Source organism: Python bivittatus, unplaced genomic scaffold (assembly GCF_059951505.1).
Source record: "Python bivittatus isolate LINGU-HERP-01145 unplaced genomic scaffold, Pbiv_v1 ctg000700_np1212, whole genome shotgun sequence".
Classification (NCBI taxonomy): Eukaryota; Metazoa; Chordata; class Lepidosauria; order Squamata; family Pythonidae; genus Python; species Python bivittatus.
The window spans coordinates 55,565,133-55,709,311 of record NW_028277098.1 but is presented as its reverse complement, the minus strand read 5'-3'; the positions used below and the strand labels follow the sequence as shown (position 1 = coordinate 55,709,311).

The following is a 144,179-nucleotide window of genomic DNA, read 5'->3' as shown; positions in this document are numbered from 1 at the left end:
CTGCATACTGAGCTTGGCATTTACTGTATACAGACTCCCATATAGGTAATAGACACAACACAGAACAATAAAAAGTGAGTTCTATAGTTGCTATAAAAAAACTAGAGCACCATACAATACAGAAGGATCTGGGTCATTCTGAGCTAGATGTAAACTAGCTTTTACCATAACTAAAGAACTATAGTGGTCTAAACCAGGAACTATTTTGGGTGCATAAATAGTTTCTTTATCTTACTCAAAATTTAGAACGAGCGGTGATGAATTAATATTCTCATTGTCCCAAGTATTACTAAGGGTTGGTCTTCAGAATCCACTCTTTTGAAGTATATTCAACCAGGCTAAGGCTAAGCAGGCTGAATTTCCTGCAGATAGATGTTGTCCTTCTGTGTCCTTAGTTGCTCAGTGACACTGATAGTGTGAATTCTTACCCAGTTGTTAAAAGTATTTCTTTCTGTTTGTTCTTGAATAGCTTCCCAATACTACCTTGATCATAACTCATTCTCTTTGGTTTCTTCCCTTAAATATTGGAAAGGATCTCTGCTTGTTAAAGAGAGGGTGCTCCTGAAATTACAATAATCACCAAAGCAATATCAGCATTATTAGACATCTTGGGTGGATGTCCCCAACCCCTGTTTTTTGCAGGTCCTAGAAGTCTCTTTCATTGTACTGTAGAATTTTGATTTTCCAACATTAACCCAGTTTAAAGAGATTCCCCCTAACCCTCCCCAAACTGAGAAATATTGACAGTACCCATATGCATGATATATTGTCCCATCCACTTTGCATTTTCATTCTATATGTTGAGATTCCCCAAAACGTTCACACACCAGCCCTTACCCTAGAACCTGAACCTCAAATTATAAGCACATACATTATTATAAATTAGTAAAAGCCAAACTCCTGCCTTGGAAAGCTTACAATCTATCAGCTGACAGGACAGTAGTATTAATTTGTTTAGTTAAATCAAATAATGTAGATTGATTACAAGAATGGAAAAAAGTAGCTCTTTCATCAACCATCACCTAATGTTCCAGAGAGGTAAAGCAATAAAATAGTTTCCTAGTGAGCAGGAAGTTCCCTTTTCTCAAAGGTGGATAATGATTGCAAAAGAAGATTTGGAGAGGTGTCAACATCAGCCCTTTATTGTCCTTATGCATTTGTGGAATTTTACAGAGAATTCAAATGCAGTTGTCTTCCAAATGAGGGTGCACAGTCAGTGCTTGTGCAAAATACCCCCTCCTTTCTGTTACTTCCATGGGATTGTAAGTGTGAGCAACTTCAGTAGCCCTGGATATATAGATGGAGAAATGCTGTTTCAAGGCAGCGAGTGCCTCTTCTGAATGAGCAGCATATTGCCACCTTGGCACTTGAAGGGGTGGCCTGTACTCTCATTGGAAGGGGTTCTTATCTCATCCCCACTCATACCTTCAGGGATCCCATTATAATGACCTGATTTGATAAAGGAGTACAAATGCTGAAATGTTAACTCAAAGGCATGAGAGGTATTGGAGGCAAATGAGGGGATATGAGAGTACTGGAGGTAAAGTTGGGGGAAAGGTGTGTGTTTTGATATTGATTTCAGGGGGCAAGAGAAGATGCACGTTTGGTCATTGCCAGTTGGCTGGCAGTGCTCAGCCCTTGGCCAGAAAGGGTAAGCTAGACTTGATTGGTAGTTCACTGTGTGTGACTTGCAGTGCAAACATATGAACGTATCCACAACCATAATGTGCTGATACCCAAATACAGCTGAAAACAGTAAAAAAATCCAGTCTCAAGTGCATTTTAAACTGGATTCAGAGGGATGGGAGATAGAAAAAGTGGCCTTTCAAATTATCCTCAGAGACAATGTGATTCTCTGCCCAAGGAAGGGGTCTTTTTCTATAAATAAACCAATGGATACATAAGTGAATAAGCTAAATGTTTTCCCTTCTTGATTGAATTCATGCACCAATTAAGAAAATGTATTAGTAAGGTAGCCTTATGCATTTAAACAGTATGACAAATACGATTTTTGCTTTAAGAATATGGCCATTTTGTACAAACAGGGGAAATATGCCCAAACGTTAATTCAATCTGTGCATCAGGAGAATGTAATTTGAAATCCAGATTATGACAAAAGTCATGGGTATAACTGCTAGAACACCTGTACAAATTTTCACCAAACTACAATATAACTTTTAAGGTGATTGTAAAAAAAAAGAATGAATATCTGAAGAATTAGCAGGTTCATTGTATTTAATGAATAAATGTGATTAAACTTTAAGTTACATTGGATTTATTGTTTCCCGGCCATGCCTTTCCTGGCCCTGCCTTTTTTCTAGAGGCTTCCAACACATTAACTACATGCTTGCCTTAGCAGGGTGATCTGCAGGATATGGTAAAAAATGTCACGATGATGGCCGCGGACATGTGATCGAGCCTTTGCCCATTTTTTATGTGTAAAGAACAGGCAGAGGTTTGATCACGCTGTGGTGACTGCCATCTTGACATTTTTTACCATACTCTGCTGCCTACTTGGCCCTTAGTCTGAAAATCTTGCATCCCCTTGCTCTGCATCATTTTCTTGATACCTGAATGGAAGGATGAAACTTTGGCTAGGATGGTTTCATCTGAACTCAGCTGTGACAGAAAAGCAGAAAGGATTCACTGACATCAGGGAGCTAAGAGAGGTGACAGAAGAAATATCATATGCTGAAGGGGGTAGGCAAGAAGTGCCTCTTTATCTCCCTAGCCTAACTTCTTGTCTTAGTTTAGAGAGAGAAGGAGAGAGGGACACTGGTTTCGATCAAAACTCACTCAAGTGGAATGGGAAGTTGTATGAGCAAGAAACCAAAGTTATCAATGCTAATACTACTTTTATTATAAGGTTACAGTAACAGAATCTTGCAAGTCTGAATGCACCTCTCCCCCCCCCCCCTCGCCTTTACATTCAAGAGAACTTGGGAGGGTCTGGTCTGAGGCACTTTCTCAAATTACATTCCTGCTTTGGATTCAGATTTCTCTTATCTGACTGTTGTCTTGGTTGCGGCTCTTCTTCCTGTTCCTCAAGGTTATTCTCACAGTCCATTACATCCAGATGTATATTATATATTAAACTATTCAAGACACTCCTTTCTGCCACAGTTTCTTCTAATATCCAGTGGGATGATTTCACCTGAAGTACAAAAGATCCCACTTCCTGATGCAATAGGTTGGAAGAACCAGTGCAGATTGCAAGACATACCCAAGGGCATTCCTGAGTAGCTGTCGAAGGGAAATACTACTCCAACAGCTCTGCCTTAACAGGAATTCTGAGCATCCCTCTATCTCCAAGGAAAGCACAGTTTGTGAGTGATTGCCTTTCCTCCAGCTAAATTGCTATTGAATCAGCGTTTGTTTTGCCCAGGCAAAACTGTTGCTTTGGTTTCTACCCCCTGCACACTGTACACTTGGGGTTTGGGTTCCTTCTGTCTGTGGAGTAGTTAATCAGGTATAAGGAGGAAAGAAGAAAATGAGGGTGGGAAAAATGAAGCAACTGTTGTAACAGCATCCTGTATCTAGGAAACTAGCCTAGGGAATTCTCTTGTTTTGGCCCCGGAACTGAGCAGGAGTCAGTCTCAGCTGGATGTTGTATAGTATTGTCATAACATGCAGTTCTCCCACTTGGAGGGGATCATTGGATAGCAATTCATGAGAGGCCAAGCATGATGCTCTGCTTGTTGGATTCTGTGCTGACATTTCAGACACATGTTTCAGTGAGGTAACATGCATGCACTGAAACCTTGGGGATGTAGAGAGCTTAAATCTCTTTAGTCCTGCATGGTCATCACTGGCTGGCAGCAATTCTCCAGCAGGACCTGGACATGCCAACAGTTGAAACTGGACCTGCATGTCAAGCGAGTGCTCTACAAGGATCAAGCAGACAAAGTTTATTTCCCTATTAGAATAGAGAATCTATTAAATGTTGAGAAGGAGGCAGCTGGCTCCTGTTCAGGGAAGCAGCCCCCATGAGGCTGGTAGGGGACAGAGAAGACAGGTTGCCTGGCCAAAAGCCTTGGGATTCCATTTTCACATCCAGGATGGCAAAGGCTGTCCTTATTCAATAGCATCTGGATGGAAGAATGAGAGGTGTTCAGGTACGGACTGTGCTTGAGATGTCTCATCCCAGTGCCATAACCTTTGTACCAGATCACTGTGTACTACCTTGCAATGTGACTATACAATGTCAATCATTATTCTCCAGTTTCAGACAATGGGACCAGGCTGCTTCCTCTCCCAGGCTCACATTTAGCAATAGGTCAAGTGAAAATGCCTTTCGCTGCTGGCTCTTGCTAATACTCAGGCTCACCTTCCACTCACACTTCCACACTTCACATCATTTTAGAAAGGCCCAAAAGCCCAGTGTGGACTTTCAGTATTATGAGGAGAAGAAGTCAATGCTGCATGCAAACAGCAAGCACACGCACATGGGCTTAAATGCATTGCCTCTGTGATTTTTCTGTGTGTGTTCTGTTTCGTTTTACCTTTATCTTTGGAGTGCTGCATTATTTCTTGAGTGTGCTGAACCCCCTTAAAACTGGAATGACAAATGTATATAAAAGGACATGGCACCATCTCCTCTGTGGGATGTTTTAGCATTTGTCCATGTCAAGATAAAGTTACTCCAGCTTGCAGAATGCAAGTGCAGGAATACAAACTATTGTGTGGGTTCAAGAGTTCCCTCCCAGCATCATTGCCTTTCCACTTTAAGTTATGAATCAGTGTAGAGGTCAAGGTGCATGCAGAAGCAGCAAGAAAGAGGAAGTATCACACTTCTGATCACATTTCCCACGGGACAGTTATGTTGTGTTCTCTCCCATTGAGTGGTATTAGTGATTAAACTGGGAGAATTATATGTTCATTCCCAAAGGAAAACTTTTGCTCAGCATCCTCCTCCCCCTCTCTGCTGCTAATGACTCAATCCTTTTTTAGAATGGTCAGGCAGAAGAAAACATGTTCTCACAGGCTTTGCTTTCTCCATGTGACCTCCCAAGGAGCTTGGCTGGATTGAAGTATAGTCAGAACACAAAAACCTGGAAAAAGCTTTGCTCTAACTTCCTCCCCCCAGCCCATGATCTCTGGGACCTGTTTCCCTACTGTGAAGGAACAGGTTTTCCCATGATCAGGAAGGTCAACATTCCTGCTTGTGCTCACAAAGCCAGGAATCTGGAGAATGCACCTGAGAAATGAGCAATTCCTTTCATTCCAGGAGGCAGTATGCAGAGATGCAGAAAGTTGCCCAGGGCAAGCTCAACTTCAGCCGGTAAAGTAGAATCCCCATCTGCCTGACACGGAAAGACCTGCTTCTGAGAAGTCCTTTTGGAAAAGCTTGACTAGGAAAATGAAATACTAGGAGATTCATTCGCTCTCAGTTCAGAGGAGCAGATGCTCCAGAGCGGACATGACAGCCGCTTCCTAGTCTTGTCTGCTATGAACTGACCTATCCGGAGCTGTGCCATCAGTCCTTTTGAACTGCTCTATCAAAGGGTAGTCCAATGATGTCATTTTTCATAAGGTAGTTCTGCCAACCGCTTTTTAATGGCAATGGCACTTTTTTTTCCTGCACATTGTTAGGTGTATTTCTAAGGACAGGTAGACAGTCAGCTATAGAAGTAAAGTAGCCATGCTATTAGCCTTCCCTTTAAAAGTATTGAAGGGAGACCTTTCTGTGTCTGGGAGCTGCACTTTTAAATAATGTATTCATTTCAGCAACCAAGAGTTGCAAAGGTGTTGGTAATACCACAACCATATCACTGGAGGAGGAAGAGCTAAATGAGTTGGCTGGATGTCCCCCCAATGAAGTGCAGTGCAATGCATGTTCTTCACCTTGTTGAAACACTGGGACATTCAAGGACCCCAAAACCTTCTCAACTTTCCCAGTATCTCATTGGGAGCCCAATGGCAGCTTAACTCCACATTTTACAACAGGGAAAGATTTATTCCATTGGGGGACAGCTTGGAAGAAGCTCTCTGCTCGAAGTGTTATCAAAATAAAGTGTCTTTTCAAAGCTGGGCAGGGTTCTAAAACCAAACACAGAGTGAATGGTATGGAAAGGCAGAACAAGCAACATTTCCATTTTTCTCTCTTCATCTTGCTATAAGTGGAGTCATCCAAGCAATTGAATGACAGCTGTTTTCCCCTGTCAGTGGACAAAGCCAGTTCCCGTGCCATGATTCTGAATCCTTCCCCTTTCATTTTTCCTGCTTCATCCAGCCCTGAGAGTGATCCTTCCCAGAAACATGTGTGCATATCATAGTTGAACAGTTGCAAAATGTCATACAGCTATTGGCTACACAGTGTAATTTCTGGGAAATCCCAGCTTTCCTTAATTTCTTTTTAAGTAAATATTGTACAAGTTGTGATCGCAAGACATAGGCTCCAAAGTGGGAAACAGTCCAGTTGAAATCTTAGAAATCAAAGGCTTTTTACTACATAAGACTGCCTGCAGTCAGATGGGGCATTACAGTTCCTTGTGTAGTTCTCTGTCTCTTTCCTGAATTAGGAAAAGTGGAAATGATTATATACAATAGGACAACTCATGCATATTTACACAATTACCAGAATTCAATGTGTTTCTGCTTCTGCTGCAGAATTTGGACCCCAATGGTACATAATCAAAAGTTTTCACCAACCTTGCTTATAAGAGCAGCATAGAAAAACTGCATTGAGGGATATGTGTGTATGTAATTTTTGTAATAGCGCTATAATGGGCAATGTGGCACTGAACTGAACACATGGCAAGAAAAGTGTCATTATTACAACACTCTTTATCTTGTGTGTCCTTCTAAAATCCCCAATAGAAACTATAAATCTCTCACATCTAAAACATCAGAGACAAAAACAGTTCAGTGAGAAATTCAGGGGACAAGGCAGACATTTCTGGAGGAAGTTTTCAATAATGTGGTTTTCAGAAGAACAAGCTAGATGACGCAGGAGAGATTGAAACCACTCAGTTCTTAGATGGCACATATCATCTGCAAATCCAGTCTCAAAAGAACTTGAAATCAGCCCCAAAGCCACAGATTAGTTTTAAGAAATTTTTAGACCAAGACTTTCTTTGCATGTTACTGTCAGGTTTCATGTATCAGGCAGCTGCCTGCATTGTACCAACATACTTCTACAAGACTATGTTTACTCAGGCCTTGGATGCATTCTCAAGGTATGACATTTCTCTTTTGACCCTCCTAGTTAATTAGTATTTAAAATCTAATTTTCTTTTCCCCCCTTACCACAATATCCAGACTGGCCTTAATATGGTTGGGTGAGGCAAAAGTCTCTCCAACCCTGAAGAGACAGATCAATTTGACTTCTTGTTGTCAGTCCATACTAACTTCTAATAATCACAGCAAGGTTTCCAAAGTCCTTACAGACTGACCAATTTCTAGATTATGATTTTATCATGCAAGGAATGCAACTGAATAGGACTTGCTAGAGTTCCAAAGTGGAGTAGTAAAGACCTTCAAAGGGATACTTAATTTTCTTGCAGATGCAAATGATACACTCCTTTGAAGCAACTCCACAAATCTGCTCCCTGTTTCAGATCGTAAGACGCTTTTGTCAAGGTGAAGTTTCAAGATTCTTTGAGGAACTTGCTGAATTGTGGTAGAGCAAGGTGTGTTGCAAGGTGAAATGCCTCACTGAGGGTGGATTGTCCACAATCCACACATCGCTATTCCAAACATTTTTGCTAAATCAGAGCTTTGCTAAGAAATTATGTTTCTTCTCTTTGAAACAAAATATGTTATTTGTTTCTGTGTTTGTTTTGGCATCTGCATGTCCAATACCCTGACAAAGATTTGTAGACATTTCCAGCAATTCCACCAGTTGTGCAAGATGTAGGAGCCCTGTTTTCTTTTGCATTTGTCCAAACTAGCCAATGGGCTCTTCTTCACCATACGCCCTGGCAACTTCTCTTCTCCTCCATATCTTCATGCCATTGCCTTCATCTCAGCCTGGCCCATATCTGAGGCAGCTTAAAGTTGTCTTTAGCTGTTCCAGTTTTAAGCTTAAATTTTTGCCATGGACGTGATCTAGCATGATTCATCAGTTAAATGCTCAGTGATGGTCAGAAGTTGGGATCTGCCCAGATTTTATTGGCCACTTTAGGCTGCTATAAGCATACTGGGCACTGTTCTCTAGAGCCACTGTTCTCTAGGGCCATTTTGCAGGAGAGACCTGATACCTGGCTTCCGAAGAAGCATCTCTCTGCATGATACCTAAGCAGCACTTTCCATAGCAATTAATAGGTCTTAAACATGGCTTTCATGCTTTTCCGTAAGAGCATAATCCTGTGCTAAGAAAGAGAACTGGGTTCTACCAGCAATATGCATTATTGATTTTTAAAAGTTTCTACTGACAAGGAGTTTCATTTAGCCATATTTTTTACTTTAAAAAAAAAAAAATCAGAGGACTCACACAGGAAAAGCACTATACATGTGTTCAGACATTGCCTGACTAATGGGTTATAGTACAGGTGTGAAGAGTTGTGAAGAGCATCAAGAGAGCTCCCTTCCACATCACCTTGTTCTCTCCACTATGGCACTTGCCACCCGTTAGACAACAGGTGGCTAGACCCCCCCCCCCGTTCTAAGCATTAGTCTAAACTCACCCCACCCCCATTAGAAAGAGAGATTGGTGATTGTTTTCCTGCCAGCAGGTGAAGCTTGGTCAGAGGGGAAATACAGCAATGTGTTCCTTTAATTTGGCCTACAAGAGGGATTGACAATGGGGATAGCACAATATATTGCTGCCATATTTTTCTGTTGCTCAAGGGTAATGGATAGAACTTCAGTTTGACCATGAGGAAGAGCCCATATCAAACCACCACAGAGGAGAATCAGTGCTGGGGGAGCATCAGCCACAGCCTTTTCATTTGTAAAATACTCATCCATTCACCTTCCCCCAAACCTGGGAAACACCTGTCTTTCCCTGTTCCTTGCAGCAGTGCTCTATTCTTTTGATATTGTCTTTATATATAAATCTATCCATTGTAGATCCTTATTCCATCCTCACTTTGCCTTCTTCCTTGATCTTCCTTGCTGTCCCATTATTGCTTATCTAATCTAGAGTTTTTTTTTGCTAGCCACTTGCTTTCCCCTCTCTGATACACCCAGTTGGTGGTAACCACTTAGTCCATCCATGTCCAAGCCATGCAGTGGGGTTTTCACCTTAAAGCCTTGTTTAAACAGAGAGTGGCTCATTATCTCTGTTCCCACTCTAAAAATAAACAAGGGAGCAACTCTAATGCTGAAGCAGCCCCTTAAAAGGCCATTTTATGGGGTTACTGGAATTCTTTCTCCTGCAAGATTTTGCTGGTTTCTAGAGGGAGGGAATCAAAACCGAGACAAGAGGCAGCTACCTGCCACTGTCAGTGAATGGAGGGTAGTGTGATAAACTGTGTCTGTGCTGTGTCTCTCTTCTGAAACAGAAGTGCTGATCTCAGGCAGGAGGTAAAGTTTCCCTGATCTCACACTTGCTGGCTATCCTATATGAGAGTCAAACTTCAGAGAGAGGAGCTCACTACCACACACCCCCTCCATGTACTCTCCCTTTTCATCCCAATCATTCCCCATGCCTGGGATTCACTCACATGACATCGTTTTTCACCAATCGTAAAGGCAATTGGCTTTTAGTCAGGGGCAGCTGAAGATCCATTTTCCCCCTTATTTATATCAAAACAGGTTCAACGGCATGCAGTGAAAATTGACCCAGCTCCATCTGAGAGGGGCAGAGACAGCCTGCATACTTCTGCTGAAGACAATCATGCTGAGCATCCAGCCAGGCAGCTCGAAAAAGCCACCTAGGTCTCATGTATTCAACAGGAAAGTAGTCTCTTCTATCAGATCCTAATTTCATCTGGGTTTTGATGTTAGCCACCTTTGAATTGCCAAACTCTTTTGCAACTAATTTCCTTGGTAAAACGTCATCCCATCCCATCCTCTGATTCCAGGCTCCTCATTTACAGTGATATTTTCTGTGTAAATAAAACACAAAGAATCACTGAGCAAATTGTCCTTTTTCAAAAACGGTCCATTCAGTAGAGCTACTGTATATACATGCAAAAACTCAGCAGGCTTGTAGTCACACCTTTTAACGTGCAATATGCACAATGTATTATTGCAATTTTATGGAACATCATAATTATTAACTTTTTAATCCTCATACCATGTTTTAGCATCCTTTCATCAGTTTTCTCCTTCTTAATGTGGACAATCTGTTTATGCAGAAAGACAACTGCCAGCAAAGAAACACAATTTTCCAAAGGTGGTAACGTTCCATAGCACTTTCTTCTTGAATGTGTTGGTAGCTCTGGCATCAACTGTGATGATTACCACCTTCCTCCCACCTTGATACTAGTTAGGAATTATATGAGTTTATTCCAACACGTCTGCAAGGCACCTGGTTGGAAAAAAACTGAATGAGATACTTATCAAAATATGATGAATTCTATTGATTTTCATTAAAGTAGCCACTTACAAAAATTCAACAAGCAGGAATTTTTCTCATTATGAAGATGCAGTAATGCAGTTGTAAAAGGTTTAACTCCTGTGCAGCTATTAAGAGTATGTGAATACATTCAGAAAAAAAAGCTATTAAAAGCTATTATGTTAGGATTCAGGACCAATTCCAGGTTTGGAGAAACACTTAACAAGAATGCCCTATGGTTTCAATATTCCCTTTCACTGTTGGGGGTGCCAGCAGGTTTACTTGGCAGAGATGGAGTAGCAGAAATGGATAGCAAGAGCTCTATGTTTAGTAACAAGAAAGCTAGTATTGGAATTTCTTACTATGCCCCTATCTTAGCATTATTCTAGGGCATTCCAGGAAATGAGACGATGGCCATATGACAAAGGGTGACAGGACATGGATTAGTGGGCATTACCAGGCTTTGAGACCCCAGCATCTACTTAAGGGGCTTATATTCTATTGTTGGACTTCATATAACCACTTTATGCCATTCTAGCCCCAAGCAGTGCCAAGATTAGTGAGCATGAACTGTCAAAGTGGTAAAAGGATTATTTGTTTCAGTGCTCTCCAAGATCACTTATTTCATGTTGCATTGAAATCCTTGAGGAAGGAGATAATTGCTCTGTTCACTATGAGTTCAGTGGAAATCTGATTAAGGTAGTACAAGAATCAAATGCTGTTTCACTATGTATCCATTTGCAAGGAATTTCCTACAAAGCTCTGACTCATGAAGGGAGCGGGAAAGGAACATTTAGGAATGAAACATCTGGCTTTATTTCCAAAATATTGGCTTAAAAGGACTATATAACTCTGGAAACAATCACATTTCCTTGTACTTGATTGACAAGCTATTGACCAATTTTATACATTAAGATATGTTTTTTACCACAGTGTGTTAAACAAACCTGAATGGCTCAGTTCACACATAATATTAAGTCATAATTGGTGTGTTCAAAAGCGTTGAGCAAAAGTCAACAGACCATATCCTTATATGGAGCATAAGCATATCAGGGCAAAACTCCAAAACTTAAAAAAAAGAAAAAAAGGTTAAATGTAGCCTCAAACAGACCTAATCTAGTGATCAACCAAATTTCCCCATGAAATCTACTTGCTAGAGGGTTAAATGTGATTTCTGATGCCTCAAGAAAATCAAGAACACTCCTAGAGAGACCCTGTGCAAACATCCTTTCTCTGAGTATGCTGTTTCAGTGATCATTTTTTTAAACCACCTATAGCTCTACGAGGGAGGGAAGGGGCAGAAATGGGTGATTTCCCCCCTCCCCCAACCCTTTGTTGGTGCTGATCCAAATCACAGATTCCTTCCATCGCCGGGGGTGAGTGGGGGAATAAAAGCAGGAAGTCGGTAGGGAAGTAACTATCTGCCAGCCTCCTTTGAACAGTGACATGGCTATTTGATGCCTGATTAAGTAATCCAACACTAGAGCTTCTGGCACACACAGAGGAGTCAGTTGACTAAGAGATGCTTGTGTCTTGCCATACGAACATGGCCTCTGGTCACCCCTGTGCAAATCAACTGCTCTGGATTCCTTATTTCCATCTTTACTGATCTGTATTACAGGACTGTTAGCATAGAGCACAAATCACTTCACCTAGAAAAAGAATTATGAATGAAAAAGGGCCACTCTAAGGGCCCTTCCACAGAGCTGCTATCCAGGGCAGGTGCTGAGTTGAAAGAAAACTATGCCGGTTTAAGTAAGGGCTGATGGCACTTCTAATCCCAGCTCTGCCTTGGCAACAAAGCAGCATAGGGGGCCAGCCCACAGCAGAAGCAGAAGGAGAAAAGAAGGCTGGTGGGGGATGCCTCCTTTGGTGCCAGATTGATTGACTAATTATTTATTTAGAAGAAATACTGTTCTAGACCCATGAATCAAAGAACTGGCAACAAAAGAGTCATTCTCATTCTTCTCCTCCTACCTTTTCCCCACCTTCTCCTGCCAACCATGCTGAGAAAAGCAGAGGGGAAGCAGGTCTTCTATTGTCAACTCTCTGAGAACTGGCACCAAAGGAGCTTCTCTCATCCCCCTTTTCCTACCACCCACCAGAAAGACCCACTTTCCCCCATGAAGTGGGCTCTGAAGAGCTGCTTTCCCTGCTTTCCTTCCCAAAGGCAGCTGTGCTGGCACTCCCGTGAGCAGCTCTCCACAAGTGCTGCTGACCAAAAAGCACCATGGGAAGGTTCACTGCAGGGCTGTTGGCAGCAGAGAAAGGGCTCTTCAGCCTGCAGCACCGCAGTACATATCATCATGGTTTAGGCCAGTGTTTCTCAACCTTGGTGACTTTAAGATGTGTGGACTTCAGCTCCCAGAATTCCCTAGCCAGCATGGGCTGGCTGGGGAATTCTGGGAGTTGAAGTCCACACATTTTAAAATTGCCAAGGTTGAAAAACACTAGTTTAGGTCCTGCAGCAACTAAACTGTGTGTGTGTGTGTGTGTGTGTGTGTGTGTAGTCAACCACATTGTGGGGAAAATGCTTCTGCAGGTAGAACACTGGCAAGTAAGCAAAACTTCCATGGAAGGAAGCAGGTCTTTGGATGCCAGGGAAACTGGTACCCAAAAGACCCATTTCCCCTCCTTCCTTTCCCCGCTTCACCGCTCCTGCCACCCATGGCTTCCAAGGGAAAGGGGAAAAACAGGGGAGAGTCAGTCCTTTGCTGCCAGTTGGTTGGTTTGCTTGTCTGTTTAGTCAATTTATATAGGTGCCCACTCAACATGTGACTCAGGGCAGCATACAATTAGTACAAATAATACAATAAAAATAAAATACCACACAACATAACAAGGCATAAAGCAAATTGCATCAGACACTATTCAAAAACTCAATCAATTGATCCAGCTGGTTTACAGGACCTTCAGACCAATGCCTAGCAGGAAAAGCCAGGTCTTCAGAGCCTTACAAAAAGCAGGCAAGGTCAGGACCACATAGATCTCGCTGGGAAGGTCCTTCCATTGGGCAGGCGCAGCCACAGCGAATGCATGGAGGTCAGAGAACTGACAGTAGGAGACATGCTTCCATCCCTTCTCCCTTCCATGGGAGATGTGGGGATTTTGGTGCTGGGAAACCAGCACCCCAATCCCCAGCTTCCCCTCCTGCTCTTCCTGTTTTTCCTGCCCCCCCCCCCCGAGTTGGGCAGAGAAGTGCAAATGAAGGCTATTGGGCACAGTGGGAAAGTCCTATCTCTCCTGCTGCCATAAAACACTGAAGGTGTAAGAGGAACACAGAGATGACCTTGGAGAAGATATGCGGAGTCTGTCAGCAAAACATCAGCTCCATCCAGGAAATGGAGAAAGTGTAAGAAAGAAACTTAAAACTGTCCCACCTTATTCTTCTGTGGTATAAGAGGGAGAGAAGGGGATACTCTGTCAGGCTTTCAGGTTTCTGTAATTATAGCACTGGTGTGAGAGCCAGTTTGTTGTAGTGGTTAAGGCATCAGGCTAGAAACTGGGAGATCATGAGTTCTAGTCCTGCCTTAGGCACGAAGGCAGCTGGGTGACTTTGGGCCAGTCACTCTCTCTCAGCCCTAGGAAGCAGACAATGGCAAACCACTTCTGAAAAACCTTGCCAAGAAAGCTGCAGGGACTGGTCCAAGCAGTTGCCTGGAGTCAAAAACTGACTTGAAGGCACACACACACAAAAAGGGACAGGTAGGAATGTGTGTGTGCACGTGTGCACCTGCAGTAGGTTCTGGTGGCCAACAGAAACAGGGAAGGCCCTGGCCCTTCAACTTCTCTTGGAACAATTTGCTTGCCATGACTTGCACCAGCAGAGTGGGCAGAGATGCCTTCACAGTGGGTCAGGGCTGGATTGAGGATGACATCATGCAGCCATGTCCTCAACAAAGAGTAAATGGGTAACCTTAGCACTGAGGCACACACGATGTACAGATCATCCCTAAGACTCTAAAGTAAATCATATTTAGAGTGTTCTATAACAAAGTTAGGGAGTTGCTGACACTGGTGTACAAGGTGCAGTCTGTGTGCTTCTCTTAAACTTAAGTTGGATACAACTTAAACTTGTACCCTGTGCTTGAGATCACCACTGGTATTCTGGGACTGCCCTTGACACACATGCCTGGGTTTTCTGAATGACCAGAGTCTAGCAAGACATGCTCATTAAGGCAGATCCTGGCAACAATTCCACATGCTAGCTGGTTCTTTCTGAATGAATCCTATTTCTGACAATTATAGTGCTCTGCTTACCAGTTGAATGGGCCGAGCCCAGAGATGAAGTAGGCTCATTATGCATTCCTATTTTTTTTTTAAATGAGTGGACAACAGGAAAGGCACAGAGAGGCATCTAGGAAACATGGTCACTCTTACAAGGGAGTAAATTCTGGAATGAAGCCAAAGGATATTGTATGAAATCCTAGCTAAAGGCTTGATTGTCAGTGATAGGCAGTTACTATGACTAAATGCATGAGACAAAACAGAGTGGCTGCTTCCCTTGGGAATTCTCCCATGCATTGTAATAAAGCATGGCTTGGATTGCTTTGGCATTTACAGATTGGGGTAGAGGGGGGTGGGGTGGCTGGCTGAAATGATCACTTGACTAATGCAGTATCTTTGGGCAAGACTATTAATGCCAGGCACAAGAAAACTCAAGAATTGTTTTTCTGAAGAATGTTGAAGCTACCTAGTGAAAATTAGACCACCATGCTGTGGGGTCCCTAACAAGTTTTCACACAGGTTTGGAACATCACTGACTATAAACCAGTATTGTATTTTGATTGACTGATTTTGTGCCATTAAGTCAGTGTTGACTCTTAACGATCACAAAGATTTTCTCCACAACAATCTGTCCCTAACCTGATCCTTCAGGTCTTCCAGTGGTACACCTATTACCACTATGACTGAGTCCAACCACCTTGCTGCTGGTCTTCCTCTTCTTTTTCCTTCCACCTTTCTCAGCCTTCTCCAGAGACCTACAGGTAGGTCTTTGCATAATGTATCAGAAGGAGGGTAATTTGAGCCTGATCACTTGTGCCTCAAGTGAGAACTCTGGGTTGATTTGTTTGTTGATTCATTTGTTTGTTTTCTTGTCTGTCCATGGTATTCTCCAGAGTCTTTTCCAACACCAAAGTTCAAAGGTGTCAATATTCTTCCTATCCTCACTCTTCAAAGTCCAACTTTTGCTTCCGTAAAGTGTCACAGGGAATACTATCGCCTGCACTATTCTGATCTGACACATCACGGGATCTGAATATCTTTTCTGAGGCCTTCATAGCTGCTCTACCAAGTGCACGTCTGCAGAAAATTTCTTGACAGCTTCTTCCTTTATTGATGATGATTGATATTAAAAGGCAGAAGCTATCCACCAATTCAGCATCTTCACTGTTATTTCTAAGGCTGGTTGTTGTACCTGTTGTCATTAGCTTAGTCTTCTTTATATTTAATCTTAGTCCCATTTTTTTCACTGTGTTCCTTGACTTTTATTAGCAGAGCTTGCAGATCCTTTGCACTTTTGGCTATCAAAGTAGTGTCAGTTGCATAGCATAGGTTACTAATGTTTCTTCCTCCAGTTTTAAAAACATGTTCATCTTCTTCCAATCCAGTTTCCCTTAATACTGTATATATTCAGCATATAGGTTGAATAAATAAGGGGACAATATACAGCCTTTCTTCACTCCTTTGCTGTAAAGAGTAAGGAAGATGACCTCAACAGAGATATGCAAGATCTATTACCAGGGCAATGGATCTTGCATATCTCTGACAAGGCCATATTCCTTATTTTCTACATTTGCCAACCTGGAGCCGGTCTGTTTCACCATGTTCTGTCTGTACTGTGGCTTCCTGACCTGTATATAGGTTTCACATGAGGACACAGAAATGTCCTGAAATTCCCATTTTTTAAGCACGTTCCACAGCTTGACATGACTGACACAATCAAAGGTCTTTCTATAATCAGTGAAGCACAATACTAACTTCTTTTTGGTATTCTTTGGCTTTTTCAATTATTCTGCATGGATCAGCAATCTTGTGTTCCTCAGCCTTTTCTAAAGCTAGTTTGAACATCTGGCAACTCCTTTTCCATGTAGGGCTCTAATCTGCATTTGATGATCCTAAACATTATTATGCTAGCCTGTGAAATTAAGGATATTGGATGATAGTTTACACACTTTGTTAAGTCTCCTTTTTTTGATATTGCAGTGTAGATTGACCTCTTCCAATTTGTTGGCCACTATGTCTTTGTCCAGATTTGCTGGCATAACTTGGTTAGAACCTTGACTGATTCTTCTTCTGTTGCTTGGCATATTTCTGTGGGCGTTCTATCAGTTCCTGTAGCCTTCAGACTAGGTAATGGCTGGAATGCTGATCTAACTTTATTTTCTAGTACTAAAGGTTCTGGTAAATAGTGAATCTCTTCTGGGGTATCCTGGCCATTGACACCTCTACTGTATTTCAGTATATTCTTTCCATCTTTGTTTGATCTTCTTGGAATAGGTACTATCTGTCCATTTGCATTCTTGGTAAAAATACAGGAGTGTTTTACCATTGCCTTTTCCCACCCAGTATGAATTGATGCTTTTGCCATCCATCTCTGGCATCTTCCTATATCACTGATGCCCAATATAGACACCTGCTTGCTTTAGCTGAGCAGCTGGGATGACCTTCATATATTGGGTGACCCTGATGGGAATATATATTCTTGGCATACATTCCTGGCATTCTTTGTTCATCTCTCCCAGGAACATCACCCCTGCCACAATGAGGCAACATAGCAGGACTTAGTGGGAGCATATATTGTATCAGAGGCTATTAATAATCACACGATTACTTTTGGGGTACTGTTTTCTGCAGTAGCCTTGAGCTGTTGGAGGATGTACAGTATTATTCAGTCACTAACTATCAGAGTCCATCGAAATAAAGTTTGTTGAAGCTCCCTGTCCAGAAGTGCCATTTTAAATAACCGTGACTTAAGCTGGATCAAGCTCTCCATGCAGCAATATGCAACTGGTTGCTATTTCTATGATGCTCCTCAACTTATTCATCTGAGTCCCTGTCCCCATAAAGGAAGCTGGCCTTGACCATTTTTTGGTCACTATAAAGTCTTTTATTATTGTTACAATAAATGATCCAGATTAAAAAAGAATGCAAAAACATATGAAAATGTAATAACTGTAATATATAATAATGCATAAAAATCATAAATACAGCATTTGACAGTGCAGCAGCACTGAATTTAGCACAGTACTGGTATTGCAAGTGTTAGAACACAGCTTTATATAGTAAGGATCTGTTTTTCCTGTATACTGTCACAAAAGAGGTGAAATGATAGAATTCCTGATATCTCTATAGAAATTCAGTACTTCAGTCAGTCAGTTGATCAATTTATAGATGCAATTCTACTATACCTGTTTCCTATAACAGTTTGTGTTGCATTGAAGATAAGATAGGATATCCTGCCTTCCCCCCCGCCCCAGCATAATTAATCTACATTTATGCAGACTATTAATTTTACTTAACTGATTCATGGTCAGTTGGAAATGGTTAACACCCATGTTGATTGAATCTTTTGCTCTTTACACTAAAGCTGATTGCATTTGATTGCACATTATAATTGGGATAGCCCTATCTCCTGCATGGCTGGGCCTCCAGGGCTCCTTCTCTAAGAGTACTATATTCCCACCTACTCCTTCTCTGAAAATTCCCATGTATCCCTGGGAGAATAAGCATCCAAGAAATGGGATTTAACCTGTGAAAGCCCATGCTAAAATGAATTAACCCTTAAAGCAGCTTTGCCCAAACTTGAGCCTTCCAGACGTGTTGGACTTCCAGGTTACATTGGTTGTGCCAGCAAAGGATTGTGAGAGCTGAAAATTCAACCTACTTAGAGGATAGTGATCTGAAGAGGGCTGCCTTGAGGTGTCACAGGACTCGGTTATTTTTGTTACAACAACCTAACGCAGCTACCCTCTAGAATACATGGCAATTCGCAGTATTTAAAAAAGTTAACACATTTCTGTTCTTAGGATAATGGAGAAAAAAACATGGGGGAGGGGGGAACCAAAGGTAACAAAACTGTAGGAGAAAAAGCAAGTAAAAAGTGAGATCTAATTGTGCCTATCAACTGAGAAGAACATCACCCACCAAAAGAGCAGCTCTTTCCTCTGTGTTGCCTCAAATCTGGGAGGATCCTGAAGGCAAAGATAAATGGTAGCAGAACTGGGGGCAAAACCTTCATTATCACTGTTTCATTCAGTGGGTATGCAGAGGGGTGAGCTGCATTTAAATAGCAGCCTAGGAAAAGAGAGAAGTGAACTGAACTCTACTCTCATGGTTAAGGGCATCCACACGCGGTTGTTTGCACTGCTCTCAGATTAGTTTCATTACTGTGTGATCCTGGGACATTGCTTCTGACAGCTGAACTGATTTATTTCCAGATCAGCTGTGCTTCAACAGGAAACTTAACACACTGAATCTGGTCTTCCCATGAAAGTGCTGGAGCACTGTGGAACTGAGGGGCCGATGTTTTCCCATTAGTGGGAGTTCTCGCCTCATCCCAGCTTTTGGACTCTCCTGCACCCACAGGGGTCAAGGCGCGCCACATTATAATTTCTCTGCTGTTTTAATAACTGCCCAGAGGAATTACTCCTTGGTGGCTCTGCAGCCCCCTGATTGCCAACACGCAGATGTTTTAAACACTAAATAAAACAAGCCATAGATTGGAGAGGCTAGTTGGATGCTGATTTTTGTGACCTCCTATTGTCACCTGGAAGGTACACTTACTGCTTATGTCATGTTCTCTATGTGTCAAGGTTGGTGGCAGAGAGGACAATTGTGAATTGGCTTAAAACTATGTCTGAGAGATCGGGGAGCAAAACTAGAGGCAATGTGGAAGGGATCTAAGCTTCAGATGTCCCCCCCCCCCCAGGAAATGAGATTATAAACCACCTCTCCACTTCCACCACCACCCCTATTGGGAGTAAAACAATCTTAGAGCCGAGGTTTTAGGAAAGAAAGTGCCACAATTGTCAGTCACTGTTTGCAAAATAGAAATAGCACTTAAACAGTTTCACAAGGTTATTATGGGAGCAAAACACTGAGCATTAGTAAGTAGTTTGCACATTAAAAAGATTTCACAACCCCGTAAATCCAACTCAAACTGCATTAGCACAAAGCGTGAGCCTAAATATGGGAGATTAAAAAGGTAATGCTTGACTCCTTGTGACTACAAGGACATTTTTCTTGACCACAGTCTGGAAATGGTTTGACATAGCCTTATTTCAAGATTTATTTATTTATTTCAAAATCCATACTACTTAACTCTCAGACATGGAATATCCTAATAGTCTCCCATCCAGTTACAGCACTAGCCAGGCCTGATCCTATTCTCCTTCTAAGCCCAAACTAGGTCAGCCACCAACAGGAAATTCCAGGACTTAAGCTAAGGTAGAAAAATGATCCTGCAAGAAAGCAACAGAAAAGTACTCTTGAAGAGAAACCAACATGTTAAATTTCAGCCCACCCCCCCCACCCCCATGTTCTGTCCTACAGTTAGGCTCACTCTGGAACCAACAAACTTTTAAAAACTGTTTCAGTACCTAACACCCCCCCCTTCTTCTAGCAAATCATCATGATCTACTTTGTAAGTAAAAATTGTTTGAAAACCAATCCTCCTCTAAAAACATGTATCCAAAATTGCAGCTATAAATTATGATTATTTCCTATTCCTTTCAGTCTTCTCACCTTAGAGGCCAATGCATTATTCTGTCCAATCAACCCAAAGCAGGTCTATCACTGCTGTTTTCACACAGCACCATTTTTATTTTTGTTTAAGAAATTCATCTGCCACCTTTCAGTAAAATTCACAGGATGCTGTGCACTACGGTGACACAGCTAGTAGCAGTTTTCTGAGGAAAAACACCACCCAAAAATGCAGACCAGTTTCTGTTTTGCAGTGCCTGCCCCAAAGGGAAGTTTAACATGGAAGACCCATTATTGCAACTGCTGGAGCAATCTCAAGCAAAACATTTTAGACAGTTGTATTTTGCTACCAAAAGGAAATTTCAGCTTTAAAAATTAGGAAAATAGGCTGATAATGTAAGTTTCACCATCTAAAGAACAATAGGAAGACTTGATGGGGGAGCTTCAATGTAGCCATGTATTCCCTCTCCTGAACAGCTGATCTGTGGAATTCATTTTGATCTTTATGCAAGTGCTCAAGGGTGCAGAGCAAGTAATGTAACAGAAAATGCCAGACAAGCAATACAGGAAAGTCACACTCCACTGATGTCATATTTGGCTGCCTGATACATGTTGCTTCCTATCAAGTAACTTTCTAAGCAGCTTAACTATATTTTATCCATGGATTAAAAAAAGTGAACCCTTAACTTAATGTTAAATGTTCAGATGCAATAGCCAAATGTGGATCCCTAGTTTATCACCATCCTAACAAGACAGACTTAGAAGTCATGTTTTGCTTCTGACTTTTGATTTCTGGCTTGTTTGGGAGAGTCAAGCAAGAAGTCTTAGTTCAAATGATATGGTTAACAAACTATCAAAGTAACTTACCTGATCTGGAGCCAAGTGAAGCAACTGAGCAGTGTGCACTAACATGCTGGGTTGTTTAGTGTCAAAAGTCTCAGAAATGCTGGCTTGTGACATGTGAATCTTCCCAATTTTTCTTTGTCATTCCACCCTGAAAACCTGATTTGTATTAAAAAATATTCCTTGAGTTTCAGCTATACAGAAAGACAGAAAAATCTAGTGGGAAAATAGTATGAGAAAGATAAAATAATGCAATAGTTTGATTGCAATGCCCTTTGGGAACTTTGAAAACTTCAGTGAACAAATCAGGTAAAAAGCTATGTGGAACTCAATGTATAGCTGTACCCATTTTTATTTTTAAACATTAGATTAGCACTGTGAAAACTTATCCCTAATTAAAGTATGGCATGCTAACTGACCACTGCAGTTGGGTTTGATGGCCAACTCCATGATTCTATCTACTGACAAAGGATTGACAATCCAGAAATGTGTTGGCTTCATTCTCACTTTCTTTGTTCTCTTGTTGAGCAACAAACAACACAGAGAAGGTCAAAAATCAGTCATGACCCCACATTTCTTTCTATAGATAATCTACTCTGGTGTGATTATAATTAGCCCCCAAATTATAACTCTACAACATGAACTGAGAGAGAGAGAGAGGGAGGAGTATAAACCCATAGCTCATACTCTTTGTCACCACTGGATTTCATGTACAAATCACACAAATATCCCTCTCTCACACCTAGCCAGGCTCTCTTTCCTCAGCACTGCAGGAGGTTTTGCTTGTAAACAGCCATCACTTAGTAACACACTTAATCGGTTGCTGCTGGACCATTATTCATCCCAGCCTAACCTTAAACTCTGCCTCTTTTCTGTAAGGCACCTCCAGAACAGAGGAAATTCCTCAGCTCTGATGTGATGTGAAACAAAACATGAGCTGCCATCCTAGGTCTCAGTCAAACTCTCTCCTCCCCAAACCCTCCTTTTCTCCCTATGACACTTTCTAATAAAGCAGGGCTCTCCCTCTGCAAATCCACCCCTCCCCTCCTTCATTCTTTTCTGGTTCAGGCATTGTAACCTGATAGGCTGGAAATGCAGTTCTTTCATCTTCCATTTCCCACATCCTGAGAGTCTGGCGAGAAGAAGCCCACCCAGAGAAAGGAATGTCAGGCATGTGGCTTCCTTTCCCTCCCCCAATCCCCCATGTGGCTCCATTCACAAAGCAGATTAGCAATGGCAAAAGGGCCTCCATTGAGTCTCTCTCCTCACAACTCAACCCCCTCCCCCAACAAAAGGAGAAGAAGGAAAAAGAGAGAAGTTCCTAAGAAATATTAGCTATCCAGAGGATTCAACTCTCTTTTGGTCCTTTCCTTCTCCAATAGGGAAAAAAAAATGTTACAAAACTGGCTTTCCCCTCCTTTTTATTACAAGAGGAATTTGGGTCTCAAGCATCTATTGGACTAAAGCAACAAATCAGATGATGGATTTTATATATCTAATGTCCAATGTAATGGTGATATTAATATCTCTGGGAAATCTTAAAGTTCACTGAAGAGTAGATAATTAGAAAGAAATGATAGTCCAAAAGGATTCAAGCCAAAAACAGATTCAAAATCAATGTGGTCAAAAGGAGATACAGTTTTGGATACCTGCTTTTTTATTACACAGACTTAGTTCTTGTTTCTTTCTCTACTTTCCTGAATGTCTTACGCTTTTATCATTCCCTCCAATCATTGGGAGCTGTTTATCATCAAGCTATAAAGAAAATATATGCAATCAATATGTAATCAATGCTTCAATTCTAAGCACATGTTCTTGTTGAATTCAACAAGACTTACTTTCAAACAAACATGTAGGGCTAGGCTGCAAGTTTTAATCAGCTCATGTTCTACAGTTGGAATAAATTAGAACTGAAGTTGCAACAAAAGACAATACCATCATTTATATGCATATACTTCTTTCTTTCATTCATGATGTTGCTGGGCATGTGATTTGACTGTATTTGAGAATCAGTTTCCATGCAGAAAATATAGTGCCTAAAACAGTTAATACATAATCCTGGTCCATAGTGTGCATTGTCTGATTTTGGTTTAGTATTATGTGAGATCCTATCCATTATGGTATAGTTTCTATATAAACCATGTGACTATGGCTTATTCAACGAACAGTGGTTTAAAAATTGTGGCTTGGCATTATGCATGAACCATTCCTATGTCTAAGCAAAATACATTTAGAATAGAAAAAGAAAGGGGGAAATTTTGTTTTAAAAGGTGGTATATAAAGCAATGTTCCAATTGCTTGGCTATGAACAACAATTTCAAAAACATCTAAAATTCATTCAGTTTTCCTGCATTAGAGGATTACCTTATTACCAGACAGAATGCTGATATTTCATAATAGGCATATGTCTGAATTATTTTAACATAGATTTTAGGAACAAACTGAGCAGTGCCTCAGGACTGAATGGACAGTAGAACAGTTCTGACAATCAAGGAAAGATATTTAGTAATATGCGTTGTGAATTGAAACCAAGAAACATTTTTGTGCCCACCTTAAAAAAATATTGTTAAACAATTTGTTAACTGTAATGGCAAATTCTCAAGAGGCCAAAAAATCTAAATAACCCTAAAGAGAGAGGCTTGTGGAGTGGGGACAGGAAGAAATGTACATGTAAGCTGAGAAAGAGACATTATACTTCCAAAGGCCCAGCACAACAATTGAGGGATAAAGCCGTAATTAGGCCTGATTATCATGCAAGGCAACTCTGGTTAGAGTGAAATGCAGCTCAAGAGAATGAGGAACTGGATGGATTGTTTCCAGTGTTAGAAACTGACCCTTTGATGTCTGTATGGAAGCTGCTTCTCAGCCAGAGAACATACAGAAACATAAAACTTGGTTGCAAATATCATATATTTAACGTAACACATTACTAGCAGAAGAGGGAGATGACCATGACAGCTGGATTAGAGGAAGCATTTTTCACATGCCCCGGAGCCTAATTTTCTCTTGTCTTACAGTCTTTTCAGCATTCAATTTGTCCATTTCAGAAAACAATTAAACAAATCAGCCCCAGCAAAGGTCACCATTCATTTGCAAAGATATAGATAATTATTTCAGATATGGGTCAGTTTGAGAAAGCAAGAATTTAAAAACAAGCCCAGTTAGATAATTTAGAAATTCTGAATATATGGCCTTTCTTATTTAGTTGGTTATGTGTGTTACTTCACTTGCAAAATGCATATTTTCTGCATTTGGGTCCTTGTGTGGGCTTTTGCTCTCAAGTCCTGTCCTCACAGCATCACTGCTGGGAGACATAAGCAAATAAGAGGAATTCCAACAGCAAAAATGTTTCCAGGCTCCAGCAGAGAAAGATGCCCTTTGGTTCTACCGAGCAATGCTCATAATGAAGTGGCAATAAACTAGCATGCTGCATCCTTCTTGTTTTCCCAGTTCATGCTTTAATGAGCAATTAGAAGTAGGGGTGGGAATGTCATGATGTCGATTTCTTGCATTGACCTTCCACTTTCCCACCTGTCTGAACTGTGTTGTCCATCCAATGTCTGAGAGCCTTCCTATGTGCTTTGAAGACAACGAAGGAAGGTTGTAGATGTTTTCCAGATCTGCAGAGCAATGAATGAATGTATTTAAGAGCTGAAAATATATCTGTGTTAAAGCACCCTGCAGAAAGTGTTAAAGGAAGTGTAATAGCTAATAGCTATCTTTGCCAGCTTCTATTGTAACTTGAGGTGGCAATGGAGGAGCGGTTTGTGAAGAAATCACCTAGAAAAATAAGTTACTCCAAAGTAGCCAAAAAAGGTATCAAGCTGGAATTCCTGTTGAGCACCTGGAACACTCCAATAGCTTGGAGAAAGGAAGCAAAGGAGCTGTTATTTATGAACACCTAAATTTACATGAAAGGAGACTTTTATGCACAAGTAGTTCCATGAAGGAAACAAAAATGATTTTTCCTGCTAGCAACTGCTGTATTAGGGATAAGAGCATAAGCTGTGTGGGTGCTATTCTCTTAATAGATTTTAAGAGACCCCAAACCTCTTAGGGGAATTAAGCAGTTTCCCATCCTGTACTATAATAGCACAGCCTTCTTCAAGCTGGTGCCCTCCAGATGTGAGTAGATGGAAATGATGAGTCCAACACATCTGAAGCCATGGGAAGAGCTACATTACAGTGTGAACCAACCATTGAGAGTTTTACTGTGGAAAAGAGTAGACTTTAGGAATCTTTAAAATTTGCCATTATGTATGCAATCCTTATGCAATCAGTGGTGCGCTAAATGACACTTCACGGCTAATTAATTTAAGGGGGCTTTCCCCTGTATGGTGCTTTCCTGATGTTTTGGATTCCAACTTCCATAATTTTCAGCTTTTGGTTATGTTGAAGTGAAAAGGAGTCAGAGGGTAGTAAATCTGAAGGATACTAGTTTGGGGGAAACTAAGGATTTTATACATATGAAATTAGGAATTTTGTACCATATTTGTGGCCACATCTATTTTTGGCAAGTTCATTTGTCAGGACAAGATTTGTGCAGGATAGAAAGGAGATGAGCAACCCAGAAGCTGTAAAGTAGCCTTCCCCAACCTGGGGAAGATGGTTTGGACTCCAACTCTTATGTTTGCTAGTCTTTGACCATCAGTTTAGAGAAGGTTGGGATAAAGGGACAGAGACGAACAAGCCTGCTTGTGTGCATGTGTGCATGTATGAGAATAAGAGAATGAAGAGATAAGAATACACTGAACTGAATGAAAGAGGAAAGAAGGCTGCAATGGAGAAACCAAGCTTGTTAAGATAGCACAGAGACAGAAAGAGTCATAGGAAGAAGAGTTCCTTGCAAATTATGGGACGCAAAAGAAGGAGATTTATTTTCCAGCCTAAACTTGGCTGCAAGTCAATAGTCTGTATTTATAGACAGGGAACCCCAAGCATGAATCTTAGAATAAGCATTTTCAGAGAAACAGAGTCACAATATTTGTTTGAAGAAGGAGATGCTTTGCCTTTTCCAAAGCCACGCTTGCTTATGCCAACCTAGACAAACAGTGTGTATTGGGAAGAGGCATATCTTTTTCTTTCCCTTCAGTGGTTTCAAAATTCCCTGAACGGCCTGATGCTGATGTAGGCAAGGAGCCTGTCCCATTTCAAAGCGTACTATAAGTAAAAGCACTGCCAATAGTCAAATTCTGCCCAAACAGCACTGGGGGAGACACAATCTCTCCTCTTTTGGAATTTGCCTCCCTCTCCTAATCTCTGTTGGCTATAAAATCTGGGGGCTAGGACTGCTGTAAAATGCATTAACATTATCAGTGTAATGCCAGGATTTGTTTCCTATTAAGGGCCACTTATTTAGATGTTCACCTAAATCCATAAATGAGAAGCTGAAGCTATTGTTAATGGAAGATAACTGTACATGTAAATAAGCCCTTGGAAATAGTATCTTGACATGAGGAAGGTCAATGAAAGATGGAAACTGAAACTGCCATTGACATCTGCTTCTTTTAAATTTCAGGTTTGCCCTGATTTGGGGGCAGTCCATTTGCCAGGACAAAGGCTAACTTCCCATCAGTTTTCAGTGAAGTTGTGCTGTTGGGCAGCTGTAAGCATTGTCTGTTTGCAAGACTCCTGTAGAGGTTCATCAGGAATTAATGGCTGTCGTTAGGGTAATACCCAAGGGCAATAATGCCTTGGGGTAATAGAACCTCTTCCTGTTGCAAAATCAATCTAACTAAGTGTCCTTCAGTACAGCAAAACCAGTGATACTCACCAAACATCTTAATTATTTATTTTATTGGACTCTCTTGGGCATGTTGACACAAATCAATGCTGATATAGATCACAAAAAACAGTTGGAGAGTTTTCTGTTGATTATATATCCATGCAAGTCAATTGATGCCAGTTAGTAGGACAGATTTGTGTAGTGTTTGTAAACAGAAGATTAGCTCAAGGACTGCCATGTTGCCATCATTTTAAAGAATTCAGTAATCATCTATTCCGAACAAGGAACAGGCTATTTAATGTTGTTTCACATGACTGCTTAGAGCAAGAAGATTGGACACTTTCGAAGAGTAGTCTGAAGTTTACTTAAGGTGAGCAGGTCATGTGAGCTCCAGCTATCCAAAAGTGCATGAGGACATGCATAGCTATGACACGGCCCACAGTGAAATCCCTCCATGACCTCTTTGCCAGGCAGAAGTCAAGAATCTAAGCAGAAAACAAAGCGAGTCAACCATCTAATCAGGCAAGTGTGCTGGTAATCAGCTACTAACAGAAAGAAGCCAGCAGGACAGCTCATTTAAGGATATAAACGTTCATCAACACATACTCAAGGGAAGTCTCTCCACTCCCACTTTTGTCTTTTAATTATTTCTTTTCACTTTTGTTTTTTTGTCTGTTTACAAAGGGGGGTTGTTATCACTGGATGGCTTTAACATTCAGGTTAATATATGCACTCTGATGTACTCTAGCTGGATGTTTCAAATGAATGATGATAAAAGAAGGGACCAGAAGAGGCTGTTTGTGGGGAGGCAAAGGCCAGAATTACCTCTAGGCAAAATGAGACAACTACTGTACTTCCAGCAACAAATTCTTGGAAGCAGTGATTACTCATCTCTATTGTAAGAGGAAACTTTCTATGTCCCTTGACATACAGTACATGTATGCCATGTACTGTATATACATGTATGCACATGTAGGCTCCCTAGGCTAGCCTGCAGCTTCAGGTACAATGGAAAACACAATGGTGGTTTTACTTCAGTGGTGACATAACACTCAACTACCAGCCCAGTCAGCTTGTGTATGTTCAGTGGAAAAGGCATATCATCTTATTGTTCTCAGGCACTAAAATATCTTGGACCACCCCTGGGCATGTTCCCTTTGGCCTACTGACAGTTTTTCCTAGTTTCAATAAACCATACTCTCCTACTTCTAAAAGAATGTAAAATGCTGAGATTCTGAATTAAGCTACATGGCCTAAGAAATGGGGCACAGAGATAATCTGCATCTACTTATGTGCCTCCAGTGACTTAACTTTTTAATATGCATAATTTTAATTGACTTGCTAAGTGTCTGCACTCAGACAACTGATCTGGCTCAAATGTTACCCTTAGTGATTTAAAAGAAACCTGAGATGAGAAGTTGATAGAATACAATGTTCTGTGTCCTTTTGTTCACCATTGAGAAAGATTCACATGCCATGAATTATTATGGGGATTACATACAAGTAGAATAAAAAATTTAAAGGATTGAATGAACAGTATAAATTAATCACTGCTGCTTTCTACAGGCAGTATAAAAATCCACAATTGCTAGTGATCCCAGTATAATAGAGCAGAGGACACTATCTCAGGAAATGTATTTATTTACACAGACAATTAAACTTAGAAAAAAGGACAATGGAAAAAGAGTGATGAAGTCAAAGGAAGAGGCTCCACTTAGCAAGGTAATATCTTGACATTCTAAATGAATAAACACAGGCTGGAACAGCATTAATCCTGCAACTATCCCCTTTACAAGCAGCATAGGGTCATAGCTTAAAATGTGGCCCTCGCTGAATTTGTTTGCCATGGATTGAATCTGACTTCCTGCTATTTTTGCACCATGGACAGACATGCTTATCAATGAACTCAGTTCTACTGAATAATCTGTTTTGTATCTTTCTCCCATCAGAAACAATAGCAAATTAATGTATTGTCGAAGGCTTTCACGGCCGGCATACGATGGCTGGGGTGGGTCTTCCGGGCTGAGTGGCCGTGTTCTTGAAGTTTTGTTTCCTAACATTTCGCCAGCACCTGTGACCGGCATCTTCAGAGCACAGACAGGAGCAGTTCTCTCTGTGCCCAGGGTGATGTGACCCTTTTGTGGGTATTTATAGAGATCTGGGGGGGGGGGGAAGGTGGGATGGGGGGGTTGAGTTACTGAGTGGCTGCTTGTTTTGGTGTCAGCATCTGTGTGTATCTTCCTGGGGATTAGGCAGGGTTTTTTCTTCTATTGAATTGTTAATGAGGGGCTGCTTGGGGTGATTAGCAAGTTCATTGTGTGAACTGTTCACATGTCCTGGTGGTTGAGCTGAGTTCCTTGACCTTTTGCAGGCTGTATTTTTCAGGATTGGTAGCCAGGTTTTGTTGATTTTTAGACTCTCCTCTTTTTTATTGAAACTGTGCTGGTGTTTGTGAATCTCAATGGCTTCCCGGTATAGCCTGGTATAGTGGCTGTTGGTGATGGATGATGGAAAAACATATGATGATGGAAAAACACAATTTTCAAACAATCTTCAGACCCATCAGAAAAGTACAAGAAGTGCTAAAATCAGCAAAAGACAAAAGGGATCCCCTCACCGCCGCAGGAGTATACCGCAGTTGCGGGCAAGTATACATCGGGACCACAAAACGCAGCATCCATACCAGGATAAAAGAACATGAAAGGCACTGCAGACTACAGCAACCAGAAAAATCTGCAGTAGCTGAAACGCTCTCAAGCACACTGGACACAAAATCCTATTTGAAAACACAGAGATACTGGACAAAACCAACAGCCACTATACCAGGCTATACCGGGAAGCCATTGAGATTCACAAACACCAGCACAGTTTCAATAAAAAAGAGGAGAGTCTAAAAATCAACAAAACTTGGCTACCAATCCTGAAAAATACAGCCTGCAAAAGGTCAAGGAACTCAGCTCAACCACCAGGACATGCGAACAGTTCACACAATGAACTTGCTAATCACCCCAAGCAGCCCCTCGTTAACAATTCAGTAGAAGAAAAAACCCTGCCTAATCCCCAGGAAAATACACACAGATGCTGACTCCAAAACGAGCAGCCACTCAGTAACCCAACCCCACCCACACCACACCCCCACCCAGATCTCTATAAATACCCACAGAAGGGTCACATCACCCTGGGCACAGAGAGAACTGCTCCTGTCTGTGCTCCTGCACTCTGAAGATGCCGGTCACAGGTGCTGGCGAAACGTTAGGAAACAAAACTTCAAGAACACGGCCACACAGCCCGGAAGACCCACACCAGCCAACAATAGCAAATTAATCGGTTAACATCTGTTGAGCATCTGATTTGTTTTAATCACTTTTTAAATTATTATTTAAAAAACATTTCTTGGAAGTTAGGAGGGGAGATTTTTGATATGCCCAAGGTTGCCAGCCAATTGTGATAGTACAGTTTTGTTCCATACAGCACCAGTTTTCCCCAAGCAGGAACCAAGGGAGAGGACAAAATGCAGGGCAACTGTTCAAAGTATGTATGAGTTGCTAGAGTTTTCACTCTTTTCATTTCAGCCTCCTTTCCCAAGATTTCTGTCAATAAATCTTTTTTTTAATCCTGTGTTTTTTTTATATATCCTGCTTTGCATACTCAATATCCTCACAGCAATTCTGTAGTTTAAAGATAAACCGCATGTTTACACAAAAGTATGGAGTCTGCCACCTTAAATATACCTAAAGGTTTAATTTTTTAAAAATTGTGGATAATGTAGAAGAATTATGCTTTTTTAGTATAACCTTCCCCAATCTAGTGCCCTCTGGATGTTTGGGGTCAAAGTTTCCATAATCTTCAGCCAGAACAGCCATTGATAATGTTGGATTATGGCTTTTATAGACCCACACATATGAAGGTTTAGAAATATTATGTTGTTAAACTGAAGGAAATAATAGCCTCCTTGCTTTTAAAATTACACAAAAGACTATTTCACATTGAATTAATATTACATGTTAAACAAAAATTGCATACAGAAGATGGAGACAATTCTTCTGTAAAATATAACAGAAACTGGGGAAAACCAGACAATGTATCTAAATACAACTGCCACCTGTTTTCATAATTCCAAATTCTGAGAGTATGGAAAGTTAATTTTTTTAGCTTTCTACAAAATTTAATAAGTACGCATGCTGAAAAAAAGTATAAATGTACACCCTTTGCTGCTTTTTCATAGTTTCCATGTTGGAGAAATGAGAAAAATCTCAGTAAGTTTAAATTCACTAAACAGGAGTGAATTAAAAGGTATTAACTAATAACATGATGATATTATTATTATTATATTATTATTATTGGCAAACAGTGAAGAGATTAGATGCTGCATGAAATGTCTATGGCTTAATAAATGAACAAATGAATATAAGGTCACATACCCCTTTGGCTGTCATATTTTATTCTATCAGAATTTGAACTACCTTTATAGTATTAAATATTAAAAAGGGTCTGTCTGTCTGTCTGTCTGTCTGTCTGTCTGCCTGCCTGCCTGCCTGCCTGCCTGCCTGCCTGCCTGCCTGCCTGCCTGCCTGCCTGCCTATCTATCTATCTATCTATCTATCTATCTATCTATCTATCTATCTATCTATCTATCTATCTATCTATCTATCTATCTCAGCCACAGGTAATAGACCTTTATTATCCTTCATTCACAAAGTTACATATAAATTTATTAAGCATCTGTTTCCTGTATGTGCATACTGTATATGTACATTCTGTATATTGTACTAAGGGTTAGGAAAATTTGCATCTCTATTATGAAGCATTTTCCATTTTTTTCTTGAAATATCTCATAGAATAATTACAGTGACTCATATCGTAGTGCCACAATCAGTACCAGTTTCCATGTTCATTTGGAAAAATGGTCAGATGCTTTTGCTTTAGCCCAGCATGTTTGTGTACATGTGCATGAAACTATTTTCTTGACACATTTAATCCAGTCAGCCAGTACCCAATCAAATCTCCTTAGTGGTGGTTACGGCAGAATATCATTAAATTAACAAACTGGGTCAAAAGTCACCACCCACTTTCTTCAGAAAGAGCGTGGAGCCTTGCCCACAGCACTTCCTGGAATTCTTTCCCCAGAAAAATACTGCTAAGGCATCATTAGCCCCTACCCTACTGGCTAGGTATGCCTAAATTGGTGCAGCTTGGCCACTGCAGTCAGGGTCTGAGAGGTGTCTTCTGCCCTGCTAAGTCTTGACAGTGAGTTCAGTAATGGAGAGGCTTGTTTTTACAGCTGTCTTTTCTTTGTTTAGCTCTTGGAAGACTAGTTAGTGGAGCAATATGTAGTAATTAACTGGGTTTTGATGTTCCCATAATAGGACTGACTGGATAGAATTATTTGAACCCTATGCAAGATGGGGGCTATTTTGAGCTAAATCAAATCTCCTGGGACTCTGGGAGTCAGTTCAGGGGGTCAGTTGACCCCTTTCTGGATGTTCCCACAATTACACACACACACACAACTAACACTCTACTGGAATTTCTAGTAAAACACAATCTATTTAATCAGTCTTCAAAATATGTGTGGAATGGTGCAAACACCCAGTGTTTTTCTAAAGAAACAACACTGCATACACACTCATACAAACAGAGGGATACTAGGCTTCCTCTCTAACAGTCTAGATGTTAGCATCTGAAATTCTATAAATGTTAATAGAATGACTCATCAGAAACCTATGCTGGTGAATTGTTTATCTTATCTTTGGAATTCTGGAAAGCATCTCATCAGGCAACTTCTGTGAAAAGATGCTGTGGTCAAGAATTCTCATAGGGATTTCTCCATTTACTGAGTAAAACTTAATCAACTGGGAGAAGCTCATCTGCCAGATTTTCCATGCACATGTTTTCAGGAAGGGATGAAGTCATGACAAGATTAGCAGAAAAATTCAACTGAGGCTGACTTCAGCCAAACATGGCAGACTTTCCTAGTGCTGATGACAAAGACATTTGTTGTTATTATCAGAAAAGGCCATCATGCTTGCTGATAGTAATGTAACCTTGCATCAAAGACTGAGTTGGAGCCAATACAGTGTTATCTGAATTTGTACAAAATAGGAGGAGGATTCAGCCACATGTAGATGCTTATACTGTTGGATTTAAAATTAGTTTCCCATTCCACAATAAATTCATATTATAATCTTAAAGTATTTCTCTAAATAGGCTGCTTTTACATATGATATAATTCCTTGCCAATTCCTCATGGTCTCTGAAGAATAATATAGATCTCAGCAACTGAAAAGGATAGAGTTCTCTCTCATCAACATGGTAACATAGCACAAGAGCCATTATATGCTAGGAACTCTTTGAAATTAGTAAAAAACACTGCGAAGGATGAGAAAGCTTAGCACTGCTAGGCTGAAATAGAAATGACAGGGGATCCTGTGAGTTTTCAGTTATGTTTATTTTGCACCCAAAGGCACAATCATTTTGGACCCTAAGGCACAATCACTCCTAACCAGGAATTCTGTACCAGATCCATTGTCACCACTGGCCATACTTGACAATGCTGATGGGAGCTAGAGTTCAAGACACCTAAACAAGTTGCCATACTGGGCCAATACATGGTGTACATAATGCATGACATGTCTTGAGCTGCTGTAGTGCAAGGCTGAATTTGCATAATAGTGGAATCATAGAATGTAAGGATTGGACGAGTTCTTGAAGTCATATAGTTAAGTCTCCTGCCCAATGCAAGAAAGTATTACTGGAACATCTCTGACAGATGAGCATTCTGTCTAGTTAAACAGTTCCATTAAAGCGTGGCTGGCTGGGGAATTCTGGGAGTTGAAGTCCACACATCTTAAAGTTGCCAAGGTTGAGAAACACTTCCGTTGAAGAGTGTACCACCTCCTGAGTGAGTATGTTCCACTGTTGAATAACTCTTACTGTCAGGAAATATTCCTGATATGCACCTAGAACTGGATGCAATGTTCAAGGTATGGTTTGACAAATGCAGAATAATTATGACTTTTCTGGAACTTGATGCTAGTCTGTTAATTCTACCTAGAATGTTATCACATTGCTGGTTCATGTTCACTTAGTGATCAACTGAGACCTTTATATCTTTTTCACATGTACTGCTGTCCAGTATGGTCACATCCCACTGACTGCCTTCTGAGTGGAACAGGAGGGATGTGGAAATCGATATTTGTTGCCTACATAAAGAAAGGAAAGGAGAGAGAAAATCTTGAATAAAAATACTTCTTGTGACAAGTTTAATTCATGAATAGATTGTAGGAGGGACTAAAGGGAGACGGGGAATTCTCTGCTAATTTGTATTGGCTATGGGGAATAAACTTCAGAGTTTTCACTTTCCAGTTTTTTTGACTGGTTAAATATTAACCTGTTTAAGGCACCAGGCTAGAAACCAGAAGACCATGAGTTCTACTTCTGCCTTAGGCATGAAGCCAGCTAGGTGACCTTGGGCCAGTCACTTTCTCTCAGCCCTGGGAAGCAGGCAATGGCAAGCCACTTCTGCAAATGTTGCCAAGAATGTCCAGGCAGTTGCCAGGAGTCAACACTGACTTGAAGGCACACACACGCACACACACAATTAGTTCAATGGATTCAAAGCTGTCCCTGACCAATCTCAGAATACATTGTTTGGTAGATTTACACCCAGAAATATTTCAGTGGGCATAGCTGGGACTTTTAGGGTAGGCAAGATGTCTAACACCTAAATTCTTCTTCATGAACAAAGTGGTATCTCTTTCTCAGACAGCCATATGTATCCAGGTAGCCAGGTACATTCTTTTTATAATTATTATTGTCCCACCTTTGATTTTTTCCAAAATATAGATTTTACAATAGAATGGCTATGAAAATGAAACCAAATAAACCATAACAGTATTCTAATCTCACCCCATCTTCCACATTCATATAGTTCTTGCAAAATGAGTTAATAAATGTGGAAATCTGGCTTCAGAACATTTTACATCTGGTTGACACATGTTTAAATACTGTTGAAGGTGCAATCCTAAAATCAATCTCTTTCCCTCCCATTTTCTCTTTTCTTTACCATGGGATGTGCTCCTTTCTTACATGAAAATAATCTGTCAGTTTCACTTGTATTTATAGAGTTTCACTTTCAGATTACTGTAATAATTGGCTTCCAAGTAAGTAGTGATGCTTGTTTTTAAAACAGCTGTTCCTTTTCAGCTTCATTGGAAAACGAAATCTTGCAAAATAACTTTAAATTATCTGTGCAAACTCCCCTGTAAAATCAAGGCCAAACTTGAACTTACATCTTGCCTTCAACACCTGCAGGTTTTTATGTTTGTACTACTGCTCTAAGAACAGGAGAAAAGCTGCAAAAAATTTTTTTCCTGGCAACAGTATCACCTGATGAAAACAGTCAACCAAAGGAACTTCATTAAATTGTTGTAATTGCAAAATATTGTACACAGACAAATTCCAATTAAAATTAATGCAGTACACTATGGAATATAGGGATATATGAGCTTATTTATACTTGCCCAAATAAAGAGTCATCACAATGTAGTTTTTGTAAATAGTTAGGAATGTTGTTTTACTAGTTCTCCAAAATTAAAAACCAAGTAGTTATTAAAGGAGCTTCTGTTGACAACATTCTCCTTATCTAAGGATAGAGTCATTCCTCTTCTTTGGAACCTACAACTAGTATCAGATTAATATAAAAACTCAGTGTCTTGTATACTGCACAGCTTCACACAAAAAAAGTCATGGCCTAATTGGATGCTGATAGCATTTGTTCTATTTTTTAAAAAAATATGTGTTGTCATTTACAACTATTTCAAAAACAACTGCACGATCTCAGCTGGGAGGCTATCCTGTGTATGCCTGAGAAACTACTGAAGGTCTTTTCGTAAACAAGATTAGTCAGCCGACTTCTATTTTTGTAGATTTTACAGAATTGATGCTTGAGGCTTTAAAGTCTTTTGTCAACCTAGTTCAACTAGAAACTAATTGACCATGTAAGCATCTATGATTTTATGGTGGTTTTGTTTTTTACGTTTCATTATTAAATCTGTTTGCCTGTAAATCAATCAATGCCACTTTCTTACAAAGGATGATTCTGGCAAAATCTTGTGCGAGTGACTGACAAGATACCCATTAATTTTGATGGATAAACCACTAGCAATCTAGGCTTGTTGGATAGGTTTTATCCCCTATGGTGGAAAGAACTGGTGTTCGATTTAGCTGCCACTTTATCGTTTTCTTAAGTTTCTTGCATGTAATGGCATTTACTCGGAAGAAAGCAGAGTGCTGCACTTGGAAGTTCTGAACAGGATTCCCCCCATCAGAAGCCATGAGTCATTAGGAGGAGTCTTAAGCAGAGTCGGCGTGGGTGTATCTGCAGCCGTTTCAGGGAGCTCCCTGCCATACGTATGTATGTGTGGCAGGGAGCTCCCTGCCTGAAACGGCTGCACGGTAGGCAGCAGAGATGAAGAGAACGATATATGCACCCACTGAATTTTATCCGTCATGCTTCTTGCAATGACACAATGGCGAGAAACAGAGGGGCAACCATGAATGCATTTCCCTTACATAAAAAAAAAAAAAGCAATCCTCCAAGGACTCCCTCTCCCCAACTGCTTTCTCCTTTTTCCCGCCAAGGCTCTCAGCCCTTTTCAGCCCCCTCCTCCCGGTCTCCTGCTTCTCATTCTTGTCCTCTCCCCCCACCCCTTTCCCCCCTTCTTTGGCGCCGTTTTCTTCCCGCCACGTCGAGCCTCCTCAGCAGTCCATTCTGACGAAGAGGCCCGGCGCGGGCTGCCAGCTGCAGCTGCGATTGGCCGAGGCAGCGCCAGTGGGCGGAGCCTTCCCGGACTGGAGACCTGCCCGCCGGCTCTCCCCGGCTCCACCCCAGCTCTGCTCCCTCCCACTTTTACTACAGGCGGCTGAAGCCGGGCCGCCGCGCCACACGGGAGGGAGCAGGCTGGCCCGGCACGACCCCGCCCGCAGCTCCCGCCCGTGCCTAGGAGACGGCAGTTGTGCTGCCGCCGCCGCCGTCGCCTCCTCCTCCTCCGAGACATTGCCGCTGCTGCCAGCCCCGGCCTGCCTGGAACACGCGGACGGGGCGGGGATGTTGCTCTCTAAGATCAACTCACTGGCCCACCTATGCTCGACGCCCGGCGGGGATCTGCACCCCGTCAAGCCGCTGCCAGGTCAGCTAGACGAGGACGGGAAGGAAGCGGGGAGTGGGAGGCGGGAGGCTGGAACCACCAGTCGGGAATAGTCTGTCGATGGGTGACCTGGAAACACCTCACATGATCAAACTCGGTTTAATGAGGTAGGGGCTGGACTGGGTTGGTTTTTTTTGTTTTTGTTTTTGCTTTGTTTTGAGAGGTGGGGGCAAGGAAAGGCCTGACAGGGTTTAATGATCTTTCCTTCCTGCTATTTGTAGGAAAGGAAAAGGAATCCCTGGAGAAGCTGTACCAGGTGGGCCCGCTGCTCGGTAGTGGAGGCTTTGGCTCTGTCTACTCGGGCACCAGGCTGGCAGATGGAGCTCCGGTGAGTGATGGATTTCTGGTGGAGTGTGCCCTCCGCAGACTCCATCATTCCCTATTGTTTTTACCCTTCCTGCCTCCCCAGTATATCTGTATCGTCCTTTCATCTTTTTTTAGCATTGGCTACTATCTGTATTAATTTTCGCTCCCTCCCCGCCCCTTACTGTGTTTGAAGGTGGCCATCAAGCATGTGTCCCGGGACCGGGTTTCCGAATGGGGAGATCTGGTAAGTTGTGGGGAAGGGAGGAATGCTTGGGGTTTGTGACCGGAGAAAGATCTACACAGTCAGGACTGGATGTTGTTGTGCTGTGTGGATCAACTTGCTCTCCTGCTCACAAATATTTCTTTTTCCACCCCTCTTCCCAATCTTTATGCAGCCTGGTGGAACAAGGGTACCCATGGAGATTTTGCTCCTGAAAAAGGTTGGCTCGGGATTCCGAGGGGTGATCCGGCTGCTCGATTGGTTTGAAAGGCCAGACAGTTTCATTTTGGTTTTGGAAAGGCCAGACCCGGTTCAAGATCTCTTTGACTTCATCACAGAACGAGGTGCTCTACCTGAGGATTTGGCCCGTAGCTTTTTCCGTCAGGTGTTGGAGGCAGTTCGACATTGCCACAGTTGTGGTGTCCTGCACCGGGATATCAAAGATGAGAATATTCTGATTGACTTGAGCAATGGAGAGCTCAAACTTATAGACTTTGGATCTGGAGCACTGCTCAAGGACACAGTGTACACGGACTTTGATGGTGAGTGTTGTTAGTTTTCATTCACAACTCCAAGCCAGGGAGTTTCATTTCTGAAACATTGTGTTCCCTGGGTTTGTTTTGGGTAACTTCACAGCAATAGAACAGGTTCTTCCTGTGATTTTAACAACTTGTCTTTCCTCTGAAATACATTTGATTCTGATAATCCATTGCCTACATAAAACTGCTGTTGCTAGGAGATCTAATGCCTGTTTGTGGCTAACCTTTACTGGTGATTTGAAATTGTTTTTCTGTAAGTCCAGTGGACTCATAGCCTTATTTAAAATGTGAGCATAGGAAGGGAAATACCTTGGGCAAAAGATCTATTGCAGATTGTTTTCAAGTTATGATTACTAATTCACCTGCTAGATATAATAGACGGATGCAAAGCTGAATATAAAATATGCCTGCAGCCTTTTTTATATTTTAAATGCTAGTCTAACTAGGAGACCAAAATAAAAGTATAGACACCATGCAATTTTCCTGTGTGGTAGACTGAAGAGAGGTTTTCGTATTTTGTCCTTCCCGGTGATGTCTGGGTATGAAGCCAAGAGGAGGTTACTGTTAAAAGCTGTATCTGCAGACTCACTAAATTAATCATTTCAACAGGGAAGCAGCATTTTGTCAGGGCATGAATGCTGTGAAATTTAATCTAGAAGAGATCACTTTACAGTAACCTCACTTTAGAGCTAAGAAATGCAAATAAATGTCTTTTTAAAGCATGTTTGCAGTGATGTGGGGGGGGTGGATTTAAGCATTTAAGCGTTAAGATTAGAATAGAAACGTGATCTGCTTGTGTATACAAACTGTTCCCAGAAAACAAACCAAACTGCTTGCATTGTTAACAGACTCATTGGAAGACTCAAGAGCCGTTTACTTCAAAAATCACTGCTGGCTTGCAGTTTGTTTGTGTTTTTTTTGCCTGGGTTCCCAAATGGCACGAGCTGCCTTGCATTTTTTGTTTTGTTTTTAATTTAACGGTTAATGATCAGGGATGGGTTTGCTGCCTGCTTTCTGGCGCTTTCCCAAGCTTCTAGTGCCCCCTTGTGGATTATGAGGTATCTTTTTACAACTCAAAGTTTGTAAACAACAATCACGTGGATGGAAACCAGGCAAGCAGCTCTGACCTCAGTATCCTTGCTTGCTTGCTTCCTGCCAGCAGAGGGAGGAGGGAGAGATCAGACACTACAACAAAGACAGAGGTCTAGTCATGCCAGGAGTTTCTGGCATCATACTTACAGGGCGCAGTCTGAGTTTCTTTAAGATATAGGCAAATGGTATAAAACTTCTTCTTAAAGATGAAATACATACCAATCTTTCCATGGGTGAAAATTAGATCTTTTTCAGTTCCTGTGTCACTTGATCAGTGTCCATGGAAATTGTCTTAATTTATATCATGTTACTAACTATGTGGTGGAGATTTAAGAGTACTTGTATCTGAATTCTTTAGCTTCTTTTTTTGATGAGATCTATCATCTCTTTTCAGGCACTCGAGTTTATAGTCCTCCAGAATGGATCCGATATCACAGATACCATGGCAGATCTGCTGCTGTCTGGTCACTTGGGGTATTACTCTATGATATGGTGTGTGGAGATATTCCTTTTGAGCATGATGAAGAGATTATAAAAGGCCAGGTCTATTTTCGTCAAAGGGTTTCTTCAGGTAAGTATTAATTTGAGGGTGGGTGAAATTCTGTCTGGAATGCTGCTCACAAATAACTTGTGTTTAGTATATTGGGTAGGCAATAATAAGTAAATGCCATCAGTCACATAAGCAAGAATCTTAGAACATTTTTGATAACTGCTTTTAGTCAAAGTGTAGAAGCTGGCATTCCTAAAATATTGGGGCTTTTTAAAATTTGCTTGCTGCCGACCTTCAATCCAAGGAATTTTGATTTTATATAACCTTGGTAAAGTAGTACAGCATTCTGGATGAATTGATCAAATAGTTTCAGCTGCACAAAGCAATCTCATTTTACTAAATAACCTACAGAGATTTTGCAGCAGCATTTATAATGTCCTACTTTGTAGATGTTCTTCATCAGTGGACCTTTGCTAATTTTGTATTTTCTTTTGTAGAGTGTCAGCATCTCATTAAGTGGTGTTTGGCTCTGAGGCCTTCTGACAGGCCATCCTTTGAAGACCTTCTGAATCATTCTTGGATGCAAGATGTTCTCCTGCCTCAGGAAACAGCTGAGATCCACTTGCACAGTCTGATTCAAGAATCAAGCAAATAGTGTGTCTCATCCTTCTGAGGAGCAAAACAGAATTTTGTCCTATTTGATCTGGCGGTGTGAGGACTTTTATAGGAATGCGATTCATCTTTTTCCAGACACAGGCTGCCTGAAGACTTTCCAGGCCTGAAGAAACCCATCTCTGGTGGGAGACTTGCTGTTCGGGAGCCTGTCTTATAAATCTTTTCACCACTAGATGAATTGGACAAGCCCATACCTTGCTGAATCCTAGAATATGAAATGAGTGGTGCAGAGAACTAGAGGAGATGTTTGGTACAAGAGAAGGGAGGGAGTTAGTGATTTGGACTGGCTACCTGTCTTCACTGTGTTACTACCATGTTCTGAGTGCCTTCAATTGCAAACTGAGCTGTGCTGGGGGAAATACTTGAACATTCCTTCAATGCTGCTGTCTCAAAGGTTTACCTGGCTTATAATTTATTCCAGTTTCAAAAAAACTGCTTCAGAATGAGGGAGATAATATTAGCAACCCTAATTGCTGTCCAGTATGAACTCTGTGTTTGCTTTTGCAGCCTTTTGAACATGAAGGCATCCTCTAGTGCACAAACAATGCAACCCTAAAGTGTAAATTTGTACAGAAAAATACAAGAACAAAACTTGGTGTACAGAAGATTGTAGTTATAATATTTTTACTTCAGTGTTTTTAATTTATTTCTAGGGTTTTAAAAATGGAATATCCTAACTTGTAGGATTTTATTTATTTTATTTATGAATCATGTGAATTCTTGGCATACACCTCACTGCTATAGCTGTTGACTTGTTCTGCTACGTTGCTTCCACTTTTTCCATATTCCTCCTTGGTTATCTTTTGCCTTTTTTGTCTGATGTCTTGCTTCCGTATGGAGCAGCTGACTGCCCCCCATCATGTGTAAATACTTCCAACTGTTGCTGTTCAGCCTCCCCACATATTTTGAGACATGTTTTCACTGGTATTGATGGGGAGGATATGTGTAGATAGCATGTGTATATAGTGCTGTACTTTGAAGGGAGCGAGATGCCCCGGACTTCAACACTGTCAAACTTGTTTAAGTAACTTGGTGTGTAGTCTGCTGGTTTTTTTAAATAGCTAATACTGTACAGGGAATTCGGAAATGCTATTTTTTTTATACATGCTGTTTTAAATAAAAATGGAATCACTTGATTTACTCAGACTACTGGATATTTAATGGTCACATGTCTCTCACATTCAGTTGTTAAAAACTTTTGGTCTAATTCTGTAAATCACGGTCTTCCCTCTGCCTAGAAACTCTCAGCAAAGACATGATTGTTTGTCTAAGATGACATTTCAGATATAAATTGCCTGGGCTGTGAATGTTTAGTTTATACTACAATCTCTCACACTATACACAAAATCTGACTTGGTATCTACTCTATAGTTCTGCAGTATTTCTTTGAGTTTAAGACTCTGTCACTGCTAGGAGCTTATAGATCTTTCTTCTCTTTGTATAGGATCTTCATCCTTGAATGGTCAGTATCCTCCCTGAGTGGCAGTTGGAATAATAGCATCTGAGAAAGGCTTTGGACAGCCCAAGTACAATACTAACAACAGACAGAAATTTGGATAGAAGCTAGTTTATTTCTGCAACTTACCTGCTGCTCAACTCCCAAGATGCTGAAATGGCTTTCAATAATACAAAACTAAAGTAGAAATAATTAAAAGAAAAAAAAAAAAGCCAAAGCCAAATGGCAATTTAGTAAAACATTCTTGTTTACAATAAATGAAATCTCTTACGAATGGTCATTCAAATAAAAGGATGTAATCTTATGCATTATTAGGGCTGGGTCCCATTAAATAATGGAATTAAAGTTTGTCGTGAAACTTGCCTAATGTGTACTATGTAGTAAGAATATAACAAAGTGTTTTTTTGGGATGTGCTATTTTTTTTAGAATACTGCTGAGAATATCACCTTCAGTATTTGAAGCTGTGCTCTTTTGCTATTTGCTCTAAAACAGATCAGGAATTTTCCATTAGGATTATGTTTTGAAAGCCAAATGGAATGAGGTACAACCTGACTTCATTATTTGAGGACTGAAGCTCACTGTTCAGTTGTACTTAAAATAAAATATGAATATTGCTGTTCTAATTGTACTCTCACCTTTTAAGTGAATTCGCTACCCTAATCTAACACCACATATGTAGGAGACAAAAAATGTAGCTTGCTTTTTACCTCTTTGTGTAATATTTTAAGTTTCTAGGAGCATTTATAGTTTGTGATTCAGAATTCCTATAAAACTTGACTTATTCTTCATGCTATCATTTTGTTACCCATCTTTATTCAGGCAAATTCACACCAATCATTGGCAGCAATTACATCCCAACTTTAGAGCCATAAAAACAGATCAGAAGATAAAAATCCATTTCTAAAAAATCAAACTCAACAGGATATAGCAGCTCATCTGTTTTTTCTTTGTTATGTTGAACGACTCAGCCCAATTAATAGCATTACAGTCTTAGAGGAAATGATTTATTAATTTTGTAAATAGCAACCAAAACCAACTGTTTTTCAAATTTCTTGTTTTTCCATATGTATTTGGGTACTTTAATGCACAACTTAGTGGTACTTTTAATGACTCCTAGTTCTGAGAACTCCACATTGGTTTTACTGTATTTAGAAATATTCTTAAGCATGCTATCTGAAGTTAGGAATAAATTCTTACTGGGGTTGACTACTCAGTAAGAGCACTGGATTAAAAGAGGAATGCAATCTTCCCTCTCCTGCCATTTTCCTTGCATCCAGGAAATGCAACTGCATCCAGGCAAGATAGTTTTAGTTATGATTGTGCCCAGTAGGTATACATTAAATTTGTAAATGATAATAAATTAAACTCCAGATCTATCCCCTTAAATAAAAGTAAACTACATGCTATCAGCAGCCTATTTGCTTTAAATATGAAGGGCAAGGTTCCTTCCTACATGCAATATGGACTGACATCAATAGAATTTGTACACATTTATGCTCATAAAAATTGTAAATCTTTGTTTCAATAAATGCTGGTTAAAGAAATCTTCCTACAGAGGAGACAGCAAAACCAGGAAATCAAGGTATACAAAAACATTCAGTTATGGCTTCTTTCTGTTTTGTTTCTGTCTATTAAGATTATGGCCATCTGTGGAGTTTTGTATGAACAAAGAACACATGGTGTCCTTCAAATTTCCAATTCATTTTGGCAATGCCAGTTACACTATTTGAATCCTACATTATGTAAAAATACAAGGATGTGCATGTGTTTACATCAGCTGAATTGAATACTAATTCCCATGGGTCTGTGTGATAAGGCTGGTTACAGAAAATGTACAACCACTATTGTACATAGCTGGCATACTGTGATGCCTGAAACACTCTTCCAAGAGAATTTTGCCTGTTTTGTTATTTTCTGGCATGAGCAAACCTCGAAACATTTGACTTTTAAATCTGTTGTATTTCTACTGCTATGCTATATTTTTCAACAGCTTTATGTCTTTTATCATTCTTGTATTTTCTTCTCATACCTTTTTTATCCTCTGCTCTTCTGATAGGCTGTTTACTGATTTTCTTATTTATGTAAATTTTATTTATGAATTAATTGGAATGCAGTTGTAGGACAACAGATACTTCTTAGAATAAATTGTTTATTTGTAACATATTACTTTGTTTTTCCCACCACTTGCCATAAGGTAAGCTAGTGATAAGGTATTGGACTAAGTAAATATCAGATGACAGAAAGGAAAATATGGGAAGTTCTCCTTGATATTATTATAGAGGAAAGTAGATATATAGCATCTTTTATCAACAGGTATCATATGTAGTGTCTTCTTTGATCCTCCTGTGCCTATTCTGTCATATCCTCTCTGGCTGCCAGTATTATCCAAGAGGGACAAGGGTCTAATTTACTGGTGACAGCTGATTCCAGAGGATTCTGTCAACTTACTTAGGCATCACAGAATCAAGAATCCCAGATGACCTCATAACATGTTACCATGAAGTTCAGCCATGAACTCCTGAGCCCTCCCCAACCAACCCCCAAAACAAGGAGGTTGAAGTCCCCCAGCACATAGCATGGGGTAATCAATTAAGGCCAAGGACCTCAGGGAGGAAGCTAGCTGGGCAGCAGGGTATATGGTACACTGGCAGGACTACCAGCATCTAACATCATAGAGGACCTCATACCTGGACACTTGTGGAACAATGTACTTGGTCTCCATCAGATTCTCACATATTAACACCAATCTTCCTCTCCTACCCTGGAACTGAGGTTGGTATGCAGCCAAAATCCCAGCCAGGCAGATTTCCACTCCTCCAGCACCAGGTCTTGTAGGAACAGCGTCTTATTAGACAGACCTGGCATTCATCAGAAACAGCTACTGTCTGTGTATTCTCCTAGACCCCACTATTTGTATGCATTCATTCTAATGATTTATTATGGTGTGGCAGGACTCTTAAATTGCTGAGTTTCTGACTCATTTCAAGTTAATGGGAATATGTGATGCTAAAAGTCTATTTAGTGTCTCTACTGTTGTCCTAATGGGATCTACAGTGACCCCAAGAGAAATAGTCCTTCCCACTCTAAGCATGCTGCCAAGAAGCAGCATATGCCTCTGTGATATGACTGTAGTTTATGTTTGCATGCATATACAAGAAATGTATGCATCAAGATTAACACCATTGTGGAGTATTGCTGTTTGTTACACTGAAACTGGTGTTAATAATCTTAACAAGATTTTCAGTGTGTTATGTAAGGTCTATCCCCATGTGTATTCCTTTGGCAAGGATCCTTCAAAGTAAGTAAGATTACGTGCTCAAAATAAATGATGGATCTCCTAGTTCACCTGAGACTTTCTTCCTGCAGAAAGGAAAAGAATGCCCAATCCCAAGCCCTATTCCCAATTTCTTTCAGTTAAAATATAGCTCATTCAATGAAGTACATTTAGCACTGTACAATTTAAGTATGATATTAAGGACAACTAAATCTAAGTCCTTTCTGCACAAACCCAAGTGCTAACCCAGACTTTTCAGTAACAATTTAAAAAGCAAATGCAGTGGAGGTAATCTCTCTACAGCAATTACCATCCTGGGCTGTGCTTCACTTTTTGTTTGGTTCAATGGATAGATGCCAGCAGAGCTTGAATAATGATTGGTTCAAATCTAGTCACACCCCTGCTATTTGAGCAATGTGAGAATGTATACCAGCACAGCCAGCCCTTTGTGAAGAAAGTCTTTGAAGAAAGCTTGGGAAGTGTGTGAGAACAAAGTATATGCCTGCACAGTCAACCCCCCCTCCACAGAAAGTAAATAAAAGCTACTGCTTTGTTTCACCCTACTAGCCATATGTTTGCCTATTATAAATACAATAGATTAGTACTATTATTATTAGTAGTAGTAGTAGTAGTAGTAGTAGTAACAAAAGAAGCTGGATGGCAGGGATTAAAGCACACATGTTTTAGAAACCAGTGTTTTACAGCTAATCTTTAAATAAAAATAGGGAGAAATAAGAGGCATGCTGTTTTAACATTGTTTAAGTTAGAAAATAACCTGAAGACTTGCAAAACTGTAAAGTTGGAGTCTCAAGGAAAGCAAGCTCATAAGTTCTCATTTAACATAAGGACCACCCTTCAGAAAGGAAGAAGCTTTGGAGGATATTCACATACTGGGAACAATGAACCAGTACCATACCACTAGAGCCTTGCTATGCACAAAAGCTCCTTGCCTTTCACAACTTTCCTGACTCAACAGAACAGGATCAGAAAAAGGGGAAGCTGCACTGCCTTTTAACAAAATGTATTCTTAAAAAATAATGGTTCAAAGTATGACAAATGTGCATAAATATTTCAGGCTTCAAGATTCACAAGGTAATATATCGTCAGTACAGGCTTATAAAAAATGTACAGCTATAGTCCTCATCACTTAGTATTGTATTCATAACACAGATGGGAAAGGTTTGAAAAAGAAGTTAATACTATTTTTCTTAGCAGAAAAAAAATAGCACTTCTAGGAGGAGGTGACATTCCACATAGACTGAAGAGAAACCATCTGACTTGAGGATGGGGAGTCTGTAATTATTGAATTCTATCAGTGCCGATCAGAATAGCTAATAGGATTGATTATGTGAGAGCATAAAATCATCTGGAAAGCACCCCATTCATGCTATATCACAAATAAGCAACTACTCTGCTGTTACTGCCCTACAAATGCACTGGTGAAAGTTCAGATTTCTTTTCAATGCTCCGACATCCAAGAGCAATACTAAAAGCCAAACTGCATGATCTATCAGAGATCCACAACTGGAGATCCTAATTAATTTGTTTTTATTATATTATCTACTTAAACTCAGCTACAGCTTTGAGGAAGGCAGTGCTTAACCTTGTGTTAGTTTTGAAATTAAAATTATTTCTTACATTATGCCTCCATATTCAGTAACTGATTTGAAGAATCCCTTAAACCTTTGGTTTTCTGCAGTTTTTAACAATTCTGTAGAAATTGCACCACCTGCTGCCTCACTTATAGGAAGCATAAACTAGTTCTCTGCCGTGATTTTTTTCAACCACAGGAAATTTTAGTGGAACTCTTTAAGTGTGTCAATTTCTTTTCGAAGTGGGAATGAAAACTTTCATTATGGGTTCACACATTGTACAAAACTATATGTTTTGCTTAGTTTTGGCTCACTCTGTTGTGTGAATGAAATCATTCTGGTTTGAAAACCATGGTGTATGACTGAGTATGCTGTGCAAACTTGATTGACTGTAGTTTATGCAACAAAACATACTTAAACAAATGAGGACTTAATACAATGTGTGACCCAGGTAAGTATTTCAGTAATAATTGCTTGTTACTAATATATGTAGATTCATTTTAAGGGGAGCAAACGAACACCCGGCTGAGAAATTTAGTTTAGTGCCCCTCCCACCAACAAACAGTACATGGCACACTTGGACTTCTCCATGGCTCCTTTTCAAGCAGCTGCAAAAAACTAGATTTTAAAATATAAATCTTAGCAAATTGAGGTGTCATAGGAACAAAATAAAAGGCCGTTTGTTCAGTTCTTAAATTTACTAAAATATTAGCAGACGCCCACAGAGACATAAATGCATGAATTTTAACTTTGGTTTGCTATGAATGAAACTACAACATTCAAAGTAGCAGGTAATGAAAAAATAAACTTAATCGTGACCAGCCAATGTTAGTCCTCTCTAGATGTTTTATTTATGCTCTAATTATCACAACTATTAAGATGAATTGATTCAGTTATACTGTTACTTTCTTATGTCTTAGTACAAATTAAAAATAAAATTATCAGCCAGAAAAGTAATAGGAAAAAAACAATAGATTAACTGTTTTGTCTACCCATCACTTTCCACTTATAAGTTTTTCAAGCTTCTCTATCACTATCTTTTTTGCTTTATACACACAAAACACACACATACACACACAGTTTAAGAGGAAATAGGTGCACAATGTTTTTTGATTGGTGACACAAAGAGCTACTGCTGCCTTCACTGAGTGCATTGAAAATGGTCTGAAGGAACTAGTAATAACCTTAATAGTGACTGAATTGTCAATGCTCATGTCAAGAAGTCATCTCTTTAAAAGATGAAAGAATAACACTATGCTTGCAGTGATTGCACTGCTGGTCCGTATCTTTAACTAAAGAGTATATTAAAATAAAAGTACAGGGGAACACACACATTTGAGAATGTCAAATAAATAACTCATAAAGTATATGTGAAGAAAGGGTGACAGTCTCAAAGAAAATATCTAATGTGGAAGTACTTTGTTTCTGAAGCTCCCTATACTGTAGGATAAACGCTTCTATTTATTGTCTAGTTGTGGAAAAACACAGGAGAAAAAAATCTGTTTAAATTTTTATTTTTAAATTTAAATCTGTTTAAAAAATCAGACATACACATATTTCAAGCTATTTGATTTAAAGGCCAATTTGCCAAGGTTTGTGCAAACAGAAACTCATCACATACTACATTTAAAACAAATATATCACACAAGCAGTTAAGCACAAATGCATATGGCTGTGTCCCCAGGGCTTTGTGGGTTCATGGGACCTGATCCAACTCACAGCACATAAGACACATCTTGCAAATTTTTTCCTTTCTTTTTAATTGACAAAGCAAACAAAGGGAAGCTTCTGGTTTTGTTCCTAGTCAGAATTAATTGCAGGTAGTCCTTGATTAACGACTGCCCTGTTTAGTGACTATTGAAAGTTACAACCGGTCCTCGCATTTACAACCGTCACAGCATTCTGCTGTCACGTGATTGCCATTTGCGTACTTCACAGCCAGCTTCTGACAAGCAGAATCAATGGAGCAGCCAGCAGTAAAATCGCAAGTTGCAGTCCCATGATGTCTCATTTAACTACCAGGTTGCTTAGCAATGGAGTTTCTGGTCCCAAGTGTGGTTGTTAAGCAAGAACTACCTATATAGCAATTGCCTCTAGCCTCCCTGCAATGCTAAACAGCAATAAAGTAATAGACAGAGGGTTTGGTTAAGAGTCTCTGGCTAGGTGTTTTAAAGTGACTTAATTTTCTATTGGAGACAGCCAGTTTGGTGCCAGGCTAGAAACTGGGAGTCTGTGAGTTCTAGTCCTGCCTTAAGCATGAAGCCAGCTGGGTGACCTTGGGCCAGTCACTCTCTCAGCCCTAGGAAGAAGGCAATGGCAAACCACTTCGAAATCTTGCCAAAAAAACTGCAGGGATTTGTCCAGGTAGTTGCCAAGAGTCAAGACTAACTCAAAGGCTATCTATCTATCTATCTATCTATCTATCTATCTATCTATCTATCTATCTATCTATCTATCTATCTATCTATCTATCTGATATGTATGCAGCCTAAGTGTGAACTAAACATAGGTATTGCTATCCCTAAATTCCCTTCCTACTTAGAAATAAGTGAGGGGGTTGACAGGCATTCTTTCTCTCAGGCTGTCAGTCTCTCTAGCTGGCAGGATATGGTTTCCCTCTCTGTTCTGGCTTCCCAAAAGCCATCTGTGTTGGGTAGATTTGTCCCACAGTGACCTCTTCTTTCTTCAGTGGGTCTTTAGACTGTTCTACTCACCACCATTTCAGGAGTCTTGCCTCAGGATCTTCTGGAACCAACAACAACTTTCAACAGCCAAGACTGTCAAGAATCCATTTGGTTTGCCAGCCATTATTGGTCACACTTTTAGATGATCTCTGGCAAAAGCAGGATGGGGGTAGTGCATCCATCCTGGCTCTTCTTGACCTCTCAGTGGCTTTCAGTACCATCGACCATGGTATCCTTTTGGGTTGGCTGCAGGAGTTGGGGCTGGGTGGCACAGTTCTGTCCTGGTTCAGCTCCTTTCTCCAAGGCCGAACCCAATCGGTATTGATAGGGAGCAAGAGGTCCAACCCACGGCCCCTACTTTGTGAAGTGCCTCAGGATTCGGTGCTCTTGCCGCTCTTAACATCTACATGAAACCATTGGGTGAGATCATCCAGCACCATGGGATGAGGTATCATCAGTATGCTGATGATACTGAATTATACATCTCCATCCCAGGTGACCTAAGTGATGCTGTGGCTACCCTCTTGCGGTGCCTGGAGGCTGTAGGGGCCTGGATGGGGGACAACAGGCTTCAACTGAACCCTGATAAGATGGAATACAGGGTACAGGGAGCCTCAAGATCTAGGAGTTTATCATCTTTGCTCCTTGATGGGGTCACACTACCCCAGACAGACCCAGTGAGTAATCTGGGGGTCCTCCTGGACTCACGACTCCTGTTCAAAGAACAGGTGGCAGTTGTGGCTAGGAGGGCCTTTGTGCAACTTCGTGTTGTGCATCAATTACACCCCTTCCTTGATCAGGAGGCCCTCTGCACAGTCAGTCATGCCCTGGTCACCTCCCGGTTGGATTACTGCAATGTGCTCTAGATGGGGCTACCCCTGAAGAGTATCCAGAGGCTACAGCTGGTGCAGAATGCAGCAGCACAGACAGTTCTGAATGCCCCCGGGAAGCCCATACAACACCAGTTATGCGAGCTGCACTGGTTGCCGGTTTGCTTCCAGGTCCAATTCAAGGTATTGGTATCACCTTTAAAGCCCTTCATGGCACAGGAGCAGGTTATCTGAGGAGCTGTCTTGCCCCTGATCTCAGCCCACCCCACTTGGTCCAGCAGAAGGGGCATGTTGCAGACCCCACCAGTCAAGGAACTTTGACTGGTGGGATCTAGGAAGAGGGGCTTTTCTGCTGTGGGCCCACTCTGTGGAACAACCTACCACCCAAGGTGCGGTGTTCCCCCACTCTCATGGCCTTCAGGAAGAGCATGAAATCTTGGCTATGCCAGATGGCCTGGGGGCCGGATGGGGGCTCGCACCAGTGGAAGTGGCTTGTGGGGTAATTGATTTTACTCCCCTGTCATCTTGAATGTTTTTAGTTTTTTATGTATAGAGTTTGTTTTTATAGCCTGACTTTTTAATTAATTAATTTTAATTAATTAATTTGGGTATTTATTTTTTAATTGTTTGTGAGTTTTACTTTAATTGTGAGCTGCCCAGAGAGATGAGAGGCATACTAAATAAATAAATAAATAAATAAATAAATAAATAAATAAATAACCCTTCTCTTCCCCTTCTTGCTTTTATGTTTCCAGCTTTCTCCTCTTCCTTGCCAGTGCCACAGCAGCTTCCTTTTCTTATCAGAAAATACCTTATCTCTTTGCTCTCAGAGTCTGCTGTCAGTTTGAAAGAAATGTGACTGGCTAGTAGAGAGCCAACTGCATGTTGTCACAGGCAGTATGTGCACTTTTGCTTTTTGGCTTAGCAATTCAAAATGTATTGAAATTCTTTCACTGAAGTTCCTATTCAAGAAAATCAGAAATCAGAATACAGGAAGGCTGTTTTACTATTTCACAGCATTAAATAGTAGAAGCAAACACAAATACTTCAGATAAACGCTTATATTTATAAATAGTAGAAATATCAGGTGCTAACTAGACTGGAATACAATTTACCCTGTCATCTGTTGCTATGATTACATGGCAACCATGTCATACATACACACATTTATACATACTCAACAGCTATTCCTTTTCAAGGTAAGCAATGTTCTGCTAAACACTGGGGAAAAAGTAATAACCCCCCCCAAAATTGGCTCAGAATGGGATAGAAGAGGTGGACTGAAGTGGCATGGGCATCTGTGCTGAAGAGGACTACTAGGTGCTAAGAAATGTGGAAATGTGGGGAGAATAAGAGGAAGGGACCAATTACCTCTGGGTTGGTTTGAGTGGGGCTTGTGATGGGCAGTAGAAGATATTGTGGTGGGCACTTGATAGGCCACTCCAGGAGAAGGGGGACCCACTTATTAGTTCAAGACACTTCTTCTAAGTCAGCTGCCCTAGACCTGGACCTGTCTGGCTTAATTAGCAGACACTTTGTTCTTCAGCTGCTTCTGGTAAACTCAAGATTGGTGTGAAATAAGATCTGTAAAATCCAGACCAAGTATGCGCCCTCCAATGTGAGTTGGATTACCATTCATGCTCTCACCCAACAACATAGCATCATAGGTAACAAAAGTACAAATATATTCACATTTCTGACCCATACACTTCTAAGCTCACCACAAACATTCCTTGTACACTTACCCATCAAAATATTAAACATCACACATCCTTGTCTTACTCCCTGCTCAGTAATGAATCATTTGCTAAGCATTCATCCTCACATATGTTCATCACATATTACTCTTACCACATTGGCAACCAAATGCCAATTCTATACTCCACATAACACATTCTATAATTAAAACCTATTCATTCTTATATGCTTTTCTAAATCAATAAATGTATAATAACCTTTCTTTTTTCACATTCATACTTTTCTCAGTGATCTATTGAAGTACAAAACCTTTTCTATATACTATCTGTCTAGCATAAAGCCACACTGCACTTTCATGGGTTCACATTTCTGTGTTTCCTGAAAATAATTAATTCAGCAACAGGGAAAACATTTTTACAGAAAAAAGAATAATTTTGAGAATGAATGTATTTAGCCCTTCCTTCCTGTTCACTGTCCATGCCAAGAACTGAAGTTCAAAATTGTAGGAAGCCAAGGGTTGCCCAGTTGTACTGTAAATTATATTTACCACATTTTTAGTACAGCCTGATAAAGGAAAAACATAATTGTTAAGAAAAGATTCCAAAGGATTGCATACCTAATCCTACTAGTTACATCTCTTCTACAAATAACCCATATATTAACTTTATTATAAAAAAATGTAATAATATGTGAATTTGGCCTAAAAAAGCAAATTAGTTTATCTAAATTAAGCATTTAGCAGTAAAATATTCCCATTGTTTTTTCAATATATGTATACATCCAAATGCTTTACATGTTATTAGAGGTTTTTTTCTCCACTCAAATAACTCTTCCTGATTTTTCAGAGGCATATCTATTATGACTATAGGCTGGAAACAGAATAGTGATCCTGCCCCAATCAACTCCTTACCCTCAATGGTGTAAACAAGTCCAGAGTACCAAATACAATAGTTATGAAATTTATCTTTATTAAAGACATTTAGGTCAATCCAATAAGATAGTGAAGTAAAACTATGTGAAATTACTTAGGATTCATAAATACATATATTGGTCCTGAAGTTACCATTTATCATGGCCTGCAAGGTTCCTGACAATCACCCTAATTTTATTCTGGATAAGCAAAGGTATCAAACAGCTAATAGACAGAAATATATTAAATATGCATTTTTGATATGCTAGGTATTGTGCAGGCCTGGTGTTCATAATTGCATAGAACAGTAGTTTGATAGCTACCACTGAACTCTCTTAGCACTCATACCCAATCTAAACTTAGGGGGTTCTGCAACATGCCTTGATATCCGCCTTGGCTTTAATGACATCCTCCCTATACTTCTTCCTTCAACAAGCAAGTTAGCATATGTTATAACAAAAGAAAGCCAAAAACAGTCCACAGGAATCCTACTGGCCAATCCAAACCATTCTAAAGGACTGACCGAAAATGTAGATTGGTATGCAGCCTTGTTAGTCAAGACTAGAATGATTAAGTTGGCCATATCATAAAATATTATCCAGACAAAGTACATATATAGACCTACAATTATTCTCTTGTAGATACAGTATAAATAATAGAAACATATAGGATAAGTTATAAAAGCCAAAACTATTGCTGTGTAATAGCAATATGGAATAATCCATGTTATGCCTTTTGTTTCAGTCGTTGCCACGTTAATTGGTACAAGGCTTAGATGTCTAAACTCAAAGATAAGATACATGTTGGTCATTAAGATCATATAGACACCAGCAAGAACTGACCCTGCTTTTGGTGCTATGCCACAGGTGCCACTGCCAAACAGGGGGATAATTGCGTCTCCACTAATAATAGCCTGAAAAACAAAGAAAATGGGATCAGTTCTGTGTAATATGGAAAAATTTACCAGAGCTATATAAAGAAGAAATCTGGGGAGAAAGTTTAAATATATGTTAGAATAAAAGATGAAAATTGAGTTGCATACATGGATTCATTAAAAAATTAACATAATACTGTTCTTTATAGATGTATTGTTTTATATGCATTATACTGTTCAACATTTTCCTCAAACTGATGCCTTTCAACAGTACAATTTCCACCCTGTATAGTAGCCAGGATGATCCAATGTACTTGGAGACCACTATTTAGGGAAGTATTTGATGAATTGTTTCATCACACTAAGGTAGGTGTCAGGTTCAGCCCAAAAAATTCCATGGGGCAGTTCTGAAATTGCTCAGTTACTTTATTAGCTTACACCTGCTAGACAGAATCTCACCAGACTAACTCTAACTCCCAACATCTGCAACTAAACACTACAAATTCCTTAGGGTTGTGCCAGTCTCATCCTCTTAGCTTTCACACAGTCAGGCTGCGGGCTGAGGAGATGCTTGAGATTCTTCTCCCCATTACCTTGGATCTCCTCACTCAAGTCCTCCATCACAGTAGGTTTTAACTATGATCAATAAGTCACAATTGATTGGTTACTATATATTAAGCCTAACAATTATGATTTAAAAACAGCTGGGGTTGCACAACTTTCTGTCAAAACCAAACAAACCATGTTATGGCTCAGCCCAATATATGATATTGCAAGAGTATATAGGGGGCAGCATTCTGTCATCATTCACGCTTTTAACTCTACGCTCACTATTCTTCTAAAGTTTTTAAAATTGTAATCTTTACTTGTATAAACCTTTTTCTTCACAATTTAAACAAGTTTTCTCAATCATATACTTTTAGATTTGAGACTATAATGCCCAGAATTCCCAGCCAGTAAGATCAGTTTACTGGGAATACTGGAAGTTACATTTTTAACAAATCAGGAAGGCACTGGGTTAGGGAAGGCTGGTGTAGCAGCAGAAAGGCTGATACTATCACTGCCATTACGTAGCATCAGAGAAGGGCTGGGCTGTCTGGTTGTGCCCATACCAGGTATGAGGCAGGCGGAAATCTCCGCCAGTTTGTTCCCAGAAATCCTGACACTACCCACCATTTGGTCCTGCTTTCTTGCATGATGTAGCTGTTGGTACAGCCTGTTGGATCAGCCCACTCCAGGCAATTGATGAACCCAGCTGGGTTCCAGAGGGAGGTTGGGGTTTTCCCCCAAGAGTCTGGTGGGAAATTCAGCTGAAGCCTGGAATGGGCAGGTGGAAGAAGCTTTAACCTGATTTCCCCTGTGCAGCCTCTCCCCCTGTGCTGATCCCAAGGTGCACCTTATTTGAGAAACTCCGGGAGATGAAGCACAAGAAGAGATGCCTGGAGAGCCACCGAAGGAAGTCAAAGAGTGAATCTGCCCGAGCACAAGTAAAAACCCATATTAGGGATTACATTGTGGCAATAAGAGCAGTGAAACATTGCTATTCCTCCATTTATTACATCTGCTGACAGACAACCAGCAGCCCTGTTTAAGGAGACCTGGTCCCTGCTGGGGAGGGATGTGCCATAGGACCATCTCCAGGGCTGCTGTGAGGAATACACTTGCTATCTGCAGATAAAATCCCTCAGATTTGCTCAGAGTTGGACTTGCCTGGACAGGTCCAGTTGAGGTGCCTGAAGCTCAACCCCTTGTGAGGTTATCTGGAGACAGAACCTTAAAAAAGCAGGCCATTACTTACTTTAAAATGCAAACTTGCAAGCGTAGCAATTTATGCCACTTGCCCACAATCAGCATATTTCATAAGTGCATCAGGACAAAAAACAATTATATGAAACATACTATTTCTGAGATTTTTTGTCATTATCCAAAATACAGAAATGACCCTTTCTCTTTTCTGTTCCAAGGCTACTTTCCTCAACATTCCTGGCAATCCTGTTTCTAGACTCAGAAAGAGTGTGGAAGGACTGTAACTTCTACTCATTCCTGATACTCAGTTGTTAGCCAGAATTATTCTATATATAAGTCTTTTGCATCAGACTCTTGTTGATGACTCTTGAAGTAAACAAATAGATCATACAGGCTGAGAGCTATCCTAGTCCAATCAGTGTTAAGCATTGCTCAATATTCTTGTGACCCTACAGGCACAAATAAACATATATTTTAGACATTGCATTTGAACATACTGTAGCTATTTTATCTTATTTATCAGAAATATCAACACCTCTCTTCAAATTCAGAAAGTACAGAGCTTGGCCACAATTTTAACCCCACTGTGATTACCTATTCACAGGGAAGTGCAATTTTAAAAAATTCTAAAATTGGAGGGCCAGTGGGAAGACAAGTAAAATTATTCACAGTGTTCATCAAGAAGGGGATACATAGCTTATATAAAAATGAGGACTCCCCTCCCCTTTTTTTTTCCTCTTAGAAAAAAGGATCTCATTATGGATTGATGTATAAGCACCTATATTGAGATGCTCCGGTCCATGTCTTCCAACCATATTTCTCAATTAGAATACATTAGAAAGATTATGTATTTTTCCCACTGCATTCTGGATCAGGAAAAAGATGAGGGCTTAATCCAGATAGAATAGAATAGAATAGAATAGAATAGAATAGAATAGAATAGAATAGAATAGAATAGAATAGAATAGAATAGAATAGAAATCTTTATTGCCATTGTACTACTTGTACAACGAAATTAAATGCCACCCCAGTGCAGCTTTAAAAATATAAAAACCATAGAACACATAAAACACATATCACACATAAAACATATAACACAACCTTCACATTCCATAGTAATGATAGTCTGAAGGATCACAAGCTAACCTCTAGGACATTTTCTCTTAAGTCAAAAGTAGGTCATCTGAAAATCTCCAGATGTATAAAAATCCAATAACCTCCATGACTGACAGTCACAGATTATGGGAGATATAATTCCAGAATATCTGGATGCCCTAAATAGCTTGTCCCTGTCCTAAGTGACCTCCCCAGAACTTTGTAGAAGTCTACCTTGAAGGAGTTACAAACTTTTTTTTACTTTTAAAATGGATGAATGACCCCACAAAAATTAAAATTTCAGTTTATACTTGGTTAACTTTGTCTTTGCATCCAATGAGTAGGCACTCTAAAATGTAAATCACATCAACATCTCACAAAAGTTTTACTGTGACTCTCACGCTGTGCTCTTTTTGATTTTTAAAAAGGATGAAAATCATTACAACTCATATTTTTAAAATGGATGAACTGTAGAATAATTATATGTTCAGTCTATGCTTGATTAATTACATTTTTGCATCCAATAAATTGGCTTTTTAAAATGTGAACAGAATCAAAATCACAAACATGCTTTGCTGTGGCTCTCACACAGACTGTTCTTATTCAGATGTCCATTGGTCTGTATGCACTCCAGAATTAATACTAATGTATGTTCTCATTAATCCCTGGTAAAAAATTAAAATTAAAATTTCTTCTCACCATGACAGCTCTGGTTCTTTTAATCTTTTATCAGACCCTAGATGTTTTCTCTTTTGGATTACTTAACTGCTGGATTATAAAACCAGAACACCATCTTTATATCCTTTCTGCAAAGAAAGAGGAAAGTCATAAAGCGAAAAATCACATGGCCACACCGACTTACGATGACAGTTCCAGCAGTGGTCGTTAAGCAAATCACGTATGGTCATTAAACACAATGTCATGTGACTGCAACTTGTGACTCCCTGCCAGCTTCCCCATTGACTTGCTTGTCAGAAGCCGGCAATGAAGGTCACAAATGGTGATCATGTGACTGCAGGATGCTGCGACTCGTAATTGCATGCCAGTTGCCAAGTGCCAAATCATGATCACCTGACTGCAGGGACACTATGATGGCTGCAACTCCGAAAAGTGGTCTCCTCGTTTAGCACCATCATAACTTCAAACAGTCACTGAACAAGTGGTCGCTAAGCAAGGACTACCTGTATACTTACAGCTTATTTGCATAACAAATTAAGTAATATCTTATTTATTTGGGTTCATATACCGCTCCAACTTCCAAAAGACTCTGAGAGGATTACATACCCTCTATCAGTAAAAATGTTGTAAATTATTTGAGTAACCCCAGTGCTCAAGGAACAGCAAAAACTTCAAACAAAACAAACAAAAAAGCTGAGTTTATTCAAAGATATGGATAATATGTAGTTCATAGTATATCTGATTGATTTGAATAAAGATAGAAAATACAAAGCTGTAGTTCTATCATTTGATATAGAAAACTTGATAGATTTATCAAGTGCCTGATAAAATTCAGACACTATATGAATAAATTTGGATTTCCGAAAGGACTTATAAAATGACTCCAGATTTTGTATATGACCCCCATATTTAAGATAAAGCTCAGTTGTCTTTTTCATATACTGTACCTTTTCACTATAAATGTATTAAACAAAGATGTCCACTTTTATCTTTGATTTTTGATATTTGTTTAGAATCCTTAGTTTATGCTATTACAGAGGATCATCATATTAAGAGTATTTTGCATAGTTCATTAAAATATGGATTAATATTATATGCTGATAGTTTATTGTTTATTTTTGAACTTCACAATTCTGCTTCTGATGCACTTGGGTGATTTGCAGGATACTGTTAATTGCTGTAAGTTGGAACTGATGGCAACTGATGGCAACAGGCAAAGATTTGCTTATTAATACATTAGGTCATTACCATTTTCATATCTGTACTGCACTGATTCACTTTTAGGTATTCCTATCCCATGTGACATTTCCCAAATAATTACATTAAATACGAATAAGATATATAAAGAGGTTTATTTGGATATTGGCAGAAGGGAGTCTTTAAACCTTACACTGAGGGGTAAGGTATGGTAAACTCTCAGATGAATGTAGTTCCCAAAATTTTTAATATTTTGCTCAGAATTCCTATACACATATCTGAAAACACTTTCAAAAACTCATTACATTTTTCTGTAAATATTTATGGGGTTCTTAGATTCTGAAGATATATTTGAAAAAGTAATTATTAGTTTCTTTGGCTTTGGTTTCCCAAATTTGAATTACAGGAAGTCCTCAGGTTACGATGGCAGTTGGGACCGGGCTTGCCACTGCTAAGCAATGCAGTCATAAAATGTGATGTCGTGTGACTTCATTGCTTAGCAACAGCAATCCCAGCAGTCCCAGTTTTGTGAACCCCAGGATTGTGCAGGTCATTAAGCGGGAAAAGGCAGGAGCCCCAGGTAAGGAGCACAGGGGGGTGGGGGGATGCTGCAGGAAGGCATTAGGGAGAGCAGGAAATCTGGCGAGGGCTGCAGGTAGGTGCTAGAGAGACTGGGCAAGCTGGCAAGGGATGTGGATGGGTGCTATGGAGCACAAGATCTCATGCTCCATAGTGGGGCTCCTTGGGAGAAAAGTGGCGGGACTGACTTATGGGAGCAACTTGCGACCTTCCCTGCCGGCTTTCCTATTGACTTTGCTTGTGGGAAGCTGGTAGGGAAGGTTACAAATGGCAATCATGTGACCGCAGCTTGCTGCACTGTCATAATTGCGAGCCAGGCACCAAAGCGCCCAGTTTGCAATCACATGACCACGGGAATGCTGCAATGGCTGCAACTATGTGTCCCGGTGGTAAGTCCCCAATGTTCAGTGCCATTGTAATTTTGAATGGTTGCTGAGCGAGTGGTCGTAAGTCAAGGATTACCTGTATACCATCATGCATACCCTTTGACTAATACCAAATTTCAGATGACTTTGCTTATCATAAATACTCCTTCCTGGACCCTGTTTAAGGTTGAAAATATAAAATACTAGATATATCTCCTGTCACTATTACATCCATTCAAAATACTATTTCTGAAAAATTGCATTTTGATGCTTTCTCTCATGCCATATTGGCACTATGAGGTAATCTAGCCCTTAAACTTGATTTAATAAAATATGGAAGATTTGGTTGGATGCTGGGATTTTTACTTTAGATCAGTTATTGGATGATAAGGATATGTTTCCATCATTTTCTGTGTTAAAGAATGAATATCATTTGTCTGTTGGCACAAACTGGCAGTATTTATAGCTATAATGTTTATTGACATCTCTATTTGTAGTAGCAGCATTTTCTGCTTCAGAGACATCTAAAGTATTAGATGTTATCACTAAATCTTATGAAACCAAAAGCCTATAGTTAGTTAAATACTTTTTATCAATAAATCAATTTGATACGCAAATTTTAAAGACTGAATGGAACAAGGAATTGGAGATCCCCATTTCGAGTAAAGAACAGGAAAATGTCTTAACGACTGTATAAAATGTTAATAGATCTTAGAATATTGAACAAAAAATAATACTTGAGATTATCTTTGAATTTGTATGGAAAAGGAATGAGTAAATCATTGTGTTATTAGAGATAAAGTGGGAATAATACTTTGTTGAAGACATTTGTTGTGATGTCCTAAGATTGTTATGATCTAGGAAGAAACTCTGAAGTATATTAATTTGACTTTAGGACAGTATTTAATATTTTTGACATACATATTCTTTTGAACAATGAACTTATTACATGGAAATGAATAGCTGGACAATTGAAATAAATTCTCCATGTCCTTTATTCTGATGAGAGACTAGTTCTCCAACACTGGAAAGACAAATTTGTGTCCCCAGTAACTCAGTGTGTTGAATAATTTATTGTACTCATAATTTATGAGACTTAGTCTTAGATTATCTATGGACAACAGATACCAGCCTCCACCACACATTACAGCTTTGATCAATCAAGGCTTTGACATAATACTTTTTAGAAACGTAGAGGAATAAACTAGGATTATTTATTTACCACTTGAATTATTCTATATACTTTGTGCCATAATAGCAACTCTTAGCATAAGCCTACTGATCAAGAATATATTCTTGAGAAGAAATCTCTAAATCCTAAGGGACTTGGGTCAAGTAAATCTGCAAACCTGGGAAACCAAACTTGGGGAATATGCAGTTATGGCAAAATTAACAGTATACAGTACATTCAGAACAGAAATTCGATTACATTTAAGCAAAAATTCTTCCCCCATATATCATATGTAACACAACGCAAACTCAAGACACTTCATGTATGGTTTTTAAGGGGGAAATAACTGACATAAGATACTAATTGAAAACAATTTCAATCTTTATAAATATGTTGATGCAATCATCAGTGGGGTACTGCTACAGTATTTGCATCATTTGTACCCTTCGGTGAACCAGTTTTCAGCCACCGATCCATTCTTGCAAACTGCTGGTCAGGGGAAAGCAAGGCTAAGACATCAAGCAGACTCTGGCTGATTGTTAATGGATGCACTTTGATACTCCAAAGAGGAAATGTGCTGCCTTACATTTTGTTAGGTGACTGATCTTGAAAAAGCTAAGCAGGTTCAGGCCTTGTTAATATTTGGACGGGAGATTATCGGAAATCCAAGAGTTACAGGTTAGACTGAAAAGTTGTAAAAAAAAAAAAAAGTCCCAGAAAAAGGCAACGGGAAACCTCTGCTGTACTCCTGCCAAAAACCCCCCAAGGGTATGTCTAATTACAAGGACAGAAGAGAGTTTCCTTTTTTACAGGGGAGGTATATAACAGATAACAAAACACTGAACTACAGTAAAGCTTCCACTTGGGAACCTCAGCATAGCCTTATACAGTATTTTTATTCAATTTGCTGAACTGTTTAAGTTTAAAAGCGTGAGGGGAGGGTCAAATTCAAATCTATGTATATGACCAAATAACCGACGCTCTGTTTTGCTTTTTCTTTTAAAAAAGGCAAGAACTTCCTGAAAACTCAAACCGATACCTTCTTCGGCGACTTTCGGGAGACCTTTTTTTTACCCAGCCTGTCTCTCTTCCCGCGCCTCGTTTTGACAGTTAAACCGCCTTTCCCGCTTCCCCTATCACGGAGCGCATGTGACCCGTCCCCTCTCCCCCTCCGCGCCCCCCTTATAGCTTGGTGACTTGTCCCGCCTCTCATTCTCTGGAAGGTTTCTGATTCCTCCGGTTTGGGTTTTACTTCTTCCCTTCGTGCTTCACGTGACTCTACAGACGTGACTCGGGATTGGTCAAGCTTTGGGGACTATCCGTCAGACAGCCAATGGGTGCATTCTGCCCGCCCGAATCCAAGATGGCGGCTCTGGGGACTGGGAACGGGACCCCGGGAAGGAGGAGGTGAAACGGTCTCGGCCGGAGGATTCGGGCCCCACTGCTCCGGTTCGTCCCCTCTCCCTACCGGAGCCAGCGGGGGTCTCAGCCTCTGTCCGAGGTATGGCCGCGGAAAGCAACAAGCAGTTCTGGAAGCGGAGCGCGAAGCTACCGGGCAGGTGAGTAAAGGAGGCTCTGTGCCGGTATCGATGCCGACGGATCGTTTGTTCTCTGGGGAGCAGAGTCGACTAGTGAAGCCGGCTTAGCGCCTAGTTTTCGCCGCCATTCATTTCTCGCGGGTGAAGGGTCGAGGCTCTGCTTCTGAAGCGAATAGTTGCTTCTGTCCGTCGCTTCTGTGGATGGAGGAGGAAGGGGGAGAACCCTGGGGGTGGTCTGAAGCGGGATTTCCCTTTGCCTGGATCGAGGGCATGAGATGTCGGCAGCATCCCGCAGTCCTGTCCCCTTTTCCCACCCGGTGATGTGACGCCCAGTCTGTTAAAGTGGTGGGGCAACTACTTGCTCGGCTCTCAGGTTCCAAGCCCGCCTCGGGGAATGCGATGCCCCGGTCACCTCTGCCTTGCGGGCCGCGTTGGTGGCTGGGAGTCAGTCGAGGTAGCGCTATAGACAGGTGCAGACCGTGCTGCTTTCCCCAGAAGGCGAAGCCGCCCGCGTCTTCATTTGTGTAGGTTAATCAGTTTGCATCTATGTAATGCTTATTAGGCCAATGCTTTTTGCGGAGAGTTCCGATTAAAGTTAAAATACAAACCCGAACATTAATCGGTCGTACTTAAAACGAACTAATGTGTTAGGCCGACTGTAGAGCAGTGATTGCCAAACTTTTCCCTATTAGCATCGGCCCAGAAAGTCCCCCGGAGAACTTCCATAACGCAAGGCCGGTTTTGTAAGCATGGGAGCAGAAGACGTAAACTTTCAATCCTCTTAGGGAGTTGTTCCATTTTTAAAGATGCGACAGACACCTGTTGTAACCCCTTACCCATAAAACTTAAGGGGGAGACTCTAATATTTGAATCATAATGAGTTGGAGGGATTTTTGTCCCCCTACTTCTTTCTGTCCTCCCATAAGCCCAATATGTAAGGAGTGCTGAACAAATACAGGTTTCTTTTACCTTCATCAAGCCAAGCCCTTACTAGCAAGTGGTTTCGGCTGCTGTTAAAATCTGTGCATAAACTTCTTCCAGCTCTTTTCACATACAAGATCATATTCTTGGACTTCAGCAGTAGTTCTGTTGGAATGTTTTTCTCCTTAATCATACCATTTGGATTTTGAGCTTTGATTAGATTTCTTCCTTTTACCAATTAAAAGTGTGAGAAAACTGAATAAGTTTTGGCAATCTTAAAGGAATTAAGAAATAATGAATAATGGATTGGTGCAAGCAGAAATAAATATGCTGCTAAGAAAAGCATAGGGAAACTAAGAAGTTGTCTTCATGTATAGCTACTTGGGGCAAGGGCTCTATAGTTCACAGACTGGTCCTCTAACCTTGTCTTGACCATGTAACTATCACTGTGAAGTGTCTAGAATGCTTTGCTAGCTTTAAATTGTGCCTAAGTAGGTAATTCTTGTTTCTATCTTTACTACTCTCTAGCTTCTCTGGCTACAAGAATGCTTGGATAGTTCAGAAGTCTAGGAGCATTGCAGACGAATGTTGTATAATATGTGCTCTTGAGAAGAAAGGGACAATATTATTTTTGTAAGTGCACTAGCAGCTTGTTATCTTGGGTGTCTTATCATAGTCCCACATCCTGCTTGCATATGAATCTGCCCTTCTGTGAAACAACAATTCACTTGCATCTATAGTTTTTTAAACAGTAAAGTTGACTCAACCAGCTAAACTGGTTTGGGGAAGGCAAATGAGTCAACTTGAACCTGAGCCCAACCAGTAAACATAAACTTCTTCTATTTTTGGTGTGAGCACTTTGCAGGACCATAAATGCTGTGATATCTCACACCAATAGAAGGGAGTTTTTAAATCAGCTGGAGTGCAAGGTTTGCCCTTTACAGAATTCTTTTATGAAGCCCTGAAGTTTGATAATTTTTATCAGATAATGGCAAATTTATACAGTGTTTCCAAACCTGGCTGTCTCACTCCTCTTAGAGCTGCGTAATATGAATATACCTAAGTTGCTTATAATAGACATAGTTTGCCATTTTGTATACATTTTAATCTGTGCTGGAAAAAAATGAGCTTATGACCTGTTCCCCCATCAGGCAGCAAGTTCCAGGCTAAGCAGGAAAAAAAATCACTTGGCATACATAGAACTCTGTCAGCTGGCTTCTGTTAAATCTGCTAAAAGGGAAGGAAGAGATATTTTGATTTGGGCCAAAATGTGGTGGAAACAAAGAGTTGCTTATCAAGATGGGAAATCACTCCCACGTGATCTCTTTGCACCAAGTAAAGGAGAGGTATCTAGAATAGATTGTTAATCTAGAACTGTTATTGCTTTTCCTTGTAGCTGGATAGCTTAATTAAGAATGCTTACTAAATTGGTCCTTAAAATGTCTGCATAGTTTTGTCGTTATACTCCTGTTCTCTGTTTCAATGTGTTACACTCTTACAATTATGATGCCCAGTTATACATCTCTGCCTCCAGCTGTCCAAGTGCAACTGTCAAAGTTCTGTCCTAGTGTCTAGAGACTGTTGAAGATCTGGATAGGGAAGCATAGGTTGCAGCTGAACCCTGCCATGACAGAGTGGTTCTGGATTCTGGATCTGGATGTTTCCATCTTTCATTCTGGATGGGGTTGACATTGCCTGTTCAGACTTGAGGTGCAATCTGAGGGCCCTCCTAGACTCACACTAACAGCATGTAGCAGCTGTAGCCAGGAGGACCTTTGCACAACTGTGTCTTGTGCACCAGTTGCACCCATTCCTGGACTAGGAGGCCCTGTTCATGGTCACTCATGCCTTAGTCACTTCCCAACTGGACTACTGCAATTGGACTACTGCAACACATAGGGCTGCTCTTGAAGACCATCTGGAAGTTTCAGTTGGTCCAGAATGCAGCAGCGCAGGTAGTTATGAGTGCAGCTATTTACGCCCATATAACATTACTACTCCGTGAGCTGCACTGGCTCCTAGTAGGCTTCTGGGTGCAATTCAAGATGCTGGTTATCGCCTTTAAAGCTGTACTTAGCATAGGATTGGGTTACTTGTGGGATCATCTTCTCCCAAGAACATCTGCCCACCCCACATGCTCCCATAGGGAGGGCATGCTCCAAGTTCCCTCTTTTAAACTTTCCCGTCTCATGGGACTTAGGAAGTGTGCCTTTTCTATGGCTACCCCCATGCTCTGGAACAATCCCCCCTCCCAATATACGACAGGTCCCAATTCTACTTGCCTTTAGAAAAGCAGTTAAGGCCTGGCTTTTTCCCCAGGCATTTGGATCCAGTTGAGTGGAATCCCTTTTTGGCTGCTTAATTATTGTGTTAGGTTGCCATTTTATCTTTTATATATAGTAGGGATTTTTACATTATGTGAGATGGGGGTTTTTGGTTTATTGTTTGTTTTTTGCTGTGTACCACCCAAAGCCACATTGTTTGATTTGGGCAGCCCTATAAGTCCAATCAATCCATCAATCAATCAATAAGTTTTCTTTGTGAAATGGACATTTGTATTCTTAAGTCGTGGAATCCTACTGGAGCAAAAGCAGTATAAAATAATTCTTTTTTTTTTAAAAGAATAATAAGAAATCTTATATACAAACTACAAAATCCTCATACTAATTTCACACATCATGCTAAGTCAGGATTTGTTAAACCTATGGTTTATTGAATAACCCATAGTGATCTGATCCTTATGTAACCTAAATCACAGTGGTGTGGTTTATTATTTCTTTAAACTATTTCTATAATGGTTCTCATGTCAAAAGGCAAGATTTACACATTAGTTGCTGGGCTCAGAACAACCATATTATGTTTTATGTGAAGCACCAAACCCAGCCACTCTAATATTGTGACTAGGGTTGAAAATATGTTCTGCAATTAACTGCTAACTTTTTACAACCCCACTCTTATATTACCATAGCAGTTCAAAAGAAGTATCTGTCCTCCTCTTAAAAGAACTGCTCTTCAACTCTGTATGATTTTGAACCTTTGAGGATGCTGAAGTTGTTTTCGTGGTTATTTGTGAAGTTATTCACAAATCCAGTGCTGTGTGTTGAACTAGAGTGAGGGAGTCCCAATTTCAAGTTCACCTTCAGCCATCAAAGCTCACTGGATTATTTTGAGCCAGACCCAAACTCTCAGCCCATTCTGCCTCACAGAAATGTTGTAGAAGAAACTTGAGGACAAAGTAGGCTGCCTTGGGCTATTGAAGGAAAGGCGGGATATACATCTAATGAATACATTAATTAATTGTCTCTCTTGTCTCTTTTACAGTATTCAACCTGTTTATGGAGCTCAGCATCCTCCACTGGACCCACGGCTCACTAAAAAGTAAGTACTCTTCCTTCATCTTTTTAGAAGGAAGGCTCTTAGCACCCATCATAGGGTGTACTTTATTTTACTTTGGAAGGGAAACTTATTTTACACTCTTGGAATGCCATACATGGGAGGAGGTAGTTACAAAAACAAACAGCACATCAGAATGGTGCCTTACATGAATGTATTGATTTAAATAGAACATGCAACACATATATGTAGTAAAAATGACAAATTATTCTATGTCCTCTGTGAGGAAGCATGTTTACAATAGGAAAACATATTGGGAAAACATATTGGTTGATGATGTTCTATTGAAGTGCATTGGGTACTGTATTTGAACCAATCAGTACTCATTTGAGGTTTATATCTTTGCTTCCTTAAAAAACTGTCTGCCACTAGGTAGAGGATATATAATGGACCGGTGGTTTAACTATTAGATCATTCTGGGATGGTATCTCCATCACAATCATTACCCTCACAGAACCAGGAAGCCAAGAGACTGGTGGGTTATAGAATTGAATCTCTCCAAGGACAGGTGAGATTTAAGAAGGGCAAAGACATATGTAGGCCAGTTTTAGTGTCAGTCTGGTTTACGTGATCCCTTCTATGTACAAGGGATATAGCAGTGTAAAGGCTATATTAGACTAACCAAAATATTTGATTGAAATGTTGATTTAGACATTTGGAAACAGTGCAATTCTGCTTGGTCTGCTTCAGAGGCACCTGATTCAGCTTGGTTCCAGATATTGATCTTAATTTGGGAAATCTAGGGTTTTATGCCTCCATTAATTATTATTGGAAATCAATACATAGTTATTACTTGTTTGTTGTTTAGCGTGAAATTTGCAGATATACTAGTCCTTTCTGAGGGGATGAAGTTTGGCAATTTGCAGATAAATAGATGCATGGGGGTTTTGTGTAAGAGTAGCATTTTCTCCAGAGAGGGGTTTTCTTATCCTCTAGGTTTTGTTTGGGAAGAAGTGGCTGAGTTTTTACTAAAACAACCTCTTTTTTTGGAGTGGTGGAAAAGGGGAAACCTGCAAAATTTCAGACTGGATCATGGTTTTTGTGTTAAATGACTTAAACATTAACTAGGGTGTTAAAGAGGTATCATATTTAGATAATGGGTATAGCCTTTATGAAGAAATTTGAAACACTATTTTATGATTTCATAATACATAATAAATTTTATGCTGATTTAATTTTGTGATTTTTTTTTTTTTTACTTTTGGCTATCCTAAAGCTATATTCATTCACACTGATGTCACTTAACCTAGTGCATTTATCTGATGGGCTATAGAAGAATAAATCATCTACGATAAATCCTTCTCAGTGATTTCAGTTACTGATTGAATCTTTGGATAAGGATAATTATTTCAAGAATATTAATTGTTAAACTTTGATGTGGGTGTATTAGAGTCACTAAGTTTAGTCTATACATTATTGATTAATGTATAAACAATGAGAATATCTATCTATCCATCCATCCATCCATCCATCCAATTAGTGTTTGCCTTAGAAGTATTATCTATTCAGGCAAGAATTTAAAAAGTTTTGCAGTTTTCTTGGGATTTAACACTTTTTTTTTTGAAAAGACTGGAAACCTTATATGGACTTTTTGCTGAGGAGGAAACAAATGAAATGATGATTTATGGATTGAAAAAGATTATATTATTGAAAAAGATGTGGATTAAATAAAAGAGTTGAAGGGATTTATGTACCATCCAAGAGGGAGGAAGGATAATAAGTTTGTAAATACCTGTTGAAAAGAAGATCGGAAGTCATTTATTTCTTGACTTTTGTTTCTCTTTCTATCTTTCTTACTTTCGTTTCTTGCATTTTTTTCTCTTTTCTCTTTTCTCTTTTCTCTTTTCTCTTTTCTCTTTTCTCTTTTCTCTTTTCTCTTTTCTCTTTTTCCTTTTTCCTTTTCCTTTTTTCTTTTTCTTTGGATTTATCTGTTATTGTATGAAAAATTCTTAATAAAATTTATATTTAAAAAAGGGATTTGAGCACTTTCATTTTGGAATTTTCGATGGAGACAATGTTCATAACCCTCTCAGGCTGGGAGCCATTGATTTAAGGCATTCGTTTTAGTCCTTAAATAATAAGCCCCAGAATGAGGAAAAAAAGTTGACAATTTCAGGGGGCACAATTTTAGTGGGGGGGGCACATGGTTATCACTGGGCTCAATGTTAATGATATATTCCTCCTTTTATGTTGGTTTGTGTGCAGTGATTGGCTAAATTTGGTCTTTTATTTTGTTATTGGCTTACTTCCGGATTATCATGCAAATATATAGAACTTACTACTATTTGTCAACTTAATTAACATTCCTTTTGTATTAAAATTTATGACTGAAAAAGTACATGTGAGTTCCCTCTGTCTTTAGCAAAGCCATGGAATTAATGGGGGCTTAATACCATCACTAACTTTGGATTATTGGTAGGAATTCCTGATGTATTCTTAAGAAATTTCTTGTACTTTAAATTCCATGTTGATCTGCCTTACTTTCTTGGAATTCATTTAGTTTTTGTGACCTGAATAGGCAAAGACTTTGTCCTGGGTTCTTTGGTGCTAGGACTTTGATTCATATAGCTGAAGATAAAGCAAGTGCAAGTTAACAGTATTGTACAATGGGTCTAATTGTGTCTTTATTCAATATACATATTAATTTGGACTGTAGTATATTAATGTGTCTTATATGTCTTATATGTGCATTTTTATACTTCTTTGGTATTCTACTTACATAATATGAAACTAGAGTTTTACTTTGTTTACCACTTAGGAGGTTTCATGGGCAGCCTTTTATATCAAGGATTTTAGCGGACATGTTTTGGCCTCTTCCCTGCCAAAACTGTAAAGCTCTAGCTTAAATCTTGAATTTTGTGCTTGGTGGAGATTGCCTAAAATCATTCTGCATTCTTTGTTCTTTGGCTCACCAAAAGAGAAGAGATGGAATAGTGGGATGGAGGGGGAGCAACTGATACATTAAATGAAATTGATGGTGAAAGATTATCACAGACAAGAAAAAATTATCTATCAAAACTGAATGCAATTCTCAATACTCACTCTTTATTTTTTTAGCTTCATCAAGGAACGCTCCAAGATCAATGCACTATCTATGAAAAATAAGAAGGCCAGCAGTTTTCATGAGTTTGCTCGTGACACTAGTGATGCTTGGGATATTGGGGATGATGAAGATGAAGATTTCTCATCTTTCCAAACATTGAACTCTAAAGTGGCCAAGGCCACAGCAGCACAAGTCCTGGAGAATCACAGCAGGCTGCGTATGAAACCCGAGTGGCCCCAGGCAGCTCTCAGTGAAGCACCAATCAATTGTAAAGTCATCAAGTCCAGTAGTGAGGCCCAACTGTCCAGAGGACCTGGTACGTTGCTTGTGGCTCTTGGCTTTTTTGCAGTATATTACTGTATCCTGTCAAAGCTGTGTGAATTCTGTAGCTCTGTACAAGTGCTGCATTTGTAGTCAAGTGCAGAATAGAATATTCTGAAACCCTTCAATTTGATCTTAGCCAAGAAATGCAATTTTTTTTTTCTTATGGATGAAGAAATAGGCTTGTATGTGTGTGGCTAATTCCTGATAAAATCCTGAAAGCTGGTGAATGGCTAAGTGCAATATTCCAGGGAATAAGACTTACATGCCTTCTTTTAACTTTTTATTTTGTCCTGTATTTAGCAGGAACAGAATAAATTGATGCAGATATGCGAACATTTTCTTGAGCTTCGTAATTATTTATAGACATTGATTATATCTGGGTGCTAGACAAAGTGAATCCTGGGGTCTGATTAAGTACTGTAGTTGGTAGATCTTGGCTTTTCTTGCCAGAGAAATTATAATGGTGTATTTTACAAGTCACATTCCTTTGCAGAGCATGCATAGATCTGATATGCTTCCATGGACAGTGATTAGTGTATCTTTTAGACATTCTTACTAACTGTTGCATATTTGTTGGAGGGTGGGGGAGGACGACTCCACTATCTTTCTTCAGATAAAAGCTTTTTGATTAGCAAACTGGTACATGAAAAGTTTTTGAAATTTTTGGGAAAAACAGAGTTTTGACCAAAGGATCTTGATATTGCATGTAAAATAAAAGTGTAAAATATATAGCCTGGAGCATGCAGCCTGGCAGCATTCCTTTTGTTCCCCCCTCCCAAAATGGCCAAAATATTATGACACCTTCTTTGGTGGCTTTGGAATTTAGGGAAGGTTAGGGGATAAAATCAGTGCCTTAATCTTTGTAGGTGCAAAAAATACCCATTTCACCCTGCAAAATCCCTGAAATTCCCCTTGAAATGGGTTTTGTCACAAAGCCTAATGCAGTCCTCAGGCCAGAAATTATACACTCCTAATATTAATCAAACAATTAAGATAATACATGCCTTTATCACAGAGTCCTACTGCAGCGAGCAAAGTATATTCTGCTGTCTGGCTTTGAAAAATTAGCCATCTGATTGCAAAGCTACCACCAGATGGCATCAAAGCCCATGCCACATTACATTTCTTTTCTGGAAATTGGTTGGCTTTTTAGCATAGAAGTATAGAGGAATTTGGGATTGTAGATTGCCTTTGAGGTGTCGTGCTTCCTCTTCTGTGCTATTGATTTTGTTGTTTAGCATGCTGAAGGAAGAAGGAATGAAAGAGCCTGAAATCTGGAAACAGATGGAAGGGATTGAACAGGAGGAGACGATGGAAGAAGAGCTGTGAGAGCATTGGCTTTATATAATGTTGATGGACAGGCCAGGTAATCTTGGCATCAGTGAAAGTGGTTTAAGAGCCATCCATCTAAATTGCTAACTACAACATTCTGCTTTCACCGTCACATTCATTGGATCTCTGTACTTTCCTTAAGAGTTATGTCAAGCATAGTGAAAATCCTAAAATATCAGGGTGTTCCTGTGCAGGGGTTCTTGGTGTTGAATGAAGCAGAGCAGTTTGATAACTTGCTCAGCAGGAGTGGATCAATTCATGGTTTATCTTGACCAATCCTCAAGTTCCTTACGTACCTTTTTAATAACAGCATGGCAGGAAATAGTTCAACATGTGAAGCTTCTGCCATCATTTAGTGATGGGAGAGAAAATTCACGGGTATGGAGACTTTCCTTGCCATGTGTGTGTTTAAAGGTGTGGAAGCCTTCCTGGAATTGGAGATTCTGGAGGCATGAAGAAAACAATGGATTCTGGAAGCTCCAGTGTTTGCTGCTGCCCAGTATACTCCTGATGGACCTCTTTAAACTCTTTTAGAGGATGCCTGTATGCGCAACCCCCTCCACAAACAGCAATCCCTCCCACTCCGACCCATCATTCCACTTGTCGCTCGCATCTCTGACCAAAATGCTTCTGGGGCTCCTCCCATGACGGTGCGTGAGAAAACTCGCTTGGAAAAATTCCGACAGCTTCTGTCCAGCCAAAACACAGATTTAGGTGAGTCCAGGGGTTGGGAAGATAAAAATACTCCAAGAACCTTTGTGGTTTCTAGAAATAATAAACAAATAAACAAACAAACCACATCCCTCCCATTGGGGTGCAAGCATGTTTAGGGTATCACCAATATCCTCATGTAGCATGAGATTCCAATGTGAGGTCATCCCTAGCCAGGAATGTTCATGTGAAGCACTTGAAGGACATCTCATCAAGCAAGGATTGTATAAAGGCTAAAGCAGTACAGTTCTAGTTCTACACACAGTCCCAATGATTAACCCCTCTTATATTTGATTTATAATTTTATTTCCATACCTAATTTTAAATCAAATTTTAAATTAAAAAAATATTATAAAGAGAAACAGTCACCATTGTCATACAAATCTAAGCAATAAGTTACTTATTGGAAAATATGTAGAGAAAAAACTTACTCGTCCTTCCTTCTTTAAAAATGCCAAGATACTTAATATGAATAAACTAACTGTTGCCCCTTTGCAGATGAATTGAGGAAATGCAGCTGGCCTGGTGTCCCCAGAGAGGTCCGTCCTGTGACTTGGCGACTTTTATCAGTGAGTGCTGCATCCTCTGACCTAGGACAACTTGTATCATCTACATATTGAAAATGTACCCAAGATGCATAACTGGGCTCCAGGGAAACACAGCTCCTGGTTGGATTTTTAGCCCAAGTCTTTCTTAACCCAGCTGCCTGAGATCTCTTGAGAGGAATATGACACTGTAGCATGGGAGAGCAGTACATTTTATGCTTAGGTTTGTAAAAACTGATTTAGAAATAAAAGTAGCCCATATGTTACATTAGTTATACCATGAAAAAGCAAGAATGTCACTGAATTCCAGAAGGCAGTCTCTTCAGAAAATGAGAGAAGTTACATGGCAACAGTATTTCTGACCTCCAAAAAGCCTTATTTCACAGGAAATCTTTAGGTGATACTGGAATTGTAGGCTCCAAAGCAAGACGGTCTCCAATGCTTTTAAGCATTTGGTGCAAGGAAGAATGTTGATAGTTGCAGTTTCTTCCTCCAGTGGAGTACTTGATCAGAAAAAACTGCCTTTTCAAAACATTTGGTTCTATAACTTTTTGTTGGACTCTTATTAAATCCTATATCCTCTCCTAGAATATTTTCTTGTGGGCTACCATTGAGCAGGTTGGAGTGAAGATTGGATAGGTACTTGGAACACAGCAGAGGAATTTTGACTTGACAGGTTTCTTTTCTGCAGGGTTATCTCCCCGCTAACATGGAACGAAGGAAGCTGACTTTACAACGAAAGCGAGAAGAGTATTTTGGCTTCATTGAACAGTATTATGACTCCAGAAATGAGGAGCACCATCAAGATACATATCGACAGGTACTCAGACCCCTAACCTGTAGTCTGGAGATTTCTTAATAGTGGCCTCTTACCCATTGGCCTGTAGCTCTGTCCATTATTTATTTAGTTACAATTTGTTTGCATTTACGTTCCCACCTTTTCTCAGCTCCAAAGCAATGTAGTTGGAAAGTGAGGGAGTTCCCTAATTTTACCCTTACAGCAATAGTCATGTGAGGTAGATTGGCTGAGACAGTTTCTGGCCAAGCCGTTCAGTGAGTTCTGTAGTTGAATGGGTCTTCCTGATCCAAATTCCCAAATTAACACTGGTAATACCATAGTAGACTTCTTAGGTATTATTTGCTGTCAAAAGTCAGCAGACGTGATGCTGATCTGACTAATGACCCTAGAACAGGAATAGGCAATCTTTCTGCCTTTCAGGGCCATGTCAGTTATTGAAGGCTGCATATGTACTTGTCCAGATATACATATGCAGCCATTTTATATACTGAGCAGACACATACACGCGTGCACGTACAAAAAACTCTGTTCATTCTCCAGGAACATGCTTTCAGGTTTACCATTTTGGGAAATCCATGATTTTAAGCATGCTTGCTGGGGGTGGAGTGGAAGTCTAGTCCCACTCTGTCCAGCGATCCTAAATCTCCTAACATACCTGACTCTAGGAATTAGGAAGTTTTCTTCCACCTCTTTCCAGAGAGTGCTACCAGAGTTGCTTCACTGGAAAGAAAGAGAAAACTATACAGGTAGTTCTCACTTAATGACCTTGTCTCTGGGGGCTGGCTAAAAATGCCCTGTGCCAAAATCCAAGCAGGATTTTCAGCCACAAAGGATTTTCAGCTACTCTGGGGCTGAAAATCCAAGCGGTTCTGAGGCCCTTGTACACCCAACCCACACTGCACCCCTGCACACCCTTCCTGAACCTCCCATGGACCCCCTCACTCCCTCTCCACCCAGCAGTGCCTGGGGCTTGCAACTTCCTGCCAGCTTCCCCACTGACTTGATTGTGGGAAGCCAACAGGAACTTGCCTCATCTAATGACCCATGATTCTCACTTAACAGTGGCAGCCAGGAGTGCCAGGATTGTGGTCACTAAGCAAAGCAGTCACATAATGATTCACTTAATGACCGCATCACTTAGCAACCTAAATTCTGATCCCAATTGTAGTCATTAAGCATGGACTACCTGTACAAGACTTCCTTACTCCTTCCTGTTGAGGCAGCTCCATATCACTGTTCCCTTGCTGCCATTGACAGTGTAGGCATAGCCATTGGTTGCTTTTTTGCTGGGAGAAAAGCTTCCCCTATTCTCCCTGTAAAACTGGTCCGTGGAACCTTATAACTTCCAGGCTGCCTGGACCTGGCAGTCCAAATTGCCTGGGCATCTTCCAAGAGTTGCAGGCACTCTGTAAATTGGCCACCCCTGCCCCAGAGGGAAGCTACTTTGAAAATTACCTAGCTTAACATCTTAAGTAAACCAAAGACCCAGTAGCCCAAGAAGAAAAAACAGAGTCATCTACAATATACAGTGTAAGGACTGTAACAGCCACTATGTAGGACAGACAGGCAGAAGACTACCAGAGCGCATCCACACCAACTGAACAGCAGTCAGAAGACATGATGAAAACTCCTTAATCTCACAACACATGGACAGACTCAACCATAGTTTCAACTGGGAAACTGTGGAGCATCTTAGACCAAGCTAAATCCAAAAACGCTAGGGAATTCTTGGACACTTGGCATTCAGACAAATCAGCCATCAATAGACACACAAAGATAAACCACATTTACACACCATTCAAAAGAAACAATAAAAAAGCTAAGAAGGAAACAAAAAGACTAGAACGCATCCTCTCCAGTAGCCTACACCCAGATAAGCAGTGATTAACACCAGACAATCAAGCAGAAAACAATACGCTAATCAAGGAACTACCAAGGAGAAAACCCCACCCGCACCAACACTGGCAGGGCAAGCTACTGTTTATAAACAGAGCGCAAACCCCACACTCCCTAGCACTGAGGATGTTACCTAGTTGGGCAATGAAACATCTGCAAGCAAACCAAGCTCAGAAAGCACCAAGAACTCCACGGTTCAACCCTGAGCTACATATATTCTCTTTTATTGGAATTACCTAGCTCTTCTAGGGTACTCTTTTTGAAGGGATCATTGTTGCTTAGTTCACATATTTGTGCTGGTTCATTAACATATGTTAATTTCTTGAGCCATCGGTTCTGTTTAGTTGGACGAGCAAGAACATGCTATAATGTTGGTCCTCTATGAATCAGTATCATCACTCTGTCTTCAATTATTGTACTGTTTTGATCAGGCCATAAAAATATTGCTTTATCTTTGCAGACTGCAAGATTAGTTTGCAGTCCTTAATATCTGTGTTTTGTTTTCTTAAAAATCCTTTTCAGATCCATATAGACATTCCACGGACAAATCCCCTCATCCCTCTGTTCCAGCAACCATTAGTTCAAGAGGTGAGAAGAGGTGTTTGTTTGTTTTTTCCCCCTGATATGCCATTTAACTCTTAATGTTGGTGGACAAGGATACTTACTGAAGGTTTTGTTTTGTCCAATGTATTACTGATTTTCTAGGGCAATGTTTCTCAACCTCAGCAAGTTTAAGATGCGTGGACTTCAACTCTCAGAATTCCCCAGCCAGTTGAAGTCCACACATCTTAAACTTGCCGAGGTTGAGAAACACTTTTCTAGGGTTAGCTGCCTTGTAGTATTCAAGGGCTGTTCTGATAGACTTTTTAAAAAATTGCACAAAATCAATCAAAATTTAAAGGATTTTCTTTCCACTCTAAAAGTTGGGGGGCTGTGTGGTATTACATGCTGCATCTGCAAAATGCAAATTCTATGCTCAGTATAAATGAATCGTTCCTTTTTTTCCCAATAATTTTATTAATGAGTATATAAAACAAATAAAATAATACAAGAACCTAATACAAAAATACATTAAAAGAAGAAAAAAATATTAAGAAAGTGTAGGGAAAAAAATCCTCCCCACCAAAAAAGATAAGGCGACAATGAATCATTCCAAAGAATGCAGGCAGGTTTATTTTTGCAGGAGTACGTTAATAATATTCTAGTTAGGTGCACCATTTGGGAAATGCAGAAGTAGTGATGAAGTTATAAAAGAATGCACATTGCCACTGGGTAAATATTTCCCTGTCTCTTTCTTCTTAGGGATATGCATTAATACCAAGGGTATGACAGGATAACGTTGCATTCTGTTTCCTGTCCTCTTTTATTTTACCAGCCTCTGCTGTGGGGATGAAGAAATTTGTAACACAATGACATTGCATCATATATGATATATTACTAGATGTTGCAGGCAAATCAGAAGGAAGAAATATACTAACGTTTCAGTCTGCAGCCAGGCAGCTTCAATACTGTCCAATAATGGAATTTCATAAGAATCAATATATCCAAATATTGCATGAAATTGCAAACATGCAGCAACAAAAAGAGTGGGAACTGGATGCTACTTCCCCATATATATCTATATATACACATACACATACACACACACACACACATACATACATATATATAACCTTTTAGAATGCACTAGATATGAAGTGCTTCTACTACGCACAGTTATATTTAGTTAGTTGCAAGGGTATAATGCATTGATATTATTTTCAATATTATGCTATCCAAGGATTCCCAGAGTAGCTTACAAACCAATATAACAACAGAAAAATATGAAAACATTAGTAGAATAGACAGTATTCTAACATCAAAGTAAGATTAGCAGAACAATAAGACCAGTGCAGTTGGAAAGATTTTTTTTCTGATGAAGAAGAATTGACCATATGCCATTTCGAACACCTTTCAAGGAGAATTTAAAACCAAGGCATGAAAACCAAAGCATCTCCAGGCATTTTCCATCTTTCTTTCAGTGATAAGTATCCAGAATAGGTCTTCTGAGGCTGCTAATAATATCCAGGAGTTTTCTATGAGTTAGAGGCAGGACTCTAACTCTAACTGGGCTTTCTAGATGTTCTCTGTGAACAGTGATGGGGCACTGTAGAAGTTAAGTCAGTGTTTTTAGAAACTCTTGAACAGAAACTAGTGCCCTTAAGGAGTAATCTGACTTTTAAGTGCCCCATCAGTGTATATCTGCAGCAGAACGGCATTAAATCCATACTGGAGCAATGTGGTGACTTGCCTAAGAACACAAAATATCTTAGTAGTAGAGTTGTAAATAGTAGACCTCTGGCTGGACTAATCAGATTCCAAATATTAATAACTTATCTTATGCTATAAGCTATAAATCATCAGCTTTGACCAGTCTGATTCTACTGATTATTTACTGATGCCTGCAAATCATGATGTTTCAGTCAAGCTTAAGTGGTCTTAATCCATTCCTAACCCTTGGGTATAGCACAGAGACATGGTTTTCTATATTTAGGAGTCAGCATTGATTGGGTTTAGGAATTTATTATTACTAATGCAAGGACTGTCTAAAACCATAATAGATTGATTCAGTTCTTCAGGTTTATGGAGCATAAATAAATACCTAACAAGGTCTTGTGCTGTTGGCCTTGAAATGAATAGGCACATTGTCATGGCTTGTTTTCTGGTGTGTGCCCCTTTTCTCCTTGTAGCAGACAATGGCCTGTGCATACTGTTTAAAAGCTTTGATCAGCTAAAGAGCTAGAATACTTAACCATTAATGTAAGTGGTAGTGCTGCAAAACCAACGGCCACATTCAAAGTATGATTAATGAGAGCTATCTGTCACAATTATGTTGAATGCCATTGCTGACTATCCTGAAAGTTACAAAATAACCTGTGCAGACTCTTGAAAGAAAAACTGGTCAGGAAATTTATACCAAGGGCACTGAGATGTTGCTTATTTTGTTCCGCAACAAGTTTCCTACAACTAGCAATAAATACCTCCGTCAAGATTTTGTATTCTCAAAACAACAGACTTCAGATGCTTGCCTACCAAATTCAGTCATTGTGGATGCAAATGTAAAAGAGAAGCTGTTCATTAATTATTATTGTTGCATGAAATGTGAACAACATGCATTCTAGAGAATGTCAATTCTCTCAAATCACAGAAATCACCATGAGGGCTAGAAACATGCTAGGGTTAATGTTTCTGAATCTGGGGTGCAACTAGAAAACCCCTCAGGGACCTCAAGTCTGAGCCCTATTCTTATATTTGAAAGAAACGAGAATTCTAGAGCAACTCTGTCAAGGAGCTGCAATGTATGGTCTGTCAGGCCTTGCTGATTCTGCAGAAGTGATTTATTGAACTTGACAGTGTGTTTTGGGGCTGCTGTGTTCATATTAGCAGTAGCCTTGTCCTAAGGTTCATGAATTTCAACCTTACCAGATAGTTGCAATGAGGTCTTTTGTTCCCTATATTAATCCATAACGTATAAATAAGAAACTTCACTGCAGAAAATGAGGAGCTTTTAACATTAGATGTAATGGCATCTGCAAAATGCAGTGACTTTGGAAAGACTCTTATATGGCAGAAGTGGGAGACATGTTGAAATAGAACAACGGGAAACTGCCTTAATCCAGATCAGAATACTTGTGAATTTAGCCCAATATTGTGTATTCTGACTGACAGGGCCTCTCCAGGATGTCGGGTAGTGCTGTTCCCCATCCTTTGTCACCTGCTTTTTTAACTAGGTGTGACATGCATTAAACTTGTTCTGGAGCTGTGTTCACCCCCAACCATATGCTTGAAAGAAATCAGTTATAGAGACCGGCGATACATTTAGCAAAATATTAATTTACATGTTATACATTGGAGTTCAAATCAGCTTAAACCACAATATCTAGAAGATCTTATAGTTTGAATAGTCCTAGCCCTTTCCTCTTCCATCTTTGTTCCTTTAAGACAGCAAAGAAAAACAGAATTTGGACAGAGACACATGAATGTAGACAATAACCCTGTGTAATTCTGTCTTGCCAGCAGCCAGAAATGTGGTAGTGGAGGTGAGGCTGAGCTTATGCAACTGTTGAGAGGTTTACTATGAAGCAGCAACCTTAAATACACATATTTCACAATAGTAAAATTGATCTTTGTCACAGTCTAAATTGTTACATACTTTCTAAAAAAAATGAAGTACTGATTTGCCATCCCGGTTCCTTTTGCTCCCTTTGGCTGAAATATTTGAACCAGCAAGCAGGCAAACTAACTAATTGGCCAGTATGTTTTTTTTCCTCCTCTTAAGAAGAAGCAACTTTGATTTTGCAAGCAAAGGAAAACAAGTTGAGGAGGTGGGAAGAAGTCTGACCTTCCCCAGAGCTGCTCCTTTCTTCCAATGGCTGCAGATCTGGGTTGAAACAACTTCAGGGTTACCATCCATGAATGTGTGTCCATGGAGGAAGTGAAGCTAGGTAATCCCCAAATTGCATCTCCTTTGCCTTTCAGCTTGTAACCCTCTGGGTTCTTAATCAGGCAGACAATGAAAAAGGGTAGGCAAACTGTTTTCAGTGCAGAATATTCACCTAAGTGGATGATAATTCTGAATTTCTGCTGGCTTCTCCTGCACATGGCATCCTAGGAGTCAGGTACACTGTATGCTGAGTCTTCTTTTGCTGCTAAGAACCTCAAGCTTGGCTGTTTCTTTAGTCACTATGCATTTCTAACTCTTACCACACCCTTTTCTTCCCCTGCACTTGTTCAGGCTTCCTCCTTCTTTCTCTTTCCCTGGGCATGGCTAACTCAAGCACTTGGCTTTCCTTCTTCCTCTCTAGATCTTTGAACGAATCCTGTTTATCTGGGCCATCCGACACCCAGCCAGCGGCTACGTGCAAGGGATTAATGACCTGGTCACTCCATTCTTTGTTGTGTTCCTCTCTGAATATGTTGGTAAGCGATGCTTGATGGCTGAAATATGTGATTAGCTCTTGCTATTGAATACTCAAATTGTCATCACTCAATCAGCTTCATCATCCCTGAAATGCTTTGCCATTACATAAAGCTAGAGCTGCATATTAAGTTGTATTCATATCTCTCCTGGATTGGCTTTCGTCAGTCATGTCTTAGTATTAGAAGAAAAAGTTTTTTGGGGGGGGTATTGTCTAGCTGTGATTGTCAGTAGGGTAAAACAAGTCATTAGTGAGAAAAACTCCATAAAGAGTAACGTTTGTGGTAGTGTCAAACATACTTACATTGTTTGCCAAAGACAACAGTACCTTGTGATCAAGATGCATTATGCAAATGTCATATTTTCATGTTCTAGGAGCGTTTCTCATCTGAATTGTTTAGAAAGGTTATAGAATGGCACTATCCCTTATTACAATTCTGTATCTTCTAACACACTTGGAGATAATCTCACCTTCTCTTTAGAATAATCTGGCATGGTTAATGAATTAAAAGATCTAGTCATGGAACAGATTCTTTTTTTTTTTTGTCTTTTACATTAAAGCAGTGCTTCTAATTGAAGTCCACCTCCTTTTCCCTGTACAGTAGAAGCAAAAATACCCATCAGGAGTTAATACTGAACAAGGTAGCACATTCTATCATTTTTAATAATATTGGTATGCAGACAAAATGCCTTTGAGAATAGAATTTAGGAATAACATTTAGGGAAGGAAAGAGCTTTTCAAAGAGACTAGATAATAATAGTGGTGTGTTTCTGACTTAGAGCAAAAAGCACCAGAAAATGAAGAACTCCTAATCATGCAGTCTTTATATGGGTCAAGTTACATACTCAGGGAAGTACTACTTTAAAAGCTACTTTAAAGGCATTTGGCTCGTTTTGTGTTGGCTCAGAATCAAAGCAGGATTAGGCCTACCTAGTACCTCGCCTACCTAGTACCTACTAGTACCTAGTACCTAGTACCAGGATTAGTACCTACCTAGCACCTAGTACCTAGTACCTTGGCTCGTTTTGTGTTGGCTCAGAATCAAAGCAGGATTAGGCCTACCTAGTACCAGGCCTACCTAGTACCTACCTAGTACCTACTAGTACTAGAGTACCTAGTACTCTACAAGGAATACCAAGGTTGGAGGCTAGATTCAGAAGGAGCAAAAAACATCCCTGAAGATGTCAGTGGCAGACTAATACTGTTGTGAAGCAAACTTCATGGAAAGTTCATGAAGTCATCAGGAATTGAGTTCAATTTGAAGGAAGTTCTATTTTACTTTTACATGATCTGTAAGATTTATTTAGTTAAAGAATAATGGAACAAAACCAAGTTGTGCAAATCTTCCTGCTCTTAATCAAGCTTATTTATACAGATAATTAATTCACTATTCATTTGCTCAACTGGTAATTGACCTGCGTTGATAGTCTTCATAAATTATTTTTTACTATGCATCGAGGATTAGTAATCCAGTTTCTGCAATTTCATGGAGAATGGAATAAGTCATGTATTTTGTGCATGTTATGTAAATGACTAGGCACAAATAAAATCTGATAAGGGACGTATTTCTGAATATTGATGATTATTTGAGATCATGCCTTAAACATATAAAGTAGGTGTTTTCTCCTAATTACAGATAAGATAAAATAGAACTTGTAAAAATAATGGTTAGTATGGAATAGCTGGGAATTGAATATTCAGCTCCCCTGGTCATTGGTACATTTGGCCTTACAATGTTTCTTTTGTCTTCTAACCCTAGAAATGTGGACATTTAGTCCACATGCTCCTATTTGATATGCTCCTACTTCATGCTCCATTTGAATTTAATTTTATAAAAATATTCTGTTGTATGAATCCTTCAAAATATTCTCACCATGGCATGTGATGATTAAACAATAAATTTATCAAACACCAATTACTGCCATTCCCGCCTCCAATCAATTGGTCAGTGGCCCCCCATAGGAAAAAATAGAATATTGCAGTAATTAACTTGCATCTTACTATAAAACATTTCTGACTGATGATCAGGAGAGTAGCCTAAGAGTAGTGTTTTAACTAAAAAAGCCATTCCCTGGTCACTTTTCTGGGCAGACCATTAACTATTCTTTGCTCATAATAATGTAGCCTCTTACCTGATGTGAAACATCAGAATCTGGAACTCACAGCAGCCTTTCTGCTATCCCCTTCTGCATACTTTCTTAAGTAGCTGCCTATCAGCTGTGCTTTGAGCTGTTTCTGTACATATCCATCCCTTAATGACACAGCTTATTCTCCAGTGGCTCAGTCAGCAAACCAGCAGAGGCTCTCATGGCATTTTGTATAGGAAAATCACTGCTTTATTTGGAGATAGGCATTCTTAATTGGTTATCTCCAAATAAACTGGTCCTGACATTTGTACCTCTTAACATTGCATTTGCTGGATTCGTGCCTTATCCTTGTGTAGTGATGAATACCCTTGGCACATAAGGTCACTGCCACTCATTAAACCTCCTTTGGTAGGGATAAATCTTGCTGACGCCTTCATTTTTAAAATCAGTTTGAGAAACCTACCAAAGATTTGCTCTTTGATATATATGTCTGATCATTTGTTTGGGTTTTGAGGGAGGCTTATAGTTGCTCAGGAATCATACAGTGAATTAAATCACAGACAACAGCCAAAGAGTTTACAAAGGAAGTTATTTGTGAAATCATCCATTGGCACTGAGTATTACCTTACCTTACCGAGAATTTCTGCATTAAGAATTATATATATTTGGTTGCTCTGAATCTAAAGGAAATAGAAGAGATGGATAAGATCCAGAACTAGGTAATTGAGCCGCTAGATATCAAACATAGTGAAATCTAGGAAGCATTTTCACTTTTCCTGATAATTGCTCAAATACGAGAAGCATTTCTCTTTTTCTTTGGAAATTAACAAATGAACATGGCTGCTGTCATCAGCCCAAAATTGCTTTTGCCGAATCACCAGTCAGATACCTGGCCAGTGAACTCGACCTCTTCTTGTGTGTTGTTGTCTCTTTTCAAATTGTTCACTGTAAGCCTGCTGCACAAAGGGAGCTACCTTCATGAACTGGCAGAACCCATGAGCACTTCGGGGCCTGTACCAGTGACAGATCTATATATGGTGTGTCTGCTGTTCTCAACAGATCAGCAGACGCCATTGAACATTGCTGAGTGCTGCTTGTTTCAGCCAGTGCTGTCTGGCAGAATGGCTTAGGGGGGTTATAACAGCTGCAACTGCAGTAAATTTTTAGTGTCCCACAGGTGCTTATCAAAGCTGCAGGATTGTTGAATGCTCATTTGGAAGAGATTTTATGGTTGACAAAATAAGCATTTGGTAAGCATTCCATTTATTCTCGCACATGTGTTACCGTTCCTAATACATTCAATAACCAACTTTCAATTCCTTCAACTTCAAGCAATCTTTTCAAGGCAAAAACAGGACAGAATTTGATATACTTTGGTAAAGTTTTCTTTAAGTCATAATAATTAAGTGCTGGGGCAGTCTAGTTGATTGTGACTTTGTCATCTTCATGTAAAACCATGGTTTGAATAACCCCTAATGGCTGGGTCATACAGTGTTATATCTACAGCAGCTGTGTTGTGCTAGGCCAAAACCAAACCAACCACATTATTTATTTTTTATTTCTCTATTTATTTATACAATTTATATAGCTGTCCATCTCACCAGCAAGTGACTCTGGGCAGCGTACAAGAAGACTAAAACAATAAATACATTAAAAGATATAAAAATCAACTAAAAAAAAAGCAGACAAAGGGATGTTAAAAATATTCATTTATTTATACAATTTATGACTTTAAAAAAGTTAAAAAGCAATGAAATAATATAAAAAAGAAAACAGTAATCACATAACAACAACCAGCTAAACCAGATGTAACTGAAGTGTAGGGAAAAAGCACAAAAAAGTCCATAGGAAAAAAGTTAATATTATTGTTAATAATAACAGCTGCATTTGTATGCTGCTGGCTGACATTCCACCAGTGCAATAAAGGAGGGAAAGTACAAGTCTTTTTCATGATGTCTTGAACTATTGCTGTCCTCATGCTCAGTTAGGTTCTCTTTTGGTGTGTCTCCACTGGTGCTCTGTGTATAATTTCTGTCATTTCATCTCCTAGGGCTCCTCAATAATTCAAGGGGCACCCCAGGATCAGTACTCAAAAAGAGGCCATTTGGGGACAGTTTTGTTGAGAGTCTAGGAGACCTCCTGTTGCCAAAGAGTAATCAGATAATCACTGGAATTGCCAACCAGATCACTTGAAAACTCCACAAATGCCCTCTGGAAACCCTCCAGATTCCTTAGGTGGACTAGAAGGTGGTCTGACCACAACAATGGGCTAGATATAATGCTCTCCATATTCAGACCATAACACAACTGCTCTTAATCAAAAAGAAGGTCTGACATATGTGCACCAATGTGTTTTGAGCCAGAGGTTACTGGGACAAACCCATGGTTGCCATGGAGTATATGTGCTTCTTTCCCTGACCCACCCTCCAGGCCATGGAGATTGAACTCCCCTGAACACCGTCAAGTGGGGATACTCCAACACCAGCCCTAGGCTGAGGAGCTCAAATAGGGATCCAGGTGGGCAGCAGGGTGGCTGGTATGTCAAAAGGATAGTTAGCTATATATTGCACTTCCAACAGAGAGAATTAGAAAGCCAGCCTATATTATACTTGGATGAATAGTATTTTTTTAAATCAGACCAAACTGTTTTATTAAATCAGGATATTCCAATTTATTCCAAATTATCCACAAGTTACCCAAATCTTCATACAACTCTTCAATTGTGAATAAAAGTTAAATTCAAAACATTTCATTTTGTTATATTCTATCATGTCTTTTGTTCAGGAGCTCAAGGTAGTGCACATAGCATTACCTCCTCCTATTAGGCTGGACTGAGAGAGAGCAATTTGCTGCAAGTCACCCAGTGAACTTCTCTGACTCAGGGCTGATTGAACCTGGGACTCCCTGGTGCGTCTAACACCTTAATCACTACAGTATACCCCAATAGATAATTTAGGATGAAACTAATGTATCAGGCCCAAATTGTACAGTCAAGAGATACTTTACTTGGGTATTTGCTGTGGAGCAGTCTTCTGTAACTCGTTGAGAATCTGCTCACTGTTGCCCACTTTTGTGAGATGAGAGTGTGTGGAGGCCTGCAGGCCCTGCTTCTCTGTTGCTGCACCTGCTGTCTGGGATGCCAACGGAATTGTAACTAAAAACAAAGTTAGGGCTGCCAAGAGATTAAAGGGGCAAGATAATAGCTTTATAGTTGTGCCCATAATGTTTTTTTAAATAAATCATTCCATTGCAGGAAGCAATGGAGGTCAAAATATATGCACAGTGGTATACTTGAAAATGAAGATAATTAAAACCTCAGTCTTCATGTAAAAGTTGATAAAGAAAATCTAGGAGTCTGACCATTCCATAAAAACTTTCTTAGTATCTCACAACCACTTGAAAATACTTTACAGGTATTAATGTAGGAGTCCCTCCAAGAATATACAGTATATCAGCCTTATACTAGTACTTCAGGGTAAACTACGATCACCTGACTCCGGTTCCTCTCCATTCTACTTTACTGTTTTACTGAGTGAGGATATGGATGACAATATAAAATGATTTATAAATGGAAATAGCGTAAAAAGAAAAATCTTATATTGATTCAGTTGCTGTGGAACATGTAGATTTTGGAAATTGCCTATTATTCAATATTTCTGCCCTCATTTTTCCTTTCAAAAGACTAAATTGAGTTATGTTTGCAAAGTCAAGCTCCAGGATCTCCCTCTACAAGCCTGTGGAGAGTTCCCCTTTTAGAACTAGTGGCTATGTTTGGGATTTTCAGCTAGTATCATGGATCCTATACTAAATGATGTGAAGGGGAGGACAGTGCTATTTCACAAAATTGCTGTCCCAGCGAGCAACAATCAGTCTTAAGCCATCCCATGTGTAAGGTTTCTTTGCTTTCCAAGGACTGGACACACCACAGCATAGCAAATCTGTACAAAATCCTTTATTGCAGCACATACCTTCCCCAACAACAGACTATTGCTTTCCAGCCATCTAGGACTTTCAAGATGATGTCGTCATGTAAATATGTCTTTAATACTTAGTTCAAGCAAAAGTCTATAAAGTGTATAAAGTCTATATAAACATATAAAGTCTGTAAGGTAGCATACAACCTTTGCCCTTTTCCAAATATTCTTGGTCTGAGATAAGGTGCTGCTTCAGTGTGGTTGTTCCTCTTTTGGTTGCTACTGAGCTCCTCGCAAAACTCCAAGCTCTAGGCAGGACTCCCACTGGGATATGCCGCTCACCACAACCTGCGGTCCTGGCAATTGAATGATAGTCCTCTTGTCTGCTTGTAATAGCTGCCAATCTTCAGACGTTGCCTCTGCTTCCCCATTTGCTTGTTGGCTTTCCTCTTATACAAAAGCTCCCTCCACACACCTCCTCCTCCACTCTGTCTTAATGTTTGCCTTCCTAAGCTAAGATCCTGGGTGGGGTGAGGCTGCCTCTGGACTTCGGTGTGTCCTTGAAAATATCGGGGTGTGGTTCAATTATCACAGGCAGCTGGAAAGCTGGCCTGGATGCGTGTGAGTAGTCAGGGAAACGAGGGAAATGGGACGAGAAGTGTTTCTGCCTGGCTGCAGCTTACCTTTCCCAAGCACAGAGAGCCACCACAACTTCATTCCAGGTTGCTCTCTGTGCTTGGGAAAGATGAAAACCTGACCTGTTAAAAATCAAGTTGCATTACAACTGGTAAGGCAACCTGGAATCTAAGTTCCATCTTAAAAAAAATTCCTTTGAAATCACAAACATCTGTTTGCATACGCATACACATACCCACACAGATTAATATCTGAGATAGTACATCCCTTCAACCCTGATTGTCATCCATACATGATGCCCAGAAAATACTCTTAATGCAATCAGCTGCTAATCAAGCCATACTCTATACTTTTGATCTGGCAGCACAGAGTCACCCTAACCAGCTTAAAGGCTGCTATTTGGAGGAGTACCCACTCTCACTTTCTTCAGTCCTGGCTGGTATTCTGGGAGCCTTTTTGCCAGGAGAATGCTGGTAAGGTTTTATTATGGTCAATAGCTGCTTCCTTGTTGATCAGGCAAACAGTAGATCTCTGCATTTACTGTGATTAGGTTTTTTTTTCAGCCACTCTACAACTCCATTTCTTTTTCCAGGATAAGTTACTGGATGGGGCTTGGACTGGATTAGCAAGTTCATACAACATATTGCTCCATCATTGACCCAGTGTTATTTGAACCCAGCCACACTCTCATACATATAAATCTCTCATCTGTCTACTTCATGCACTGATTCCATGTGTGCATCAGACACATATTTCTTCTACCTTTTTTCTTCTTAACTCTAGTCTTGTTCCCCACTGTCCTACCCATCCTGTCAGTCTCCCACTAATCTATTGTTACATACCTGCATCACCTAGCATGGTAGATTACAATGGCTGTGGAGAACCCACCCTTCTTTAAACAATTTTATTGGGCGATCAGGCTGTGCTACAAAGTAGATGCTTTGAGCCCACATGGATAAGTAAAGCTAGCAGGATGAGAGCCAGCATTTCATTTTTCAGTGCATTCAGCCTCCAGGTTTAAACAAAAATTAAATTTTAAACAAATAGTGAGGGTAGGGGACCTTGCCAGTGCTGCTAGAGCTTGGTGCCTTCACTGCAGGCTGTTTGTAGAAATCACATTGTCAAGACTACACTCTGTGCTGCTGGCATACAGAGTAAATATTCATACTTAGAAGGTAATTTGTCTTCCTCTATGATTGTCTCAGTTTCAGTATGATTGTTTCAGTTTTATTTCATCAGTTCTGTGCTGAAATAAAAGTTAAGGAAGCTCCCAAAAGTCCATTCCTTCAAAACAGCAGTAGCTGTTTTTTTCATGCTGTCGTTTTATAAATGGATGGTTTCCCAATAAGGTGGGAAAAAGTACATCCCTTTTTTTGACAGCATCCTACATATTTTAGACAGTGCCTGCAGGCAGAGATGAGCTAGCCTCTAGTCCCGCTGTAAATTAACTCCATTTGCTGGTTAGCAATCTCCAAGTTTCTTGGTTGAATGCCAGTCCGGAGATCTTTGCTGTTCCCAGCAGCCACGTGCATAGTGAGCCAGTGTTGTGCGTACTAATCTTCTCCTAATCTAGCTCAGTGGTGCCTTGAGCTGCAGTGTCAATCATAGCCACATTAGACTCTTCTTCATGCCAGCTTCGAGTGGCTGCTGCAAAGCTGTTGGCTGCCTTTCAGTTCTTGTCAGAGCCATATGTTGGATACCCAGGTTCTTTATGCAGGACCTGTCTAAGACTCTTGCAGAACAGATGTTTGTGTTGAGCAATATACTCAAGAGAGGATTTTCCAAACCTCTCTTCTCTTGTCATAACTCCTAGCTTTAGTTTTCAGGGTTGCTTGTGCTGTTGTAGTCTGCTTCTCTTCTGGGAGAAGGAGAAGTAGCTGGTTGGGAGTGAACTATACTGATTGTTGCATTTGTCTGTCTTTCATACACATTGACTATGACTGTATTCAGATATTTCCCCAAACCATGTTTGCATGTAACTATCACATGTAAAATACCTAAATTCTTCAAATACTTACGGATATTAAAACAGAAGGTATTTATAATCTAAATAATTTGATAAGACCGAAAAAAGAAATGGGAGGGAATTGGAAAGCAAACAAATTCCAGCATCCATTCTTAAAATTGTAGATTTAAAAATATGTATTTAAAAAAGTAACACCTGTTCTGGACAGTTGTTCTCTCTGCCTTTAAGTTCACGTACACATGGTCCAACAGTCCTTGATCTAGCAAAAGAGGTCCAAGGATGCTTCACTTGAAAACAATGACTTGCAAGGGGCTCCCAAGTAAATATATCAAACCATATTTTGATGATAACTATAGTTACTATTGTGCCTAAATTTACAAAATCATTGGGGAAGAAACACATTTGTGTAGGAATGAATTTATAAAGCTAATGACTGAGGAGTTTAAAAAAATGTGATTCTGGGCTTGAATATGGTTGCTTTTGATGGATCCTTTCACAGAATTAGATTGTCCAAGTGCAGCAAGTATCTTCTTTCAAGAAGGTTAATATTTTTTTTGGCTTTTTAAGTGGAGAGACACATACACCTTTTGCCAATACAAGCAGTCCTCTTTGTTCGTGTGTGTGTGTGTGTGAGAGAGAGAGAGTGATACATGGCAGCTAAGTCAGGAATTTCTATGCATAGTATCCTGTTTTGTCTAAACCAGGAAACTATGGATACTTGCTTTGGACCAAGCCAAGATCTTAAATTTCCAATCATCATATAAGATCATTGCTTGTTCTCAGGCAAATAACATGGTTTCCTTGCTTGGGCAAAATGAAAAACTGCCTTTAGTGACTTCTTACATTAATTGCAGCTCAAGAAAGAGAGATGGGTAATGAAAAGGCTTGTGCATATCATGGCTTAATAAACTAAATTAGAAATGACTAAACTAAGTTACAGTTGGGTATAAGTTTATGGATAAAGCCACTGCCTTCATTTTGGAAATGGTAGGAGTAGTGCATATAAATGGGATTTTCTGATCCTTACAGTCCATTCAAGACCAACTGGCATTTGAAAAATGCAGCAATCTTTTATCTGACAAAACAGAGATTACTTTGGTTTGTTTTACATGCAGTGCAAACTTAATCTTTTAGTAGTTTGTGGCTGAGTTCACACATCAGCTCAATCAGCAACTTGGCAAGTTACAGGTAGTCCCCGGGTTAAGAACACCCGGCGTACAGACAATCCATATTTAAAAACAGAGCCTATTGTGCATGTTGTGCAAACCAATGTACTTGTTATTTATTCAATAAACCATGATTAAACAAATAATAGTGCAGTTTGAAATTATGATGATGCCGAAAAAATGGACCTACAACTGGTCCCCAAAGTTATGGCTGTTGCAGTGCCCCCTGCGGTTATGTGATCGCAATCTGGGTGCTTGGCAACCTGTTCGCAATTACAAGCAAAGTTAATGGGGAAGCCAGCAGGGGAGACTGCAAGTCCCTTGCGTAAGTCTCTCCCACCCACCCTGGCCTTTCTTCATTCGCTCGCTGACTCACATGCACTGCATCCTCCTTCCCCCTTCACTTGCTCACATGCACCAGCACCCTCCTTCCCCTTCACTCGCTTGAATACACACACCATACCCTCCTTTGCTCGCTCGCATGCAGCAGCACTTTCCTTGCCCCTTCACTCACTCGCATGCACTGCACCCCCTTCATGCTCCTCTGCAGTTCTGGGGCTTTGCGGGAGGAAGGAGAAAGCCTCATGAACGGCCAGCAGCAAAGCATGCGCCGGAAGCACCCCTGGAGAGTCTTTAAGTGCCCGGAAGTGCCCCTTGAGAGTCCTCGAGCAAGCGAAGGGGGGAAGGAGGGTGGAGTGCATGCAAGCAAGCAAAGGAGGAAGAAGGGCACTGGTGTATGCAAGCAAGGGAAGGAGGGCACAATGCATGCGTGCGAGCAAAGGGAAGGAGGGTTCTAGGGTGTGCAAGTGAGCAAAGGAAGGAGGGCGCTAGTGGGTGTGAGCAAGGGAAGGAGGGCGCAGTGCATGCATGCAAGCAAATGGGGAAGGAGGGTGCTAGTGTGTGCCAGCGAACAAAGGGGAAGGAGGGTGCTGGTGCGTGCAAGTGAGGGAAGGAGGGCACAGTGCAAGCGAAGGGGGAAGGAGAGCGCTGGTCCCTGTGGGTGAGAAAGGAGGGTGCTAGTCCATGCAAGTGAGCGAAGGGGGAAGGAGAGACAAAGTTCTGGGGGTGCTTGCTATCCCACAAGGCAGGGTGCAGGGCAGCCAAAAGGACAGAGATGGGGGGAGATAGGCAGGTGGGGAGAGTTGGAGACAGTCCCTTACCTTACTGAGGCTCAAGGCTGGGAGGGACCAAGCCCGGAATGGCTTGGATTGGGGTGGGTCCTCAGCTAATGACTGGTGGAATTTGCTTAATGACAGCAATGGGGGGGGGGGGGTGCCGGGATTGCCATCGCTAAGCAATGTGGTCACGTGAGGTCTTGCTTTATGAGAGCATCACTTAGCAACAGAATTCCAGTCCCAATTGTGGTCATAAGTTGAGGACTACCTGTAATATAGAAAGACCTATATATAAGCAGCAGCAAGCTTTGGAATCAAATGCTTTTTCCTCCCCTTTTATTTTGCTGTGATCTGAACATCAGAAGGTGTTGTTATAGAGTTTTCTGTTCTACTGAGGAGCATACTAAGTCAACCAAATCAATTGAGCATATAGTTGCCCTGAGTTTATACCACAGGGAGACTGGGGGAACTTGACATCTGTTAAATGTAATGGATAATTTAGAGTGGCTTACTGAGGCTGAATCTATAGATGATGCTCCCTACTGATTTACCAGATGAGAAGGATTATTGGGTTGGGGAACAGATTTAACAAGGATCCCCACTTCCCTCTTTATAATCCCTTAATGATTGCTTAGTTCACCATCAGGATAGCCATATTATTTGTGGGATAAAAAGATAGTTTACAGTTCCCACAGATTATACACACCAGTTGCCAAGAAACTTAATTTTTTGATGATGACGACACTAACAAAACATAGAATTGCAGTCACTTAAATAAGGACAGTGATGAAACTGGTGTGACTGTTTGGGTTAGAAAGGAGTTAATTTGGAAACGATCATTTTCTGTCCATAATTTCTGCAGTCAGGATGGGAAACTTTGGTGGGAGGGAAGGGGAAATGTGGTTTAAAAAGAGTAAATTTTATTCAGAGCTGAGAAAGAGCAGGAAAGAAATCTGTCTTAGAATGAAAAGACTGGGAATGTTAATACTTTTTAAAATCATACAGTTCTTTTAAAAATATTAAAAATCTTAATTTTTATTAATTAATTATTTTATTTTATTTAATTTAGTGGACTATAGGAGGAATAGATTAGATGTCCAGCCCCTGGTTATTAATGGAGACTGAGTGGAACGGGTGGCCAGTTTTAAGTTTCTGGGTGTTATTATAAAGAAGGACTTGACCTGGGGTGCTCATATTGCAGCCTTGGTTAAGAGGGCCCAGCAGAGATTATACTACCTGAGACTTCTCAAGAAACACCAACTGAATGAAAAACTGCTGGTGACCTTCTACCGCTGTACCATTGAGAGTATTTTAACCTACTGCACCTGTGTATGGTTTGCTAACTGCACAGTGGCAGATAGGAAAGCGCTCCAGAGGGTTACCGCCACTGCCCAGAGGATCATTGGTTGCCCTCTCCCCTCTTTGGAAGAACTTTATAGTTCCCGCTGCTTTAAGAAGGCTCAAAATATTCTTAAGGATCCATCCCACCCGGAACATTCTTTTTTTGAACTATTACCATCTGGCAGACGGTACAGGATAATGAAAACAAGGACCAACAGGCTGAAGAATAGCTTCTATCTTAGAGCTGCAACTATACTGAATTCTATCATACAGTGCAGTATTAATGCAGCATCAGGGGTTGTGCAATATGGAATGTGAAGGTTGTGTTATATGTGTTTTATGTGTGTTGTGTGTTTTATGTGTTTTATGGTTTTTATATTTTTAAAGCTGCACTGGGGTGGCATTAATTTCATTGTACAAGTTGTACAATGACAATAAAGATTTCTGTTCAAAAAGGCTTTGGGGCATTGGGGATAAGTATTGTAAGAAGAACATTGTCAAACCTGCATGTGAAATAAGCATCCATTGCAAAGAGGTTGGTTTTTCCTTATAATATTAACCCTAGGCAACTATTCATATCTTAAGATTTGCTAAGAATTAAAACAAAAAATTAAGGATTAAAAAGTTCTTCAGACATCTTACCACAGTTCAACCTCCATTGCAAGGAGCTAAACTAGTTAAGAGTGTACAACTAGGACCTGGGAAGGTGATATGATGGCGTGAACTTTTTTTTTTTTTAAATACAGGGGTGAAACAAAAATTAACACAATGTTCAAGAAAGGGAAGAAAGGTTAGATGCCAGAATAAAAGTAAAGGCAAGATAAAAATTATCTGTGGTCTACAAACAGCATGTAGCTCCCAGATCATTCATTCTGATATGCATCTGGAAAACCATTGATTTTTGGTGGCAAGATACTTTGCAGAAGCCCCCAGCCCCAAAACAGTCTAAAGATTTTGGACTACCCTATTCTGATGATGTCACTGGCCCAAGGCTCCCATGACTTTTGGAGGCTAAAGAAGTTAAAATGCAGCCTTGACAACAAAATCATTGCCCTTCCCAATCTAAATTTCGGTCTATTGTAACCCAAACTCATTTTCAAACATGTGCACTACCTTAATTATTGTATAACATTTATCAGTCCAGAACTGGCTCATATCTTGTTTTTTAATGTGCAAGCTGCGTACTCTGACATTCACAACTGGCCATTCTACATGTCAGATAGACTCAGACAGAATCCACATCCACAAAGGAAGCATGACTCTTGGTCATGTACATTCAGATTGCCTCAGCCCCTCCCTCTGTGGAGAGAGAGACTTTTAAAATTGAAGAGCAGAACTAGAGGAGGGATCTCAAGGGGAAGTCTGTGGACTGAGGCTAGCTAAGAATGGGTGTCTGCCATCTCCTCAGCAAACGCAGCAGAATTGCCCTGAAAATCTGGGGGAATAGTAGAGGAACTTTAACTTTGAAAAGTTGCTAATAAGATAGAAATGGTAACCAATCCAGCCAAGAATTTGGGTTAGATTTTTTTTTCTTCTGTGTGCTACTAAGTCAAATCTAATTGTCTTATTTCTCTGTTCAAGTGCAGGAATTGTATGTAATCTCAAGCCTTTTTATTCATACCTTTTATTCATGAAAAAATAATATTGTCCTTAAACTATTGTTGTAATTTGTAAAATAATCTGAAAACTTGTTGCAGCATCTTTTCCAAGAAACTTACTAAAATCACTCTATTTGTAGCGGACCAATGCTACCTTGTGGTCTGCCTGGAGTATGGTGTTTTGTACATTTTTTTTAAACAGCTGTTTTATTGTGATCTGGAGAACTCTGGAATGTATCCTTTTATTTTTTTTTTTTTAAGTTGTACAATGTAATACTTAAAGTTAGTATTTGTCTTTTCATCCTTTTAAATACAATTTGATTTTATCTCTGATGAGATTAGTCTGTTCCAAGAAGAGGCAAAAGAGCTGAATCATCTAATCATATTCCTCTAGACCAGTGTTTCTTAAAGTGTGGTCCTAAAACCCCTGGGGATCCCCCAAGACCCTCTCAGGGATCCTCGAAATCAAAATTATTTGCCAACCTATGTTGAAAAATAATACAATATTAAAATCCCATCAAACAATCATGAGAAGCTGTAGTGGCAGCAAATGCATCAATTTTAATTTTTAATACGGTAAATACTGTATTGATAAATATAACCTATAAAAAACTAAAGCTCTTTTGGGATCCTCCATAATTTTAAAAGTGGGAAGGGGTTCTGAGAGAAAAAAAATTAAGAAATGCTGCTCTAGACTATATAGCCAGGAGGTTGCAATATTGATAATCTTCTGCTTGTTGCCTTTTAACCTTAAATCACTAGAAAGGCTACAGAGGTTGTAAGAGCTCTATTTCTCTGTGACACTAGAATTACAGGCCTGATGGCAGATGGAGCACCCCCTGGAAGATAGATGGTGGCAGCAGGAACTGTCAGGCCACTACCCCAAAACAGGAGGTAGGGTCAGGGCATGGACCCAAGGGCTTCAGGGGGAGAAAGTTTGAGACCTCCAGCCTTCTACCCTACAGGCTTAGCTGGTCCACTACAACATTAAACAGGATAGCAAAAATAGAAGTATCACCAAGAATGTAGTTTTCTTTAAAAAAAAAAAAAAAAGCTATTAAATCAGGGATTCGTACCTAGGTTGCCCATATGTTTTAGACTGCAGTCCCACAACTTTGGACCACTGACCATACTGGCAGTAGCTTAAAATTGTTTATATCCTTCCTTCAGGGTAAAAATCCTCCGAAAACAGTTCTCAAGTAGTATAAACAATTATAAATAACAGAATGATATTAATTAAAAGAGAGTCAGTTTGGTATATTGCTTAAAGTGCTAGACTAGAAACCAGGAGACTGTGAGTACTAATCCTCCCTCAGGCATGGAAGCCAGCTGGTTGACTTTGGGCCAGTCATTCTCTCTCAGCCCAACTTGCCTCTCAGGGTTGTTGCTGGTGAAAAGTAGGAGGAGGGAGCATTACATATACTGCCTTGAATTGTACAAAATAAAGATGGGATATTAATCTTGATGATGATGATGATGATGATGATGATGATCCAGAACCAAATATCTAGGATCCTTATCCTAGGATCCAGGACAATTGCTGATAATGGCTCTGTAGTGACAGGAAGGAAGGTAGAGTCCAACTGGAGGAGGCTTCTGTGATGGTTGTGGCTTGTCTTCCTCCCTTTCTCTCTCCCTTTGGGGATCTTGTCCACAGAGCAATTGATGCTAATGACCCCGTGAGGGTGGGGGGAGTCCAGCTGCGTCAGTGGCCTTCTTCCTCTGTGTAATTTTTCCATTGGCATTATAATCCAAAATAGAAATCGTTTAGTAAAATTCTGTGAGAAACAGAAATAGTTTAGCTCCTATAGGTCTCCAGTCCAATAATTTTTGAAAAGTCTCAAGGAAAAGCATTCCTTATTTCCCTAAAAATAATATTTCTTGCCTGAACTATCCTTATAAATAGGAAGAGGTTATTAAGGAATTTTTTTCCACTCTGGGTTATACAGTGGAACCTCGGTTTACGAACTTAATTCATTCCGTGACTCTGGTTGCAACCCGAATTGGTTGCAACCCGAAGCAAATTTCCCCATAAGGTTCAATGTAATTACCGTTAATCTGTTCTGGCGTGGAGGACAGGGAAGCGCCTATTGCTTGGAGGGAGAGTCCCCCTCCCTACGACCACGTGTCAGGGGCGGAAAAATGGCCACGGACCACGTGTCAGGGGCGGAAAATGGCCACGGACCACGTGTCGGGCAGGAAAATGGCCGCGGACCACGTGTCGGGGCGGAAAATGGCCGCGGACCACGTGTCAGGGGCGGAAAAATGGCCGCGGACCACATGTTGGGCGGAAAAATGGCCGCGGACCATGTGTCAGGGGCAGAAAATGGCAGCGTATCCTGTTCGTACCCCGAGGCGGAGTTCGCAAACCAAAGCAAAATTTTGCGGCCGGAGCTGGTTGTAACCCGAAAAGTTCGTTAACAGAAGCGTTCGTAATCCGAGGTTCCACTGTACATGTAGCTTTTTGTTTGTTTTTAATTTTAAGGGTCTAAAAAGAAGACTCTAAAGGAACAATGGTTTAAAACTTTTTATATTTTTCTTTATCACTCTTTTTTTTCCAAATTCTCAGTGACTATAGTGAATTGTGATCCATTGTGATGAACACAGTACTCCAAATGAAGGCTTAACAGTGAAAAATGGAGTGAAATTGAATCTGTGTGGAAACCATCTTCCTCTTATATTGACGACTATAGCATTGGTCTTTTGAGCCAGTGTACCATATTGTTGTTTTGAGTTCTGTTTCAAGTTCTTGTTTCTAAGAAAGCAAAAAGTATGGAGAAGTGGGAAAATAATCTAATCCAAATCTGCTTGTATCTGGAACCAAAGTACATAAAAACACTACATTTTGCTTCTGTTGAAAATATTTAAAAACTGAAGTTTGCAAGAATGTAAATATTATCCAGAGTTGCCTGTGCAGTTGTATTCTGTGACTGTATGCTCTTAAATAAGGCAAATTGCTTTTTAGAATGTAATAGTAACTCACATTATAAACAATAATGCGGTATAAATCTCAAATACTGTAATGCTTAATAAAAGGATATTAAGAATGTCATTATGGATTCATACATATCTTGACTAGTCCTGCAGGCTGGGTTGGATCTGGGGAGAAGGCTTTCTACCAGGTTTCTGACTTTGATTAGTCCCATTCCTAACAGAATTGGTTAAGGTTGGGTGTACATAAAATAATCCTGTTTTTAAAAAATGTAGAGAAAATCTCAGAACCACCACCACCACCACCCAATTATGCCACTGTTGCCTTTCAGGGAAGTATCTAACAACAAAATATTAACCTCCATTATTTTTAGGAGTTAAGGAATTTCAGAAGTTGGGGTATTGTGATATTTTCTCCTCCACTAGGATCTTGATATATTCTTGGGCTATAATATTTAATTTGTAAATTATAATTTTCAAAACAATTTATTGGCAGTCAGGTGGTGCTATATTTGTCAGGGCAGATTTTATTCCATAGAACTGAAAGCAAAGAGCAAACATTTTAATTTGGGGAGACTGTTCTGATACGTGGCTGCTGTAATCAATTAAAAATAGCATTAAGCATGTTTAATGTTCTAATTTGAATGGTTCCAAAAAAAGGCAGCCTTAATGAAATGTTACTATTAAAAGACAACTAACTGATCAGATTGGTGGGCAGGTATGATTTCAGCCTTTGTCACTTGACCTTGCTTTGTGTGTGTGTGTAAAAATCCCTCTGAATCTGTGAGGACCTTCTTTTCCTGCTGGAAGCTGAAGTAACTAGCATTGGAAGAATTGGGTAGAAACTGTGGTTTCTCTCTTAAAGAGGCTGTTCACTTGATTCTGCTGATGCCTTAGGCTGGTCTCATTGAATGGTGCTCTCCTTGCAGGCTTGGTAGAAAGAGGTGAGGGGAATCAGTTCATAGTTGCGGCAGATGCAAATTACTTAGAGTTAGATTTCGCTTTCAGACCTTTGATGGATAAAAAACTGTTTAAAAGCTGTTAGGCTTTTGTGAGTCTGAAGTCTTTTCATAAATCTGCAATAAGTATTGGTGACAATGTATGCTTCAAAGATTCAGGGTGCTGCCTGGAAGCATCTCGTATCTCTGCTTCCCTGGCTGTGTCCCCTACAGCCATTTCCATTAGACTAATGCTACTTATACGTTGTTTGCTACTGGGCTGTCACAGCATTGGTGCCTTCTTTCTGTTTAGTGATACGTTTTCTTCTAAGCTTGAAGGTTAATGTTTGGAAACAGTATTAGTGAAGACAAAGGTTGTGACTCTTCAGCAAGTTGCTGCTTGGGTCCAATTAAATGCAATGACGGTCATATCAAATGAAGTCCAGTTTCAATTAAGTTGTTGGAATTAGCTTAAAAAACATTTTGGTGGTGAATCCACTTTAACAAAATCAAGTAATTTAGTTAGTCAAATTTAACTTGGGAGGATACATATGTAGCATTAACTATTGTGAAAGATATTACATGCATTTACATAGCTAAGTTATGACATAGCAAGCAGGGAACTTCAGAGCATAAGAACATTAATGAATCATTGGATGAAAGGCTACCTAGTTAAAGATACACATCCTACAATGACTAATCATATGCCTGAGGATAACTCAGAAGCTGGATATATAAGGAGAAGACATCTTCCAAGTCATGTTCCAAGCAACTAATTTTGGGAAGTATACTATTGAAAATAATATATTATTACTGAGATAGCAGCTATTAATAGCATTATCCTCCATGAATTCATCGTCAGTCCTTTACTTCTATGTTGATGAATGTTGAGAATAATGTCAGTTGATTCATCAGCTTTACAAACCTGATGGCCTCCACATAATTTTATACATTTCTGTCATATGCTCTTATTTACCATCCCCCCCCCCAAACCAGCCTCCCTAAACTGTCCTTAGAGGGCAATTGAAAGGTTTTTTTCTCTACTCAGTTCTCAGCAGTTTGGGGGTGCTTTTATCAGAATTGTACAGACAGACCATTCCACATGGTTAGCCATAGATTTATGTTTATTTTCAGTACATTTCTAATGGTCATCCTGGAAGTCATCTTTGGAGTATCTCTTCAAGAAGCAGACAGAAGCCTATCAAAGACAGCAAAGGTCATAGGGGGAAATGCACCTCAAATATATGTTCACATATCTTTGTGCCAGTTTTTCTTCGTAAATACTAGAAGCTTCCAAGCTTTGAAGGAAAGCATAGAAATAGTGAATATAAAAATACAACGGAATAGAAAGAATGAATATAAGAGAGTTATTTCTGAATAAAAGCTTCCTAGGAAGGACATATTTAACATATATTGGAAGACATATATTGGTTTTAACATTCTGTGTGAGTCGCCCAGAGTTCCCCCATTGGGGGGAGATGGGCGGGGGAGAAATCAAATAAATAAATAAATAAATATTGGGGTGCTATTGCTATATACATGAAAAAGGGCAAGATATTTGATTAGATTTACTGTTCTTGACAATGCCAGACCCAAAAGTAATTTAGCATTAATGCCAAAATTATATATATACTGTTTTAGCCCTTTTCCAAACTTCCAAATACTAGTCTGAATATTTCTAGAAATTGAGATTTGGTAAAGTTACTCAGTGCTCGTTTCAAGAGATTATTTCCTCATTCTTGCTTCCAGGTTTGTTACTGAGATATACTGTACATAAAAACATGCATGAGTCTTTCACAGTAGATATCATTGCACAAATACTTTGTCATTTGATATTTGTATACTTTTTTTTACTTTAGTCAGAGAAGTAAAATGTGAATTAATCTTCAGTGAAATCATTATGATGCATTCAAAGAACAATTGACATTATGGGTGAAACTGGGAAGAATTTGGTCCATTTTGATGAAGGAACTGTGTGATTGCTTCATTATGCACCCAAGGAATAATTCTGCGTCCATTTGCTTTATCATTGCAATTGACCCACTGAAATGCCAAGGCCAGATTTAACACATCATACAGCATACTGGGCTGATGTGCTGTGTTTGACATTATTGCTTAGGGTAGCAGTGGGTAACTTGCACCCCAAGTCTCCTTTTTCTGGCCCTCAGAATCCAGTATTGGCACACTTTCCCATTCTGGGGTTGGGAAACAGGTGAAAATTATAATATCAGCCCTAACATAGGCATACCACAATAAAAAGCAAAGAAAATCCAACAGATTCCATACAGAACAATGCTTCACTCAAGTCTGTACCATATCCGAAGTTTGGATTTTCTTGAATATTTTATTATGGCTTGCTTAATTTGTTTACCTTTTTGCAATTTCCTTAACTCAGATTATAATATATAATTTGACCTATACTGGTTACAGCTACTAATTATTGTTTAGAACCCATTTTAAATATTGACCTATTTTAGTGCTGCAATAAAAATTCAAATTGATACAAGATATTCCAACGTGCAGATTTATATTAATGTCTTTTTGAAAATTTTTAGCCTAATTTTACAGTGTTGGTAAATTTCCTTGTTTATCTATTTTGTGCTCTGTTTCTGGTTCCCCCCCCCCCTTTGATTGCACTTGCAAAATTAATAAATTGAGGAGCACAATTAGAGGAGTTATATCGATATCCATTGTTTTTGTGTTTATTTTTTCAGTAGCTACAAAGGACTTCAGAATTTATCAAAACAAGGAAGCGGGAATGAAAAGCTGTTTATGCCTTTCCTGCTCCACTCTCTTGTCTCCTCCCCTGCCAAGCTGCTGTTTCATTCTGCTGTCAGGGAAGAAAAAGTTCCTGTATGTTAAGGATCTGGGAGAATGATTGAATTTCCATACTACAATAGTAGTTCCCTTCTTTATAAGAATGCCTAAGAAATTAATACTGTACTGCCAGCATAATTCCTTTTCATCTGAACAGACTAGTTGTCCAGATTTGCGGAGCTGGTGATCTGATCTCTCTGGCCAAAAATTCTTCCCCTCTGCCCTGTTCTAAGGGGAAAAATAGGAAGGCATTTGGTTTTACTTTCCAAAATGCAGAAGACAAGAGCTTAACAAACAATGTGGAATATCCCACAAACATGAGGATTAGTCGCACACAAGACATTTTAGCAAGAAATTGCCTTTTTTCAAAATATACAGTTAAATGTCCAAATATGTTTTGTTTAATGTGGGGAAAAGGGAGAAAAAGCAAAGAAAGAGAGCAAATACTGAACCAGAGTTCTATATAAATATCAGGTTAACGTAATTTAGCTAGTTACTTTTTGACTACTTAAATAGAATTTTAATTTTAAAGCTGTGTGAGTCACTTGGAAAGAGCTTGGTTTTGGAGTGAACGTCTTTGGCTCCTGGTTGAAGTCTCCAGGAAACAAACAGAATGGAGTCCCACATTTATGAAAATGGGGGATAAGTGAATACTGGCCCTTTTTAGCTGACCAAATTGGATAAAATATGTCAGCTGTCTGGATAACAAATCAAAAAGTGCCTAGCTGCTGGGCTTATCTTCTTAAGAACTCCAAATTTACATTTCAAAAGCTAGGTTATTGTGAAAAAAAATGTTTTGAATAAAACAGTGAGGTTTGTTCTATTAAGGCTTTTCTCAAACAGTGTAGAGATGCCCTGCATACCAGAGAGGGCAATATTGAGCCAACATAGGAATATAGAAGGCTGTCACACAACCTTTTTTTCCCTCACAAGGCAATCAGTAGCTGGTTGTGAGACTGGTTTAGATTAAGAAGCAGTTCAGGGGCGGGGGGGAAGAACCACACAAATAACTTTTTGACCCCTCTGATCTAAGATCTTGCTGATTCCAAGATCCTGCATTATTATTTTTAAGTGAAAAAAAGTGCTGGGAGATCGTATCACTGATCTTCCATGTCATGTATCATTTAACTCTTGTTCCTGAAATTTATAGTTTCTATAACATTTACACAAAGCTAGTGTCATATCCAACTCTGTGTTAGTCACGAAAATCAATTTCTAGAAAAAAGAAAAGTATTTTCCAGATTAAATTGCAACAATCTTAAGGTTGTAAAGTAACCAAGAATATTGAGGAAGCCATCTTTGAATCCCACTTTATGAGAGAACCAATGACGTTCCTGCTGCCAAGATTTTAGTTCCGAGATGGATGGTAAAGATCTTTCTGGTTAATAGGATTCTAGGGACAGCAATCTCCAAGGCAAGGAATTAGAGCCCAAAACAACTTTGGCTAGTCCTATCCTGATGTCAGTTCATGAAGGCTAGTGCCTGCCTCTTAAGAACAAGTATTCTTTGGAACTCAGAGCTGTCAATCTCTTGAACTGGATTGGGAGCTCTTACTATTGTGGGAGGTTTGAATGATTTCTCCATTGCTTTGTAGCTCTTTTTCAATGCTGCCAGCCAAAGCGTTTCTTAGTAAAGACACTCAGATAGATGTGATCGAGGCATCTGCTATTAAGAGAAGCACAGAATAGTAAGATTTATGCACTTTTCTGCCTTGAGTGGATATGTGAATAGCAGTTTGGCATGAGAGAAGTTAAGGCATGCTTCTTAAACATGCTAATCCTGTCTTGCCGTTTCCCCTCATCAGTACTGACAACTGCCTGAGCTTAATGTTATCTGAAGTTAATATCTGTGGACAAAGAGTGAATGTGGAATCATTTGTATATTGTAGGTTTATACATACCGTACATATTGTGTATACTCATCATACTATTCCATCTCAGGGTAAGCAAAGCACAGGTATGAAATTCTGAACCAAATAAATTAAAGACACATGATAAGAGAAAAAGAAAAAGAAACACAGTTAGATGTGGTTTATACCAGCACTATTCATTATTCCTCCCCATGCCTTTCTGTCCTTGCTTCCACCATGTTAATACACTGATTCATACACTGCCTTTTGTTTTTTAAACTTCTCACCTCTCTTTGAGAATCTTCTCAACTCCATCCAACCACAGCTTTCTCCGTCTTTCCCTCCCTCTCAACACATTCACTGGCCATTCCTACGTTTGTTTCAATTATTAATTCTCTGCATGGCCAAACCACCTCAAATTATTTCTTTTGTACTGGTCACTTGCTTTTGTATTCAGCATCCATTCATTCTTGACCCTTTCTCTTCTTTGAATACACGCTCTTCTTCGGTAGTGCTGCTGCCCTCAAAGTACTTTATGTTTTTTTTCTGACATACCCATCTGATTGTACATATGCAGTCTTTATTCACATGTTAAAGTTATGCAGCCATTCCATAAGCAAATCACATACCTGTTTTAACATTTCTCCAAGTATACCATCTATACTTGCAGCCTTACTATTTCTCAATATTTTCTCAACATTTGACTTCCTTGTAATGTTATTTTTCTTGCACAAAAACTTAAATAACAATAAAATAAACATAAAATAACATAGCATTTGTTTCAATTCCACTCTTCAACATATAACCATTACTCCAAAACAGATTTTTAAAATTCTTCTTCCAGCATTCCTTCACTTCAGTTTCCTCCCAAATAATTTCATCAGTTTTGTTTTTAATTCCAGTTACTCTGTTGGGGCTCTGTGTTTAGCCCTGTTCACCTAGTTCCAAAAGCAATTGTTTATTTCCATCAAAATCACTTTGCATTTTCTCTGCTTCTTTTAATCTTGGCCATTCCTAGATCTTTTTCTATTCAGTAGTTTTGTTTAGATGCTAATGGTGTAAGGGCCCTCTAGGGGAGTAGAACCACTGCAGTGCAACTCTAAACTTCAACAATCTCTTGTCCCTCTCAACAAACATCATCCTGCAGGGTGACTGTTTCTGATCCAGACCTCATGATCAAATGAAATGGATATAGAAGATGATACAAGAAAAGCAGACATTTTTTAGCAAATAATTTTCCAATAAAGTGATATTATTGCCTACCTATAATTTATTCTATATTCAGGATCCAGATTATTTTTTTTTCAGGAATGGTATCTTGCCAAATATATTTGCCTTAATGTAATCTTGAACATTGGTAGTTCTGTGTTTTCTCTGCTAGATGCATATACGCAAGTACAAATACACAAACACACAATTTTACTAAGAGCAGATAAAGTCTTATCATTTTTCAAGTTTGCATGTGTGTTGTATGTGCATGTACACATACATATTTTTGCATAATGTTTTCAGCTGCTAATAGTCATGGGATTAAAGTTGTGCACATTGTCAAATTCTGAACAATAGCAATTCTAGTCATAGTTTTCTCCAGCTTCTGAGATTTCAGCAGCACTTTGAAACTTCTCCTACAATCATAATGGTCATAGTTATAAATACACAAATCCTATATATGATTGACCATTGAATTAGGCATCTAACTGCCTGTGCCTTCTCCCTCCACGTTTATATGGACTTTTACATTGTATAGATAACAACTATTCCAACAAAAAGAAGCAGAACCTCAACAAGGCAGATGGAAGACCTGATACGATCTATATATGCACTTCTATTTTTAGAAAGGCACAAAATAAATAGTAGAGAGAGATAAGGAGAGTATACCCCTAAGCCTTATTCTGTAATGGTACTCTTTCTTTTTTAGAAGAGGATGTGGAGAACTTTGATGTAACAAACCTGTCTCAAGATGTGCTACAAAGCATTGAAGCTGACAGTTTTTGGTGTATGAGCAAACTGCTGGATGGGATCCAGGTAGGACATATATCTGTACAAACTCTCAGGACTCCAGGGGACTTCTTCCTTGGATCATTCAACCTTTGCTATTTCCATAATAACACTGGGACAACCCCAGTCATACTACCTTCTTTACTGCTTCATGGCCACCCAAGGATAATGTGAAGTCTACAGCTTTCATAATTTTACCTGCTTTGGCCTCCACATTGAAGGCTATGTACAAGAGCAAATGCACTCCATGCTTAAAAAAAGAATTCAAAAAGCTATATTCAGCTGTCTAAATGCTATGCCTCCCAAATTTGCAATTTATTTGAATCATGGCAGTTTATTAGTTGAATAATTTATTTTATAATTCATTCTACATTTGTATAATTTATTCTGGGTTTGCTAGTTCTAGAGAAAGAGAAGGAGTCACACGGGTACTGAAACTGCACTTTCTAGTCCCTGAAAATCTTAATAATTCTTTCCTCTGCTTAAATTCCTGTAGTTATTACAAATACACAGTCAGGCATGGCTTCACAGCTGTAAGGGCTAGAAACGTAATGTAAAACAAATATGAAATTCTTAGGAAACTGAATTGAATTTCTAGTTTAACATTTTGCAGGTTTTGACTATGCTGTACATAAGCTATATTCAGAGCAATACAATCTAGCTCAATTTGATTAGAGTCACTGCCATATAGATCATAAAATACTTGATGTAAAAATAGGAGTTATTTATCCACATACATTTTTTGTGTATTGTGTATTGGATACTGAGGGAAATTTTACTGCCTTTGACAGGAATATGCTAGTCATAGTCTGAATTTAAATTTATATTATTTTAAGGAGTGTCACCTCAAAAACGGAATTTCTGAAAGTCTAGTAAGGATCATTTTTGTAATATATCCTAATTTTGAAGAAATTACATGCATAGAAAATAATTTCTGTACTTCACAAGGAACCAGGCTTTCCAGAATGTCTTCCAACCAAATGAAATCAACAGTTCCTCCTACATTGTCCATGCTGTGTTGCATAAACAAACTGAGAACATGAGGTTGTTACAGACAGTTAAGGAGGGCAAGAAATGGTTAATACCCTGTTCTCACCACCATTCTCTACTGCATATGAACATTCCATAAGGGAACCTATCCATCAGATGTGTCCCAAATATCAGAAATTTATGTTATGTATACGGTCCTATACTTCATTTCTGGCATTTTTGGAAAGATCTGCTGAAAGCCCTGGAAAGGCACTTCCAATAACTGAAAAGGTATAAACATGTTTGCTGGTCTTACATCCTGTTAAACACACAATATATCTTTGCTTCAGGACAATTACACGTTTGCACAACCGGGGATCCAAAAAAAAGTCAAAGCACTGGAGGAACTTGTCAGTCGTATTGATGGTAGGTGAATTTGAGTTTGTCGTTGCCAACTGAATTGTAACGCTCATGGATTCTCACTGAGAGAAAAACAGAGGGTGCAGAATGCACACAGTTGACATGAGACCAAAGTCATAGGCTCCTTTACTCAGTTGTCTTAGGTGATAATTAGACTGGGATGTTGATGCCACTAAGGCATGTTAGAAATGGAATACTCTTGGGAAGAAGGGATGAGTGAGAAGTCATCAGCTGATAAGCATGTAAGAGAATACATGATTCAGGAGAAAAAAAGGGCTAAAGTATCTACAATGCCAGGAAAAGGCATTTTGTATGGGCAGCCCCCCAAATGAGCACATTGATGACAGGTTTTAAATAATTGCTGTTTTCAACAGCTCTGTTTTTAAGATGTTAAGATCTCAAGCAGTTGAACCTTCCAGATTTCTGATGAGAGACTCTTCCATAGGGTGGGTGCCACTGATGAAAAACAGAAGTTTCTTATATTCCAGTAGAAGAGAATATACGTAGCTCAGGGTTGAACTGTGGAATCCTTGGTGCTCTCTGAGCCTGGTTGTTTGCTTGCAGATGTTTCATTACCCAACTAGGTAACATCATCAGTGCAAGTGAGTATGGGGTTTGCTCCCTGTTTATATACAGTAGCTTGCCCTGCCAGTTTTGGTGGGGGTGTGGCTTTCTCCTTGGTAGTTCTTTGGTTAAAAACAGGAGATAAAAAACAGGACAGAAAAACAGGAGTTTCTTACATTCCCCAGATCTCAAATAGGGGATAAGCATCTTACCTGAGAAACAGGCACCAGATGGATAGGAGTAGGCAGGCCTGTAGGGCTTTACAGGTCAAAACCAACATGTTGAATTGTACCCAAAAGTAGAATAGAGACAGCAAGCAAAGATATTGTTTCATGGAGATGTGATTTCTGAGCTAATGACAGCAAATATATCAAATAGTTGCCATTTGCAAATAGAATGTCATGTTTCAGAGCAGGTACATAGTCACTTTAGGAAGTATGAAGTGGAATACTTGCAGTTTGCCTTTCGCTGGATGAACAATCTCTTGATGAGGGAGCTTCCTCTTCGCTGCACGATTCGCCTTTGGGACACTTATCAGGTACGAGTACCTAGATTACCCCATTTCTTTGTTGGAAGCCTGTCTTGATAAAAATGTTGGCATGTGACTTTACTCAGATACCTTTTCCCACCAGTAGTCTTGCATGGAAGCAAGCAGTATAATTCTCAGATCACATGTTTGTTTGTTTGTTGTTGGATTTATATAGCCGCCCATCTCAAATATGTGACTCTGGGTGGCTGATACAATTAAATTAGCAAGAGCAGAAAACTCAAAGCAATTACAACAAAACCATTAAAAACAATTAAAACAACTAAAACAATTAAGAGCCATGAACAGAAAACATAGGAGAGCGCATTCAGAATCTTAGACGAATGCAACCATTTTGTGGGCTCCATATTTCCTGGATGGCAAAATCAAGTTTTCAGGGCCTTCTGGAAGGCCAATAGGGCTGGGCCAATCTTCACCCAGGGTTCCAAAGGGCGGATGATTATAGCATCATCACAAATTAGAGCTCTGCCACCCTGCCCACACATAACTTACATGTATGCCCACAACTCTATAAAATGTAGAAAAGCAGTGAGAAGTAAGGCATGCTGATACGTTGCTTCTAACCCCAAGTGATGTGTTCTTTTCAGTCTGAGCCTGAGGGATTCTCTCATTTCCATTTATACGTCTGTGCTGCATTCTTGATTAAGTGGCGGAAAGAGATCTTGGATGAAGAAGACTTCCAGGTAAATCATCAGCAGGCAACCACATTTAGAAAAGGATGCAGTGTAATTATCTTGCTTGAAAATTTATTAACTTTGGGTAAGAGAATAGAATGCTGTATGTACAGCAGTATTTCTGGTATGTGATTACAGGCATGAAATCACTTTACCCAGAGATGCAGACATTTTCTATGTGTGTTTTAATAAAATAATTTCCACAGCCATGAGATTGGAGATCTGACTCTGATACATTGCCTCTAAGTAAAGCAGGAGCTGAAGATTTCTTGTTTAGGGCTTTGATCCCAACTGTGGGATTTTTTTCCCCCTGGTTATCAGGCTCAGAACTGCCTGAATCAGTTCCCTAGTGGCTATAGTTCATATTGAATTGAACGGACTACAGGAACGAAGGCTTTGAGATCGCTTTAGTCCAGGCTGTCTATGTGGTTTTATGTTTTATCTGTTTTTATGGATGTTTTGGTTTTGTATGCTTGCCCAGAGTCCGTTGGTGTTGGGTAGCTATAACAAATTTGAATAAATAAAATAATAAAAAAGAAAGGTAATGCCACAAGAAAGTAAAAGGTGCTTTTGCACATTGAAAGTCAAGGTCACATCTCTGAGCTGAGTCCCCAGTTTAAGAATGAATTCCATTCCCAAGGTCTGTCCTTAAGTCGAATTTGTATTTAAGCCGGAACAGTATTATTGTATAACACTGTATAAGTAGAATTATGTAATTAACTTGAACCATTGTGTATTTAACTCAATTCATTATATATTTAACTCGAATTTTGATACAATAGGCTCTGTTCTTAACTATGGGTCGTCCTTAAACCGGGCATTCTTAACCAGGGGACTTCCTGTACTGAAATCTTTTCCTCATTTCAGGGCCTTCTAATGTTGCTGCAAAATCTGCCCACCATACACTGGGGTAATGAAGAGATTGGACTCCTCCTCGCTGAAGCCTACAGACTAAAGTACATGTTTGCAGATGCCCCCAATCACTACCGCCGATAGGTACTAGAGTTCTGCCTTTGCTTCTCATTGTGCTGGCACAGTTTTAATCACTGTGGCATTTGATCACCTAAGCCCTCGGACACACTGACCAGGAGCCACTCTGTTGTAAAAAGCTCCCATCAGACTTCTGTCTTCACTTTTGTGTGTGCCTGCCTGCCACTCCGTGTGTGGATGTGCCACTCCAGAAACCATTAGTGTCTCATGCTGTGATGGTGGCCTGAGCTTGGATGGGAGTGAGATGAATAAACAGAACTTCTGAATGCCCTCCAAGTTTCAGCCTAGATAGCCTAAGTCTTGCAGCCTCTCGTTAAACTGCTAAGCACAGACAAACTCATACACTCCCAGCTCGGCCTGTTACTTTTTTTCTTGTTTCCTCCCTTCTTCAGTTGTTGTTCAAACTCCCCAATGAAGATGCCTTACAAAGAGTCCTGGCCAAGAGAAGGCAGTGCTGTTGGACACAAGAAGCTCTCAGGCCTTAGCTTCACTCTCCATGTCTGAAGAAACGCAGCATTTCAGGCATTAACAAAAGACATATATACTCCACGTGCACACTGTCACACTCCTCTTGTGCAGCATCTCTGTGTAGGATGGTGCACATACATTGAAGAGGCTGTCTTGTCCATGTGCAGTTCAGAATAATATAGGTGAATAAAACAGAACTCAACCTGTGATTGGTGAACTGCCTAACCTGGTGTGTGCATTGAATGTGGGGTTGGGGGGGAGCTGTGCTTTTTTTCCCCTTCTTTTTTAGAAAAACTCCTTTCTGTGACAATGACAGTCCTCTAAAACATTATATGTATATTGTGTTCTTGTGTATATGGGTAAGAGTTGTACAATATACGTCTTCTGTTTGTAGCAGATATGATTTTATATTTATATTCTGCATCTCTGGGGTGCAAACGCTGCCTAGGTTACAAATAACAGTGGGCCTCCTGCTTCCCCTGTCCATCAGGTTTTGGAGCTGTCAACACATCTGCACTAGCACATTTATTCTTCCCCAGAGTGCACGTTTCATTTTTATCAGGAAAAACTTGACTCCAAAGCAGAATGACATTGCATGACCTCCAGTGCCAAGGAATTTGAGGGTCTGAAGATTTTAAAAACTTGCTGCTGAACTAGACACCTTGAATTTGATGGAATCTTTTCTGCAGGATGCCTGCACTTTCCAACAGCACTTGAGCTTGCCCTTGTGGAAAGCAGTCCTCTAGCTGTGGCAAAGCACATTGCTGTAGCCATGTCTTGGATGAGGTATGGGTCCTAGCCTGTGTCTTCTGGATATTCTGTGTTCAGCTATACCCAGCCCTTTCTCCAGGCAGAGACCTTTTTTCAAGGCTCCAAACTCTTCTGGGGAGACAGCAGCTTTGGTATCAAGCCCACTTCCTCTCTCCTCCACCATTATTACAGTGTTTTTTCCAGTGAAAAAAAGGAATATATTTTTAATTGACTGGTTTATGCAGGCACCAGCATAGTCTCATTAGTGCCAAGCTTTGCCCTCTCAGATCAGATTTGTTTCCATAGGCCAAATTCTTCAGATTGTGCCGGGCTGACTTCTGCTTGTCTCATAGGCTTCCAGCTGTACCCATCTCGTTTTGTTTTTCTTCTTGGAGTTGAAAAAAGAAAACAGTCCACTGGATTTCTTTCAGTGAGGGTATCGGGGGAGATTTGAGGCAGAAGGAGACAAGACCCTTGCCATAATTCAAACACCAAGCAGTGTTTCTCAAATTGCTTTCCTAACCTGGAGTTGTTTTCTCAGGCATTGACTGGATTTTCCTTTGTAAGTGTGCGTGTGAATTTGTTGTTTCCTTTCAGACAGCAACCTGGTGGTCATTAGTTTAATATGACTGATTAAAAAAAAAAATCCAACTTGTGTTGCCAGTCTTTTCTTCTTAGGATTTCATGAGGTTGTTAATAGTGACCAGAGTGTGGAGAATCTTCTTCTCTTTCTCCACACTGAGTGGCTTATTTCTAGTGTAATTTTTCTTTGAAAATCTTCACTCTAAGCTTGCTCCTGTTCTTGATGAAAATTCTTCAGTATACTCTGCTGTGTCCCAATTTGGCAAAATATTACATGTTAGATACACAACACATGGACTGCATATGAATCTACGACGTCCCTTTTGCAAACTTTACAGCACCCCAACTAGGCAGAAGCCAAAATATTTGCCCTTCTCAGTATTCCTTGACCTCTGCATCATTTAAAAATCCATGTTGGGACAATTTTTTTCCAACAGGGAAAAGTTTCTTCAATCCTTTCCTTAAATTTCTTCTACACTGGCTCTAAGATTTAGATCATGGTAGGTCAAAAGCAAAGACTGGATGCCATTTTGCTAGCTTCATATAAATGTTGCTTGCCCGATGACTAGAGAAAGAGGCAGAGGAGTGAAAATGCAAAATGCCTTGTCTTTTCAGTACTTTGCCAAAATTATTTACATAGTGATACCATTTTTAGGAATCAGAGAAAGTCTGATTTCTCTGCCTGTCAATTTCATAATTTAGCAAATACCAGGTATATTCACGAGTAGATCTCTGGGTAATTAATCATACATTCTATTGTTTAACAATAGCAAGTATATGGTCTACATTAGATTATTAGGATCACTGAGCAATACTTTTTGTACGTAAGAAGGTTTGCATTGATGCAAGCAGGTGAGTCTAATGAATGTCTTGTGAATCAACAGATAGTTTCCCCCAGAGTCATCTTTTTGCATTTGGCTTCACATTGGTGAATGTCTGAATTCTAGTAAGATCAAAATGTAAGCAAGAAAATATTTCTTGCAAGCCTGAAGTCTAGCCTCCCCGCTCTCCTCTAGTGGAATCAGTAAGTGCAAGAAAGCCTTAGGTTTCAAAGATAGTGGCCTCTTCCAGTCTGCAGTCTTGTCAAACAGTCCTGCCCGAATCTGAGCTTCTGTAATGTGCAACAGCATGAACTGGCTTGAGAAGGTGTGCTAAACATTTTCACTGAAAGCAGTTCTACATTGCTGGCACACGGTTACACCATCATTCAATAGGTCTCGAAAGAACCTTGGGATGAAGGATCGTTCCTTTCTCAGGTTGTCCATTAATGGAGGCGTTGCTCTTGCAATGGTTCGTTAGACTGTAGATGTTGTTGCTCAGGCTTGCGGGACTAATTGATACTATTGATGGCCAAAGACGCTAGGAAGATTCTGCCAACCAAAGCAGTGTACAAATATGATTCCACATCACAAATACAGGAATTACTATGTCATGGTAAATCCTATTGTATTCCTTTTTTTTTCTTTTTTTTTCTTTTTTTACTGCCCATCAGGCAGAATAGGTTTTAATCTAGAGAAAAGTGCTCATAGCTATGACTGGGTATCATTCCATTTTTCATGCAGTCGGGACTGGGCACAGTAGGTCACTCAAAGTTTCTCTCCCCCATCTTAAGTTAATTACTATTAAAATAAAAAGTTCACTGGAGTGGAACAAACGTAATTACTTTTTGGGGAGCCTAATTATCTGCATTTATTGCCAGTGCTTTGTTGTAATTGATTGCTAATGGTCTGCTTCACTCTGGAATTATCTAATTAATACCTCTACCAGGAAAAAAAAAAACAGATTCCACTTGAACATGTGAGTGTCCTGTGGTCTTGATTGCATTTGTCTTCATTTGGGTGCCTCAGCTGTATTCTCTTTGTTTTACCTGGATGCCTTCTTGGAGTAGTCTACATTCCTAGTCTTGGTTACCTTGTCATATTAATGTCAGTAGACCAGCTGGGTGCTCTCCAGGTGCCGTCTTCTGTAGGCGACCCACTTAGAAAAGCTGTATTATGCTCTGTTTCTGCAAAACAGCTTTCTCATTGCTGAAGGCAAATCCACAGTTGTGATGCTTCAGGCTTTATGTCTTGTTCCCAAATCTTTGTATCTAACCTGATTTCACACTTCACTACTCAACGTGTTGCTTAAATATATGAGCTGATGCCCTTGCTTTTGAACAAGGGTAGAAATGTTTAGTTTCTGGGTCCTATTCCATGATGGGTCATTTATTTTTGCAGGTCTTCAGATGACTCTGTAGTCATCAGATGCTAATGATCTACATGGTTACAAGGTACACCATCTATTGATATATGCGTTACTTCTCTTAAACCAGTTAATTTTTAACATATGTTGGTGCTTTTTGTGTACTTTATCTTGCTATAGATAAGTGCTCTTTTGGAAAACAATGGAATGCCATACACAAAAGCACCACCCAGAAACACCTTTTTAAAAATATCCTTTTAACTTTGAAAGGGTGTTTATCAGATTATGAACAATGGTTAGCGCTAGTAAACATGTACAGAATATTCCTTGAGGAAGGAAATCATTCCAATCACATGCATGCTAGCTGTAGGTTTGTAAAAAGGCTGTGATTTACATATATGCATACACACCCACCGTGCTATTCTCTTTCTGGGTAAGCAATGTTACACAATGCAGAAAAGGAGTGAGAAATAATAAGCAAATTAAATTCAAAGCATGCTATAAGAGAAAAGAAAGGGAATCAGAATCATTGAATATAAAGTTTGAAAGGTACAATGTATTGTCGAAGGCTTTCACAGCCGGAATACGATGGCTGGTGTGGGTCTTCCGGGCTGTGTGACCATGTTCTGGAAGTTTTGTTTCCTAAATTCCCACAACAGGGTCACATCATCCTGGGCACAGAGAGAACTGCTCCTGTCTGTGCTCCTGCCCTCTGAAGATGCCGGTCACAGATGCTGGTGAAACGTTAGGAAACAAAACTTCCAGAACACGGCCACACAGCCCGGAAGACCCACACCAGCCATTTGAAAGGTACCTTGGGAGTTATCTAGCCAAACTCCCATGTAGCAAAATGGGCAGAAACTTACTCTTATACAAAGCTATTTTCATTTATTTCAGCAAAAATTCGTCTATGACCACATATATCCTCAGATTTCTTCATTTTCCATTTGCAATGAACATTCTACCAAGGGAGATAACAAATTCATCTGCTTGCTTTCATTTTTCACCATTTATGTGTAATTTGGAACTATTCAGTTTTCTTAGCAAATCCAATCACTTTAGTCTTCAGTACGTTAATTTTGAGATCCATACTCCTTGTTGTATCAGCTAGTCTACCTAAAATAGACTAGCTGATACAACTAGGAAAGAGGGCATGTCCAGCCCTCAGATCTTGCTTTCTGGAGTATCTCAGGGCTTGATTCTCTTCCCACCCAAACAAATACATGAGGCCATTGAGTGAGGTTATCTGCCATCTTGGGGCTAAGGTATCATTGGTACACTGACAGTACTCAATTATACATCTCAGCTCCGGGTTACCTAAGTGATGCCATCAAGGTTCTCACTCTCTCTGGAGAGTACAGAGATCTGGATGTGGAGGAACAGACTCAGGCTAGCAAGACTGAGTGGCTGTGGATTTTGAGGCATCCTGGCTCCAGAGATTTTATATGTCTGATTCTGAATGGGGTTGCACTCACTAAGACAGACTCTGTGCACAGTTTGGAGGTCCACCTAGATTCGCAACTCCTGCTGAGAGATGGCAACAATGGCTCAGAGGGCTTTGGCACAAATCCATCTATACTGCACCCATTCCTGAATTGGGAGGCCCCACTCATCGTCACTCATGCCTTGGTCATCTTTCATTTGGATTACTGTAACACATTTTACATAGGGCTGCCCTTGAAGATCACCCAAAAGCTACAACTGGTCCAAAATGCAGTGTGGGGGTAGTTATGGGAAGACCTTGCTAAGCTCATGTAACACCATTACTTTGCAAGCTGCACTGGTTGCCAATGGGGTTCTGGGTGCAACCCTTCATGGCGCATTTGCCTCTCTTTGATTATCTGTTCCTGTCCAATAAGATCTGGCAGGGTTGCCATGCTGCGGGTCCCATCTCTTAAACAATGTTACTGTTTAAGAGACCATTGTATGGAATAGCATTCTTCCTGAGATCCATATGGTTCTAACCATGCCTGCCTTTCATAAGGCTTTGAAGACCTGTTTTTCCCCCCAGGTATTGAATCAGGAGGATTTGTGAACTTGTCCAGAATTGTCTTCAGTGAAAATTTGTTTTATGTTCTATTATATTTGATTATTGTTTCCTGTTTTGGTGTTTTGTTCATTTTGAGTGGGCAATTATATAAATTGCCTTAAAAAATAAATGTTGGTGTAAGTCGTTGGGTTCTCAGGCAACACCATGCCATTGTGTGTATACAAAAGTGTATATGTATTCATGGCCCCAACAAAGATAGCTATAATGCCACCACAAGCATTCATTATGCATTTATCCATGGAGTTTAATGTATTCATGGATAAATGTATAATGTTGTTTAACAAAGAGAACATCACGATCCTTATTTTCCTCCCTGATCAATATTGAACCATTCACTAGGCTTTCCTGTTAAACTTATGTATGCTTTATTTCCCTCATATAACTGCTTTTAACACATTCAATACCAACCTTCAACTTCATATTTATGCAAAGCATTTCATAATTAAAGTTATGCACTTCCTCTAAGTCAACAAACATACAGTAAACTTTCTCACATTGATACATTTTTCAATGACTTGCTGAAGAGCAAACATCTTGTCTACACCCCTCCTGCCTGACATAATACCCTTTACAGGCACACTTAAAATTAATGCCCCTATAGTTTTTATATTTATTCTTTATATTTATTCTCCCTGTATTGTACTGAATACTGATTTCATTCTTTGAATCGTTAGGCATGGATGGTGCATTCAGACAAAGAAGTAGCACAGCCATACCCTAAGCAAATTATCTCCATTTTTTAGCATTTCTGCAGTTACACCATCTAAACCTGCAGTTTTACCATTTTTCAATGTTCTCATAGTATTTATAATTTCTATCCATTTTTCTTGTACACTAACATATCATTTATTTCAATCATTTATTTCAAATTTCAACATGTCACCATCGTTCTCACATAAGTCTCTAAATACTTGTTCTAGCATTCTTTCACTTCAGTTTCATCCTAAACAATTTCATCACTATTTTAATTTCATTCACTCAGATAGAGGTGCTTAGGTAGCCACTTTCATGCACTTGAAAAGCAATTTTTATTTCCATCACAAACATTCTGCATTTTCTCTGCTTCTTTTAATCTTAACTGTTCCTTGTGTTTTTGGGGGTTTTTTGGCTACATCCTTTAGCGCTATCTTTTTCTTGCAGTATACGTTATGCAACATCTTTCTTCCATTCACACACACACACACACATCTCCTATCACTTTTGTATCCTTCACTAATTCTCTTGACTTTTATCAGAAAGCAATGCACAGGTGCTGGCAAAACATCAGGAAATCTGTTCTCTAGACCACAGTCACTAAACCCTGAAGCCTAAGCCTGCCCATCTCTTTGCTGATTCTTCCTTTATCACTGAAGCATTACATGCAGATATCACCAACCAATGAACTCCTATTTTCATGCACAGCAACAATCTAAATGACATCAATTCATATTTCTTAATTTAGCCCTTACTTTTAAAAGTACTTGTAATGGGCTGTGAGAATAATCTTGAGAGACAGGAGGAAGAGCCGCAGCCTAGACAACCGTCTGATAAAATCAGCCCAAACCAGAAATGTAATTTGAGAAAGCATCTCAGAATTGACCCTCCCTAGTTCTCTGAAATGTAAAGGCAGGGGGTGAGGGGGGAGAAGCGCTTTCAGACTTGCAAGATTCTTTTACTCTAACCTTACAATAAATGTAGTATTAGTATTCACGATTTTGGTTTCCTGGTCTGGACTACCTTGAAGGGTTGACAGCGCTTGACTTCTGTGTATTTATCACCTCCACACCATAAGAACATATCACTTTCATTCAGCTCTATTACATCCTTTCCCTTTGTCTTACTTTTGCAAATGTAAAACATCTATTTTTCATTCGATTCAATTCATTCATTCAATGATGTTCTTTACCATTCACTCCTCTTGCATTCCAAGCTACTGTATGCTATGATTTTCACCAGTTGTGTCCATAGATATTAACATCTTCTGCCATCATGACTTTTGTGGCTTTCACATAATATGTGTTAGTAATATAGAGAAAGTAATATACAGAAAGTGTAGATTAAGTCAGTAGCCTTTGTCATAATCATGCAATGTGCAGCATTCCCCACTAGCGATAAAATTTTGGCAGATTGTGGCTAGTATGGCAGAACCTCAATCAAATGGCCATTTTATCACAAGCATGTGCTTGCTATGCTATGCAAGCTAGGGTCTCTAATTTAGAAATTATCTTGCTAGACAACATAGTGTTGCCTGCATCCCACAGCTAGGAGGTACATGCAGTGATTCATTTTTGTATTTATACAACGCTGTTGTAAGAAGCTGGAGATATAAGCAAGTGGTGATCCAAGGCCAAACAAGGCAGTACAGATGTGGTCTATGGGGCAGAAGGGCCTGACTAGAGCAGGGTATGTCTTGCAACCTCAACAACGTTCATATGTTCTTTTAATGTAGGAAAGCATTAAACTGAACCCACAGTCTCACATTCTCACCACTGCCACTGAATTCCTATGGCATGTATGTATGTATGTATGTAAAATATATAGAGAAAAGATGCTTTATCTAAGCCTTGTTCCAGATGCTGAGACTACTGGAGGATGTGATCATGTTATTTTAAGCATAGAACACTTAACTGTGTCTGTGAGAGTAGAAACTGAAAGCAAGGTTATCTAGCCATTTTAAATAGAGTCACTCCAAAGCAAAGAAGCATAAAGGGGGTAACGTGTTCCTTGGAGAAATAGTGAGAGTAATAGCAATTGTGGGTTTTAAGAGAAGGGTTTGTGTTCTATCACAACTTTGGGAAGTGCACCCAAATGATTTTGTGATATCTGGGACATAATCTCTCCTTTGTGTTTTTTTTATTTGGAAGTACAAAAATGAGAGTGACCTTCCCCCATGGAATACCACATTGCTTCAACACCTCTTTGTTACAAAGGCCAAAAGACCTTCTTGTTTGTTTATTCATTTTCAATGCCATTGGAACATATCACGTGTAGGCATCTGTATTACTTAAGCCTGAAGGACGTTCTTCAAAATGAGCCGTTGCTTCATCAATCTAGTCCACATAAAAGCTTGATAGGCCTCCCTGTTTAGTGCTGTGACAATCAGTAGCAGCAGCAGCCCAAACTGCTATAAGAACCCCTGTGTCCCCATTAAATTAATTAGTCTCTTCTAATTTCTTTCCAAAAGGTCCAGCTCCAACACGACCAGTGACAGGTACCTTATTCTTACTTCCTTGAATTGGCGCAAGCCATTCAGGGTCATGGAGAAAAATATCACATAAGGTAAAATATGAACAAACAAGAAACCAATCAGTTGAAACTCTTGTGCTGAACTGAAAAAAAAGGCAAAGCAAATATGTATGATCCTTCAGATTAGATAAGTAAAGAAAATTTATTCCAAACAAACGATCATTCTACTGTAGCGTCAGTTGACAGAAAATTATCTATGGCCAAGTCTTAACCTTATTTTTCATCTCCATTGCTCAGGAAAGAAAGACTATTCACCCTATTTACTGCCAGGGCTTGACCCCAGCACTGAGTGCTCTCTATCATTGGCCCAAAGGAGGCAACGTTAGAAGAAACAGATCTTGGAAGTACATTATATTTGTTCACCCAAAAATGAATAGCTGTTTCTCTTTCCAGGAGTATATCTTTACATAACCAAAATGTAAAGTTCGTTGTACAAAAGATGAAATAATAAGACAAAAATCTAAAGAAAAGGAGATATCCCCAGATCAAGCTTCATGGCCAGGGTATGCTGACTGAGTGCTCCTGGAAAAAATGAAAATCCAGCAGAAGAGGGCAGGGCTAGCTGGTTGGAATCCCTGAGCTACAAAATGTTCTTGTAGCTCTCCTATATATTATATCATGACCTTCTCCTACAGAGCATAAGGTAGAACACCTTATTCTTCTATATCCCTTTAACCTCCTACAAATTTAAGGTAAGGTTGAGAGGGACTGAATCAAGATTACCCACATATTTCATAACCAAGACACGTACGTGTTGGAAGTACAGATCCAATGGCATTAACCTGTCACAAAGGAAGAAGAAAACAACAACATACTACCCTTCCTGAATGTCTGCATCAGCAGAGGAAATGACAGCAAATTAGAAATGCAAGTCTATTGACAAACAACCGGCACCAACCAAGTACTCCATTACCAAAGTAACAACCCAACCTCCCACAAGAGGAGCTATGGTTGACATTATTCAGACAAGCACAAATACACTGCAGCAACCAAGAACACCTGAAAAAGGAATCAGACCACCTATACAACATCCTCCAACCACATGGATACCCATGCAACTTTATCAAAAAGTGCCTGACCACTCAGTCCACTACAGCACAACCAACACAAGCTATTAAGAGGATCACACTGCCATACATCAGAAACATCTCAGAAATAAACCAACAGACTATTACAACTACATGGCGTCACTATAGCACAAAACCAACTAAATCCCTCCAAAACATCTTAAGTAATGGGGGTATTTATTTTTTAACTGTTGTGGGTTTTACTTTCATTGTGAGCTGTCCAGAGTCACCCGCTGGGGGAGATGGGCGGCATACAAATTTAATAAAAATTTAATAAATAAACAAACAAACAAACAAACCAAAAGACCCAGTAGGCCAAGAAGAAAAAACAGGAGTCACTTTTTGTGAGATGGGCAGTATCTAAATTTGAAATATAAATAAATAAACAAGCAAACATACAGTGTGAGGACTATAACAGCCGCTACATAGGACAGACAGCCAGAAGATTAGCAGAGCACATCCATGAACACCAACAGTCAGAAGACACAATGAAAATTCCTTAATCTCACAACACATGGACAGACTCAACCATAGTTTCAACTGGGAAACTCTGAGCATCCTAGACCAAGCTAAATCCAAAAACACAAGTTTCAGACTTGGAATTCCTGGAAGCTTGGTATTCAGACAAGTCAGCCATCAACAGGCACATAGAGATAAACAACATTTATTCAAAAGAGACAGTAACAAAGCTAAAAAGGAAACAAAAAGACCAGAACACCTCCTCACCAGCAATCAATACCCAGACAAACAGGGATTAACACCAGGATTAACACCAGACAGACAATCAAGCAGGAAACAATACCCTAATCAAGGGACTACCAAGGAGAAAACAACACCCCCACCAACACTGACAGGGCAAGTTACTGTATATAAACAAAGAACAAACCCCACTCCCTTCTAGCACTGAAGGTATTACCTAATCAGGTAACGAAATGTCTGTGAGAAAACAACCAAGCTCAGAGAACACCAAAGACTCCACAGTTCAACCCTGAGCTACATATATTCTCTTCTATTGCTACTGACTTGTCAGTCTCATTGGTCACAAGGAGATAGTAGACAGTAGATGAGTGTTTCTCAAACTTGGCAACTTAAAACCATGTAGACTTCAACTCCCAGAATTCCTCAGCCAGTGCTGTCACAAGGGAAGAAGAAAACATCAAGACACTACCCTTCCTGGATATTCCCCAGTGCTGGCTAGGGAATTCTGGGAATTGAAGTCCACATGTCTTAAAGTTGCCAAGTTTGAGAAACACTGCATGTAGATAGAGAGTTAAGGATTTACTTTGCATCCCCTCCTTGGGCTTTTCTACACAGCAGCCTTCAGCTGATTCCTTGAATAAATTGGCTGGAAATCAAGCTGGCTTCTGAGAGTCTTTTCCAGATTTCAACTCCTTCCTCTACTTTTACCACAATGACAGTCAGGTGTTCTGCCCAGACAGCCATTACAAAGGCCCCCCAACTGGTATATTCCTCTGCTTCTTTTCCCACCCAAGCTGGAATAATAAGCTCCAGTGCTTTTCCTTCTGTAAGTATGTCCTTTGAGGACTGATAGAAAAAACAGTTTTACAGTTCTTCAGATACAGGTAGTCTCCGGGTTAAGAATGCCTGGGTTACAAACAACCCATAGTTAAGAACACAGCCTACTGTAGCAAAATTTGAGTTAAATACACAATGGTTTGAGTTCATTACACAATACTACTTATACAGTATTATATAATAATACTGTTCCAGCTTACATAGAAATCTGACTTAAGGACACACCTTGGGAACAGAACTTGTTCTTAAAGTGAGGACTATCTTACTTCACTAGAAGGGGAAACTTGGCAGAATTTATGTCAATTTCACCCAGTTAAAAAAAATGCAAAGGCCTGCCTTAAACCATTCCTTTGCAGAATCTGGCCTTTCATAGCAGGCAGCCGAGCAGCCCAGTATAAAATGGCTGTCAGGGCAGGGGGGTTCCCCCAGAGCACCCACTAGCCAATTGGAACAGAGGCATTTATGTAGAATACAGTGAAGTACAACAGGTATACTGGGATGTTTACCTGCACCAGTGAAGGAGGAATAACACTTCTTGTGGTGGTTGCTTCTCTAGCAGCTTAGGGCAGCCGAAGACAGTATCATCCAATCCTGCCCCCCCCCCAAAAAGGTAGGGGGCCCATCCTCATGCTGGGACATACAGGAAGTGCTCATTAGCCCCAAGTTTGCTCATTCTCTAAGAGGTTGCTACTATGAGGTCACTTCTTTCTGCCTTTTTTCCCCAGGCACACATACACAGAGCACATGCTCTTAGATTCCCCTCCTGGTAGCATGTAGCCAGGCTCCGCCTATCCCTGTGACGCATTTCCAATAAATGAATTTTCTTTCTGTACAGTATAAATATAAAACCTGCTTCAGTAATCATTGCTGAAGTCAGTTTTCTGCTCTTAGGAATGCTAACTTGACAAACATATAAACTCAGGGCTCCCCAGACATAATCCAGCATTCTATCTTACCATTTTTCTGCTGTACTAATCATCCCGTTGTTGGACTACAATCTGAGTGATGGAATTATAATGTATAACAATTGTCAGGAACTGTATGTAGATATTCTTGTAAGGTATTATTTTGATGCTTTAATGTAGTTCAACAAAGGAGTTTTCATGTCAAGAAGAGAAGACATTAAAGTGACTTCTATGACAATCTGGCCAGTCACAGACAAAGGTCTATGGGTACTTGTCTTGAGATGCTCCTTGGTTCTGAACTATTTAATTTTCTGCTGCTGTAGTTTGCTTTTGTCTTACTGAACTGGGCTAAAGTAGCTTCATTGTCTGAACTAGAAGTAAGTAGATTTTGAAAAATACATGTGAGCAAATGTAATATTTCACAATCTTCATGCAGGTTGCATGCTGTTCTCTGTGTAGCAGTGTTTCGTATGTGAGAAATCCAAATTATGCAAAAGGAAGGACCTCAAAGGAACTGATATCATCCTGATCTGACCTATGAGAATCAGGCACTTTAGGACAGAATTAGACTTTTGAGAGAAGGTTGCTCAGATTGAATCAGCAGTTAAATAACTACAAGGTGATTCAAAGTACACATACGTGCTCATTCAAAAGCAAGTAAAATCATTATCTCCAAGCTTATGTGACAAGTGGAGTATTGTCAGAATTGGAGCTGGTCCCGTGGCTCCAGGAGTCATATTAGCATTGCATATGCTACAGTGAAAGTGCTTCTCTTCTACATTGCAAGGAGGTCCAGCATTCCATTCTGGAGGTCGCAGGTACCTGACATTTCATTCACCTTTCCTATACTGTAGCATCATCATCATTATTATGTTTTGCTATTTTGGTGTGTGTTTTCCCTGCCTGCACTTAGTCAGGCAAACACGATGTTTTCTGACACAATAATCAAAAAGTCAGCATTGCTTTGAATTAAAGGTCAGGTCTGTCTGTATAGGTGGATTTCTAAATACCATCCTTTCACTTCTGCACCTTCTCAGGCTGCTGGCACTCACCTGATGTTTTCATCAAGGGACATAATGCATTGGACACTCACAGGATCACCAGGATACTAATGAGTTGGTTGCAAACACATAATCTTGCTCTGAAAAAGCCTTTGGGGGATAAGTTGCTCACAGCTGCCGATCTTAGCTCATAGTTGCTTCAAGCCCTTTGAAGCCACAATATACAGGCATTCCACATGCTTAGCTCTGTCCTAATTTGTAACAAACTGTGGTATTTCTAGCCCATAGCCTAACACCTTTATTTTCTTCCAGAGCTCTGTCTCCTCTCCCTTCCTAAAATCTTATCTCCAATAAGCTTTATAGCCTTGAGTTCAACATTGGTATTGATATTGGAGAAATTGTTTAGCAAATGGAGCCAATAATAGCAGCATCTATTACATTTCAGACCCAGCCCTGGACGTCCTGAGAGCATATTATCTATTAAACACAACAGGGCCAGGCAACATTAAGTATTTGGGCATCCTCTTTGAGTGTCCTGGGAAAATTAAGCGCTTAATGGTACAAGCTTATCTGAATTCAGTAGCAAGCTCCCTTGTATTTAATGGGCCTTACTCTTGGGGAAGTGAGAAGAGGGTTGAAGAATTGCTGTTACCAAAACCAATGTACTTAACACCACAGAGATTGGAAATTTGATTCAAGTGATATTCTTATTGGATAAACTAATCTATAAGTAAGCCAAGAAGGAAAAAAAGAGTTAGTAAAAGAAATCTATCAAATATATTACTGATTGAAATCAACTAATCACTTGCCATAACATGGCACAAAATATAATTACCAACTCATGATTTATGAGTTCTTGGTCTCCAGAGACTAGAGATGTAGCTTAAGTCTGACAATTAGGAATAGTTTCTCATCAGTGAGAGCTCTGGCTCCAAATTTACCCCTGCTCTGCTGTCACTGAATTATCTTGGACTAGCTGCACTCTCTTAACCTCATCTGTAACTTGTACAATGAGAATGATACTGGTGGTCTACTTTGCAGGGTTCTAATTAAACTAGAAAAGATGAAGATTAAATGATTTGCAAATTAACAGCTGTATCTAATGTTGATTGGCTTTTTAAAAATTAAAACCATCATTATTGAATCATTTTAGAGGGTGCTTGAACCAACAGTAGTTCAAAAAGGTAAATGAGAGTAAAGGGGTTACAATTTGCAAAGCCCGTGATGTAACCATGGGAACAGAAGAGGTCTCTGTCTTTTCATTTTGCAGCATCTTCGGTTTTTTTGGGTAGGAAGGTCAGGTTGCTTCATTACGACTTGCCCAACTGTGTTAAGTGTTGCCGAAGGTGCTATGAAGCGGGGAGGGTTTTTGTGAAGAGCCAAGTCAAGGCAATTATTCCTGAAAGAGACAAGCTGAGAAAATAACTGTTCACACCTATTAATCCCTCAGCCCATCCCTCTGCATAGAGTCCAACCCTGTCAAGCAAGGGATAGCACTGGAGCCTGGGAGCTGTGCCAACATGTGTTTTACAGTCACTGCATCAGAGTCAGGCTGTGTTAAGCTCATAGCAACATTGAGAATGAAGTGTCTGGTCAGCAAAAATTGCTGCAGAGGGCTCCCAACCTGGAAACTGCTTCTTGTTAATGAAAAAAAGGATGGATTGTCTTCCTCCGTTCACATTTTCTGAGATGTTATTAGTCAATTCTTGCCCAGATTGGTATATTATACCTGCTGTTCTTCCTAAAGTCTACTACTATATTATCATATCACATGTCTTTTGCAGCTTCTAGCTGGCTGTTAAAGAAGATTTATTTTATTATATATTATTTTATTTTATTTTTAAATTTTGAGGCCACCCAATTCCTCAGTGACTCTGGGCAGCAAACAATATATATCAGAGAAAAAGTATATAGCTGACTGGAAGACAGAACCCAAAAACCCAAAGGGGCTCAACCAACATCCTAGCCCAAGACCTGAGAGAAAATCCAGGTCTTTAACAAATTGTGGAAAGTCAAAATGATAGAAGCAGTACAGATCTCTGGGGGGATAGCATTCCACAGGGCAGGAGCCATCCCCAAGAAGGCTCACTTCCTGGGTCCCACAAGGTAATACTGCTTACTGTATGGCAGTGTTTCTCAATCTTGGGAACTTTAAGCATGGCTGGCTGAAGAGTTCTGGAGTTGAAGTCCACATATTTTAAAGTTCCCAAGGTTGAGAAACACTGCTCTATGGGATCTGGAGTATGCCCACTGTAGCTGACCTCACTAGACAGGCAGAAACATAAGGACACAGGTGGTCCCTCAACTAACCAGGTTCTATACCATGAAGGGCTTTGTAAGTGATAACCAGTACCCTGAATTGTTCTTGGAAGCCAAATGGCAGCCAGTGCAGCTTGTGAAGCAGCAGGGACATCTGGGCATACTGGGTCACACTGATAACTGCCTGTGCTTCTGCATTCTGGACCAGCTGTAGCTTCCAAATGGTCTTCAAGGACAGCTCCGTGTACAGCGCATTACAGTACTTCAATTGATCTTCAGGATCTGAAGGGCCTTCTGGTTTAGGAACAAGTGTAACTAGAGCACCTGTGCAAAGGCCTTCTTGGCTGCAGAAGCCACCTGTTCTTTGAGCAGGAGCTGTAAGTCTAAGAGGGCCCCCAGATTACACACTAGTCTCACATGGGAAAGTGCAACTAAAGATGGAATATCCCCAGAACCAGGGGGGTCAAACAAACAAAACCACTCAATCTTGTCATGAATGAGCCTGAGTCTGTTCTTCCGTGTCCAGGCCTGCATAGCCTCCAGGCACTATGTCAGGACTTCAACAGGATCACCTGGTCAGCCCAGGGTCGAGTTGTATAATTGGCTGTTGTCGGCATACTGATGATAGCTGACCCCAAACTGATGGATGACTTCACCCAGCAGTTCCATGTATTGTTAACCAAAAGGACAGAGAGAGTCAAGCCCTGTGTCATCCCCTGTCAACAGCAACTGAAACCAGCCACAGAGAAAGGAGAAGAACCACTGCAGAATAATGCCTCCCACTCCCAACTGCTGAAGAAGGCCCAATAGGATACCATGGTTGACAGTACTGAAAGCTATTGAGAAACCAAGGAACACCAAGATGGGTGCACCACCCTCATCCTGGCTCCGCTACAGGTCATCAACAAGCATGGCCAATGCTGTCTCCATACTAAGCCCTGGTCATATGGTCATGATATATAGATATTTCCTTTAATTTGTTTCCATTATCAGTTCTAAATGGAACCAGTTGATAGATTGGTCTGTAACTTCAGCTCTCTTAACTTGTTCCCTTTCTGATCAGCTTATAATCAAAACATTATATAGAAAATACAAATAAATATTTCCTATCACTTGTGGAATGGATGTGGTACTTAGAGGTGTATTAGTTTGGGACATGAATGATTTGTACTTCTGTGTGCACATCAAGTGTTATTAGCTGATAGCGCAAATGCTTGGCAGTGGATATTAGAATAGATGATGCAAAAATCTAGAGCAAGTAGATAAATTTGTGTACTTTGGCAGATTGTTTACTAAACATGGGGAAATGGATGAAGAAATTTTAAGATTTGCAAATGCTGGTAGAAAGGTGATGTGAGATTAAATTATCACATGTTCAAAGGCAAACACCCTGATTCCAGATTCTAAAACAGTTATCAAAACAAGGAACAAATGGTAACTGTCTCTAGTGCCCAAAAGTGAATCACTTCTATCTCTTTGTATTATGCAGGTAGTAGAGAGTCATTAAGAATCTGAACATTGATTTCACTATAAATAAAACTCATTTTTGATATACAGCACTTGCTGAAATTATTTCTCAATGGCTTCTTAGCTTTCCTACAATAAATTTATCAGAAATGCTTGGATTCTCAGGTATCTTTTTAACTATTTTTGATCTGTCTGTTTGGGAAGAAATCTATTAGTGTGTAGTATATGGTTTGTTGTGAGGAATACTTGTTAGAAGAAGTAAAAATAGGTATGGAAGAGTGTGCTACTGTGCACTTTGTTATGTGGAAATAAGAGTTGGGTATATTAGGAGAAATGTAGTTGAATAGAGTGAGAATAGGGTGCTTAAGAAGTATGTACTGCCAAACAAGAGTAGACAGGGTCAAGAATGAATGGGTGCTGAATGAATGTAGCTTGAGTACAGATGTAAGTGACTACTATAAAAGAAGTACATCAACGGAGTTTGGTAATATAGAAAGAATGAATAAAGATCAAATCGCAAAACAGATGTATTATGAAGAAAGAGTGAATGGGTTGAGATAAAGTGAAGGACCAACAAAAACATGGTTAGATGAAGTTGATGAGATCGTCAAACAAAGGAGAGGTGAGAAGTTTGAAGAACAAAAAATAATTTATGAATTGGTGTGTGATAGTAGTAGTAGCAAGGAGGGTTTGCAAGGTTAGAAAGATATGGACTGGTAGACTGAATGATGTTGGTGTAAATTAAATAAAGCCATATTTCTTTTTCTTATAAGCCTTTAATTTCTTCAACCTATTTTTTCTTACTCCTTTTCTTGCTTTGCATTACCCTGTAAGGAAAATATGATGGGTACAGACCATATATATGCATGCATGCATGCATGCATGCTGTTTGAGGAAGCAGAAGCTCGTGGATTTTCAGTTCAGCAGATCCAGAGCCCTGCCTGGTTCACCTTCACTTTTAGTCCTTTCTGACTTGAGTTCTGACACTGGAAAGATCCAACATAGAAGCCAATGGAATTGGGACAATGAATTTCCATTTCAAATCAGAGTTCAATTTCTCTTTAACCTCAAAAAGGGAACTCTAAAAATGTGTAGAATTATATGCAATACTATACAGCATGGAAAGCCTACTCCAATCATAGGATTTGCAGAGAAGAAATTGTTCCAGTTCCCAGACACCTCCACACACCAGATCTGATCCCCAAAATGCACCCTGCAGCCTCCTCCAGGTAGCTGTCTGGCATTTAGAAGCTGATGCCTGAGAAAGGCTAATGTTTAGCAGATCTGCAGCGCTGAAAAAATTAAATTCAGTTCAATCAACCTTGAATGTGAAGGACCTGATTGGTTCAGAAGAAATCTGTAATGCCTGATTGTGCTTGAATATAGTTGATATTTAGACAAAACTAACATTTCTAGAGTCATTTGTGATTGGAGTGGCCTATAAGCCCAGTAAAATGAATAAAAATAAATTAATTTCAAGAGGAGTAGAACCTCTTTGGGCATATGTAAAGTTGGAGATTCTAAATGCAGCAGGGAGACAAGCAATGAGAGTTAGGCTATCCAATATCCACATGTAGAATCTAACCCACTATTGGAAGCAGGGCGGGGGACATCACCTCAGCTTTTCATAATTCTCCCTGAGATACAAGATACATATAATATGGGGGGAAGAACAAGGATTCTTTTTAATGGAAGGTCAGTGGGCCACACACCAAGATTTGGGCTGCCTCAGGCCAAAGATGTAGATACAGCTAGGATAATTTAATGTGTAATTAATTTACATTGAGAGCCATCTGATGTAGTGGTTAAGGCACCAGGCTAGAAACCAGAAAGCTGAGTTTTAATCCCACCTTAGGTACAAAGCCAGCTGAGTGGCTTAGGGCCAGTTACTCTCTCTCAGTCCTGGGAATAAAACAATGGCAAGCCACTTCTGAAAATCTTGCTAAGAAAACTGCATGACTTGTCCAGGCAGTCACCAGGAGTCAAGATTGACGCAAAGGCACAAACTGTAATGGTATGTGGGAATGACCTTGGGAGATGCTGCCTAGGGAAAAATCAAATAAGGGGGTGGGGGAGCCCGCAGCTGCATAATGGGAACAGAAAGAAACTCAGAAAGGATCCTTCCTAACTTATCAGGCTGTAAAAAGAGACAGCGGGAGATTTGTACTTTGAGACTTGCAAGATTAATGTCAGCCTTCCCAGGTAGACCAGACAAGAAACATGACAAGATGAGCAAATTCTACTTTATTGTAAGGCTACATTAACAGAATCTTGCAAGTCCAAAAGTACAAATCTCCCATCATCTCTTTTTACAGCCTGATAAGTTAGGGAGGATCCTTTCTGAGTTTCTTTCTGTTCCCATTATGCAACTGCGGGCTTCTCTCCCCCCTCTCTTAATCTGATGGTTCCCTAGGCAGCATCTCTCCCCCCCCACCCTGTCTCCCAAGGTCATTCCCACACATCATTACAGAAACAAACAAACAACAGATACATTCAGTGTGAACATTAAAGCTCAAATACAATTTTAGTTACTCCCCAGGTATTTAGGCCCCCCCTTGGTCACAATAAAATTAATTTCAGGACAACTTTCAGAGATATTTGGGGTGCCACAGATAAGCTCAGCCTCAGGTTGTACACTTCTAATTTAGAAGTCTGATTTTCCTAGTCTTGAAGTTAAATAGTTGTTGAGATCAATAAGCTCCTCATTACATTACAGATCACCATGTGAAAAGAACAAAATTGAGATAGGGGTTGGTAGAACTAATGCATGTCTCCTCTCCTCTCCTCTTCTCCCTTCCCTTCCCTTCATATTCTACTTGTATAAAGACTAGGCATTTTAAGCAGGCACACTGGCATTTGAGGACAGTTTAACTTTCTGCAGATTGGGACCAGAAAGAGCTAACATTTCAGTGTGGTGGAATGGACATCATACATACTTCCATTTAAACAAACAGAAGATATCCTGAACTAACTGGTGCCATTAATTAATCCCCTGAGTATCACATTAAGCACAGTATTTTTCTTATGATTTTCAAGCAGGACTTTTTGCAATTATGTGTGACATTATGAAATGGCCCCCAGAGTCTCCACAGAATGAACTGTTATTGTGAGAATTACACACAGACGGTAAGCTCCGTCTGCAAAAGATCTCCTATCTCATTTAGGTTCTAATCTAGCTCAAAGAAGTTTCTCAAGGGAAATATTTCCTAAATGGGAGTGGGTGGGAGAATTTTTGGCTCATATTACAGTATAAGATTAATGATTTCAAGATCTTTGCAAACCCAAGATTCACAAGTGCCACAAAAACTAATAGCTATTACAACAGTTATGGTTTACAGTATCCTCTTCCCTTCACCTACCCAAGTCCACCAGGTACACCCTGATCTGTTCGTTTTTTAATAGAATAATTTACTTCACTCTCCCTCTCATGCTTCTGCAGATATTCCCCTCTTCTCCAGTAGAAATTTTATCTTGTTTTGTTGTCATTTGAAGCAATCTTTGCTGGAGTTGTCATGGAAACTGGCTTGTTTGTTTTCCTACACTATGAAGAAAGCGTAACTAACTCTGACACTCCTAAGAGTTGGTGCCTTTGGGAGAAAGCATTTGGCAGTTTTTGGTAGGGGAGAACAGTTTCCCTCAGAAAAGGGACTTTAATCTTGAAAGCAAGTCCATCCTCATAACAAGAGAAGCAATTGGGTAGATCAGAAGTTCTCAGAATGTAATCTGCAAACTCTGTTAAGTGCTGTGTGGAAAAGTTTAAAGGCATGGTTATTTTGGGTATTAAACTTGAGTTACATAAGTGCTTTGATTTACTGTATAGAAAAGCAGCAAAAATCTAGTGTGAGCCACCATGATGCCTAATTTTCAAGTGATTTGTGAAGAAAAGAGAGATTGAACAGAGAGCTGTAGGCCTAGATTTCTCATTTTCCTCTTGGATACTTTTCTGTAACAGGTGATTATACCCCAGGTGATTATACCTCATTCCCACCCGATATATGGCCATAATGATGATCAGAGTTTTACTCTGACACACCCTGAGGCATCAAATTGGTGAAAGCTATTTTAGGGCATTTAGTCCCTCAGTCAATCTAATAATTTTATTTCTTGTGGGATTCCTGATAAGTAAAGATAAATCACATTTATGGTTTTTGAATCTTACCTCCAACCTTTTGGCTGGTTCTTGTCCTGGTTGCTTTAACAAGATGTGTCCAGCATACTTATTTTTCCTGCATTAACATCTTCTCTGCTCAAGTTGGCAGTCCAACAGATGGTAATGGATGCGTGGATGTAGGAGAATTCTAGTGTCTTTCCAATGCTTGCTTATTTACTGTTCAGACAAGGTACTATGGAGGCAAACAGGCGTAGCATCCTTAATCCATCTGAAAACTCTGTGTTCTGTCTGTCCTTTCAAAATCCAAGCTTGCAGTTTCTCTCACCCTCATCTGCAAAACTCTAATCTCAGCTCCACCTATGGAAGTGAATTGCTCATCCATGGACCATTCGTAGTCATTAAGAAACATTAACTACTTTGTTACTCCCTAACCACCTCAGGGATCATGGAAACCAAACTCCTTAAAATAACAGTAGCAATAAAGATTTAACAGAGATGAAATTATAGATTTAATTTACCATACATAAAATACAACATCAGCCTTCATGCCAGGATTACCGAGTGAGTTCAGGGATTAAATGAAACTACATAGTGAGTAACTGTGCATAAAAATAGGGCTTGTATTAAGCTTACCCCAATGTATATGAAAAGCAAATTAAAGAAGCAAACAAAAACAGTTGTTTGGATAGCTAAACTGTCCTTTAAAGGAATCTCAAAATCCATGTAGTTTTCTTGCTAGAAATATGAACATGGTTTGCCATTGCTTTCTTTGGCAATGTTTTTCAGATCTCCCCATCTAATTTATAGCCCTGGGATTTTCTCATCGCCTCCCATCCAAACTCAGCCCTAAATCTGCTTAGGTTTGTAAGATAATGGTAGGCTATGGGTTGCTGAATCCTAACTGCCAATACCTTAAATTAAAGTGAATGGTTGTAAATTGAATGGGTTTCATTTAGAAGGCTCTTAGAAGTCCTTTCAACCATGTGATTTTTTAAATTTAAATTTGCAGAACTGTATTAGTTATACAGTTAGTCATCTCAAGTATTATGTCCACTTCTAGACACCATACTTCAAGAAGGATTCAGACAAATGGGAAAATATTTGGAGCAGGGCAAGAATGATCAGGGAACCAGAAATGAATCCCTATGAAGAGAGATTGAAGAAACTGGGAATGTTTTGTTTTGAGAAAAGAGGATTAATAGCACTCTTCAAATTCCTCAAAGGCTGCCATCCAGAGAAAGGTCCAAACTTGTTCTCCATCATTCTAGAATGCAGGACACAAAATAAGGGACTTAAGTTAGAGGAAGACAGATTCTTATTAAATGTTAGAGAAAACTTCCCAACACTAAAAGCAGTTTGAAAGTTGAACCCTTCAAGCAGAGCCACCTGTTGAGGATGCTTTAATTTGGACTTTAGCCTAAATAGTCCCTTCAAATCCTATAATTTCAACTATTAATGTTGTAATTAATAGTTACCTCTTAAATCCTGACAAAATATTGTTCATAACTCATGATATTCCAATTATATGTCTCACTGAGAACTAAGACACCTCCAAAAGACATATAAAGTAGTAGGTTGAAATGTCCTTTTCTCTTATAACCTCTTTACCCACAACTCTGCTAAACAAAGAGAATTAATAAGCCTGTACATATTGGAATAGGACTCAGAGCAGAGATGTTCTTCATGAGAATTCTATGGCACAGTGGTCCCCTCAAAATCTGATGTGCTGTTGAGATGGAATTAAGTTATAAGCTTCCAGCTATCTGAACCTGTATATTTGTAACCAAGCATAAATATTAGAAAATGCCATAAGCATCCAGTGACATATTCCAAATGAAATCAAGTTGTCAATATGCTTGAAATGTTGGGATTCTCATTGATTGGAGCATTTGAATCCACTTAACAATATTGTATGCATTTGTAAAAAGATGATGTCTGGCCAAGTGCAACTCCTGTTGACTGGGTGCAGGCAGTTTTATTGGCAATATTATGGAAGTGCTTCATCCTTGCCTTCTTCCTGAATTTTTTTTTTTTCCCAACTCCTCAGTCTAGCCAACAGCCCTGGAATTCCCAGGCAGAACCCATCCAAATACAAACCAGGCTGACCTGTTTAGCTTTTGAGATTAACCAAGATCCACTAGGATAAATATTTAAATTGTTTGCATGCCCAGGTGAAGATAATCTAATGAGTTACAGCATGGGACAATGGAAGTAGAATCTGAAATAACATTTAGAAGTTACAACAAGTACTAGGAGATTATAGACCAACTGGACAGGCTAGATACGATAGGCGTTTTTCATATGGGACAAGGATGGTGGGGTTAAAGGTCCAGCTTGTGCACACTATGATCTCTGTAAAAAACAATGTTTTTACTGCCTCCTTCCCAGCTCCTTCAAGATTGCCAATTCCTTATGCTGACATGGACACTAGCCAGTAAATGCCCTGTTTGCAAGACCCGCATGTTCCATATAACATTTTGCTCTATCATGTTATGTTTCTTATGTTATTTGTCCGGGGTGTGAATTGCTTTTTCCCAAAAGCAATTAACTGAAGCTGAAAAATTAGGAAAATGAAATTTTAAATTCCCATAACTGAACTGGGGAGAAATGTAGAAATCCAAGCAGTTAGCAAGAGACAAGGGTGTCATACTGTGATATACAAACACACATGCACACACACACACACTGCACATACACCCTTAGGCAATAGCAATGGGCGAGTCATAGTAGGCAAATCTATGGAAACCACTCTTCATGCTGAACAGGCCTTTGCTATGGTGATTTATTCCTGACAATAACCAACACTTCACTCATTTGAGAGATATGAATGCTTGCAGCATCTCTGCTCTTGCCCCAGCTTTTCTTATATCAACAGAAAAAGGTCAGTCCCAAAGAAGAAGCTCATCTTCCCATGTTCCCCTGCCATCAAACAAGGATTTGGAGGATTAAGCCTATGTGTGCCCCAGGTATGTGCCTGTATGTATATGCACACACACAAAAAAGCCTCAAAACAGAGAATTCCTTGGCAGCTTGACTTGACAGTCCTAAGACTGTCAAGGGCCCAAGACAAAGAAAGGCAACAGTCTATGGGAAGCGAATAGGTCACTGTGAGGGCAGCTGCAAAAATTCAATGGTTGTGCCAAAGTGAAGAGACAGGATACGGGAGTTACTGCCAGAGGAGCCCTGCAAGACAATGGCAGTGAATTACAGGCTTCACAAAACATGGGGAAGGATTTTTGGATTCCACAGCTTTCAGTGGCAAGAAAACAAGATGCAGCTTTTCATCTACCTTTTGAACATTCATTTTTGGTTTGTTTGTTTTATTCTTCAAATGGTTTTTACTAACACAGTTCTCTCCGGATGAGCTGGGTAGCTTCCAGAATTTCCCTTCCGACATTAGAGATTGTGGGGGTTTGAAGGGCACTAGACTGGGGAAGGCTGCCTGTTACTTCTCTGCCCCAAGCAGAGCAATTCCACCTGATGGTTTGAATAATGCTCTAATGCTGGACTCAGACATATCTTAGGGGAGTTGTTATTGTTTTTTAAAAAGCATCTCTGATGCCCTAGAAGCCACAATTGCAATTTGAAGTTGAAACCCTGTACTCATTTTCCTGTAAATAAACTCTTTTGAACTCAAAGGGACTTTCTTCTGAATAAGCATAAGTGTAGCATTGTGGAATAAGACAATAATCTTATATCCATTTACTTGGGAGCAAAAGCCACTCTTAGTTTTGAATAGACATGTATAGGACTGTTCTGAAAATGTCTCATCTGGCCTACTGTTTTTATTTATTCGTTAGATTTAGACCCCACCTTACCTAGAGAAGCTCTGGTAGTATATATAGCGCTCCCACTGTCACTTTTTCCCAAAACAAAATACTTGTGAGGCAAGCTGGGTTGAGAGTGAGTCCATGGACCAAAGTCACCCAGTAAGTATCCACAGTTGAGGGTGGATTTGAACCTAGGTTTGCCCTCCCTCAGTCTAACACTTTCACCAGTGGCTCTCTATGAAACACAGAGGCAAGTAATAATGTAACTATATCTGATGAACTGAGCTCTAAGCTGCTATTACATTGTTTATATTAATGTGCCATTAGGCTCTTCATTATTTGCATACTTGAGTTGTAGGTTTAGTATTACTGATTTCTTCAAAGAAGGTCACAAAATCCAGCACTATTGATCAGCTGTACAGGTCGATATATTGTTACAAATGCTAATAAGAACCTAGTGAGATTTCCTTTTTATCTAATAAAGATGCTTCCTACCTCCCAGTTGATCTGTATAATATAAGATGGTTCCCAGTCCTTTCCTCATATAAGAAATGGTCTTAAACCAAGCAGAAGGTGCTTGGGTAGCCTTAGGTGAATATTACTGATTGCTTAGGACAAAATTCAATATCCTTAAGTAAGGTATAGTTTAGAGAGATGGATCTAAAAAGTTGGCATATGAAGTTGGCATTACCATTACCCACAAACAAATTTGCTAGTGGTGACTGATACAGAGTCTCGATGGGCGTACCGGTGTTTACTGAAAGAGATTTGGAAAGCTGATAGTTCTATGAGGCCAGGAGATTTGCTGTTGTTGTTGAAGCAAACTGAACAAACTAATGGCTGTTGGGGGTACCTGTATACCTGTGTCAAGCTATCCTGAAGTTGATGCTGGTTGTAACAAAAGCAGCTTGGTGTCTTCACTAATGTGAGGGAATTCCTGGAAGCTTGGTATTCAGACAAGGAAGCCATCAACAGGCACATAGAGATAAACAACTTCTACACACTATTCAAAAGAGACAATAAAAAGGAAAACAAAAGACCAGAACATCTCCTCACCAGCAATCATCACCCAGATAAGCAGAGTTTAACACCAAGATTATCACCAGACGTACAATCAAGCAGTAAACAATACCCTAATCAAGGAAGGGGGGGGGAATAAAACAAAACAAAACTCACACACACCCTAACACTGGCAGGGCATGCCACTGTATAGAACAGAGAGCAAACCCCATTCCATTCTAGCACTGAAGATGTTACCTAGCTGGGTAATAAAACGTTTGCAAGAAAACAACCAAGCTCAGAGGGCACCAAGGACTCCACAATCCTACCATTAGTATCTCTGCTTCACATTCCATTTTAGAGAGTAGCTCTGGACCAAAGAAGCCTTTAAAAAGGTCTTTCTTCTCCCTTCTAAAATTCTAGTTATAATTTCCACAAATCAAATTTCAGTTCATAAGACTATGTTTGCATTGTGATAAATGCAACAATTATTCCTTGTATTTGTCCATATAGATGTATTCAAAAGCCTGCAGAGCCAGTTTTCTCAAGGGCTGTAGAGTCTCTTGCAGCTATGAAGCAAGGCTGTGATCTATATCAAGAGGGAATTATGAGCATGAAATGTTTTTAACAAGGGGTAGTGACGGTGCTATATATTATACTTTTTAATTACAATGACAATTATGATGATATTGGTGTTTGGTGTTGGTCAAGAGGATCCATATCTTGACTCTTAAGTTGAGGGTAGTTCCACATGCAAGAGCTGCAGCAAGCAAGGAAACAGGGACTCAGGCTTTGTTGGATGGGGTTAACATAGAGCAGTGTTTCTCAGTCTCAGCCACTTTAAGATGTATGAACTTCAACTCCCAGAATTCCCCAGCCAGCATGCTCCGGGGGGATAGCATTCCATAAGGCAGGAGCCATCCCCAAGAAGGCTCGCTTCCTGGGTCCCACAAGGTAATACTGCTTACTGTATGGCAGTGTTTCTCAACCTTGGGAACTTTAAGATGTGTGGACTTCAACTCTCAACATTCCCCAGCCAGCCATCTTAAAGTCCACACATCTTAAAGTCCACAGAACTGGCTGAGATTGAGAAACTGATGTAGTATCTTAAAATATTAGAATTCCAATCCAACCCGTATGTTCTACCACAGAATAAGCTTGCTTACATCTGATTTCAGACATATGCAGAATTACACTGTAACAAATGTCTGATGACATACATTTTCACAGAGTATTCTGTGTTTTAAACAAATCTAACTTTCCATTCTATTAGAATGTTTAGAATTTCAGTGTTTGGGATATCCCAGTAAAGCTGATAGATCAGTAGCTGAGTAAAATGTTTCCCAAATGCATATACTTTGCAAATATGCTCCAGCATAAGTACAAATTAAGAACACAACTGTATGTTAGTGTTATCATATCTGAATGATGTCCAATTTCCAAAGAGCTGCTCTATAGCCCTGTTGTATGTGTACAGTGATAAAGATATATTTCCTGTTTATAATTATTCATTTTAGTTTGCCAGATTAAAAAAAATACAGATGTGTATGAAAGTAGAACAGTAAAATCAGTAATTCTCTGTATTAACTAAGATAAGTAAAATAACAGTTTCAGTATATTTGTGGTTTTTAAAAATAATATTGTTCTTTCTATGCATGCATTTTCCTTTTTTTATATATATAATTTTATTAAAGATTTTTAAAAAGGAAGTTAAAAGCTAACACAAACTAACATACAGTAAGAAAAAGAAAAGAAAAAGAAATGAAAGAAGAAGCTAAGTGCAAGAAAGGGAAAAAAAAGAAAAGAAAGAAAAAAGATAAAAAGAAGTAGCTTTCTATCTTCTTTACAGCAGTTATAAGTACAATTATAAATTTACCTCTTACTCTATGGTTACAACATAACTCTCTTCTTTCTATAACCTATCCTATCTAATCATTAAAACCATAAATCATAAGTTCCTTTTTTTTCCATTGTACGCAAAAAGTTCATAAAGGGTTTTCAGTCAGCAATAAAGATAGATATTGTCTTTTCTCTGATCAAAGAGAAATTAGAATTTAGCCATCTCAGCAAGTTCCATCATCTTCACCAACCATTCCTCCATTGTGGGTAATGCTAAATGCATGCATTTTTCTGAGGACTACTTATATTTTTTCCTGAAACACATACATACACACATCCTCTAAATCTGATTATGGCTGTTAATTTACTTATTAACTTGACATTGTATACCCTTATAAGCCACTCCTTAATTGATGGTGTCTAATTATATTTCTTATTTGGGGCTTTTAACTTTTTAGCAGCTATTAAGAAATTATCTGCTACTTCTCTAACTTAGAAAATGTCTTAGGTCATTAAATAACATCACTTGAAGATTTGTTTGGCTTTTAAAACATTTCTTCTCAAAGCTTGGTACAGGAATATCTTAATATAGCAACTGCCTCATTTAGCGATTTTTCACAGTTATGACAGTGATGAAAAAAGTAACTTTATGACCCATCCTCGCATTTACCATCTTCACAGGTCTATAAAGCAAAGGAAAGCTGAATAAGATCATAAGCACAGTCATGGTTTCACTTAGCGACAGCTTCGGTAAATGACCAAGTTGCTGATGCCAGTTGTGGTCACTAAATAAGGACAACCTGTATATCGTTCTTACTGGTATACAGGACCAATGAATATTTTCTGTACAGCAGGACCCATCACTCATAAATGTATCTCAATTTATACATTCTCTTTCCACTGCCTTCAATATTTGTCAACTTTGGAGACAATTACAATTAAACACTATACACACACACATTTGTATTTTGATGCATAACAAACTTTACTCCAAATTGTTCATATTTTTATTTACATCATGATATTTAGTCACTGACAATGTTGGGATAATGGAGAAGTCCAGGTCCCAGTTGATAAAATGAGCAGATAGTTTGTAAATACTGAAATGACCAGTATAAATGGTCCTAGTTTTTATTTGTGTGTGTGTGTGTGTGTGTGTGTGTGTTGGGGGGGTAGAGTATTAAACACATAGCTATGGCAGAAAGTTTTGGAGGCCCAATCATGTCTTGGACACCATAACTTCTATTCACTTCCCCATACCTTCCTTCCAGAGTTTTGTGTATTATATCTGAACAATTGCTGAGAATATATTTAATTTTTTTAAGGCACAAGTGAATACTGTTCTCACAGATATTAGCTTATATAGCTTAAATCAAGTTATTTTTGCAAGCAGCTTTGATTAAAACCATATCCAAGGTACTATAAAACCATATCCAAAGAATAGTCTTTGCAAGGTGCAATTTATGCTTTCTGGAGATGTTAGAGGAGGGTGCTTGTCACATTTGTGGCTTTCTAAGTAATAAAAATCTTCCCAACATACTGCTCCCTTGTGTGATTAGGTTTGGAATTGCTTATATTTTGGTGCTGTACCTCCAGAAGATATCACGAAAAGTGCTTAATTGATAAAAAACGGGATGCCCAAAGCTATCTCGGTTTTTTGTGAGGAAGTACCTACTTAGCTGTTGTACCCTGTGCAGATGTTTAATTTCCTCTGCTCTTTATTTACAGCAGTACAGCACAGAGGAAATATAGCATGTATCAAGTATATTTCTAGCCAAACTGTGCCCACCGCCGTTAGTTTTGTTCTGCCAGAAAAAAAAATCTATGAACATTTGTTAGTGCACACAGGCCAGTTCTCTAAGCAAGTTCATTTGAGCCTATGGCTATTCAACTGTGATACTATCAAGCAAATATATTTTTACAAGGCTGTTCCTTTTTGGGACAGATAAAAAAAAAAAAGAATATTTGGTTGATAGTTCAAAAGAGAGTAAGAAATAATTTTCTGATAACAGCAATCTTGGCATTTCAGTGGTATACAACACACATGTACTGTATTATAGAAGAGCTTTGACATCGGCTGAAGTGTGTATACATGGTTATCTAAATAACAGGACTTCGTTATTCTGAAGAGGCAGAAGAGAACGTGAATGAGCTGGAAGTGCCTTAAAATACCTATGGATTGATATCTGGAGAGAACATATCTTTTGGATCACATTATCAGTAAAAATTTGGAGTACCTCTACCTCCATTCCTGTTATACTTGTACATTTATACATAAAGCTATCATTACAGAAGCTTTGGTTGCTCTTTCTAGAGAAAGCAAATTGTGCAGCTTCTCACCACAAGGTATTGAAAAACGTGTAATAATACAACTAAACTGATGAAATGCAGTCTGGCTTTAGACATTAAGCTCATTTTCAGAAGCAAGAGCTTACTGAAAAAATTCCATGATTGTGCTATGACATCACACATATCTGTGCTATAGAAATCCAAATGTTGGCATTCTGCCTTGTGAGAAATTATGATTTCTAGTGTTTGCCAGTTCAGGAGAGGCAATGCCTCAAGGAGAAAAGTCCAGCTATCATAATTCTCGATGATAAAAATGTCCTTGGAGGCCATTTAAGGCACAGCTGTTCAGATCAAAGAACTATAGAATATGTATGCACCAGCGACTTTGCATAGAATAGTCCTATTTTTAAGAAACACCATTTCAGTTTTAAATGGATTGGATCCAGATGGAGTCAGACTTACCACAATCAATCAATTTAAGTTAAATGTGCCTAATGTTCCACTGGTTTCAATAGAGCTATTTGAAGTAGGACTTCATCTGCATCTAATCCTACCTTGTTCAATAAACAGTAGTTATCCTATTCCTGTTTTTAAAAACACTGATGACAAAAAGTCCTTGTTCATAGTATGATTTGTATAATAAACCTTTGAATAATTAAAAGGAATTAGGCTGTCAGGAAGGACAACACAAAAAAGGGTCCTCTGATGCCCTTTAAAATGAGCCCCCCTCCCATTTTCTTGTAGCAGCTACCAGTAATATTGGAAACAACACCTGCCAGCCAAAACAGTTTTTAAAAGTATGTTACCACTTGAAGTTTCTGCTTCTCACCTTTATATACTCTCTGTGCTCCTTGTTGAGTTAAACCAGTCTTCCTAGCCTGCTGCTCTCCAGATCTATTGGAGTATAGTTCCCAGCTTGCAGGGTCAGCGAGCCCACCATTCTGAGAGGGATGGTGGAAATTATAGTAAAGCACATTTGGAGGGCAGCAGGTTGAGGAAGTGAATGAGAACTGGCAGACTCTCAGACTGCTACTTGTCTTCTTTAGGAAATGAAAAATTATGAAAAAGCAAGCATATTGTAAGGAATGGCAAGTCATTCCATCATCTTCCTGCTCAGCTTTAGCTAGATTTCAGAAAACAACAGAATGGTGGTAACGAGTTTGGGATCCCACTGTGATCTGTTTTTTCCTCTGGGATTTGCCTCTGGATGAAAAAAAAACACATATAAATAGAGTGGAAAAAGACAGCTTTGGTCATGGAACAAAAAATGTACCATTACAGGTTTGCCATCTGTGAGTCAGTTTCTCTCACTTCACCTGGAAACAATATTGGATCACAGTTGGCTTTTGAACAAATGCGTGATATAGGTCAGAATGATTGTCTGACAGGGCTAGGTTCATAAAACATATTAAACTTGGCTAAAGTGAGTCTGAATAGCTTGTAGTTCAATATGTTGATGGAAACTGAGCATTGTCTTACTTGGTATCTGGTAAGGCTATAATATGATTATTTGCTTGTGAATTATGTGTTATGTATATATAGCTAATCCTTGTGTTTTGTTAATCCAGGTTTAGGGCTCAATGTGTTGGGTGAATCCAGCCATTTAATGGTGAGCACCATTTATTAGGTGGTAACTTGCACAGTAGGCATGCAGCCACATCAGAGGCAAGGAAATAACAGATTCTGCCACATTCATGAGAACTCTTCTTTTGCTTCTTGTTTTTCTGGTTGGTTATGGATGGTTTTACTGTCTAGGTCAGTGTTCTCCAACCTCTCCTGCCCTACAGATACAATAGATCGCAACATTCACCATTCCATAACCTCTGCAGGCAGCCATTTAATCACATTGAGGATAAAGTTTTCAGTTGCATCTCTCTTCTGTCATGTGTTATATAGACTACTTAAGGAATTGAGAACATTTGGTACGTTGTTAATTTCCAGATAATGAAGCAGTAGCACAAGCTCTAATCTACCTGAGACCCTTGATATCAATATGAGTTTAAACAGTTCAAGGAGCTGAACTGGGCATACATTACCTAGGGATGCAAGACAGGCATCACAGGTGATACAGTATTCTGGTAGGTATTAAAATTACATTAAGTTATCAAGCCTTTGGAACTATTAGACATTTTCAAAATAATAGATGAAAGCCATACATTATCCTCCAAGGTTCCCATGGGAATGGAGTCTAACAATTATATGGCCTATATATAAAACAGACAAAAAGAATGTTCCTTCTAACTATTACCCTATTTTGTTGTTTAGTCGTTAAGTCGTGTCCGACTCTTCGTGACCCCATGAACCATATTGCGCCAGGCCTTCCTGTCCTTCACTGCCTCCCTGAGTTTGCTCAGTTTCATGCTCATTGCTTCAGTGATGCTATCTAACCATCTCATCCTCTGCCGTCCTCTTCTCCTTTTGCCTTCAATCTTTCCCAGCATCAGGGTCTTCTCCAAAGAGATCTCTCTTCGCATTAGGTGGCCAAAATATCTGAGCTTGAGCTTCATTATCGATCCTTCCAATGAGCAATCAGGGTTGATTTCCTTTAAGATTGACTGGTTTGACCTCCTAGCAGTCCAGGGGACTCTCAAGAGTCTTCTCCAGCACCACAGTTCAAAGGCATCAATTCTTCGGCGCTCGGCCTTTTTTATGGTCCAGCTCTCACAGCCATACATTACTACTGGAAAAACCATAGCTTTGACTATGCGGATCTTTGTCGGCAAGGTGACGTCTCTGCTTTTTAATATGCTATCTAGGCTTGCCATAGCTTTCCTCCCAAGGAGCAAGTGTCTTTTAATTTCATGGCTGCAGTCTCCGTCTGCGGTGATCTTGGAGCCCAAATAAATGAAGTCTGTTACTGCTTCCATTTCTACCCCTTCTATTTGCCAGGAATTGATGGGTCCAGATGCCATGATCTTAGTTTTTTTAATGTTGAGTTTCAAGCCAGCTTTTGCACTCTCCTCTTTCACCCTCATCAAGAGGCTCTTTAGTTCTTCTTCACTTTCTGCCATTAGGGTGGTATCGTCCGCATATCTGAGGTTGTTGATGATTCTCCCTGCAATCTTAATTCCGGCTTGTGATTCTTCCAGCCTGGCATTTCTCATGATGTACTCTGCATATAGGTTAAATAAGCAGGGTGACAGTATACAGCCTTGTCGTACACCTTTCCCTATTTTGAACCAATCGGTTGTTCCGTGACCAGTTCTAACTGTTGCTTCTTGGCCCGCATACAGATTTCTCAGGAGACAGGTAAGGTGGTCTGGTATTCCCATCTCTTTAAGAATTTGCCACAGTTTGTTGTGATCCACACAATCAAAGGCTTTTGCATAGTCAATGAAGCAGAAGTAGATATTTTTCTGGAACTCTCGTGCTTTCTCCATGATCCAGCGAATGTTGGCGATTTGATCTCTAGTTCCTCTGCCTCTTCGAAACCCAGCTTGTACATCCGGTAGTTCTCGGTTCATATATTGCTGAAGCCTAGCTTGTAGGATTTTGAGCATAACCTTGCTAGCATGTGAAATGAGTGCAATTGTGCGATAGTTTGAGCATTCTTTGGCGTTGCCCTTCTTTGGAATTGGAACGTAAACTGACCTTTTCCAATCCCGTGGCCACTGTTGCGTTTTCCAAACTTGCTGGCATATTGAGTGCAGCACTTTAACACCATCATCTTTTAGTATTTTAAATAACTCAGCTGGAATCCTGTCATCTCCACTAGCTTTGTTGTTAGCAATGCTTCCTAAGGCCCACTTGACTTCACTCTCTAGGATGTCTGGCTCAAGGTCAGTGATCACACCAGCGTGGACATCAGGGACATTAAGATCTTTCTTGTATAGTTCTTCTGTGTATTCTTGCCACCTCTTCTTAATCTCTTCTGCTTCTGTTAGGTCCCTGCCTTTTTTGTCCTTTATCATGCCCATCTTTGCACTAAACGTTCCTTTCATATCTCCAATTTTCTTGAAGAGATCTCTAGTCTTCCCCATTCTATTGTTTTCCTCAATTTCTTTGCATTGTTCATTTAAGAAGGCCTTCTTATCTCTCCTGGCTATTCTCTGGAAATCTGCATTCAGCTGCTTATATCTTTCCCTTTCACCCTTGCTTTTCGCATTCCTTCTTTCCACAGCTATTTGTAAAGCCTCATCAGACAGCCATTTTGCTTTCTTGCATTTCTTTTTCTTTGGGATGGTTTTAGTTGCTGCCTCCTGTACAATGTTACGGACCTCCGTCCATAGTTCTTCAGGCACTCTGTCTACCAAATCTAATCCTCTAAATCTATTCATCACCTTCACTGTGTACTCACAAGGAATATGATCTAAGTCATACCTGAGTGGTCTAGTGGTTTTCCCTACATTCTTCAATTTAAGCCTAAATTTTGCAGTAAGCAGCTCATGATCTGAGCCACAGTCAGCTCCTGGTCTTGTTTTTGCTGTCTGTATAGAGCTTCTCCATCTTTGGCTGCAAAGTATATAATCAATCTGGTTTCGGTATTGACCATCTGGTGATGTCCATGTGTAGAGTCGTCTCTTGTGTTGTTGGAAAAGAGTGTTTGCTATGACTAGCTTGTTCTCTTGACAGAACTCTATTAGCCTTTGCCCTGCTTCATTTTGTACTCCAAGGCCAAATTTGCCTGTTATTCCGATTACTCCTTGACTTCCTACTTTAGCATTCCAATCCCCTATGATGAAAAGGACATCTTTTTGGTGCTAGTTCTAGAAGGTGTTGTAGGTCTTCATAGAAGCGGTCAACTTCAGCTTCTTCAGCATCAGTGGTTGGGGCATAGACTTGGATGACTGTGATATTGAATGGTTTGCCTTGGATACGCACTGAGATCATTCTGTCGTTTTTGAGGTTGTACCCCATTACTGCCTTTCCCACTCTCTTATTCACTATGAGTGCAACTCCATTTCTTCTAAGGGTTTCTTGCCCACAGTAGTAGATATAATGGTCACCCGAATTAAATTCACCCATTCCCGTCCATTTCAGTTCGCTGATTCCCAAGATGTCGACGTTCAATCTTGTCATCTCATGTTTGACCACATCCAGCTTGCCTTGGTTCATAGATCTTACATTCCAGGTACCTATACAATATTGTTCTTTACAGCATCGGACCTTCTTTTCGCTTCCAGATACATCCACAGCTGAACGTCCTTTCGGCTTTGGCCCAGCCGCTTCACTCTTTCTGGAGCTACTTGGAATTGCCCTCCGCTCTTCCCCAGTAGCATATTGGACACCTTCTGACCTGAGGGGCTCATCTTCCGGCGTCATATCTTTTAGCCTTTTAACATTGTCCATGGGGTTTTCTT

General features: G+C 39.7%; 3 protein-coding genes across 5 annotated transcripts; 2 read left to right on the top strand and 1 right to left on the bottom strand.

Moving 5' to 3' along the window:
* Nucleotides 1-36,646: 36,646 nt before the first annotated feature.
* On the top strand, nt 36,647-41,406 carry PIM1 (Pim-1 proto-oncogene, serine/threonine kinase). Its single transcript, XM_007435574.3, has 6 exons — nt 36,647-36,907; nt 37,147-37,253; nt 37,425-37,475; nt 37,627-37,993; nt 39,477-39,653; nt 40,070-41,406. Exons 1-6 carry the CDS (start codon nt 36,826-36,828, stop codon nt 40,225-40,227), a joined length of 942 nt encoding a protein of 313 aa, XP_007435636.1. The 5' UTR covers nt 36,647-36,825; the 3' UTR covers nt 40,228-41,406.
* A 10,951-nt stretch (nt 41,407-52,357) lies between these two features.
* TMEM217 (transmembrane protein 217) lies at nt 52,358-61,540 on the bottom strand. The gene is made up of 3 exons (XM_025171391.2): nt 61,437-61,540; nt 57,107-57,213; nt 52,358-53,605 (listed from the first exon to the last, which is right to left on the bottom strand). The coding sequence occupies exons 2-3, from the start codon at nt 57,107-57,109 to the stop codon at nt 53,012-53,014; spliced, it is 597 nt and encodes a 198-aa protein (XP_025027159.1). The 5' UTR covers nt 57,110-57,213; nt 61,437-61,540; the 3' UTR covers nt 52,358-53,011.
* A 78-nt stretch (nt 61,541-61,618) lies between these two features.
* Nucleotides 61,619-112,415, top strand: TBC1D22B (TBC1 domain family member 22B). Of its 3 annotated transcripts, none has more exons than XM_088128487.1 (15): nt 61,619-61,956; nt 63,385-63,489; nt 66,178-66,234; nt 69,307-69,608; nt 71,483-71,662; nt 72,158-72,228; nt 72,896-73,024; nt 75,422-75,487; nt 79,744-79,858; nt 104,134-104,240; nt 105,533-105,608; nt 106,577-106,704; nt 107,301-107,396; nt 108,255-108,383; nt 112,397-112,415. In XM_088128487.1, the coding sequence occupies exons 1-14, from the start codon at nt 61,901-61,903 to the stop codon at nt 108,381-108,383; spliced, it is 1,617 nt and encodes a 538-aa protein (XP_087984613.1). In that variant the 5' UTR covers nt 61,619-61,900; the 3' UTR covers nt 112,397-112,415. The 3 variants fall into 3 exon arrangements, with proteins under 3 accessions (XP_087984613.1, XP_025027161.1, XP_007435634.1); XM_025171393.2 differs by lacking the exon at nt 112,397-112,415 and adding an exon at nt 108,770-109,694; XM_007435572.3 differs by lacking the exons at nt 63,385-63,489; nt 112,397-112,415 and having other exon boundaries at nt 61,622-61,956; nt 108,255-109,694.
* Nucleotides 112,416-144,179: the final 31,764 nt, after the last annotated feature.

Excerpts from the sequence above, each read along its gene's own strand:
- TBC1D22B (XM_088128487.1), top strand. The coding sequence starts at position 61,901 with ATGGCCGCGGAAAGCAACAAGCAGTTCTGGAAGCGGAGCGCGAAGCTA. Across the intron at positions 61,957-63,384 it reads AGCGCGAAGCTACCGGGCAG|CTTCTCTGGCTACAAGAATG; the intron begins GTGAGTAAAGGA and ends ACTACTCTCTAG. Across the intron at positions 106,705-107,300 it reads GCCTTTGGGACACTTATCAG|TCTGAGCCTGAGGGATTCTC; the intron begins GTACGAGTACCT and ends TGTTCTTTTCAG.
- PIM1 (XM_007435574.3), top strand. The coding sequence starts at position 36,826 with ATGTTGCTCTCTAAGATCAACTCACTGGCCCACCTATGCTCGACGCCC. Across the intron at positions 37,476-37,626 it reads TTTCCGAATGGGGAGATCTG|CCTGGTGGAACAAGGGTACC; the intron begins GTAAGTTGTGGG and ends ATCTTTATGCAG. Across the intron at positions 37,994-39,476 it reads AGTGTACACGGACTTTGATG|GCACTCGAGTTTATAGTCCT; the intron begins GTGAGTGTTGTT and ends ATCTCTTTTCAG.